Source organism: Chenopodium quinoa, unplaced genomic scaffold (genome assembly GCF_001683475.1).
Source record: "Chenopodium quinoa cultivar QQ74 unplaced genomic scaffold, ASM168347v1, whole genome shotgun sequence".
Taxonomy (NCBI): Eukaryota; Viridiplantae; Streptophyta; class Magnoliopsida; order Caryophyllales; family Amaranthaceae; genus Chenopodium; species Chenopodium quinoa.
In genome coordinates, this window is record NW_018745617.1 from 4036025 (window position 1) to 4161238 (window position 125214).

The window sequence follows — 125214 nt, forward strand, 5'->3', positions numbered from 1 at the left end:
TTTTGAAATGGTCTAGCACCAGTCATGTCACAAGTATTCCTACCTTGAACATGTATTGGCTGAAGCAAAAAATAAAAATAAATTATAATTATTAATAATATTGTCTAATTATATATTAAAATAGTTAGTGTAGTTATGTACCTGTGCTTGTCTTTGATGGCCATTTGGATAGGTCTATACTTCTTCACCTCTATGATGCATTGGTACATTGCTTTCATATTGTTGCATAGGGTAGTATGTGCTGGTGTGACTGTTAGACTGTCCTTCAAACGAGGGTGCTTGATGATGCCTTTGTACACTACCCAACATTCTACATGTTTTATTGTTGTGACCTGTTTGTCCACACATACTGCATTTGTGATGTTGTCCTGCCCTTGTGACTTTAATACCCTCTACTTCCCCAAAAGATGGTCTTCTCTTTGTAGCTCTCCTATTCTTCTGAACTTTCATTACAGGGGGTTCTATGGGTGTTTGCGCTGACGGTGGCCACTCATTAGGTCCATTTAAGGGCTCTAAAGGAAACTCACAAGCTTTCAAGTATGTTTTCTTAATAAATCAATGGGAAACATATGATTTATGGAGCTCACTGTATTTCCATATTGATGTCACTACATGGTGGCATGGAACCCCACTAAGTTGCCATGCATTGCAGCTACATGTTCTGTCTAGCAAGCTCACAACGTACCTGGTTTGAGTCCCCCATTCTCTAACTCCATAGGAGAAGTTGCCATCCCAAAATTCCACCCATCCTCTAGCATCAATCTTTGCCCTCTCAAGCCTCTTTTGTATTCTAGGGCATATGTTTGTTTCTTTCTTCATCATGAAACCTCTTTTTTTTTATGTATTCTCTCCATAAGACCCTCCCTCATGTCTTCAAGCATGGTTATAATGGGTTTGTGCATTGATGAGAGGATGTAAGCATTGAAAACCTCATTCATGTTGTTGTCTACACTATCACATTGTGATTAACTAGTGTAGAAATCCCTCACCCATTTTTTATAGTTCTTGTTCATCAAATCATTCCCTGCATCGGCATTTAGAGCCTTGAAGTTGTCCATGTTTTCCTTAAATTCATTCTAGGTTGTACTTTTAGCCACTCTCCAAAAACCTCTTCTATACAACAACCTACCTCCAAATTAAACTTACTTTTGAAGTTGTAGTAAACATGCCTTGCACAACACCCTGTTTCTGCCCTAGGCCACACTTCTGACACAGCTTTAAGAAGTCCTTTTTGTTGGTCAGACATTATTGTATACCCAAATCCATCATACGTACCTAGGTCATCAGCAAGGAGCTGTAAAAACCACCCCTAAATGTCAGTGTCTTCTGTTTCCACAAGTGCCAAACCAATTGGAAACATCTGATTGAATCCATCCCTACCTAAAACAACTAGAAATACCAAAAAAAAAAAGGTATGCACCCAGTAATGAAACCCTTTTTTTATAATCTTGAACTTAATTATGTTCAAATTATTAGATCTCTTAATCTCAGCAACATATCTATGTAGAAGGGAGTACTGCTCCTTGTACTCACCAACGATCAATTGTTGTGCTTTCCTTCTAGCTTTGAGGGCAAGCCATAGACTCACTTTTAAGCCAAACTCACTCCAAATGGTGTCAACTATTTCCTGGCACTTGAGATAAGGGTTCACTTGGAACTTAGAATGGTAGGTCTTATCTATCCAAGATGCCCTTACCTTGAGAACCTTTGGCTGTTTGCCACATTTGTGGTGTGGAACTAAGGTCTTCACTATGAAACTTTCCTTCTCCCTCTTTGCAGAAGCCCAAATGTACCAAGGACATCTTCTCTCATGTTCCTTACATCTTGCCCCTACCCTAGTTTTGTCATTTCTAGTGAACACCACATCCCTTCTATTGCTCACACAAAAATTAGTGATTGTTTTCCTAAATTCCCTTACATCCTCAAATTGTTGGCCTAGGAAAAAGTTATGGTTATATTCTGCCCTTTCATTCAGCATTTGACCAGATTTTATAGAGTTTGCTCCTTTTTTTGGATTAGAGACTAGATTACCAAAGTCTTCTTCCTATGATCCTTGAGGACTCTCAGGACGATCATCACTATCTGACTCATAGTTTTCTTCCCCTAAATTATGCTCACCACTTCTGCCTTTAAGTCTAACAATTAATTTTTCATCAACCGACTCCCTCTCGACCTTCTTGTCATCAAGTGTGTGCTTCCTTGCCTCTAACACCTCAACACCATCATTATTAGTTCCCTAGTCATCATACTCGATCTATGTTAGTTTGTTCACCATGGTAGGTAGGCTGTAACTCAGTTGCCCCCCTAGAAAAGCATAATAGGTTCCCCCCCTAACACCATTAACGTCATCCTTTGAGTCTAACTTATGCTCGATAAAAACATCTACCGCTCTATATATGTAGAGTAAATTTATGAACTTCACAAATGTTGCATCATCATAAGCTTTTCTGTAGATGAAATTCATACCTCATGCAAACACAAATGTTGCATCATCAAAATAGATGAACCAATGTGATTTTTTTTTTGTAGAAGAAAACCAATGTGAAAAATAAAGGAGCAGTAGAAATTGTATTAATGTTTGTGGTCCAACTCGTTTCGGGGAAGCTACAAAAGTAATTTTTTTTAATAAGTAAATGCATCACATATACCCACATGCAATATAATGTACTCGTACATTATTTAATACCAATATACTACTTCCTTTTTCCTTTTAAAAAAATACCTTCATTTAATGTTAACTAAGGGTACTATGTTTTCTAACCCAAGGTACTAAATTTTTGGTGATAATTATTTGTTTTTGACCGAATTTCATTGTTGAGTACTCAAACGGTGAAAATAAAAAAACATGAGTACTCAACCGATGAAAAATGTAAAAATATAATACCTTTTTGTGGGCTTAACTCTTTCTTTATTTCATATCTTAGTTTTGCTTTATTATAGTTTCCAGTAATTAGTTTTGGGTTATATGCGGAGCTTTGTGGTTTTGTTTATGTTTTTACACTATTGTCTTCACTTGAGTTTTTATACTATTGGTATATGCTTTATTTAATTGCTTATTGTTTTTAATCATGTTTAATTTAATTGTTTTTAATTTTTGCGAGGACTTAGCCTGACATAAAACCCTAGCTTCCTCTCTCTTTTCTCTCTCCTAAACTCCAGCCTCTATTGTCAATTTTGAAGGGGCTTCCATCGGATTTCCCCGGTGGAAAGCCCCAATCTTTATTTTCTTTTACTCTGTTTATTTTTTAGGTTACAATAATAATGTCTCCCTCGAAAGAAAGGGTCTATCTCCTTCTAAAGGCAAGGTTTTTTCAATCTCCTTTGAAAGACAATGATTTAGTTGTGTGTAATTTGGTCTTCGGTTGTGCGGGGCTACGATTGATTATGGATCGAATTTGGGTTACGGAATCAGCACAAAAATTAACTTTCTTACAAAATTGCGAAGCGACGACGGATCCACTCAAAAATTTGTATGAGACAACGAATAGAGAATGTACCGAATTGTTATATTTATGTATTTTGATTCTTAGCCCTTCCCCGATTAATTCTTGTTTGATTTTTTTGAATTAGTTTTCATTATCGTTAGTTGTCAATTGTAGATGTCGTATGGCTTTATTTAATGAAATTTAGTGTCCTTTAGGACTCTTTTAAAAAAAATAAAATTGTTTTAATTAGTTTAGTTTTAATTATGCATGAGTAGTTTAATTCTAGGGTTCTTGGGGATCCATGATTAATATGAAGGGTTAATCTATTATTGTTGTTTGTCAATGTTTTGGGTTAATTTTTTATTGATTAATTTAATTCTATGCAACTAGATTAACGCTGATTTAATTGTATGAGTTATGCAACATTGATTCGAGATTCAAGAGATGAGAATTAATGTTTAGTCTTAGTTTCCATAGACATGTTAATTTATAAATGGTTAAGTCAAGATTCGAGAGATGTGATGCGATTTAATACCGATAGATTAATTATGTGTTTATAATACGTAGTGAAATCCCTTTATAATCTATTTAATTTTTGCATTGATTATTGATTGTTGTCTTTCATCTCGAAGTATTAATTATTGGTGAACCAATGCCTTAGGCCTTTATTTCATTGATATTCTCTTAGTCTTATTTGCTTAGTTTATTTTGTTCCCTTACATTAATTCATTAAAAAATCATATTTTTTACTTGATAATTTAGATTATAATAATTTATTATAAATTAAAAAACATTGTTTCTTTGTGGATTGACCCTACTTCCCTATCTATTTTAGTTAGTGATTTTAGGAATTACTTTTGTTTAGGTGATACGACTTTAGCCAGTCACAAAACATGCCCACAAATAAGTACACTCTCTATAATGAGTATCCGGGGCAACGCCCGAGACACGTATTAGTCTATATATACATAAATTAAAACTCAATGGAATGACATGAATCTGCCACGTGTCATCAGGACTAGGCAGATGATGTAGCGCCATGTCATATGATTATTTTAATTCATTGAACAAAAATGATGAATTGTTCACATTAATGTTCGAACCCATGACCTAATGATAAATTGATACATTTGATTTAACTTTAACCACTACTTAATAATATATCTTATGTCTACAATATTTTTTTAAAAAGACTTAACCATATTCATAAACTTGAAGATAAGTTTTATACATAAATATTTAACAACAATCTATAATTACAAAAAATAATCCAATTTCTTTTATTTGCTCATACATAAAAGAAACCTTATAGCTATTATTATATATAAATATTATATATACATATATAATGTGTGTGTGTGCGCGTGTGTATATATATAATAAATAATGTGTGTTGTGTGCGCGCGCGTGTGTGTATATATATACATAATTATTTTTTTATAACTATGTGTAAAACTTCATTATCAATATATATAATGACGCATGGCATCGCTTGGGCCAAAAACTAGTTTATTACAAAAATGGTTGATGCAACTTTCTCTCTCCTCCTCTTTCTCTCTCCTACATAAATAACTCACATTACTCTCTTCCCACTTTCCCCCCTTATTTCTTCACACTAAAAAAAAATTAATTAAAGTAAGAGATAAAGCGAGAGAGCTTTAGGATTCTTCTTCTTCAATTAAAATTTTAAAATTAATTTTAATTTAATTTAATTTTTGGAGAAATATAGAGAAATTGCCGACGTCGGCGAAGAGGAGTGTGTGTGTGTAGAGATGAAGGGAGGAGAGAAATTCATTATGTATTGAAGAGAAAAGATGGAGGCTCTGATCTTGATAGAAGAGTTTGAGGCATATGACTTATTGATTTTTGCTTGATTATTCTTTGTTTGTACCCACCTCGTCCACTAATCCCTGAACCACCTTTCCCCCTCCCAAATTAACACAAGAAAAAACAACTAACAACGAGCCAAAGGGGAGAGATAGAAAAACTCAACCCGCAGCAAAACTTACACTTTTTGAAGGCGACAACAATGGCGTCAGTTCAGGAGGAAGAAACCTAACCGACGATGAAAAAGCTACAATTCGAAGAAATAGAAGGTATAGTCGCCATTCGGCAGCAAATAAAACCCTTTATTTTTTATTTGGGGGTTTAATGGAAGGAACTAAATGAAGACGGTAGGGGTGGTGCGAATCATGTTCGTCAGAGCCGAGGAGGGGGTTTTGGCGCTGGCCGGTGTGAAGAGAGGTTGCGCGTGGGCTGTTGTGTTATTGTTGTTGTATTGAGAGAGTAGGAGAGGCGAGTCTACGTGAGGTGTCGCCGGTGCCGGCACGCGATTTCAGGGGTAATATGCGCCGGCGGGGAGTGGCCAAGGTGGGAAGCAGGATGGCTGGGGGCTTAGGTGGGGTGACTGTTTTTTTTTTAATATTAGGTTAATTATTGTTTAATAACATTAATTAGTTGTTAAATAAAAATATATTGTCATGTTAGGAAACTTAACAAAAATAATTCTATTTTGGAGAATTTGTAATATATATATATATATATATATATATATATATATATATATATATATATATATATATATATATATGTTACCATTGAGAATGTGCAATTCTTTATGGCTACCAATAAGAAATTCCCAAAAATAATATATTAATATCTAACTCTAGTAAAATAGCTTTATGCATATATAAAAATATATGTATTAAACGCTAAACATAAAAATAGATTAAAATAAGTATTATAGTTCGTATTAAATTTTTAACAATTATGTACATAAGTGGGTACCCAGAACGGAAAACCAGTACCCAGCGGTTTCAATTCCAATTCCTAAATTTTAGGTTCCGATTGAAGTGGTTCCAATACCGAATTTTAAGACCTGATCCTAACTAATTTTATGTCCGGTTCCTACAATTTTGATCGAATACCTTATTTGCTCCTTTAGTATAGATGTATCTTGAGTCGACTAATTAAGTCTTGTGTACAATGGGTGTACATTAATTTTATAACGGCCAGTTTGAGCATAACTTTAACTATTATTATGGTACAATAACTGTAGGGAATATTTCAAGCACTCCACACTTGAGCCCCACTGGGATCATACACTTAAGCATGGTGGCATCCAAAGGGAAGGAAGCTAGAGAAAAATAGTCGTCAACAAATTTAGGAACTTGTAAACCGTTCGCAGGGTGAAGGTTACACCCCTTCACGATCCTAGAGTTCGTTAACTCCGTAGTGGTACAGTCCTGAACCATGACTGGATATTCGGGGATGAATGTATAAATCGAACCTAAAAGAGATTGAATCTACCCTAAATAGGCCTCTACTTTATTCTTCTCATATTCATGTGCGCTTTCCAATTAACATACAATCAATATATTAGCCCTAAACCTGTTTAATCTATGTTGGGTGAATATTAATGCACAAATAAATCTATTATTAGCGATCACTCGAATTAAAATCATATTAGCCTAATTCAAATTATTAGTTATCTTATTAAGCGTGATTTCAAGTACAAATTCCCTTTAAACCTATAAGAGATGACGTAATCAAGCAATAACAATAATATCAAGCAACATAATAATATTGGCACAACAAATCTCATCATCATCATCATCATAATCTCAATCTCATCAAAACATGATATTAATATCATCAAGATCCTAGACATGATACTAACATGATTAATAACAACTCTTAGCATGTCACTAAACATTAAAAATCAAAGCTTTAATCCCTAACATGATACTAGAAAGCAATAAAGGTATCATAACATGATATTAGAAATTAAAATAATCTAATAATGCTTTCTAAAGAAATAGAGCAATTGAATTACTCACTTTGTTGCCCTGTATCTTTTTCTATCAAAACAATACACATGTTAGTAACTTCAAGAAAAGTTATTAAATCAAATAATTAATTTAAATAATTGAAATAAGGATTTGGGACCAAACCCTCAGAAATTATCAACCTTTCACGTATAGGGCGAAGGCAAATTCGAGCTTGGTCAGGTGTGTCTAAGTCTCATGAAGGACATATGATGTATTTTCAAAAGGCTAGACTTAGAAATCAAGAAAGAGAGAATAAGCTTTAGGTTAGAGAGAGAAAGAATAGATGATTGTTGGTGATTGAAAACGGGGAATATCGACCCTATTTATAGAGATAATGGACTGAAAACGATAAAAAAAAGAGTTAGGATTCAAATCGGAGTAAACCTAGTTCTGTCGCGATGCGACAACCTTCATCACAGTACGACAACGACTGTACGATAAGACACATACATATTTCCATTTTCCAATTAATTGGGTTAAGAGGAGTCCATACTTATCTTTAATAAAATCAAATTTTATCCTTAAAACACTTGTTTTATTCCAAATAAAATTCAAATATCTTTTCAATATAAAAAAAGGTACTTCCTCCATTTTTATTTTATTGCACCATTAGCACTTTTACACTATTCATTTAATCTTCTTTGACCATCATTTGTGATTTATCCATTCGGAAAAATATATTCATGTGGGATCTAGTTAGATTCGTCTCGAAATCTTCTTTTCAAATATTAATTTTTTATAATTTTTACAAAAGTATAATTGAAGATATTCATAGTTAAAAAAATACATTGGCAAGCGTGAAATCCCTCATGGTGCAATAAAAAAAGAACGGAGGAAGTATAATTATTAATCCTAATCTCTTAAGAATTAAAAAAATCTACTAGATTATTCTAGAAGATTAAAGTTAATCCTAATGACTTTAGGAATAATAATTAATGGACCCTCCACTTGATCATCGGGCCGTACATAAAATCCGGTTTGGGCCCAGTTTAGTATTTTGGCCATAACTTCCTCGTTATAACTCGAAATTGTGCTTATAATATATCATTGTAAAGCTATTTTCAATCCCCATCCAACTACACAATTATTGGAACCATTAAATGAGTTATGTCTTCGATAAATGCAATTACTAGTCATATCAAGGATCACTAATTATGCAGATAATAAGTTTGCTCTTTTGGGTCGTCGTTGTCTATTGCTAGATTATGATAATGATCTTTGGGCGAGTCAAATAGTCCAAATCCTTTTAGAATGGATCCTATGAGGTCATACAACAAGAGTGTTAGGTTAAACATGTTAGAGGCCCCTTAATGGGCCTCATGAGAATATGATAGACCATATAGAGTGTTGGGCTAGAGTAGTTTGATTAGGAATAGGAATTTGGGCTTGACATGGACTCTTATTTAGAGATGTGATCTATAAATAAGATTCATGACTTAGATTGACATAACGATTGACAGTCAGTTAATTGTAATTCAAGCAACCAAGTACCAAAAGTCTAATCCTCTCTCACTCACTCACGGCTCTCTCTCTCCTCCCCTTATTCGTACGGCCGGCCCCTCGTGGTGGTTCGTGTGGTGGCTCGTGGTGGTTCGTGGTTGGTTTGTTGCTCTCTCTTCTCGTAGAAGGTCAATTGAAGGGTTAAATAGCAACTAACTAGCATTAGTGGAGGTTTAATCCGTGCTTGTGGACCAAGTAGAGGAATCGCACTTGAGGTTCTTTGTCTCCCTTGTTCTTGCTCGATCATACATGGAATCACGCTTCAAAGGTATAATTACTTGTTCTTTATATTTTATGCATTGATCTTGGTTATTAGATGCCTATGAATATGATTCATGAAATTCCGCTTAGAGTATCTAAATCCCTACAGTTGTATCAGTTAGCCTATGCATGTACATATATTGAATATTAATTCTTTGATAATCCACAAATTTAATTCAATAAGGAGGGAGAATAATCTAATTATGGGTCAAATATAATTTCAAATGCGATTTAATATATAGAATTATTAAAAGTTTTTTAATTTAATTTGCTCAAGAATTAGCCTAAAAAGATCCAATTTTTGCCCTTAATGTGTTCGAAAATTCAACCCCCATACCCTAATTCGAATTTTTTGAAAATCCTAAACCACAAAATTGTGATTTCATGTTTTGATTTTGATTTAATTCGATTCCTATGTGATTTATAATTTTAATCTATTTGATTTCATGTTAAATTATGAATTTTTCATGATCAAATTATTTAATTTAAGAGTTAAATTTAATTGGGGATTAATTTCATGAAGAACCTTAATTTCAAGATTGAATATGATTTAATTTTGAAATTAATTGGACCATATAAAAGTAATTTAATTTTAACAAAAGAAATTGTTTTAATTTAATTAAAATAAAGGGGGTTTATGCGCGGCAGCCGCGGCGGCTGCCGCTGCAGGTGGTCCGGAGGGAGGGGCGGGGCAGGGCAGCAGATCGGAGAGCAGGGGCAGCAACAACAACACCATTAGGGATGGTAGTGGATCCGGACCCGACCTAGATTCGTGGATCCAGATCTGTTTTGCACGGATCTGGGTCTTCAAATTTTAGACTCGTCGGATCTGGGTCATGCTGAAAAAAACGGATCTGGATCCGGGTCTGGCCCCTAGACCCGAACCAAGATCCGTTTACCAGTTTTTTAATTTTCCTATTAAAAAAAACTAAAACTTTGTTTCTTTATTAAAAATGTTGATAATATTAGTAGTGATAAAAATTAGCATTTTCAAGAGATGAATTTTGGATGCTCATATCGGATACATCATTGTTGTTTTTTTACTTGCTCATTTGTAACATCGTACTTTTTTCGTTGTTTATAATTTTTATTTTAAAATATAAGTGTACAAGTTGGTTATTTACTTTGTGTTTATAGATTAGTTGTATAACATTAATTTAGGTTGAACTTAATAACCTGATGAAAGTTTGAAATGCATTTTTTGACCAAAACATTATATTTATTGCAAAAAATTAGGCAAGATATATTGGACTAGTTTTGAACCCGGACTCGGATTCGTTGGACCCATCGGATCTGGATCCGGGTCTCCATTTTCCAGACCCGACGGATCCGGGTCGGATCTGGATCCTTGTTGCAAAAACATATCTGAATCCGAGTCCATCTGGATCCGTTCCAGATCCGACCCGTTACCATCCCTAAACACCATGGAACAGGTGCGCTGCTACTGTTACACATCGCTGCTTGCGGCAGCGTACGTACACCGTAACGTGTACGACCACCGTGGCTGGCTTCGGCTAGCCACACCACGGTGACTGACACAAATTTTCAAAAAAAAATGAATTTTTTTATTTTATTTTGATTAAATCAAAATTTTCAAAATTAAAATTAAAAGGGATAAGTTTTGATTTTGAAAAGACAATTATCAAAATTAAAGTTGTTAATTTTGTTAAGTTTGGATAATTATTGAGAAAAAGATTCTATATGGATAGTAATTGATTAAATAATGTGATTATTTCATAATTATTTTAGGATATTAATTGATTTAAAATTATGTGATTGGCTAGGAAATTAGGATAGAATCTCCTAAATTAGTTTGGATCATCGTGGGAAATAAATATGATTTATCTTCCATAATTAAAATAAGATTTGATTCTATCTCATACCTAAGATAGAATATATGATATTTTATGATTAGTAATGAATAATATATGATATTATCTTTTTTTTTTTTGAAGCAACTTATATGATATTATCTAATTGTAGTAATTTAATTATAATATGAGATATTTAGAGCCATGTTTCCTTAATTGTGAACATTTGATGTTGTAGTTTAGGAAAGTAGGATGAGTGATTTATTATATGACATTTATAATATATGATGTTATTTATTGCTATATACAGACTAGTATGGTCCATAGATTCTAAATATGTTCTGCACATCGTTTCGTATTTTTGTAATCTAAATACGATCTGCGTACCGTTAAGTATTTTTATAATTTATTTTATTTTATTTAAGTAATAGAAAGAATTGAATAGTATTACAAGTTGCAGTTGATCCAAGAAGATAATGGAGTGAAGGCCCAAAGGAGCTAGATGGATGAGATCCATGAAGGTTTAAGTAGGAGTTTTGCTTTATTAGTTTTTAGGATTAAGGGGCCATACTATGTCATGTGTTATTTATGCATTAGTAGATTATGCATGTTAGATATTATTGATGTTTGTGATGATGCGCTAGAGTTCACTAAATAATCACAACATAATAAATCTAGGTCCTGGTAATATTGAGGTTGCTTTTCTAATTAAAAAAACACAATAAACCTTCGATATATATGATAGGTCATACCAAATCTGGGTGTCATTTTATATCTTGGGAGAGTTGGGGTAAATCAAGTTTTACAATTTTAATTGGTTATACTCAACAATGTTACCTAAAGAGTTTAGAACCTTGAAGCAAAGGGTTATAATTAAACATGTGATGATTAATTATTCAATCAAGAGTTACAAATCGTAATCAGTAAAGAGTTTTTACTCACCTTGAAAATCTAATGGTTGATGGTAGGGCCAAAGTCCAGTCAATTATTGCACAAATAAAGGGTCTTGGAATCATTTAATTCAACTGGGATCAATAAATATTGAATAAAATGCTTTAAAGTTGCCTATATTAAAACGCTAAAGTTGCTTTAAGTTTTATTGAACATAATTATTGAACTTTGCCTCGTTTTGATTATGTAGATGAATAGCTTTAACGACAACACTAATTTGCCAACCAAACTGAAAACAAGGCTTAATCTCAGAAAATTCAGGAAGAAGAGCTAAGAAATGTTCATAGGAGCCACAGACTTGAGGCTCGAGTCTACGTTCCCACTGAGAGCATATTCACAGTTGGTTTCACTCCTGATAGGCATTCGAAAGATGTTTCGGATGCAAAGAAAATCAAGGAACTCATATTGACACCTATTACAACTTGTTGGAAAAGAAGGTTCAAGGACTATGAGTTAACCAATCTGCACAATTGTCTTCATGCCATCTATCGAGGTGGCATTGGGGCATTAGGAAGTGGAGGCATCAACGATGAGAGTGTTAAAGAGATCATTAACTCGATCCCTCCAATGTTCTACTCCTGGACTAGCAGTGTAAGGTATGAGACTTACAATATTCATTGTAAGATAATGGCTAAGAAACTCATTCCTGGTCAGTCATTAAGAGGCCATGTGAAGGAACTGATTGATTCATTCAATCGGATGGATATCTTAGGAAGACCATTTGATGATGACTTCGCTCATGACACTATTTTGTTCTCACTCCATGATGGATTTGATCTAGTCAAGCTTATTCATGATGATGAAGGCTCGACAGTGACACTAGTCAACCTTTTTATCAACCATACAAAGGAGTACTTGAAGAAGGAGGGAAGCCAATGCTTCTATTACGGTAGGTGGTCTTGCCTCACACTAGGGTGTCCCCATTACACACTAGTGAAAACTGAAGGTAAGGAGTTATCTAATGTTTTTGTTGTTGAAATCAATCTTACCTTTTCTAACAATTGGGTATTAGATACCGGATGTGGTTCTCACATTGTTAATAACATGCAGGGCTTAACAGAGTGTAGGAAGTTAGCTAAAAGGGAAGTCACACTTCGAGTAGGAAATGGAGCAAAAGTTTCTACACTACTATTGGAAATTATCTTTTGAGACTTCCGTCTGGTCTTATTTTGGTGCTTAATAACTGTTATTGTGTCCCTACTATTACCAAGAACATTATTTCAGTTCCTATTTTCGATAGTGAAGGTTTTTCTTTTAAAATAAGAAACAAGAGTTATTTTATTTCCAAAGAAAATATGTTATATGCTAACGCAAAATTGATTAATGGTTTATATGTCTTAGATTATACAACTCATGTTTACAACATAGATCAGAAAAAGCGCAAAACAGATGAATCAAACCATACCTATTTATGTCATTGTAGGTTAGGTCATATAAACCAAATCGCGCATATAGAAATTACAAAAGGATGGACTCCTAAATTCATTTGATTATGAATCATTTGAGAACTGTGATTCATGCTTGTTAGGTAAAATGACCAGGTCACCTTTTACTTGAAAGGGTAAAACAACTAGTGATATTTTAGGGCCTCATACATATAGATGTGTGTGGACCAATGAGTTTAAAAGCTAGAGGTGGTTTTAACTACTTCATTACTTTTACTGATGATTTAAGTAGGTATGGATATATCTATTTAATGAAGCATAAGTCGGAATCCTTTGAAAAGTTCAAGGAATCCCAAAATGAAGTACAAAACCAACTTGGGAAAACGATTAAAGCATTGCGATCCGATCGTGGTGGTGAATATTTGACCTAAGAATTTGACGAACATCTGATTAATTGTGGAATAATTTCACAGTTAACTCCTCCATGAATGCCATAGTTGAATAGTGTTTCAGAGAGAATGAATCAAACTTTACTTTATATGGTTCGATCCATGATGAGCTTTACTGATTTACACTTATCGTTATGGGGATATGCATTAGAAACAACTATGAACATACTGAATAGAAGCCCGTCCAAAGCAGTTGAGAAGACTCCATATGAGTTATGGACTGGAAAAGTTCCAAAGTTGTCTTATCTCAAGATTTGGGGATGTGAAGCCTATGTAAAACGTTTACAAGGCGATAAAATAGGCCCTAAATCAGACAAATGTTTCTTTGTGGGTTATCCCAAAGAGACAAAAGGGTATTACTTCTATAATCACGAAGATAACACATTGTTTGTTGCTCGCAATGGTGTCTTTCTAGAAAAAGGATTTCTTTTTACAAAGTCAAGTGGGAGTAAAGTGGTTCTCGAAGAAACGAGCAACAAATGGATGTGGATAACACCACATCAGAGGCGAGGGCGCATGGGTCAACTAATACGACAAATCATGTGTCGGAGCAAGCTAATTCAAACAGCGAGACTCTTATCGTCCCACTTGAATCTAATTCTTGAGAAAATTTTCAAAGAGTTGAAGAGAATATTTCTATTGTTACTCCTACCCCACGTAGGTATGTCAGAATCAGAAACAAACAGTTTGCTGAGGTTTTGATAACTGAGGATTCTGAAATCTTCTTATTGGAGAATGAAGAACAAACAACCTACAAGCAAGCTTTGGCGAGCCCCAACTCAGATAAATGGCTTGAGGCCATGAAGTCCGAAATGGAATTAATGTCTGAAAATGTTGTGTGGACCGTTGCAAACTTGCCTGATGGGGTAAAACCCATTGGATGCAAATGGGTGTACAAGATTAAAACAGACAATGATGGAAATGCCTACATCCACAAAGCAAGACTAGTTGCAAAAGGATACAGACAGATTCATGGTAATGACTATGATGAAACCTTTTCCCCAGTAGCTATGCTTAAGTCCATTCGGATTCTTCTAAAGATTGCTGCATTTTAAACTATGAAATCTGGCAGATGGATGTTAAAACCGCCTTCTTGAATGGGTTCTTGACTGAGGAAGTGTATATAAAACAACCTGAGGGTTTTGAAGATCTAGAAAATCCTGGAAAAGTATGCAAACTTCAGAATTCCATTTATGGATTGAAGCAAGCATCAAGGAGTTGGAATCTTCGTTTTGATGAGGCAATCAAACAGTTTGGTTTTCTCAAAAGAAAAGAGGAACCTTTTGTATACAAGAAGTCTAGTGGGAGCAACGTGGTTTTCTTAGTCTTGTATTTAGATGACATACTACTCATGGGGAATGACATACCAATGCCTGAGTCAGACAAGGAATAGTTTAAGAGTTGTTTCTCTGTGAAGGACTTGGGTGACGCCGAGTACATTTTAGGAATCAAAATCCGTCGAGACAGGTCTCGAAGGATGATTGGACTGAGTCAAGAGACTTATGTTGATAAGGTTCTTAACAGGTTCGAGATGACAAACTCCAAGAGAGGATTTCTCCCCATGTCCCATGGCATTATGCTTAGTAAATCTTAATGTCCGGTTACCCCAGACGAGATGAGACGTATGGCTATCGTACCTTATGCTTCAGCAGTTGGGTCGATAATGTATGCCATGATTTGTACAAGGCCAAATGCTGCATATTCTTTAAGCATGTATAGCAGATTTCAGGAAAATCCAGGTGAAGCACACTAGACAGCTGCCAAGAACATCCTTAAGTACTTGAGAAGGACTAAAGGAATGTTTCTAGTTGTAGGGAATATTTCAAGCCATCCCACACTTGAGCCCCACTGTGATCATACACTTAAGCATGGTGGCGTCCAAAGGGAAGGAAGCTAGAGCAAAAGAGTCGCCAATAAGTTTTAGGAACTTGTAAACCGTTCACAGGGTGAAGGTTACATCCCTTAACGATCCAGGAGATCATTAACTCCAATAGGTCTGGAACCATGACTAGAAGTTCAGGGACGAAGGTACAAATCCAACCTAAAAGAGATTGAACCTGCCCTAAAAATAGGCCTCTACTTCATTCTTCTCGTATTCATGTGCGCTTTCTGACTAACATGCAATCATTATATTAACCCTAAACCTGTTTAATCTATGTTGGTTGAATATTAATGCACAAATAAAAATATTATTGATGATCACTTGAATTATACTCATATTAACCCTAAACAAGATCATTAATTATCTTATTAAGCGTGATTACAAGTACCGATTCCCTTTAAACCTGCATAAAAGTCGTGATCAAGCAATAACAATAAATATCAAGCAACATAATAATCATCATCATAATCATGTTAACAATAAAGCATAATAACAATAGCAAGATCCTAGCCATGATATTAACAAGATTAATAACAAACCCTAACATGTCACTAAGCAATAAAAATCAAAGCTTTAGCTCTAACATGAAACTAACATGATAATAGGAAAGAAATAGGAAGCATTATTTTAATCATACTTGATATAAGAAATTACCCTAAACATGATACTAGGAAGCAATAAAACATCCTAACATGATACTTGGAATCAAAATAATCTAAGCATGATTTCTATATCAAAAGATCAATGAAACAATTAAAGTACTAACTTCGATGCCTCGTACCTCTTTCTAATAACAAAATACACGCGTTAGTAACTTCAAGGAAAATAATAAAACAGACAATTAAATATTTTTTTTTGAAGGAAAACAGACAATTAAATTAAATAATTGAAATAGAGATTTGGGACCAAACCCTCAAAAATTATCAAACCTTTCACGTCTAGGGCGAAGGCAACTTCGAACTTGGCTAAGTGTTTCTAAAGCCATTGAATGAGGAATTTTGTAAGAGGGAAGGTTTAGAAAAAGAAGAGAGAGATAGAAAGCCTCTAGCTTTTAGAGAGAGAGAGATGAATGTAGATGTAGATGATTTGAAAATTGGGAGATACGAACCCTGGCCTATTTATAAGAAAAATAGCACGGGATTGCCGAAAGTCATATTCGGAATAAAACTCCTCCTGTCGCAAACGACAGGAGCCAGTGCCAAACGACGAGCTCGTCGCCAGGCGACGAAGGCTAGCGTCTGGCGACGACTCTGTCGTCTCTGCTGGTCCAAAAGTCAACGCGCTTTTCCACGCGTAATTACCTTTAACACCGGTTGCAGGTAATTAAGCGTCCGAGCAGTTTTCGAAATTAGATTATTTATATTCTATTCTAAATAAAACATTCTTTTAAAAATATAATTAATAGGCCCTCCTCTAGATCATCGAGCCACCTTTAAAAATCGTTGGGCCTAATCTATTTAATCCATAACTTCCTCATAGTCATCGGAATTGGGCCTATATATAATATATCATTGGAAAGCTCTTTTCGAGCCCAATCCAACTACACCCTTATCGGACCTTTATTATGGACAAAACCAAATTAGACTGGCTATTTTTCATAAACAGGAGTAAGAAAAGAAATATTTTAGAAAATAGAAAGAGAAATATTTTAATAAAAAATCCTCATCATTAGACTTTCCACACTTTCACTTCGTTCGATAATCAAAATGTCGTGAAAGGTATTCATCACTGGGTTTGGTTTTGGGGAGACACATTTGGGTGTCTACACTAGTATATGGCGGCGAAGATGAATTGGTTATCAAAGGCTATACGGATGTGAGTTTCCAAACAGACATAGATGATTTCAGATTTCAATCTGGGTACATTTTCTGTCTGAATGGAGGAGCAGTGAGCTGGAAGAGTTCGAAGCAAAGCACTGTCGCAGACTATACAACAGAATCAGAGTATTTGGCTGCAGTTGAAGCAGCAAAGGAGGTTGTTTGGATAAAGAAATTCCTAACTGAGTTGGATATTGTACCAAGTTCTCAGAAAGGAATCGAGTTGCATTGTGACAACAATGGCACCATTGCTCAATCAAAGGAGCCAATGTCACACTTCAAATCCAAACGTGTTGAGAGGAAATATCACCTTATTTGAGAGATCGTTGGCAGAGGAGATGTCAAGATGTGCAAAATTCATACGGACGAGAATATCGTTGATCCTCTTACTAAACCCCTTCCATTGCCTAAGCATGAGAAACATGCTAGTGCAACTAGATTGAGGCTAATGATGTAATTTAAGTTGTATTAGTTTTTGAAAAAAAAACTTATTACATATGTAATACATTCATTTGCAGAATTATGTTTAATTATAAATTCATTATTTCTCTTATTTAATTATGGTTTTGATATTAAATAAAATGTCCAAAATAATTATGGATTGATGGACTCATAAGGTTGATGACCTGGTGAATGAAACCCCACAAGTGAACAAAATCCACATATTATTTAAGTTCCTAGTTCGAAATCATTAAAGTGCACATAAATGATTTCAATATAAGGACTAGCATGTAAGATTGATTGGATAGCGCAGTTTCATGGGCTATAGGAGCGTAGTGAAGCTCGGTCAATCACATGGATATGCATGTATGATGCATGATCGAACTATAGACCTATTTTGAAGTTCAAGTATAGAGCTTCCGGATATATTAGTGGATTCCTTTTGACATGAGTTGAACACTGATTCTATTTAATAATTTATTTGACTGTGGTACATTCAAACGTCTTCCCGTAACTGGAGATTATATAGGATGTTTCCCGGTTGATTCAAGAGTTGAGTGGGAGCTTTGGTTGCCACAAGATTGGATTGAGTCTACCTATTTAACTAGGAATGTGTCTTGGCCCCTTGAAGAGGGAGAATTAAGAAAATGCATGGTCGTGCTCAAATGGATTACATAGTAATCATTTGTCTTGTAATTCTAACTCGGATTTCAAGAAAAGATTTGTAGATTAATATGATCACGACATGAGATGCAATCATATTATCAAATTGATACACATTGACTTAAGGAACTTGAATATTGCGCACTTCTCTCAGACAAGTGGGAGATTGAAGGAGTTATGTCTTCAATAAGTGCAATTACTGGATATATCAAGGATCACTAATTATGGAGATAATAAGTTCGTTGTTTTCGATCGTCATTGTCTATTTCTAGATTATGATAAATGATCTTTGGGCTAGTCAAATAGCCCAAAGCCCTTTAGAATGGATCCTATGAAGTCACACAACAAGAGTATTGAGTTAAACAAGTTCGAGGCCCCTTAATGGGCCTCATGAGAATATGACAAACCATATAGAGTGTTGGGCTAGAATAATTTTATTAGGAATAGGAATTTGGGCTTGACATGGACTCTTATTTAGAGATTTGATCTATCAATAAGATCCATGACTTAGATTGAGATAACGATTGACAGTCAGTTAATTGTAGTTCAAGCAACCAAGTCCCAAAACCCTAATCTTCTCTCTCTCACTCACGACTCTCTCTCTCTCTCCTCCCCTTGTCCGTACGGCCGGCCCCTCGTGGTGGTTCGTGTGGTGGCTCATGGTGGTTCGTGGTTGGTTTGTTGCTCTCTCTTCTCGTAGAAGGTCAATTGAAGGGTTCAATTGCAACTAACTAGCATTAGTGGATGTTTGATCCGTGCTCGTGGACCAAGTAGAGAAATCGCACTTGAGGTCCTTTGTCTCCCTTGTTCTTGCTCGCTCATACGTGGAATCATGATTCAAAGGTATAATTACTTGTTTTTATGTGTTATGCATTGATCTGGGTTATTTGATGCTTATGAATATGATTCATGAAATTCCGATTAGAGTATCTAAATCCCTACACCCATTTCATGTACCAAACTAAACTGGATTGGACATTTTTTATAAACAGGATACGAAAAGAAAGATTTTCGAAAACAGAAAGAACTATTTTTATTAAAAACAGAGAAATCACGAGACTCTTTCACATTTCACCTTGTTTGATAATAAATGACGTGAAAGGTACTCATCACTGGGTCTGGTTTTTAGGGGGACACGATCAGGTGTCTACAGTAACCAAACTTAAAGGGTAACTTTAATAATGTGTAATTTCTTATAGATACATAATTACATAACTTTAATAAGGTACTCATCACTGGGGTAGTTTTAAGGTTTTTGTTTTTTTAAATGTTTTGGACCAATTATATGCTGACACGTGGCATTGTAGGTCCTACTAATGAATTTCATCCATGAATCAATTAAGTGGTGGTAAAATCCATTTTTTGGTTTTTTTTTTGTGGTGTTAAAATATAAGTTTATTTTTTTAAAAAAATTTTGGTAGTGTTAAAAACTTTTTTTTAGTTATTTTGTAGTGTTAAAATTCAAAATTTCCTAAAATTTATTAAAAATAAATAACTTTTGTAATATAAAGGGTAATTTTAAGTATTTTTAACACAATTTTAACTCGTTATATAACAAAGTAACATACACCCGTTGTATACAAGACTTAGGGCATGTTTCGATTTATTGAAAACAGCTAAGTTGAATAGAGTTGAAATGAATTATTTTTGAGAGAAGAAATTAGGAATTGAACTAAACTGACGTGAAATTAAGCTGAACGAAATTAAACCTCAGTCATTTTAAAGGCATGTTCTGATTTACTAAACTGAGTTGAGTGGAAGTGAATTGTTTATAAGAGATGTAAATCTAATATATATTATATAAATAAAGTAGGCATTTTTCGAGAGCATTTGGCGCGCCACATAAGAAAAGGTATTATTTCGACCAATGAAAAATTAGATTAATAATTTATTTTAGAATTAAAAAATTTACTCGCCACCTAAGCAAAAGTGACGAATAGGATTTAAGAATTTTGACACATAGGTATTGAATAATTAAAATTTAAATTACTTTTTAAAAAACCAATAATTATCTTTTCTAAAAAAAAAAGTAATAATTATCTTTTTTTACATGCAAATTTTTAATCGCAAATGTCTTTAATCTCTCTCTAGAAAATATTGTAAAAGTTTGGTTTTACTAATAGAGAATAATTAAAATTTAAATAAAAAAACTAAACTTTTTGATGGAAAATACTACGTATCTTTAATCCCTCCCTAACAAATATTATAAAAGTTCGATTTTAATAATGTACTCATCAAGACGAATAAAACTAAATCTTATATGATTGATTTCCCATAATTTTTAATAGTTAACCAGTTATAAATGAGACTTACATTTTAAACAGAGCGAGTATATTAAATAAACGCATAGGCAAAAGACTTATTTTGATCAATAAAAAATGAGATTTGTCATTTCTTTTTTGAATTAAAAATTTAAATTGTCACATAAGCAAATTAGTGAATAAGGTTTGAAATTTTAAATTCAAGTGTCACGTAAAATAAATAAAACAACAAAAGATAACTTTAGTGTTAAAATTAAAATTATCTTATGATATTAGGAATTTTATCCATATATTTAATGAATGATCTTCATAAATATACAAAATTTTTAATTAAATAAAATGATTCATTAGAACAGTGCATCGCACGGGCTTACATCTAGTATATATATAAATAAAGTAGGCATTTTAGGAGAGCATTGGGAGCGCCACATAAGAAAAGGTATATTTTCGACCAATTAAAAAATAGATTTCTATTTTATTTTAGAATTAAAAAAATCACTCGCCACCTAAACAAAAGTGACGAATAAAATTTTAAATTTTTGTCACGTAGGTAAAAACGACGAATAGTAATTTATTAAGATTTTAATTATTTAAGAACACTAAATTTTATCATTTTTATTTGTTACAAAACTAAAAATTATCTTTAGATATTAGGATTTATATTATTTAAAAAACTAAAAAATATATTTTGATATTTAAAAAATATAAATTATCATTTGACGTTAATGGTATTATGTAATTATCTAATGATATGATATTTTCATACAAAATTTTAAAACTTATAATGCAAGAAAAAAATTAGGAGATCACCAAAAAAATATTTATATACAAAATGTATATAAAAATTCGTGCATCGCACGCCACATAAGCAAAAGTAATATTTCGACCAATGAAAAATTAGATTTATATATTAATTTAGAATTTAAATTTCCAGTCGCCATTTAAGAAAAAATTAACAAATGAAATTTGAGAATTGAAAAAAAAATTATCTTTTATATTATCTTTTACATTAGGATTTATATTATTTTAACAAATAATTAGAAATTAAAAAATATATTTTGATTTAATGATTTTATCTAACTATCCGATGAATGAGATAATATTTATTTCAATTTATAAATTCAAGTTCTATATACGTAAAATTTAAATAAGAATAATTTAAAACTTAACAAAATATTTTACCGTAAATTAATGTTAAAATAATAGAATAGAAAATAAAAACAAAAAATATTAAGAAATTACAAAAAAAATATACAAAATGAAATATTTAAAAACCGTGCATCGCACGGACTTATATCTGGTTAGAAATTAAACTAAATTAAATTATTTATGTGAGAAGAAAAATAGGAACTAAAACAGAACAGGTCTTAAATGGCTGGTATGAAGACTTCCATCAAAAATAACATGAAGGTCGGTCCAACTCCAAATAATCCGGAAATGCTGACAAACCCCTAAACAAAAACCCTTACGTTTTTCCCAAATCACACTTGTAACTCAATCAACCAACCTTCGTCACCACATAAACTCACACCTTTCTGCCACAAACTAGCCCCACCTTCCTTCTTTCCTCCTCTTCATTCATTATAATAAAAAAAATCAAAAACCACCCAAAATAAAAACCTTCATTATTCCTTCTAACTCCAAACCCTTCTTAACCAACCAAATAACCCCCTTTTTTTTCGCAGAAAAATGGCGATTGCTTTATTACGCAGTCAAAGTAGTGCTAATTTCCGCCATTATTACTCTAATCAAATCAAACATAATAATTTCTACAATAATTCCAAACAAATTGGTTCTCAAATTTGTCATAATTATAATCATAATCAATTGAAACAATTGTTGCAACAACAGCAGAATGTAAAGTATTACTCCAGATTCTCTAATTTTTTCAGAAAATCAGTCAAAGAAGTCGAGGTTCCGGCGCCGCCATTTTTGTTTAGGCCGTCGGTATCTTCTTCAACGTCGACAAAATCGTCGGTTTTATCGAAGTTTGGGTTTGTTGGGTGGTATTTAGGGTTGATTAAGTCTCGCCCTGTTCTTACTAAAAGTGTTACTTCTTCTCTTATTTACATTGCTGCTGATTTGACTTCTCAGGTATTACTTTCATTTTCTTTAATTTTAATATTTTTTGGTTGATTGAGTTTTTGAATTGTGACATGCCTGATTTGGGATTATGCTGGGAAGAAAATGGTATGAATTTGATTGTTATTGTATTGGAAAAATGTCAACTTCTAAAGAAAATTAATGGGGGTTTGATATAAATTAGGGAAGTTTTTGGTATTGTTTTTATTTTATAGAGTAAAGAATCTATGAAAGATTTTGACTGTTGTTTGTTGAAAAAGTGGGATTTTTATTCTATTATTATTATTACTTTAGGAAATGAGTGGTTTTATGAAGTTAGAAACTTGTTATAGGAAATTGTGAGAATTTGGAGTATTGAGTGTTGTAATGGACAATAATGTAGACGGGATTTCTATCCCAGGTTTTGGCGACCAACCTTCAAGAATTCACCTAACTAAAGTTAGCTGAGATACAATATTTTAGCTAACATGGGTTAAAGAGTTAATTTGCTTGGGAAAAATAGGTTATCTTTGCTTTGTTTTTTAGAATATGCATACTTGGACACGGAGAAAGGAATATTGAGGCAATTGAGCTTATAAATTTGGACGATATCGATGCGCATTAACTTGTAGAACATCTTAGGTTTTTGTCAAACAAAAGGGGTCAAACTAATGGTGGTGATTAGTTATCTTATAAAGTCATGTACAGTTGTTTCGGGGTTAGGATGGGAAATTTAACCTTATTCATGTTCATGTGTGTACCATGGTATTAACATGGCTTGTCAAGATTTATTTTGTGCTAATTTCTTTGCCGAAGAAAGGTATGAAGATAGTTGGTGGACTGGGTTGGTTCTTGGGTGGATTAAAAGGGAATATAAGTATGGAACCATTGTATAAAAAGGCTCAAAGTGCACCAAGGTGTTTTAGAGTATACTTATGAACATGACTAAGGTTAGGAAATGCAAACACTGTACAAAATGCTATTTTGTTTGGAAATTTCATATGGCTTGCAATTTCTTAGATGATTCTTTGGTTTTATGTAGATTACCAGCTTAGTTTGCAATTACAAACTATGTAAGTGGCATGTCTCGCATCTGGCACTTATTGGCCACCAACACACATCTGCCTGATACATCTTGGATATGTCAGGTGGAGTATATCTTTATCTTATTTTTGTGGACAATTATAAGATATATCTGAAATATATCTCACTTGACATCTTTTGTCTCTAGAATCTACGAATAAAAAGTTGTAAATAAAGAAAAAGGAAGAAAACATGCATTTACCATGAATAAAAAATATATTCTATATGAAAAGAAAATGTCATGATCATCATGACTTGAATCTCCTTACAAATACCCCACGTCAGTCTATTACCTTTTGATATCCTATTCTTATGTATTTCGTGAGTCAATTAGAAAGTTAATCTATCCTTGATTTCCTTAATTCTTTTCTTATTGAATTGCACTCCATATCATGGCATGTATATATTAATATGGCGTGACTGGTTTATGACAGACTATTGCATTGCAATCTTCTGAGTCGTATGACTTGATTAGGACGCTACGCATGGCTGGATATGGAGGGGTGATTTTAGGTCCAACGTTGCATTATTGGTTCAATTTTATGTCAAGAATTCTTCCAGGAACAGGTTTACTGACAACAGTGAAGAAAATGGTATTGGGGCAGACAGTTTATGGACCAACTATGACCGTTACTTTCTTCTCGATGAATGCTGCTCTGCAAGGTAGGGAATTTTTAAATCCCACTATTTTACAATATATAACTGTGTGATGCTGTCAAATATTTTGCACTTTCATGCAAGCAATGCAGGTCAAGAAATAGGGGAGAGTACTAGCTTAATTGCCAATCTTATTACTCAATAATTGCTTGAAACTTGCAGTAGAGACAGCATGATTAGTATGGGCTGGAGCTACATGCTTACTTAGGGTATATATGTTAAGATTAAAACATAGTTCTGATGGCATTTTGCTGTAGCAACAGCTGAAGGAGATAAACAAATAGTGTCAATTTGAATAGCAGTATTGGTGCATGAAAGAGTTGAGACTTTTTTGTTTAGCTTTTGTGTATGCACTATGCAGCTTGTTGTTTACTTAGTTATAAACTATATTTTAGGTCTTTCAAGTGAGTTTCAAGTTTTCAACTCATGCTTCTGCCACGTTGATAAGACATGCCAGTGGCTGGAGCATTCTATGAGTTTTAAGTTTGAAAGTTCATTAACTGACATACTTCATTTGATACCCATGTCAAAGTAATTAATGTGGCCTTCTCATTACTGCACACAATCAAAGCATTAATTTCAAATTGTGCAGGCTGCAGCATGATATCCTCTTTAATAACTAAGTTGTCTACATATTTTCAGCTGTTTGGCGTAACTTGTTAGAACACAATCACTACTCTTTTAAATTAGGGTCGTTTGGTTCAGCAAACTAGAATGAATGGATTATTCAAAAAAAAACTAGAATGAATGGATTAGGAACCCATACCAAAGTGGTATAGATTGGGAACCCAACATCATGCCAAATTTTTTTGGTTTAAACTAAAAGATATTTATTTAGTTAGGGTTTGTATCTAAAGTGGAATGGATTTATAAACTTAGGGGATAAGGTGGGTATGAGATTGAACTCCATTGAAGGGGGTTGTAATGAAGTTAGATACTTATTATATGAGGTACCATGGTAAAAAATGTTTAACAAACCATTGAAATGGGTTCTACTCCATTCCAAATGTCTTGCCAAACACCCCCTTATGAAATTAGTCACAGAAATGAAGTCTAGGCTATGTTACTCGGACAAGGGATATTTGCCAGAGTATTGGTTTTGATACAACCCAACCCAGATCCAAGCACAAAACACACGGTGGGTGCGGCTTTTGTACTCAGAAATGGTTTTCTGTTCTAACCATGAATCAAAGAAAAGGACTAAGGGGGGATATCTGGGTGAAAATTGGTCTTCAAGACTTCAAATAACACGATAAGGTTGAAAGTTTTCAGATCTAGAATTGGTGGAAATGTCCCTATGCTGACAATTGAAGTTGAAAGTTACTGTAAGAAGAAAGATATTGGAGGGGCTGACAGGGAGAGGAACCGATTGTGATGGCTGGAGTTTTTGTTGTCTTCTTTGTTGCATGTGCTCGATTATTTTCTTTTTCTTTTTAATTTATTTTGATGGATCATTCTTTGCATGCATTATCTCTGTTTTTTTTGGGCTGACTGCAGCTCATTTACTGCTTGGGTTTGAGGTCAGTCACCATTATTTTGGGTTTCCTATTGAGCTATATTTTTTACTAACAAACTCTTTTTTTCTGCTTCTTAGTTCTTACTAAGTTACTTTGCAGACACTGAAACACAAACTTGTGTATGAATTAGTATGTAAATGAAATACATGAATATAAATGTTAAATACTTTTGTATAAATTTTTCATAAATGGTTGTATTCTTGTATCTCCAATCACGTGTCTGAATTTTGGGCAGTGTTCGTATCCTAATTATCTAAATTATTTGTTTCAGACACCTGTATCTGATTTGTACTCTTGTCCAAGTAACATTGTGTCTAAGAAAGGACCACAATATGATACTAACATATGAAATAGTTCTTGTTTGGTTGACAACAGCAAATGGAAGCAATGAAAATTTATGGGAATTGATAGATTGGGTAACTGCGTGGTTGACACTTGACAGAAAAAATAAAATGAAGCAAGTGGTTATCAAATATTTCCTACAAAACATGGGGAATAAATTACTTATCCCTTCCTCGTCCATCTAAATTCATGGGAATTTCAAAGTCTCATGTTGTTAACCATATAAGTTAAAGAAGTTCTTAGTAATTTAGTTAGGGAATAACTTCCCATGAAATGCAATTCTTATGGGATGTATTTCACGGGTTGTTATTTCTCTAATTAAATTTCTAGGAGTTTCCTCAACTTGTTTGGTTGACAACATGGGAATTTTGAAGTTCTCATGTTGTTAACCAAGTAAGTTAAGAAGTTCTTAGTAATTTAGTAAGGGAATAACTTCCCATGAAATGCAATTTCTGATGGGATGGATTTCATGGGTAATTATTTCTCTTATTAAATTTCTAGGAGTTTCCTTATATTGTTTGGTTGACAGCATGAGAATTTGAAATTCTCATCAATTATGATTGATTGTGGTGGGGGCTTTGTTGACTAATTCTCATGTTTTGCCATAAATTTCCACATCCTCCAATTTACTCATTTTGGTCAATATATAACTACCCAATCTGTGTTAATTCCTATGAATTTCACTTTCTCCATGTTTGTTGTTTGCAAAACAAACACTTAGCTGTAATTTGAGGAAATGCATATCTCAAGCTGTCTGGGCTGTTGATTATTATTAGAAAGCTACTTTTTGATTCTTGTGAAGCCACTGTTGTCATTATAGTGGTTATGGAGGTATACATCTGTGTGAAGCCTAAAAACGTTGCTAAATAAAGGCCTTTGGACAAATGTTGTTGGTCATGTTGGAGGGACTATTACCTGGATAGCTGCTGAATGTATATATGGACTGGGGAAAATCTTTTTCAGCTTCAACTGTGTGTCTAGCTTATCTATTTGGAGGAAAGGTTGGACTGTTGGAGAAGGGTTATCTTTTCAAGTCATTTCCGTTCTGCAAATTTAGTTTGCCATTTTTACTATGGAAATTTTACTCTGCTGCATTAAAAAATTGAAGTAATAGTGAAAGGGAGAGATTTGGATTGTGGAGCTAGTAAATCAGTTAAAGCACAAATTGTCAATTACCTATCTTTTTGTTTGGTGCTTTGTTGTGATCCTTGCCGTATTTGTCTTTGGTGTTTAATGGGTATGCTCCATGGTAATTAATGCTTGTACAGTTTTGCTTTGATGAAATTATCTGAGAATTCAACGGAAATATGCATTGATTGGCTGGTTTTTATTGTATTACAAATTTCCTCTCAGATTCTTTGAGTGTGTTGGGGATGAATATGAACGACTCTCTTCACTATCTTTACATTCTCCCTCGCTATTATTTCAGGTGAAGATTCCATGGAAATTTTTGCGAGATTGAAGCGGGATTTACTTCCAACAATGCTAAATGGTGTCATGTATTGGCCAATTTGTGATTTCATCACATTCAGATTTGTTCCTGTTCACTTACAGGTAACAGTCATTAGCTTGTTTGTGATGGATGTTAAAGTGTTCTTTAATCAGTGCTTTATCTTTTATTATCTAGAATATCAACGGGGGGCTAAGGGGCAGTAGGGGAGGGTAATTCAAGCAATTCATTAAGCAAGTTCATGACCACTAAGGCTGTGTTTTTATCTGTTTCTAATTTAGTGTTGTTTTTGCAGCCGCTAGCGAGCAATTCATTTTCTTATCTGTGGACTATTTATATGACATATATGGCAAGTTTGGAAAAACCGAGTGTGGCTTGATGATGCAATTTTCATTCAGGAGCTAGATGGCTTTCTGGAACAATTTTATCAACTATTTGATAATGGATTACAAGTCTGTCCATTACCTTCATCTCTTATAGCAACTAAACCAGCTTCCTTGCCTATTCAGTTGACCGTGGTTGGCTGGTTAATTTTTGTAATATATTTCAGATATACTACTATTAGAAAATTTTGTTACTACTATTTTAAGTCTTTGATATCTTGTGTAGTATGTTAATTTGCTGTAATTTTTTTGGATGTTATGCCGACTTAAATTATGCAGAATGGCTGAATGGGGGTCAAAATCAGGGAAGTCTTATTGCGTTACAGTGATGCATAAGGGAATTGTATAACATGGCATTTTGTAAATAATGTTAATTTTGTTTGGGCCTATATTTCTCTTTTCCTTATCATGTCATATGTTTCCTTGTATTTCTTTACCTGCAGCACTTCTATATCATGATTGTCGATAATTCAATATGCTATATATTATTTTGATTATTAACACATTTAATGATATCAAATTTATTAAAAATTAATGTTATGAAAGTAAAAAGTGAGATGAATCTAACAACATTTTATATGATTATACTTCTTTAATCATATTATCTGTTTTAAAATGTCCTAATCTGACAGACACTTTTATGTTAGTGCGAAATTTTGACCAATAATATATAATTCTCAGTATGTAATTCTGACCAATAATTTTAACCAATAATATATAATTTCATCAAAATTTTGACCAATAATATATAATTCTCCTAGCTCACATATAATCTCAAGGGAGAGCAGTTGAGGATGACAAATATCCCATGCTTGTTGTAGGGTTGTAGGCATGTTGATTAATGCAACCATGTATGCAAACAAATCATCATTTGGTATTGGTATAAAGATAATCAACTTATCACAACTTAAAATCATAGAGACAAATTATCACATAAATGCATGGATACATTTCATTGCTAAACAACATATGATGGGATAACACACACTTAATAAATTGCATTGGCAAATTATCTCATAAATGCATTTAGGTATCTAAGTTCATTTATCATGTATAAGCCCTACCCATCTACAATGGGTGGGTAGCAATGAGAATGTATAAATCCTTCACCTTATTTTAGGAAATTCAAAAAAAAAAAAAAATTAGATAAGATAAGTTTTAATAGGGGTTACTCACTAGTATCTATGTCCTTTTATATTTGTCCCATTTTTCTTTTTAGTCAGTCCCTTTAAGTTTACCTCATACTACTTTTGGTTGTAGGGATCAAACCTTTTATCTCACAATTACTATACTAACCCCACCACTTTTTTGTATCATGGAGCAAACAAAAGGGGACTGAGGGAGTCATCCATTAAAGATTGCTTTTTGTTTGACCCAATTTCCTATTAAAGTCATCCATTTAAGATTGCTTTATAATATTAAAGTACACAAGGACTACCACTTTACTCTCACAATTTTTTTTAGGTCCCACCACTTTTCTCTCTAGTTAATTCTACTCAATCAAAACTTAATAAGGTGACATATTTGATATTTCTATAGGGAAAACAATTGAAGACGGAGGGAATAAGTTTTAAAAAGGTTATTATGTTTATATAAATTCATGTAAGTTTTGATAAGTGAAGTATAGGTGAATGAAAAAATTATGGAATTTGAATTCAATTTCAATTTTTTATAATTTTATATATCATATAACTAATATATAAAGTTAAATTTTTAGCCAAGTTACGAAATAGCAACACTTGACATTCCAACTTTTTACCAAGTGTCGTGCCACCTTGGATAGATTTAAATAGACTTTATAAGATAACAATTGCCAAGTGTCGCGCCACCTTAGATAGATTTAGATAAACTTTATAAGATAAAAAAGTTAGTTAAAAATTTTATTTTCATTCAAATTAGGATAGAATTTTAAAATAAGATGGTTAGTTTAGAATTTTATTTTCAATAAAATACCAAATAATAAAAAACTTATAATTAGGCCACAAACCAACATCATATACTTATTCTAACATTAATATACGTAGTATCATTTTAACTTTTCGCCAAGTGTCGTACCACGTTAGATAAATATAGATAGACTTTTGATGGGCGTTAGAACGGTCGTACATTCCACACTCAATCAAACACATTTATTAACAAACACCTTACAAACCAAGCATAATGACAAGTAAGAGTTCGGTCCACAAGGAACAGGATATGATTGCCAAAGATCTTTACACTTAAGCTAACTCGAAGTCAATTGGTGAATTGGAGTTCGTCAAGAAGACAAACAAACTATGGTTCTAAATCAATGAATTAAAGATACTAGGGAATGAGATCCACTCAACCAAGGCAAATAGGCAAACGGGGAGTAAAATAGACAAGATATAGCAAGGACTATATGTAAAATCAACCTCATGCAATTAGAAAACAACTCACACTACTAAACTTAGATTCCTCATTAGTTTAGCAATAGATGATACATAATCAAATTACAATAAGTAATGACGTACTCAATTTACACTTCCATGTCAAATTAGGCATATCATACTATCAAGCTCCTTAGTCAAGGGTAGCTAAACCTATCATGAGGAACTAACAAGAAATCTCATATAATCAATTTAATTGCAATACAAACATCAATGCTTCTCCCACATTTGCATAGTTAACCCAAAAGGTCGAGCTTCACCCAACCCCTAGCAAGAAAACTACTCACAACTCATGTTTATCAACATGCAATCAAGAATTAGGGTTCTAAATACTTTAATAATTGGGGAAAAGTGGTTAACAATTGAAATAACTATCATCCAATAACAAATTACCAAGAACTAAGAAGATTTAAATAACATGCAAATACCAAATAAAATTTGAAATTAAAAGGAAGAAGGTTGGAAAAATTACTAATTGAAGCTTCAAATGTTGAATACAAATTGCCAAACTTTGAGAATAATTCTTGAATTTCACTAATACAATGATTTGATTTGATGAAAACTAAGCTAAATTAATCCTAAGGAATGTTTCAAACTAAGAGAGGTTTCTGAAAACTAGGCTACTGTCCTCCTTCTCCTTTTTTTTTTTAAAACGATCTCAAAAGGACCTTAAATAGTCCGTACAAAATTGGCTGAGATCGGGAAAAGGTCCGACCGAACTCTGGGTAGGTTCGGTCGGACTCAGGGTAGGTTCGGTCGAACCCTGTGTAGGTTCGGTCGAACCTCCCTGATCCTTGTTTGGTCGAACTTTTGAGGTTCGACCTCTCCTGCAAAATTGCTGAAAACTGGTTTGACACTGCCTTCACTGCACCCTGGAGGTTCGGTCAAACTTTTCAAAAGTTTGACCACACCAAGGTTCGACCGGACCTTTCAGAGGTTCGGCCACACCTCCTCTTGCACTTCCTTTTCTTGCTTCCTCTCCTTCCCTTTTGCTCCTCTTGCCTTTGTCCATGGCTTCCATACTTGGCCAAGGGGCCTCCCACCGTGCATAGGACCGTCACGGAACCTGCAGAAGATACCAAAGTTCACGAGAGCATGGGGATGATAAAATAATGCATAAAGATTATCAAAATAAGCATTACTTTTCATCAACACAAAAAGAAGCCATAAGAGGATAATGAGGTGGAAAAACCTAAGAAAAATAAGAGGAAAAAGACCTAAATACTACCCATAAGAGTGACATAAATGTCACTCATCAACTTTGTAGCAAAAAAAGTTAATTTAAAATTTTATTTTTAATCAAATTGAATTATAATATAATTCTATCTTAAAAGTCTATAAACAACGAGGGCATCGCACGAGGCACAAACTAGTAGATAAAAAAAAAAATCTTCGAATCAGGCGATGTTGGGTCATAAATTCATATCATATACGAAATGTTGAGAAAATACAAGTTTATCATTATGATAAAGTGATAAACATAATTTGTTTATGGGTCATAAATTCATGTGTAGAGAAAATACAAGTTTATCATCGTGATAAACATAAATAACAAAATTTTTAATAAACTAACAACCCTTTATTAAGTATAGGTCGCATACTCGCATTGTCTTTAATAAATTTACAAAAATGCCATGTTGACTAGATCTCTAAATATTTAGGTTTTTTCATTTACTATTTTGTCATTTAAAAACAAATTTTGTTTATCAAAATAATTGAACGCGGTTTCCATCTTAAACCACAGAAGACTAGAGTTCTGATTTTGGTTCACCCTCTTCAGTCTTCAGACTTACTTCCTCTGTCTCTCCACCCATGTCTGAGAATCCGTTAGAACCCATCTTCAAAACCTTCCAAAGAATTTCAAATTCTATTCAAACCCAACTTTTCTCCTTCACTGGCTTAGCTATTCACCCTTCACCTTCCAATGAAAAGCCTCTTCTTTCTCTATCCCCTTCCAATAAGCCAAATTCATCATACCCTACTGACATTTCCGCTAAGGTATTTTTCCCTTTATTTTATTAGATTATTATTTCAATTTGAAACTTTGTTTATGATCTGATTTTTACGATTATGTTATACCCTTTTGTCAAATTCAATTACCCATTTGTTAAATGCTCTCCTAACTTCGAATTTTGTGTGTTAAACTTCATCTACTATTTGTATTTCGAGAATATAGTAGCTGGGGTTATTGTGTGCATTGCGAATTTTAGTGAATTTTGGTATTGGGATTTATTTGGAATTAAGGTATTGAGGAAACTAAATTCTGAAAATCAATTGGAATTTGAATTATGCTATGTATGTGTTACATTAGGAAGGTATGGATGTGTTGTGCCATCTTGGAAGCAATGAGCAGATTGATTTCAGAGTTTGAAGATGTTCTGGAGTTTGGATGAACCCACATGGCCACATTGTTAGTGGCATCAAAAAAGTTGCATGTAGCCGAAATTCATTTGGTCTGTTGCATTGCCTATTGTTTTGGTTAGTGAGATTTTAGAAAGGGTTGAATTGTCTATCTTTGATTCAATGTGAAAAAACTGTGTCACCTCACAGACTCCTTTTAATGTAAATCAGCATATGTCGTGTATATAAAGAAGCTGATTGGGTTGCTGACATCCTTTGAAATTTTAGGAATTCGTTGATAGGGATTTAGTCAATTCCTCAATATCTTGCTCATTCACAACCAAATATTTTCACTATCTCCCTTTCAGCCCTTTGAGTAAATGCGGCAAAAGGAAGGATAATCCATGGACCGAACCCATCTTCTCCATCCCATAGGAACTATGAGATCACCCCTAGGATGCCTTCGGCACTCAAGGATGCTCTTGTTTTTTTTTTTTTTTGTACATAATTTTTTTATACAATCCCTTGTTTTTTGATCTTCTTGTAGGCCTTCTGAACAGTTTATTTGGTTGTGAAAACGAAAGAAAATAGTTTCTTTGTGTTGTACCTAGTCTGAAACCAAGTGGATTCATCTTTTGTCCCATTTTCTTGCCTTATCAAGGTCTATATCATTTGGGAATGAACATATCATTATGTACTTTTACATTAGCTAGCTTTCTACCTTAAGAGAAGGCAATCCTAGACTTCTTATTTCCTTGCATTTTCAAAACGGAGAACAAATATTAAAAAAAAAAAAAGAAAAGCCATTATATGTATTTTTATCGGTCACTTTCTTTGTAAGTTGCTTATCCTTTGAACACCTTAAGGCATATGCATGCTTAAGACTTGGTGGATTGCATTGGTCATGTTAAGCAATGTTTGCTTATTTTTAATGCTGAAGCCCATTGCTTTCCTCTTAGGTTTGGTTTGACTCCTTTAATATAGGGTAAAGCCTCTCAGCCAGTAACGAAGGAGGATCTTGGAAGGTAGGGGTGTACACCGGTCCAAAACCGGACCGGACCTGGACCGGACCTGTTTGGACCGGGGACCTGAATTGGGTAATTATGAGGACCGGGGACCGGACCTGAATTAACAGGTCCGGTTCCGGGCCAGACCTGAAAAATCAGGTCCGGTCCGGGTTTGGACCTGAATGGACCTGTTTTGTGTCTTTTTCGTTTTTTTTTTTTTTTAATACAAAACCTGTTGGACCTGCATATGGACCTGTTTTGTGATTTTTAGACCTGTTGCATAATTTAATAATTACATACAAACCAAAATTATCAATTACAAAACTACATAAAGTCTATAAAGTCCCGATTCTCAAACACCAAAAATACAAATGAGTCCACCGAAAATACAAATAAGTCCACGAAAAGTCATTAAATTACATAAATTCTCTTAAGTCTCAACTCTCAACTCTCAAGTACTAGGAATACATAAATTCTCCAACGAGTTGTTTTCCCTTTGATCGCGTGATTCACACTAATGAGTCCACGAAAACAACTTCATCGTCTACATCGTTAGATTCACCACGTTGCACCTCTAAATAAAATACAATATAGAATATATTAATGATTGATAACAATGAAATAATAAATTTGGTGTAACAAAATTTCAAATACATAAAATTATTACTACCTTTCTCTATTTCCTCTAACTCTTTCAAATTTTCTTCCACATCAACAATTGGCACTTCCTTAGCTCTAAGCCAATCTTGTGTGCAAAGTAACGCTTGAACCATCTTCAATACAAAAATATTACACAAATATGTATAAACAAAGTCATATTAAGATATAAACAAACTTGATTTTATAAAATAAAAAGATAACGATGCATTACCTTAGGAGTCAAAGAACTCCGAAATGGATCTAGAGTACGACCTCCCGTACTAAAAGCAGATTCCGACGTGGCTGTGACGTTTGTTCAGAAAAAGAAGCAGACCGTTTGGATTGAGAGCTCTCCATCTACAATATAATTATATACAATATAAGTAATTTTAAAGTAACAATTATATACACATACCATTTTATAAAAAAAATTTAAGAGCAACTTACATTGCAAGAATAAGAATCCGTGGTTCCTTGACTTCCTTCACTCCCTGCAAGAATAAAAACAAAAATAACAAACAACTGCAAACAAAAAACTTGTAGGATATTGTTGATAACAAACAACTGCAAACAAAAAACTTGTAGGATATTGTTGATAACAAACAACTGCAAACAAAAAACTTGTAGGATATTGTTGATAACAAACAACTGCAAACAACCTTTGGTAGCGGCACTTAGAACTTAAGAGGAACACCCCCATTTGCACAAGAATGTCAAAAGAATTCAGAAATCATAAAATGTACCTATCAGATGGATAACATCCACATACAAAATAACAAAGTACCAAATAGAATATAATGTACTAGTTATGATTATGCCATTTAAGCATTAGAGTATTACTTATATCCTAATCTGTATTAAAATTGTCAATTACTGAAAAACAAAACATGAGGTATATGACAGTCATCAAGATGTCCTGATTCAACTCAAAACTTTTGCAATCTAGTTAAGGCTCCTTATCTGCACCTATTGCCACAAAGGTAATAACTAGGCTGGATAGTCAATGAGATCGAGTGGCCTTAGTTGTAAACTACTTCATATAGACAACTACGTACCCTTCTGAGTCTTTGCCCATTGGAGCAACAAGAGGAAGAATTATTCCCACCTCTTGTTCTCTGCCAACCTTCTATAAAGAAAAAAAAAAAAAAAAAAAAAAAGAGAATGAAAATCACGTAATCATTACAATCTAAAACTCTCCTCTAACACCAAAGAATTTATTTCATCTAAGTAAGTTTAAAATTTGATTGCCAAAAATAAGCAATTCAATTGGTGCAACACATTTTAGCTACTTATGAATTATGATGCATGAAAATGGCAATATGTCACCCAACACGGCAACAAGGCTTAAATCCTATGCGAAGTCACTGAGATAAACTAGACACGAAACTCATGAATCAACCCGGTCTGGTCCATTTTCATAATATGTCACCATCTTACATATAATTTAGTTAATGATTTGCTTACCCAAATTACTAGCTCTGTATACAAGGAATCTCTTTTATTTCTGTGAATAATAACCAAATGCTTGCTCTCGATTTTTATATCATTACATGAACTAGGTAACTAAAATTGATTGCCTGGAATAATGTGATTTAAAATTAGAATGCTAAATGGGAAATCAAAGTCAGATGATTAAGACTACAATTAAATAAACAACACACTACAGAAAGATCATAACAATATCCTAGTATCAGCAATTAGTTTGACATCCAAGGTCCAAGATCAACAATACTAAAAAAACTTCATGATTTCAAATTCTAAATTACCACCCTCGTATTCTCTTTCATCTGTCCAGCTCCTATATTTCACTACTTTTACCCTTCTATCATACTCCTTCAGCTCTCAAAATCAAATCACAGACAATAAATTCAATGTAATATCTTGCTCTATTCCCTGTTCTATTAAAATTCGAAAATAAACCAAAAAAGAAAAAACATAAATTCGAAACCATTGAAGTAAAAAAAGAAATTCAACATGCAAACATCAAATAATCATTATAAGCAATTGAAACATGAATAAACATATAAATTCTAACACTTAATTCATTATTTCGAATACAAAATACCCAAACATAATTAGATAATTTAGATTTACATTAAAAAAAAAATAACTTACCGGAGAAATCGAAATCCGCGCAGTAGCTGTCTCATGCGGTGGTCGGTGGGCGCCTGGACTTCGCCTGAGAGAGTGAGGAAGGCAGGAGGTGTCGGCGGTGGGCGTTGCCGCGGTGGGCTGAGACTTGCGTGAGTGCGTGACTGCGTGAGGGAGAGGGGGAGACAGCCTGTTGTTTGTTAGGGTTAGAATGAAATGAAAGAGAATTCAAGCGTCACTCAAGGCCTCAAGCTGTCAAGCATTATTTTAATTTTTTTTTATTTTTTTTATTTTTTTTTTTTTTAAAAATACAATTTTTCCGGGTTTCAGGTCCGGACCTGAAAACCCCGGGTTTAGACCGGGTCCGGACCGGAACCGGGAACCTTGATTTTTAAGGACCGGGACCGGACCTGAATCAACAGGTCCGGGTCAGGTCCGGTCCGGATCAGGTCGGTTCAGGTCCGGTTTCAGGTCCGGTCCAGTTTTTGTACACCCCTATTGGAAGGTCCACCTGGACATTTCTTCACACTCTTGCGGCTCAGGTACTCTTCTTCTTGTCATGACAAGCATCTTTAATTCTTTATCTGTGCACTTGTACTTTCTCTTCGTGATTCACAGGTTCTAAGGAAGGTGACATTTTATTTTTATCTTTTCCCTTACTTAAGCAAATAAAAGAATTGTAATCAACTGTTAATAGGTAATATGCTTTTTTGAATTTATTACTTTCACTGTAGAGTGACATGAATTCCAATTTTTTTTTTTCTCTAGTATCCAGAGCACCCAACTAGGCAGCAAAAGAAGGATGTGAAAGAACTGGTAAGTTGCATTGCCTTCCACATGTTCTATTTGGAATTTGTTTGAATGTTAATGAATGAATCGCTCAAGAGAATTTGTAGGAGGTTGAATTATTGGTTTTTGGACCCCATCACACCCACATAGTACTTTCATGTCTTTATTATTTTGCTCCCTTGGCTTCTATATGGTGTTTCTGAGCACAGTAGGTGAACAAACAAAAAGGCAGTGAAATGTTAAATACTGTGCATGAGGGAAAATTATGACTGATTTGATTCCATGATTACTTGAGGTTCTTTTTGATAAACCACTCTCCCCCTCCCACCCTTGAGCAAATAGGAACACGAGTAATGATATGCTCCTACTTTGGCAATATTTAGCTGTGTATCTAAATGATTTTGCCTGCACCAATGTCACCAAATTTGCTACACCTCTCCCTCCCCCCATCTTCCGAGCGAATATAATTAGAAAACAATGAGTAATGATATGCTGCATAATAAAATGATATTTATGCCGACGTTGGGGCCGAATACCCTAAACCGGCCAATATCGTGGCTGAATGTCGCCGATGTCGTGGCTGATTGTCGCCGATTTTGGCGGTTTTTGGCCGATTTCATGGCTGGCTGCTGGGGAGGGGTTTTCGAGGGTGGGGATGGGTTTTCGCAAGTGGCTGGGCTTCTGGGGAGGGGTTTTCGGGGGTGGGGGAAGGGAAGGGTTGGCTCGGCGGCGGTTTCCGGCAGCGGGGGAGGGGTTTTTGGGGATGGGGCCGATTTTTCGGCGGGATAGGGGTGGGGGTGTGGTGTTTTCCGGGCTGGGCATGGGTGGTTTGGTTTTTGTTTTTTTTTTTATAGCCAATGATAGGCTGACACGTGTATCGGTAACCTGCTATATCAGGTTGGATTGGGTGCAATAGAAATTAATTACCCCTAAAGTTGGGAGTGATAGATAATAATCAAAAGTACAGATTAATTTGGACGGACGAGGCAAAATTCATATTAATGGAAGCAATTTTTCCAAATAATAATAATAATAATAATAATAATAATAATAATAATAATAATATTGATACTATTCATTGTTCAAACGGTTATATTTTTTTGATACACATTTTTACTGTTAAACTCATTGAGAAAATGAGAGTACTACACAACTTAAACTAATTTTATTTTTTAATTAAATAGTATATGTTTTTAAAATGTTCTGGGGTTTTATGTTATTACTAAATTTTCCATAAATATTTTAATTATATAATATATTTTTCTTAAATATTTAAATATGTACTACCTCCGTTAATTATTACTTGCAACTTTGGGGGTGAACACGGACCCCAAGGCAAAATTTTCAAATTGTGTTTAGTAAAAAGTTATGCATGTGCTAATGTGGAGAGAGAAGGTGGGGGGACCAGCTTAACCCCTAAAAAAGGAGGGAGTGAGTCCCGGATTTTTTTGGGTGGGGTTACTTTTCCCTCCTTTTTGCTTCCTAAATTTTGGCCTCCTTTAAAAATTTCTTATTTTTCAGACATTTTGGGATATAAAGTTTCCCTCCATTACAAAAGCATGGGTTCAATAATAAAGGGGCATATAAATACATCCACTCATTTCAGTTTTTCTCCCTCTTTTTCTTTCTAATGTTCACCAAAAATTTACACACCATGTTTCCTCACTAATTTAAGTCACCAAAATATTACAGACCCATATTTTTCAACTACTAAGAAAAAAAAAAAGGCCTTCATTGTTCCATCTGAGCTTTGGCAGCATTCTTCTACTACAGCACATCATCCAAAAAAAAACTCTTTCTTCTACTCCTGTATTATGTAGAATAAAAAAAAAAAAAAACAAAAAACCAGAAATATAGCAGAGGAAATTGATGGTGGGTTTTTCAGCATAGACCAACTACTAAATGAAGAAATGCAAGAAGATTCAGATTCTGATGCAGAGTTAGAATTTATGGCACAAGGCCAACATGAGCCTATTGTACGAACAAAAAGGCCTGAACTTGGAATTGCAAAGAAAAGACAGATTGTGGATGAAATGCTAGCACTTATGCACAATGGCACATTACCAAGAGGTACTTTATCCAGATTTGCAAGGCACTTTGGGATTCACAAGTCAACAACAACAAGATTATTTCAAGAAATATGCAAGCAATTGAGTGAAGGGATTGTTATTGACGTCGAGAGCAAAAAATTAGGCAAGTGTGGACCAAAAGCAAGGCAGTACACAGAAGGTCAGTACCATTATACCTCAGAACAACTGAGAGAAGTTATGCTAGTGCACTTGGAATTTCTCATGTCACCCTCCACAAATTGAAACAGAGGGAATTCTCAGAACACATACTAGTACAAACAAGCCAACATCAGATCACAAAATAGCAAGGCTTAGGTGGGTTTTGTCACACATACAACCAGCAACAACCACTACAAATCCAACCTTTGAAGCCATGAGCAATATGATTCATATTGATGAAAAGTGGTTTTACATAAACCCGAAAACCAGAAGATTTTAATCTTCTGCCCAAGGAAGAAGATCAATCAAGAAGGTTCAAGATAAAAGCCATGTTCATGGGCATGATCGGAAAGCCCTTGTATGATGCACGAGGCCATTTGATTCATGATGGGAAATATGGAATATTTCCCTTTGTTTTTCATCAAAAGGCAAAGAAAAAAAGTAAAAATAGAGAAGCTGGAACAATTGAAACAAAGGCAATTCAAAACATTAACAGAGAAGCAATTAGGGAAATGTTGTTGAACAATGTGATACCAACCATTGTAAGCAAATGGCCGGCAAACATGCCAAAGGATGTGGTTATCCAATGGGATAACGCTAGGCCACATCAAGTGCCACATGACGAAGAGTTCATTGCATCCACTACTCAAGGGGGGTTCAACATCAGAATTGTGTTCCAACCAGCACAATCTCCTGACCTAAATGTGCTGGATTTGGGTTTGTTCAGAGTTATTCAATCCTTACAATACCAATCTTTTCCCACAAACTTGGATGAAATGATAGAGAAGGTCAAAGAGGCTTATGTTGCATTTCCACCAATAGTCAACAAGTACACTTGGATAACATTGCAAACATGTATGGTTGAAATACTCAAACAAGAGGAAGGGAACAAATACAAGATTCCACATATGGGGAAGCGTAAACTACAAAGACTTGGGTTGTTACCAGAACAATTGGAGGTCAGCCAAGCCCTCATAAACCAATCAGTCAGCTACCTCAACACCGTTTTCATCAGAACAGAACCAGGAAGGAACTCAGATGGGTCAGCTAGAAGTGGATGCAGATTAGAGAAGGTCTGCCAGTAGCAAACAGGGACTGCCACACATAACCAACATTTTGTTGATATAATGGGTTTGTAAGTTATTTTAATTAACTTTGGTTATGTGTACTTTTGTATGTTGCAATTTTTTGTCTATGGCAGTCATGTTAGAAGACATTTTGTGAAGGGACTCAAGGTGTAGCTACTTTGAAATTGGTATGAAGTCTTCTTAGTAGTATTTGTATGATATAAGCCATGTTTTTTTTATGCACATTTACAAAACAAAAGGGGCATTATCCATCAGAGGGTGTCATTTTTCTCAAAAAAAAGAAGCCCAAACCATGTTACCTCAACAGTTAGTGCACAACACAAAAACTGGAGCAACCCATAGTTTGGACCACTTTTAATCAATTGAGTCTCTTCATCACGTGGATTACTAATGAGCATAATAATCTGAATTAGGGACTCATTCCACTAGGGACAAATACACATAAAAGGGACTGAATAGGCAACAAGGAGGGACAAAAATAGGAGCAGTTGAGGGACTCAATGCACAACATACTGACTTGCTAACAGAGTGTTCTCTCAAATATTGTCATCGAGAACAACATGTAAATTTGCTCATACACATCATTCATCAATAACAGTCCCTTATATGCAATACATTAGGCATGAGGCAACATGCATTCAAGTGTAAGCAAATTTTAAATAGCATAAGCAACAATGGCAGGGACTCATAATCACATCGTAACAACAACAACAACACTTCAAAAATCATAATCACATCATCAGAGCAACAACACCTCACCAATCATAATCACACCATAACAACAACAATGGCAGGGACTCATTCACTAACAGCACTTCACCAATCATCTATCAACCAAATCAACCAACAATAGCAACATCAGCATAATCACATCATAACAGCAGCAACAACAACATAATCTACCACCCTGCCAGCAACATGTGTTGCTGGCATCCATTGTCATTCACACAAATAACACTTCACCAATCATCAAGTACATTAAAACTTTTAAATAGAAATTAAAAAAAAAAAAACGAAAATTTATGGATCAGAAGTTTTTACCGAAAGCTTGTCAATCAGTAGGAAGGCCAAATTTCATTCGCTTACTCTCAGGGGCATCATTAGATTCACCAACAATTGGGCGGGACTCATGTTTATCATCATCATCGTCTTCAATTGGTTGTATCTTAGCACCAAGCTTATACATTCTTCTCATTCGTCTACGAGAGAAGACATGAACCATCTTAGGGTAGTTAGAAGGTCTGGTTGTGCTAGCACGACCCAAACCAGTGTTTGCCCCTAATTGAGAAACAGATCCAACTATTTTTGAATCATCCGAAGTCGAACCAGCTTTGTTCTCACAAATAGAACTGAGTTGCTGTGAAGAACAACCCGACCCAGGCAATCCGGCAACCTCAACAGGTTCGGATTCCACCTCCCCTTCCCCAATATTCGAGCCAACCGGAGTTATTTTCTGAGCGGCTTCCTCATCTTCAATAGATCTAATTACTAACCCAATCGCAGCGAAGGTTCGTTAGCTGAAAATTTCGCCACCTTTACCCGACATAAAGAACAAATTAGGCCAGATAGCCCGTTCTTCAAAAGCATCGATGAGAGCCATTATGAAACCCTGCTCAATTTCATCATTACTCGCGAAAAGGGCTTGGTGCAGAGGAGATAGATCCATTCAAGAAGGAGGAAGAGAGGAGAAACAAGGATGCAAGATCTATTCAAGAGGAGAGAGAAAAAGAATTAGAGGAGAGAGAATGAGAGTGGGGGGCGTTGTTCAAGGAGGAAGAGAGGAGAGAGAAAAACTTAGTTGATGAAGATGAACATTCAAGAACTAGGGTATCAATTCATCATATCTGATGAATTGTTGATTTAATCAAACGCATTTAATTTGGTAGGTGGGGCAATGATTTAATTTTTGGTGGGAGTGGTTATATGAGTGGAATCAGATTAGCATTCTAATGTGATTTAACTATTTCTCTAAGTGAATGTTTAATTTTTTAAGTAAGGGTAATATTGACATTTTACCATAAAACACTTACTATAAGTGGAAATATTTGGAAAGGTTGCAACTAATAGGAAGCAACCAAAAATAGTAAAAGTTGCAAGTAATAATAAACGGAGGTAGTATATTTGTATATACACATATGTATAATAATAAAAAAATCAAAGATCACTAATCAGTTGTAAAAAATCACTAATTAATACGTTAAGTTCAGTTCAGTCAATGAGAACAGGCCGTAATTTATAATACTTCCTCCGTTCTTTTTTACTTGACCCGCTTTGACTTTTACACTATTCACCACCCCTCATTTGACCGTGTTTTTTGAATAATATGTAAGGAAAAACATATTTATGTTGGATCATTTTGAATTCGCCTCAATAAGTACTATCATAATATATAATTTTATATTTTTTAATCATGGAGAATTAAAGTTATTAATCGTTAAAGTTTTGCATTGACAAGCGTGATTAAAGAAACAGGTCAAGTAAAAAAGAACAAAGGAAGTAGTATACAAAGAGCATAGGGGTTTTGGGTGATAAATTTCTCTTTCCTAAAATGCCCTTTCTTAACAATTTTCTTTTTTAAATAAACTACTATTCTCAATTTTTTTTTTTGATTTTTTTTAATTTTTTTAATAAAAAAACCTATTATTCTCAATTTTTTTTATTATTTTTTTGTATAACAATCTTATTTTTAAAAATTAATTTACATCGAGAGAGAGGAAGAGAGAGAGAGAGAGAGGAAGAGAGAGAGAGCTTAATAGGTTTCTTATATTGCACATGCATGCATTGTGTGTGTTTCTTAGCTTGTTGGGTTAAATCGTGGCAGGGTTCAGGATCTATTTAGTAATTTCAATTTGAGATCATATTAGGTTAAGAATTGCCAACTCTAGGTACAACAATGCCATTCTCACTTGTTGAAATTGTCCAAAAGTATTCAACTATACAACATTTTAAATTGTAGTTCATGGGGAGATTAGTGAATACGGTATCCTTGGTCTTTATTATGTTATTGTTTCTAACTACCTTTGTTCGGTAAATCCTTCTTTAATATAATATAAATTTTTAATATGATATCACTAGATTATCATAGGTGGTAGTTCTACCTCCCGATTTCTCTCATCCATGAGTCATTTTAGATGGATATCTTAGGCATAGTAATAAATATTACTACTTAATGTTTTGTGATCACTTTTATTAACAATTCCAAAACAAAAAAAAAAGTGGCTGTTATTTATGCATGAATTATATATTATTTCTTGTCCATTGTAATTTTTTGTTCTCCCACTGACTATTGGCCTAAGAATATAAAAATCTATGCTGCTTGCAGATGACAATTTTATCACGGATGTATCCATGCAAGGAATGTGCAGATCACTTTAAAGAAGTTTTAAGGTACACATTCATTTCCTTTCTAGGCCCATGAAGTGATAGTGGTGCATGTTTTCGCTAATTTATAGTGGAAATCCTTAGAGTGTGGATTTAAGAAACTGCTCATTTATAGACCAGTTACATGCTCAAAACAATTGTCTAAACTCATCGGACTTGAGATAGTGGAATCATAATGATTTATTTATAAAACAACCTTGGGAGTAAATCGTAAATGATGGATTTACTATATGGAACATGCATATCATCACATATGATGGAAAATAAGAAATCTTTCTATGGATGGGCTAGACTTGTATGTATCACCTGATAACTTTTTTGAGAAAATGTGTCTTTTTTCCCCTTTCGTCAATTTTTTTTGTGGAGGATAAAGAACGATATCTTGAGCTAATAGTTGCTCCAATACCTGGTGGGCTGTAAAGAATACTCTATTACATGTGGTGTAACACCCCAATAATTCTCTCTTAAAAACCTGTGAATAACATGAACAATTTCAAGAGAATTACTGGCGTGCTACCGCCACGTGTTCAAACGTTAAGGCTTTTTCAGAAAATTGCAGCGGAAAAACTAAAACAAAATAAGTTTCAAAACCAAATTAAATCTTACAACTTGGAACCCTTAAGACCCTTATTCAAAACTGAAACCAATCGAAATAGTATGAAAGCAAAGTTGAGTTTAAATAGCTTTAAATGTAAATAGTAAATAAAATAAAAAAGTAACCAACTCTCCACTCAAGATCCCACCATCTAGAAATCGATGCTGCATGTGTAAGAACATGTGGTTAATCTGCACCCCAATATTACAAGTGTAAAAATTGGATTGTCACGGGGTCATTGAAAGACGAAGGCCATGACCAAAGAAAGACACACAAAAGCACGCAATCAGCAAAGCTGAGTACCTACAAACTCCGAAATAAAATTAAGAAAATACCTAACATGCTACTAATAATCAAGCATAAGCATCATTAAATACAGACTCAATTATCAAATTTATTAAGACCTCACTAGTTGATATTAACTAACTCATTTATTTATTTCATTGGATTTAGCAATAGACAAGGTTGTGCAACCCATGTCCCATTTGGAACATCAATAAAAGAAAAACCCCATGCCTCCTTTGGAAACATCAATAAACATCCAACGACCAAGGGCGCGACTCCGTGACCGTAGTTAGTATGAGATCTCACCTAACTCCTAGTTTTAAAAAAACATAATATTTGAAATAGGAGACTCGTAGATCAGACAGCCTCGATAAAAGTACACGGGTTAATACCCCATGTACCCCAACCCCTGATTGTCATTACTCCCGATGTGCACCAATCCAGAGTTTTATTGCTCATCCATCTTGCACTTTACGTGATTTACAGGCTTAGACTTGGTGATGACTCATATGCATTACAATACAAACATTCCAAACACAATTCAATCAAACGAGGCAAATTCCCAATTTAAATTCTTGATTTATTAGTGACAAACAACATTTATTATTTATTCCTTTACTACCTTATAAGACTAAAATTCTTCCTTTACTCATCCTGTTTGCATAATCATGAATGAGTAATAAATTAATCTTTACACCAATCACATACCTTTGCCTCTAAGTGCACATTGCATAATTAGAGCACAAATAATACTTGCATTATAAAATAGTGCACATCATTTGAAATTCACAATGTATAACCAAATGATTTAACCCAGTCAATCCTATACATGATACTAAGTTCTCAATCCGTCCTTAAACATGCACCTACAAGCAAGGTTTCGTAACTTGTACGTACCTTTTGTAAACAATTCGGTCGGCCACTTTAAAACTAGAAGTCGCCTTCTACAAAGTCCTCTCCCAAACCAAACAATGAGAAATAAATCAATACCCAAGCAAATAAATTTACAGCAATACTAAACTACTTTAAAACCTCTTAAATCATCAAAAAATAAAGCATTTAAATTGTCCCCAATAGTCAAAGTTAATAATATAACATCCCAACAATAAGTTTATATGTTAAAATTACGAAAATATAGTGTTTAATATCAAATTACAACAACTTTAAAGTAAGTAAATAAATTTGAAAATTTGGTTTACATATATAAAATAACCCCATGAGCATAATTACTTGAAATAATCATTATATAGCAAGTTAGTGTGTTAAAAACCCAAAAATATATCAATTCAATGTAATTAGAGGCTTCAAAATAAAAAGTATGAAATCTGAAAATTATTTTTAAGGTTAGAATTTAAAGTTCAAAGCTTTTTTAATCATAAAATACCCATAATAATTAGGAAAAATTCACTTTAATAATCCCAACTATGGGCGATTTACCTACAAACAATCCCAGCTAAAGTTTATTTTTTAACAATCTTAACTATTAGATCAGTTTTCCTCCAACAGTCCTAAAAACCGGCTACCTGTTAAAAGGGTATTTTTTTTTTGTTTTTTAAATGCCACATGTCAACACATGATTGGCTTAATTTAAAAAAAAAAAACAAAACAAAAAAAACAAAAAACAAAGAAAAAAAAACAGAAATTGAATTCAACCAACCCAGCCAACCACCGCCGTTCCCAGCCACCCACAGCCAATCGGAACCGGCCGACCACCTCCCTAGCCTCCCGAAAATGGCCGGTCGGCCCTCCCTACCCTCGAAACATACACCCCCGATCGACCCCAACCCCCTAAACCACTCTCCTCCCTTCCAACTCCTTCGCCGAAAAATCGATTTAAATAAAACCACCAGGAGGCCCTCCCAACCCCCACCAACCACCAACCACAGTCCACCCCACACCAACCCCAAACGACTCGCGTCGCCGCCTGGTCGCCGCAACAACAGCAGCAACAATCGTAGCAACAACAGCAGCAGTAGTCGCATCAAACCCAAAACCACGATCCTCGAAAAATCAATTCGACCTCCACTAACCACATTTTACATCAATTTCTACCCACCAATCGCAGCAGCAACATGAAACCAACCCCTCCCTCCGCGACGCAACCTCCACCACCCGATATTAAATAGGTTCGCCGCAACTCCACCACCCAATAATCAACACGAACGCCGCAACCAACTCCAGCGCCGGTTTCTGGGGTTAGAGCAGGCCGCCCGGCTGTTTTCAGGGGTTAGGGGAGGTGGCCAGCTGTTTCCGATGGGCTATGGTTTGGCCCTTGGGTTTCACGGTGGTGGCTGTTAAGGGTTTTTGTTTTTTTTTTTTATTTTTTATTTATTTTTATTTTTTTTTATTTTAGACCAATCACGTGTTGACACGTGTATTAGTTACCTGCTACAACAAGTCGTTGACTTGGTGTTGACCGGTTGGGTCTGTTGGAGGCAAACTCAGGTCATAGTTAGGATTGTTAAAAAATAAACCGTAGTTGGGATTGTTGTAGGTAAATGCCCCATAGTTAGGATTATTAAAGTGTATTTTTCCTAATAATTATTTTGTAGGCTTAGAAACATAAAAACATGAAATTAACATAGCTTGCTTATAAAAATCGAAACTTTAATAATCTGAAAATTTATATATGATCAAAATAATTATACTTTAACAAAATTTAAATATAGTATAATTAGATAACTTGATTAGCACGTTTTCAAGCCCTAAAACATGAAAAATGAATGTTTAAACCCTAAATTATACATCATATATAATCTGAAATTTTATATAATAATTTAAACATGCTAAAACTCATAAATTTATAATCTTTTATAATTTAAACATACTATCAAACCATAATAACAATAATTTAGAATTGAAATCAAATAAAAATTGAAGCTTTAAATCAAAATAACAAAATAAAAGAAGTGATTACAAGGGAGGAAGAAGGAGTGCGAACTGCAGGGGGGCGGCTGGTCCGTCGGTGGCCGGAGGTGCGGTTGGCGGTGGTGGCTGTGGTTTCGGTGGTGCTGCGCAATTCAAAGCTTCTCCCTTTTTTTTTTTTTTTACTTGTGAAGTCGTGAATAGCAGAGAAGGAGAAAGAAGGTGAGGGTTTTTTTTTTTTTTCTTCTTCCTGTTTCACGTAGTAGAGAGGAGAAAGAGGTGAGGGTTTTTGTATTTTTATTTGGGCTTTAGTTTCCTAATTTTATTAGGAGTAGGAATTGTGTGTTTTGGGCTTGAGTAGAATTTAAGCATTGGACTACTAACTTAAAAAGACTTATGATTTAAATTAAAACTTAATAGTTTTAGTTTACTAATAATGAAAATCTTATTACTTTTACATCAAAATAATTCATACCATAAAATTAAAATTAAAATATTGTAAAAATAATAAATAATTATATTAGAAAAATATGGGGATTACAATCTACCCCTCTTAAAAGAAGTTTCGCCCTTAAAACTTAACCCAAAAATCATAATTTCTCCCAAAACTGTTCAAACTTTTATGTTTTGTACTGCTGTAAATTGCTTGCTCCTTAACAAGTATACTTAACAAACTGAACTTTGTACTCAATGAACTCATACTTGGCATTGTATTTAATCGCAATAATAGTGCATAATGATAACCAAAAACACGAAAATTCAAGCAATAAATGGTATAATTGAGGTAAAAGCGCGAATTTACATCGCATTCTACCCCCCTCAAAAGAAAAGAGTTACGCCCTCGTAACTCACCTCGTCAAACAACTCGGGATACTTGTTTCTCATCTCTTCCTCGGCCTCCCTAGCCTGTTCGTACTCCTGGTTCGACCAAAGTACACTCACTATCTTCACATCTTTGGTTCTAGTACTATGCACCTTGTGATCTAGTATCTTGACCGGTCTTTCTTCATAAGTTAGAGACTCATCTAGTTGAATAGTCTCTCGCTGCAAAACATGGGTTTCATTAGGCACATAATTCTTCAATTGGGAAATGTGGAACACATCATGCATTTTCTCGAACTCCATGGCAAAGCCAATTTGTAAGCCACTTTTCCCACACGCTGGAGAATTTCATACGGACCCACATATTTTGCACTAAGCTTCCCTTTCTTGCCGAATCGCATCACACCTTTTGTTGGAGAAACCTTTAGAAAGACCTTGTCCCCAACACTAAACTCATCATCCCTCCTCTTCAAGTCGGCATAACTCTTCTGTTTATCTTGTGCTGCGTTAATACGCGACTGGATTAGTCTCACCTTGCTCACCATATCCTCAATGAAATCTGTTCCCAAGGTTATTCGTTCACTGTAGTCATTCCAAAAAACTAGGCTTCTGCACTTCCTTCCATACAATGCTTCAAATGGTGCCATCTTGATGCTTGCATGGTAACTGTTATTGTAGGAGAATTCGATCAAAGGTAGGCGATCCTCCCAATTCCCTTGGAAATCTAAAGCACAAGCTCGTAACATATCTTCCATGGTTTGGTTTGTTCTCTCTGACCATCTGTGGTGAAAGGCAATACTCATCTTCAATGCTGTTCCAAGGTTCTCTTGCACTTTTTGCCAAAACTTTGATAGAAAGGTTTCTATCTGACACTATGTCCTTGGGAACTCCGTGCAACCGAACTACATTCTTAACATAGACACTTGCTAGCTCCTTTTTCCGGTCTCTTTGATAGGAATGAACATCGCTGACTTAGTAAGTTTGTCCACAATCACCCAAATCGTGTCATTCCCAGTACGAGTTTTTGGTAAGCCTGTCACAAAGTCCATGGATATGGAATCCCACTTCCAACCTGGTATTTCTAATGGTTGCACCTTTCCCATGGGTCTTTTGTGGTCTATCTTCACCTTTTGGCACATCAGACACTTTGATACGAATTCGGCAACCTCTCTCTTCATATTCGGCCACCAATAGAATTCTTTCAGATCCTTATACAACTTATCTCCCCTAGGGTGAACTGAATATGGTGTATTATGGCACTCCTCCATGATTTTTCTTTTTATCTCTTCGCACTTCTGTGGTATGCACCATCTCTCCTCGTATCTCAGACTCCCGGCTTCATGAATCTTGAATTCAGTCTCTGCACCACTAGTTACTCGATCTTTGATTTTCTGCAATGACTCATCTTCCGATTGCTTCACTATAATCTCCTCAAATATGGATGGTTGGATTGTGAGGGCACTCAGCAACCCCTCTAACTCTCCTTGATTAACAACCTCAAGGTTTAATCTTCTCATATCCTCACACAACTCATTGGCCACAATTAAAGCATTGACATCATGGCTTGACCTTTTGCTAAGGGCATCTGCAACAACATTCGCCTTTCCCTCATGATACTGGATGTGGACAGGTAGTCTGTAAGAAACTCTAACCATCGACGTTGCCGCATATTCAAATGATCTTGGGTGAAGATGTACTTTAGACTCTTATGGTCCGTGAAGATCTTACAAGAAACACCATAAAGGTAGTGCCTCCAAATCTTCAAAGCGAACACAACAGCTGCAAGCTCCAAGTCATGGGTAAGGTAGTTGACTTCATGTTTCTTCAGTTGTCTCAATGCATACGCGATCACCTTTCCATTCTGCTGTAGGACACACCCTAGACCATGCTTCGAGGCATCACTATACACTTCGAATCCTTCCCTCCCATCAGGTATTACCAGGGTGCAGTGGTCAATCGCCCTTTGAGGGTTTGAAAAGCTGATTCACAACTCTCGTTCCACTCAAACTTGCTCTGCTTCTTCATAAGGGTAGTCATGGGTCTGGCTATCCTCGAAAAATCCTTAACAAACCTTCTATAATATCCAGCTAACCCCAAGAAAATACAAACATCAGTCACATTCTTAGGTGTAGGCCACTCACTCACCGCCTTGATCTTCGCAGGATCCACGGACACACCCTCCTTCGAAATGTAATGCCCCAAAAATGCAACTTTCTCCAACCAGAACTCACACTTAGAAAACTTAGCATAGAGCTTATTCTTCCTAAGAGTTTCAAGGGTAGTTCTCAAGTGCTCAGCATGTTCTTCCTCATTCCTCGAATACACCAAAATGTCATCAATGAACACGACTACAAACTTGTCCAAGTACTACTCATGAAACACTCGGTTCATCAAGTGCACTGGTTAACCCAAAAGGCATGACCGTAAACTCGTAATGTCCATACCGAGTTCTAAAGGCTGTTTTTAGAATGTCTTTATCTGCAACCTTCAATTGATGGTACCCCGACCTCAAGTCAATCTTCGAAAACACACTTGCCCCCTTCAGCTCGTCAAACAAGTCATCTATCCTAGGTAGAGGGTACTTATTCTTCACAGTCACATTATTCAACTCTCTGTAATCAATACATAGCCTCAAACTTCCATCTTTCTTTTTCACAAATAACACAAGTGCGGGGAGCACAGGGCCTAATGAACCCCTTGTCTAACAACTCCTGCGATTGTGCCTTTAGTTCACTCATCTCAGCTGGTGTCATTCTATAAGGTGATTTTGAGATAGGTGTAGCTCCTAGAACTAAGTCAATGGTAAACTCAACTTCCCTCTTAGGTGGCATTCTCGAAATCTCTTCTTGAAAGACATCTAAAAACTCATTCACAATGGGTACATCCTCCATCCGTCTACTCTCACTCATACTCAAATCTTGAACACTACAAAAGTACAATGGACATCCCTTATTCACCAGCTTCTTCACCTTCATAGCAGAAATGATCCCAAAACCCTTAGGCTTCCCTAACCGTCTATAGGACACTGTCTTACCCAAAGGATCACTCAGTTGCACCCTCTGCATCTCACAGTCTATCTTGGCCTTGTATAAACTCAGCCAATCCATCCCCAGAACTAAGTCCCCTAGGTTAAACTCAATAAGATCTGATGGAAAGATAGCTTCTCCTATTTTCAAAGGCAAGCCTTTGAATATTTTATTACAATGAACAAGTTTGCCCGTAGGCAGACTGACTGACACATCAACATGACTCGATTCAATTAAGTTTAACTTGCGCACAACAGAAGTAGAAATGAAAGAATAAGCTGCTCCAGAGCCAAATAGAGTGTTGACAGAGACAGATTGGATAGAAAAAGTACCAGTAACTACATCCGAGGACCTCTTAGCTTCTCCCTTGCTCATCACAGACAAGCGGTCGGGAGTGTTGTTTCTTGCCTGGTAACCATTGTTGTTGTTGCTGTTGCCAGACTTGTTGTTGTTGGTGCTACCATTCCCAAACTTCCCATTCTGACCATTTCCCCTATTTCCCTGGTTGTTGAAGTTGTTAGGCCTCTGCTGGGTGTTCCCACCATTTCCCTGTTGTTTCTGCTTGGTGTAACACTCATACTCCCTGTGCCCCCTTTTGTTGCAGAACCGGCAGGTCACCAAATTCCCATCACAGTCTCTCCCAGGGTGATTCCTCCTACACCTCTTATAGTGGTAGGTTCTCTCTCCATTGTTTTGTTAGCATTGGAAGAACTGCTAACATTTTGGTTACCCCTATCAAATGGGTTCCCAATCCTAGGCCTCTTAAAGTTACTCTTGTTCTCAGATTTCCTTAAGTCCTTCCTTTTCTCCCCAGCCTTAGCTATCGCACTAGCACTCCTAGTATTTAGATGGTACAGATGTGCAGCTCTCTCATAAACCTTGTCAAGGGTTTTAAAAACTTTTCCGGCTAGGCCCTGTTGTAACTCGTCAGTCAATCCATGCTCAAACCTCTGAGCCTTCAGTTCTTCAGTTGGTACTACCTCAGGAGCAAACCTAGAAAGGATCATAAACTTATTATAATACTCAGAGATCGACATATCTCCCATTGCCAGGCTTATAAACTCCTGTGCCTTCTGTTTCTTCAGGAACGGAGGGTAAAACTTTTCCCTCGAGGAGGTCTTAAACGCTTCCCACCCAAAGTTAGGTTTGGCCCTAACGGTCACAGCATTGTCTCTCCACCGGATATCAGCTTAGTCCTTAAGGTACATAGCGGCCTGGTCCACTTTCATACCCTCAGGAAGAGTGCCACGAATAGCTTGTCAAACTCTCGAATCTAGTTTTCTAGGAAACTGGGCCAACTTCTTAAACATCTCAGCTTGGGGGTCGACTTGGTCTCCCCTGTTTTGGTTCAGAATTCAGCCAACAAACGAATAGCATCAACTAAGGCAGCGTTCTCAGCCATTCTACCTCTACACCTGAAATAAAATAAATATGCACTCCATTTTAAATGAAACCCAAATACTATTCGCACATATTCATTGAATCACAATATTACATTTGTCACATAAATTGGTTCAAAAGGGTACCTTGAGATTGCACCCCCTTGTCCCAAGCAAAACCACACAATAAAAACACGATTCATACGCAGGATTAAATGAAGTTAAGAAAATAATTTCCCCATCCCGCGACACTCTTACTAAGTTTAATCATAGACAAAGAAATTCTCCCCAAATATTATATGATCACAAAATGACGCTCACAAAGACTTTGAATTTTGTGATCATATAATTTTTTGGGGAGAATTTCTTTGTCTATGATTAAACTTAGTAAGAGTGTCGCGGGATGGGGAAATTATTTTCTTAACTTCATTTAATCCTGCGTATGAATCGTGTTTTTATTGTGTGGTTTTGCTTGGGACAAGGGGGTGCAATCTCAAGGTACCCTTTTGAACCAATTTATGTGACAAATGTAATATTGTGATTCAATGAATATGTGCGAATAGTATTTGGGTTTCATTTAAAATGGAGTGCATATTTATTTTATTTCAGGTGTAGAGGTAGAATGGCTGAGAACGCTGCCTTAGCTGATGCTATTCGTTTGTTGGTTGAAATTCTGAACCAAAACAGGGGAGACCAAGTCGACCCCCAAGCTGAGATGTTTAAGAAGTTGGCCCAGTTTCCTAGAAAACTAGATTCGAGAGTTTGACAAGCTATTCGTGGCACTCTTCCTGAGGGTATGAAAGTGGACCAGGCCGCTATGTACCTTAAGGACTAAGCTGATATCCGGTGGAGAGACAATGCTGTGACCGTTAGGGCCAAACCTAACTTTGGGTGGGAAGCGTTTAAGACCTCCTCGAGGGAAAAGTTTTACCCTCCGTTCCTGAAGAAACAGAAGGCACAGGAGTTTATAAGCCTGGCAATGGGAGATATGTCGATCTCTGAGTATTATAATAAGTTTATGATCCTTTCTAGGTTTGCTCCTGAGGTAGTACCAACTGAAGAACTGAAGGCTCAGAGGTTTGAGCATGGATTGACTGACGAGTTACAACAGGGCCTAGCCGGAAAAGTTTTTAAAACCCTTGACAAGGTTTATGAGAGAGCTGCACATCTGTACCATCTAAATACTAGGAGTGCTAGTGCGATAGCTAAGGCTGGGGAGAAAAGGAAGGACTTAAGGAAATCTGAGAACATGAGTAACTTTAAGAGGCCTAGGATTGGGAACCCATTTGATAGGGGTAACCAAAATGTTAGCAGTTCTTCCAATGCTAACAAAACAATGGAGAGAGAACCTACCACTATAAGAGGTGTAGGAGGAATCACCCTGAGAGAGACTGTGATGGGAATTCGGTGACCTGCCGGTTTTGCAACAAAAGGGGGCACAGGGAGTATGAGTGTCACACCAAGCAGAAACAACAGGGAAATGGTGGGAACACCGGAACACCCAGCAGAGGCCTAACAACTTCAACAACCAGGGGAAATGGGAAGTTTGAGAATGGTAGCACCAACAACAAGTCTGGCAACGACAACAACAACAACTCAGGCAACAACAATGGTTACTAGGCAAGAAACAACACTCCCGGCCGCTTGTCTGTGATGAGCAAGGGAGAAGCTGAGAGGTCCTCGGATGTAGTTATTGGTACTTTTTCTATCCAATCTGTCTCTGTCAACACTCTATTTGACTTTGAAGCAGCTTATTCTTTCATTTCTACTTCTGTTATGCGCAAGTTAAACTTAACTGAATCGAGTCATGTTGATGTGTCAGTCAGTGTGCCTACGGGTAAACTTGTTCATTGTAATAAAATATTCAAAGGCTTGTCTTTGAAAATAGGAGAAGCTATCTTTCCATCAGATCTTATTGAGTTTAACCTAGGGGACTTAGATGTAATTCTGGGGATGGATTGGCTGAGTTTATACAAGGCCAAGATAGACTGTGAGGTGCAGAGGGTGCAAATTGGCTTTAGTGGTAATTAAATCTAAGTCATACTAAGCTAATTGGCTTTAGTGGTAATTAAATCTAACCTGGCTCTGATACCACTTTGTAACACCCCAATAATTGGCTCTTAAAAACCTGTGAATAACCTGAACAATTCCAAGAGAATTACTGGCATGCTACTGCCACGTGTTCAAACGTTAAGGCTTTTTCAAGAGAAAATTATTGGGGTGTTACATGTGGCATTTGTATCTTTGTTCCCAAAGCTGTCTACTTAGGTTTGATTGCATGATACAATAAGGAAATGAACTTGCATTATGTTTGAATTGATCCTATTAATGTATCTTGGTGTTGGGGCTTTCCAATGCTAATAATTGTTTGGTCATGTATGTGCATCAATGGAAATTTTTAAGAATGTCGTGTGTAGCCTTATGCGTTTGGTGCTGAGGTCTAAAGCTTCATAATTACATGGTGATAAAACTAAATGAAAGTTAATTTGCTGTAGATGTAGGCGTCAATCGAAGCACACCTACGCAAACATGTTGTGAAATGCTTGGCAATCATAGAAAGTGAGATTTGACATTATACGACAAGGGACAAAAAAGTAGGGAGACGCTACTAAGTTTTTAAACGAACTTATAAACCTTTCACGGATCATTATAGGGAATCATAAAAAGTGACCAAACAAAATGCAACTACGATTTTATCCATGAAGGTTACACCCAATTTATAATCCATGATATTACTAACCCCATTTGGTTACGAACCACGAATGAAGGATTGAGATGATGGTATGAAGGTATGAAGTTGAGTCATAGAAGTCAATTTCAACCGTATTGACATGAAGTTGGCCTCTACTCGATTCTTATTGTAAAAAATATATTCTTGCGATCTTAAAAGAATACAAACAAAGATTTAATTTGCTCCAAACTAGATTATGCTAAATAAGTTGAATATTAATGCACACATAATTCAAAATATTAGTGATCACTTTGATTAACAAATAAAATAAAAGTTATTTAATCCGGTTGTCTAAATTATCTTATTTGTAGTGATTTTCAATTACACATTCCTTTTAAACATGCAAAAGGTGATCTAAAAATACAATGGATTAAACATTAATAATGGAAGCAATTTAACCATAAAGCATAACGATTAATATATGAAAATCATGATAAAATCATTAGTAACATAATAAAAATAATAGGAGCTTAATGTCTTACTTTGATTGCGTTTGCTTGCAACTATAAAATAATTAACACCTTAGTAACTTTAAGGAAAATAATAATTAAAAATTGCATTTAAATTAAATAAAAACAATAATAAAAGTAGGGTTGATTTGATCCAAACCCTCATTCAGAAGAGAACTTTGGGTATAGTATGTACTCCTAGGAGTGCTTAGGGGAAGTTTGGTGACGTTACGATAATCGTGCTTAATGCGTAAGCATTAGGGAGAAAATAAAAAGAGACGATTGTGTCTGTTTGTCCTCGAAATTCGTAAATAAGCCTCGTATTTATATGCAAAAATGAGGGAAAAAGTTTGAAAGGATAAAAAATAGAACTACCGAAAAAAGAAATGTATCGTGACACGGCACATTGTACTGTATGATGGTACACGATACTGTGTCACGTACCTGTGACGTTCCACGGTATAGATTATATCCCGTAGAAAATGCGTTTTAAAAGAAATCCGGAAAATAATGTATTGTGGTACAGTGTTATGTGTCACGGTACATGTGTCGTGATGCGGTACTTTTCCAATTTTGAAAAATAATGTTTGATTAATAAATCTAATTTTCACAAAATGCGGGATATTTAGGTTCCATTTCCGTAATTTTGGAATACTGGTTTTAGGGTTTTATGGTTTTATGGTTTGGGCTTAATTAAAGAAAAAAAGATTAAAAAGGTTTGGGCTAGTAAATGGATACTTAGGCGAATATTGGGTTGGTTTGGGCGTAATAAATGAAATGTAGTGGTTAAGGCTATGGTTTTAAGAACTCTGCAGATTCAATACGCAACTTATCCAGTAACGACGATAAAAGATTGTTCCTCGTTGGGTTTGAATTTGGGAGACGTTTTTAGGTGTCTACCGTATCACTGTAGTATTGCAATTTTAACTGCAAAAAATGTTTCGCTAGAAGGGTAGCTATAGTTCCATCCCTTGATGCAAAGGTAAGGACGGATTTTTTTTTATTTTTAATTTTATTTTATATATATTTTTGAAGGAATATAATCCGTGAGCTTTCTCATTGCATTTCACAGCCAATATATACAAAATACAAAGCTTATCTTAAGCTACTAATTATGCTACAAAATAGGCAAAAGCTAATTACAAAATATTCTAGGCTATAATTACGTTAATCGAATTATTTACATTGACGAAAAGATATATTATGACTAATATATCTTAACACACCCCCTTAGTCAAAGCGGGAGGCGGACGGACGCTTAGACTATCCTTAAAATCTTCGAAGAGCACACATGGTAGTCCTTTCGTGAAAATGTCCACAATTTAACATGTAGGACTCGAACTTCACCCCTAGCCACCTTCTCACGAACAAAAAGTGTTGTCCATCTCAATATGTTTGGTACGTTGATGTTGTACTGGGTTACCCGAAAGGTAAATAACACTCACATTGTCACAATGCAACAAAGTTGCCTTTTTAATCAGACAATGTAACCCTTACAAAAGATTTCGAATCCAACAAGACTCAGAAACGACATTGGCAACACCCCGTTATTATGCCTTTGCACTAGACTTGGAAAGAGCGTTTAGATGACCAAGAAATTAAATTATCACCCAAAAATACTCGATATCCAGAAGAAGGCCGTCTCCTCTCGGGACAACCACCCCAATCAGCATCAATATAGGATATAAGTGTAGAAATAGATGATGGATAAAGATGCAAACCATGCTCAAGAGTACCTTGTATGTACCGAATTATCCGCTTAAGAGTAGACATATGACAATCTTTCTGATCATGCATGTGTAAGCATACCTGTTGCACGGCGTAGGAAATATCCGGTGCCGTAAAAGTGAGGTACTGTAGTGCCCCAGCAAGACTACGATACAAGGTCGGATCTGCATAAGGTGTACCCGAAGAACTGACCTTCGGCTTAACCTCCACCGGAGTGGCCGAAGGTTTGCACGCTCCGCATATTTCTGTTGTGACAAGAGTAATCCACCCTTGTGTCTAGTCATAATAATGTCGAGGAAATAATTTAAAGGACTCAAGTCCGTCATAGCAAACTCTGAGCCAAGGAAGAGACATAATAGAACACCGCATAGCATCATTAGAAGCAGTAAGAATTATGTCATCAAACATATAATAACAAATAAGCCACATTCGACCCCATACGATAGATAAAAAGAGAATTGTCACTACTGCTATTAGTAAAACCAATAGAAGCAACAAAATCTGCAAATCTCTTATACCATGCTCGGGGTGCCTGTTTAAGACCATATAAAGACTTTCACAATAAATACATAATCAGGATTTGTTCGATCACGGAACCTAAGAGGTTGATGCATGTAAACTGTCTCATTCAGCTCACCATGTAGAAAAGCATTTTTAACATGAAGTTGATGAATCGCCCAAGCATTAGACAAAGCCAAGCTAAGAACAATACGAACGGTAGCCGGTTTCACCACCGGACTAAAAGTCTCTCCACAATCAATGCCAACTTGTTGTGTTTTGCCATCACCTACAAGACGGGCTTTATGCCTCTTAAAATCACCGTTAGATTTCACCTTATGAGTAAAAATCCACATAGAACGGATAACATTAACAGGAGGGAGACATGGGCTGATTCGGTTGAGGGCTGCCAGAGGAGTTGAAATGGTGAATGACATATGGGCTAAGTCCATCTAAGAAGTCATACGCATGGGGGGGGGGGGTATACAACTTAGCAAATTGAAAAATATTCTCATCAAACATCACATGCCGGCTCATTATGATTTTATTGGAGGATAAATCATAACATTTGTAACCCCTATGATTCGGTGGATACCCCAAAAAAAACATAAGGTGTAGACCGAGGTTGTAGCTTGTTAATGGTGGTGGATGGAAACAAGGCGTAACATAAGCACCCAAAAGCACGTAAGTGAGAGTAAGATGGTTCCTTTTGGTAAAGGACTTGGAGAAGGGACTTATACTCAAGCAATTTACTTGGAAGAATATCATGAAGATATGTTGCCATTTGTAAAGCATGGTGCCAAAATGACGGAGGTAAAGATGCATGGGCAAGAAGGGTGCGAATAATATTAGTTAATGATCTAATTTTTCTCTTGGCCTTTCCATTTTGTGGAGATGTATGGGGACATGAAAGACAGAAAGACATGCCATTAGACTCACATAATGCCCAAAAAGGACCGTTATCATACTCCCTCCCATTGTCACATTGAAACGTTTTAATGGGCCATTCAAATTGGGTACGAATAAATGCTTGGAAATTTAAGATTTTATTAAACACATCCGACTTTTTGGCTAAAGGGAATGTCCACAAAAACTTAGAAAAATCATCTAATACAAGCATATAATAACGATGACCCAATGAACTCAAAATAGGAGATGTCCAAAGATCACTATGAACAATATCAAACGGCATATAAGTAGTAGAATTTGAAGACATAAAAGGCAATTTGACATGTTTTCCAAGTCCACAAGAATGACAAACGCTAGAACTAGGAGTTTGATTACATTCAATGCTTTTATTTACTACAAAGAGCCTTTAAAATTGAAGAACCCGGATGTCTCAACCGATCGTGCCAAAAGGTTGATGCTAAAGCGATAAAGGTTGAAGGAGAATAATGTGAGACAGTGGTAGTGGGTGGGTAAAGATCTCCTTGGCTATCACATCTTATTATTGGCATCCTTGTCCGATAATCCTTTAATCCTTCATAGAAAAACCATAAGGGTCAAACTCAACGGACACAAAGTTATCAGTAGTAAACTTTCTACCAGAGATTAGATTCTTACTGAGTTTAGGGACATGAAGGACATTAGAGAGAGACAAAGGTGGGTTAGGGGATGAAAAAGTAGTATGACTACAACCACGAATAGGAATTGTATGACTATTACCAACAACAATACTATTATGATGATTGCTCAAATTAAAATAAGACGAGAGATTACCATTGGAGGATGTCATGTGAGAAGTGGCACCGGTGTCCATGTACCACGAGGGATTGGGTTGGCTCACTGTCATGGTGTGCATAGCCGATTCAATATCCGTTGGAGCATAAGACATCGATTGTTGAGAAGCTGCATAAGCATGTTGAGGCGTTTGTCCAAGGATACCATATTGTTGTTTCGGTGGGCCTTATGGACGAGCCCAACCTTGAGTTAGGTAAGGGCAAGGGGGAGCAGCCCATTGAGGCCCCCACCCAACATTACAAGGAACGCGGTACGGTGCCACGAATCATGAACTGATTCGTGCGAACCGGAACGCGGAACAAACGCGGCCTGAGTCGCTAGTGGTCGCGAACCAGAACGCTGAAGGTGGCGACTCCTAGTTGTGGCTGATCAAAGACGATTGTTCTTCCCCTACAACTTCTAATGGGTTGTTTCAGTGCAATATTCTCTCTTTCTTCTTTCACGTGCATTAGCTTATTTAATTTCTGAAATTTTTTGACTTTTTTCTCTCTTCTCTCTCATGTTTTATATAGCAGTAACATTTTACTAGGGTGACGGCTAGGGTTTTGTTTCAATTGGTGAATGGGCTTAAACCTCTATTTGGCCTTTTTTTTATTGAGCAACTTGGGCTTTTTATTTTATATACTCTAATTTTTAAGCAATCCACTCACCTAAATACATATTTTATGGAGGAGTTGTTATATAGTTGTATTTATTTTAATTTCTAATATAAAATCTATTAACAAAAATCACCTATATTTTTTTTATTAATTTACTATTTCGTACTCAATCGTACCGGATTCACCACGGGTAGCGTTACGCGTATTCGTTTTCGTACCACGTTTCAAATCGAATCGTGTCCCTTGTAACATTGACCCAACCCCAAGGAGGACTCGACCATTGCTGCTGCTGTCCCCAAGGAGGAGTCATCCACTGCCGCTGCTGCTGCCTGGACCGGCACCACGACATGCATCGCCGGTGCTCTGCCGCCACCGGCTCCGGAACCACCGCGGTTCCCACCGCCACCGTTTTGCTTCCGACCACCATTTTTCTTATGGTTTTTATTTTTCCCACGAGCAATACCCGAACCATCATGCCCATTTTCTACGTCTCGCGAAGAACCAGCCACCATAGTAGATGCCAAGGTTGTTGTAGCTCGCTTTGCCAAGCACGCCTCCTCCAAGGTAAGCATCGATCGGGCTTGGTAAAATTGAGGGAGAGGGTTGCTTTGTCTAATCAAGGTAGCAACACCATTGTATGGTTTCGTAAGACCGGAGACCAATTGGAGAACAAGGCGGTTATTACCGAGGCCCCTTCATTTTTCAATTGATCGGAGAGGCTCTTAAGCCGCTCACAGTACGTTGAAGCATTCGGGAAGTCCTCCATTTGTGTATTCGAAAATTCATGCTCAAGGGTGACTTCACTTGAGTTTTGGTTGTCTTGGAATATATCCCTCAACCATCCCGAGCCTCCATTGCGGTAGAGTCAGGTTCAATAGTAGTTTGCAACAAGTCATGAGAAATCGTGGAATAAATCCACGAGAGGACAGCCGCATCTAAGACCGACCATAGTTCTTTTTCCTCGTTAGTGGAAGGGGTAGGGACCTTCTTCTTTGGAGAAATAATATGGTGGAGAGAACCTTGTGGGAACGAGCATGAATTTTGAAAAGCTCCGCCCATGTAGAGTATTGAACATTCTCCATTTCAAGGGTAATGGGAATGCTAGTTTTGATGTTAGTGACAGTCATAGCGGGATGGAAAGAACTCTTAGAGTCTGCCATGGCTGCTGTCCACAGGAAGATGAGAGAAGAAAAGGAAGAATAGAGAGGGGCGGAACAATTAGGGTGCAGCGCAAAACGCCCTAGACTGCTCTGATACCATAAAGGAATATAATCCGTGAGCTTTCTCATATACAAAATACAAAGCTTATCTTAAGCCACTAATTATGCTACAAAATAGGCAAAAGCTAATTACAAAATATTTTAGGCTATAACTATGGTAACCGAATTATTTACATTGACTAGAAGAGATATATTGTCGGGGCACTACAGTACCTCACTTTTACAAGACTGGATATTTTCTACGCCGTGCAACAGGTATGCTTACACGTGCATGATCCGAGAGATTGTCATATGTTTGCTCTTAAGCGGATAATTCGGTACATACAAAGTACTCTTGAGCATGGTTTGCATCTTTATCCATCATCTATTTCTACACTTATATCCTATATTGATGCTGATTGGGGTGGTTGTCCCGATACGAGACGATCTACTTCTGGATATTGTGTAGTTTTGGGTGATAATTTGATCTCTTGGTCATCTAAACGCCAGGCTACTCTTTCCAAGGCTAGTGCACTGGTAGAGGGGTGTTGCCAATGTCGTTTGCTTGTTGGATTCGAAATCTTTTGTTAGAGTTACATTGTCCAATCAAAAAGGCGACTTTGGTGTATTGAAACAATGTGAGTGCTATTTACCTTTTGGGTAACCCGGTACAACATCAACGTACCAAACATATCGAGATGGACATACTTTTTTGTTCGTGAGAAGGTGGCTAGGGGTGAAGTTCGAGTCCTACATGTTCCATCTAGGCACCAAATTACGGACATTTTCACGAAAGAACTACCATGCATAGAAAAAAAATCGCGGTCGCGGAAACGGACGCGTTGTCGCGGAAGCGGCTTGTAACGGTCAAATAGAACGGTTCGCGGATTTCGCGGTGTGATTTTTTTCCAAAAACTTCACATAAGTCTTTTTTTGAGCTTTTAAATACATTTTTATTTATTTAAACAATATTATTGCCAAAACTACTTTACATACAACCCAATATATGAGATATGGCATTTATAAATTTATTTTACCATTATTTGAGCTTTATTTTATGTTACACTCAAATAAAATAAAAGCTACAGTCAGCAAAGTGTAGTGTATACTTTGTAATACTCCAAAGTCCAAACAGAAAGAAAAGTCTAACCCTTCAAACCACAAATAAAACATTAAAATAAAAAATAAAAGAAAAAGAAAGAAAGAATTGAGAAAAGGGCACGTGATAAGAAAAGTAAAAAGGTAAAAAAGAGAAAACAAGCAAGGAAGCCAGCCGCATGCCCGTATCAGAGAGGAGAGAGAAAATAGGACCTGCAAATAGTCATCGCCGGGAAAGAATTTTGGCCGGAGTACAAACTGCTTTCCGCTCGCCTAATTCCCACGACTAAAGGCCCCAATATCTTTCTTTCTTTTATGGCTAGTCTAGTTGTTAATCAGTAGATCTAGGGTTTTATTTTCGAACCTTAGATCTGGAAATTAGGCTGAATATGGATCGAGTTTCTACATTTAATGGCCGCTACAATTATAGAACGGTTATATAACGCCGTTCTACCGTTACGCCGTTCTACCGTTACGTAACGGCCGTCGCGGCGAGTTGGGTGTGATTTTCAATGCGCCGTTATATAACGGCTTTTTGCGGAACGGTAAGTCCCAAACCCGTTACAAAGCGGCCGTTATAGAACGGAACGACCGCTTTTTAATTCCATGCGTACCACGTGTATTTTAAGGATATTCTAAGCGTCCGTCTGCCTCCCGCTTTGACTAAGGGGGTGTGTTAAGATATATTAGTCATAATATATCTTTTGGTCAATGTAAACATATCGGTTACCATAGTTATAGCCTAGAATATTTTGTAATTAGCTTTTGCCTATTCTGTTGCATAATTAGTGGCTTAAGATAATTACAAAATATTCTAGGCTATAACTATGGTATCTGAATTATTTACATCGACCAAAAGATAATGTATAGTGTCAAATCAATTACTCTGTGCTTAAATATGCCTTTTGTACTTGTTTTTTTGAAGATGAATAAATGTTAGTGAATTTTGGTTGATTAAAAGTGAATAAAAAAATAAGATTGTAGGGTTTGCATGATTAAGGCTCTGTTCACTTCAGCTTAATTTCAATTCAGTTCAGCTCAGCTCCAATCAGTTCAAGTTCAGTTTAGCTCCTAATTGTCTTCTCTCATAAAATATTCAGTTCAGCTCCAATCAGTTCAGTTCAGTTTAGCTCCAATCAGTTCAGTTCAGCTCAGTAAATGTGAACAAGCCCTTAAAGTGAATAAAGAAATGGATAAGGTAAAATAAGACTTATTTAAGGATATTTTTTTTGGATAAAACAGTACTTTTATTTGGGAGGTTAGGGAGTATTAAAGCTCTGAGCTTAATAGGAGTTCATATTGTTATTGCAAAGAGAAACTGGCACTAGTAATGACAAAAGGCCGGACTGTGAATATCAGTGAGCCGCAGGCTATATCTGTTGCAAGGATTCTTATTTAAATATTGACCTATAGGCTATAAATCATAATTTCATACGAAGTAGTATATGTCTTTTAAATTGAAAATTCACTGTGGGAGTTTGCAAACTGACCTTTTACTAACCTGTTTCGTTTATAGCTTTAGAGAACTGTGTCTGGTCCAGACATTTAACAACATCAACTTGATTTTCAGCTATTGTTGCCGTTATAGAATTTCAACTGTGTTTTAAGGTTGCCTACTTGCTTAAGACATTATGTGGTTATAGAATCTCGTTCACTGTCATTTATGCAGACAATTTTATTTAGTTATCTGTTGTCAATTACATCATGTGTGGTAAAATTCTGGTTACAATTTGCATCTTCTGCTAGCAAACTAAGTATAACAATTTTTCTCTCTCTCTTTTTATCAGAGTAATTTAAATTTTTTATGGAACAGAGCAAATCCTGTTCAAGCTGGATCTCAAGCTGAGTTCTCTCAATGGCTATGTCATGTTCATAATGTTGTTAACAGAAGGTAAGAAACGTGTTTGTATAATTTGGCAAAATATTCTTTTGCAGGCTGGTAAACTTGTGAGTAGTTCTAAACTTCTAATTTTAAGCGTCTGATATATGCTGTTAAAAGGATTACAGGTTCTGATACTATTAGGCTGATTGATAATCTGATCTTGAATATGACATACAAAAAACTATTTTTCTTAATTGCTGAATCTTATGTATCGATTGCATTTCTAATTACTGACTAGCTATAAGCCTATGACTAAATAATCTTTATCACAGCGTATGTGAAACTACTATTCAAGACCAATTTAATATAAAACTCAAAGTCTAATTTTAGAATTTTGTGACGGTAATCTTAATCCTTTTGAATAGAAGACATATTACTTTGTAGAAGTGCTTTTAATTCTATTCTTTTCATCTTATTTTGTTCAACAGCCTAAGCAAGCCCATATTCCCTTGTGAGCGAGTTGATGCTAGATGGGGCAAGCTGGACTGTGAGCAACGTCTGTGTGATTTACAGGGAACTACAACCTTTGGGGATGACATCTGAGACTATTCAATCTTCTTTTGTTAATATCAAGATTATCTTGTATGACTGATTCTTATATACTATTTGGATTTCTGAGGTTACAAGAGATGAAACTAGTTCTTCCCTACACAACGATTTGGTCCCTCTGAGTTGCATAAATGCAACTTAATGGGTTACTTTATATTCTAAGGAAATTTTGCAAACAAGTGCCAATAACTTATTCGTTTTGGAAATAACTAAAAAAACCGCAGGGTTTTTCTACATGGTATCCTTGAGGTATTTACTTTAATATGTTGTAGTCCTTCAATCTTGGTTCCATGTGGTACCCTCAGGTCCATATAGGAACCATGTGGCACCCTTGCTGTTATATAGACGTTAATGAATCCGTTAGTTTTTGTGTAAAGCTGCCCTTACTGGCTAACTGCCACTACCATCTCCAAAACCAAAAATTGCCTCAACCACCAGATTTAAACCACTACTACCACCTCCTTAAACCACATCTGAACTTTAAAACCACCACTATCACCTCATGAATCCATCACTATCAGTTCTATCACATTCTTAAACCACCAATAAACGACAAAATCACAACCACTTTTGCTAAACTGTCATAAACACCATCCCTATATCACACAACCACCTCTAAAACTTCCTGAATCAGGAAAACCACCTCCAAAACAGCTGGGTTTTTGTGTGGGGATAGGTTTATAGGGAGGTGGTGGGGGGGGGGGGTTTATGGGTGGTTTTTGAGGGTTGTTGGATGTGGGTTGGTTTTGAAGTCAGTGGGGCTGGCTTTCAAGGGCGTGCGAGAGGAAAGGAGGTGGCGATGGTGTTTTGAGGGTGTAGATCATGGTAGGGGAGGAAGGAGAAACAGTAAGCCAAGCGACCATTTCTCATAAATCAAGATCCAGGGTACATGTGGTTGCTTTTATTTTTAGAGGGGAGCGGGGGGATTTAGAAGTCCAAATGTGAAGGTCCTAAGTCGAATTCACCTCTTTTGACCCAGCCGCGGGACTTGGCCCACCTCGACCCTTACTTGTGCCGATCTTGTGTCACACCTACTCAACCCATGAACCATCTAGCTCGATCTTAACACACCTAGCCGGCATAGTTGGCCTCTTGGTTATAAGTTTGGGTTTAGGTTGACTTGACTTGATTGTGATTCATTTATTATTTTGGTGTACATGAGTTTTTTTTTTAAAAAGCAAGAGTAGAATATTCAGGTTGTTTTGGGTTGATCAATTAATATTTGATACTCGACTTTGAGGGTAATAACATATGCAGACATGCTTAAGATGTGAACTTGTTTAGTTAGACTATCACAATTGAGACTCGCTTGGGCTCGATTTCGGGTTAGCACATTTAATTAATCGGTTAAAAAAAGATCAACGCAAACCCGCTATTTTCATGTTAGGTAAACTTTTGTGCACCCTACTCTGAAAGTCTATTACATCGTTTTATACTGTTACTGAAAAGGATTAATCGTAATTCATAAGTTTTCGCACCAATTGTCCAATTCACAATGTTGTTATTCATGGGGCAGTTTGGCATTTGATTGAACAGCATAATGAAGAAACATCGAACTGTCATATATGACTGCCTAACAAACAGTTCAACTTACAAAACAACTAAATGCTAAAAACAAATCATGGCGGTCCCCATTTATCCGTTATTCATAAAAGAAAAACAAAATTATTCCATGTTTAATAATTAGGCTTTAGATTATTTCAAAAAAAAAAAATAAAAATAATTAGGCTTTAGATAAGTATGTTAAAATAAAATAAACGAAATTTCCATCCTTTTTTTAGGTTTAAGTAAGTCTGCTTAAATGAAATAAACAAAAATGAACAATGACAATTTATAAGCTAGAAAGTTTCAACAATGAGAAATAGAGAATATCAAAATTAATATAACATTGACAACAAGCTATCCCTAAATATTTTTAAGTTAGAAAGTTTCAGCATCTGGTCAATTTAAGCACAACCTAGCTACGAAGCTCCCTAATCTTGCTGTGTTCTGTTAGCTTAAAGTACTCTACCATGTTATGAATTATTACGTATAACCGAACCCTAGGATGAACTGCCAGCCCCGGTGTCTTCCAACAGCATGCATTCCATCGTGCGAACTGGTGGAGCTTCTCCAAATTTCAGTAAGTAAGCAGTTTCATATGCAATGCGCAACTGTTGAATGACTTGAGCATCCAAGTATGCATCACAAGTGAAACACCAAACTGACAAGTCACTGTCGGGCAAAAAAATAAAAACACAAACAGAAAAATTAGCTGCCAATAGTTCAACCATGTTTTGTCTCTTGATCCCCAGCCTGCCCAGATTATCACATTATTTTACACGGAAAAGAAAAGGAATTAATGCCTTCCAAGAAGCAATAATGTGAGACTTAAGTTATCTTAATTACAGTTTTAATTTAAATATTTGTTTATGCAGATTTTGTTGACATTGATGCATATGATTTGACATGTAGTAATTTGGTGACTAAAAGAATAGAGAAAATGCTAAGAAGTACCTGTAGCTAAGGGCTAGACAGTGGCCTTTCTGCTCGTAATGCTCAAGCATGTGCTTATTTATGAATCGGCTACAAAGGACATCCTTACAGAACAAGCATACCCAGTTTTCAGCAGGGTGATGACACCTTAAAAACAGAAACGACAACTGTCAACAGCTGCTAAGAATTTTTAGGACAAGGTTCAATACCAAACTAAAAATTTGTACTTCAGCACAAAGCTTGATATATACACTTCAATACCAAAATGTCTATTAAATAGACTCAAGACCAAACTAGAGAACAATAGAAGAGGCACGGGTAAGATTAATTTCTATTATCAAATTAATGTAAACTTAACAGAAACTTATCTAGAAAGGGATAAAGGTAAAACAACACAGAAGACAACATCATAAATTAGGTCTGATTCAAGTAAATGAATGCCTCTAGGCAATAGTGTTGCATCAATTTCTTGTGGATTGGACTTCCTATTTGGTATCAGGCTAGCCAGAAGTACCATAGGCCAGAATGAATAGGATTGAACTCAAACAGCAAGCTTCCCAAAATCCAATGGATGGAAGATGTTAATGAAAGGAGTTAGAAAAGAAAGCAAAATAGAGAACCTAGCAAATAAAGAATAGCTTCCATCATTGACATCTAATTTTTATGCAGGTATAGTACTCAAAGCTTTCTTAAAAAAAATACTTTAAGGCCTTTTTGTACTTACAGCTCTTTCTTGTGGTCTGCTTTTTAAGATTAACTCACAAACACACTAAAGACAAATACTAAGGAAAAATTTGCTACAAACAAACATTTTTAAAGATTCAAGTTATGCCAAGTTCGCTTTAAAAAACTTGTAGATTCCAATCAATTATCCTACAGAGGTGTTAATTATGTTGAGACCAATCAAATTACTAAGCAGCATGACACATTAGGTGAGTCTGCTAAACACCAAGGCACAAATAGAGTTAAAAGCTTATTTGTGCATAGCAGAAGGGCAGGTGGCATGCGCCACAAGTATCAGTAAAAAAATGTGGAAAATAGAATAAGAATGTCAATAGCTGAGTATAGTTAAAGACTTTAAGGTAAGGACAAGCCTCTGGTTGATATATTATAGATATATAACCTAGCAATGGATTACAAGAGCAGTCTGCAACGAACACCCCTATAAAGTCCTGACGCTGCAGAGAGTAGCCCTAAAGTGTAGTAACAGTATTAAAAATCCCAATGTACTTAGAATGGAAAGCGCACAAAAAAAAAATAAAATATCAATCACAAATAATTTCACATTGCATTGATACCTGCCAATAGGAGACAAAATTGGCTAAGGCAGTTACACACTTTCAGGAAGGGAAATAAGAGGTAGAGGGACCTAATCAAGGAAGGTGGAAAGACACCCCAACTCTCATGATCAAATGAAAGAATCATGAAGATAATAGAAAATAAAATTAAAAAAACAACACAAAAGGACTGAACTTTATCTTTACTAACAAGTGACAAAAAAGTGTTTGCTCACTGCCACATCATACTTTGTAAGGTTACAGATAATTACCCTAACAGTGTATTTAATCATTCTCTTCTCACCCTTACCCAACTCCATATACAAACAAGGAATATTGATCTTTCACTCTCCCTACCCTACTAAATTTCTCATTTAAACATACTTATGTTGTTACTTATATTGTTGCACAATCATCTATAGTGAATGGTCATTATGTTTAGGGTGTCTCATCATAACAAATACAAAATGTTATTCTAAGTCAAAAAATTGACCTTATAAACTTATTTGAACAACATTTTATTTTGAAATACAACAGTGCAGTGCCTCTAAAATGATCCTATCATGAAGGTAAAATTGGTACTTGAAAGGCAAGTTCAGTAAGGAATGGTATATGATATTTCAAAATGATTGTTTGCTTGATTAAACACCTTAATCCCATAAGTAGGATCAGCTACATGAACCAACACGAGGACTTTCTAGGAGATCACCCATCCTAGTTTTACTCCCAATCACTGTGGCTCATGTCATGTGATGTGACAAAGTTTCACACTAGTTGTCACAGGCCTACCGTAACCCTTCGCCATAATCAAAATGAGCTTCTTAATATTTTCTCTGCATTCATCCGACATTATTACTAGTTAATCCAGTGTTCATCTTTGTAAATAACATGTCCTTTCCGGCAACAAACGTATGCATAGAAGAACCATATGAATACACCACAATTAGTCAATCACAGCCACATAACAGTAAAACAATTATACATCTGTTCAACATCACATTATTAAAGAGTAAGATAGACATATTACTCTTACCTTAGTAAAAGTCAAACAGTTTGGATGCACAATGGCTACCCATCTCTTCTAATATTAGTCTTTTACAACAATAAAACTGTTTTGATTCCAATCTAACACCTATCAGAGCACTAGTAGCTCCTAGCTCATTGGGTACCATTGGCTATTCAAAACGATCTTCATTAACTTGTCAATCCCAATTTAACATAACAAACATCACCCATGACCCATCAACTCAACCATTTTCAATTACCAATTTTACTATCGTATCGTCTTGTCCATCCCTAAGGCCTCATCGTTATTAATGATATAAGCAGTCCTAAGAGCTAAATACGGAGTATAATAATATTTCAAATAAATAAAAACATTAAACAGTAACCAAACATACAGTACATAACACAAATTACGCGTGATTTTGTCCAAATTCCTAAACCAGTACCAATAACAACACCAATAATTTATTGATGGGCAATTTTCAAAATAATCAAAAATTAAAAGTAAAGTGTAATAATTCATCGAAAGAGAGAGAAAAAGACCTGAAGCAGGAAGTATCAGGGGTGGGAATGTGAGAAAGATCGGAAGTCAAAGAAGGAAGATGCTCACACCATGTTCTTGGCTCCACCCAACCAGAACCACCTCCATATAACAGCAACTCTTCTTCATCTTCGAATTGCTGATTGTTTTATACCCAAAGAAGCATCAAAATTTCAAAACCCAGAAAATAAATCAAGAAATTAAGCATGATTAATTGTTCAAGAGTGAAATTATACCTCTGGAATGGCAGTTGATGATGAAGAACAAGCTTCCCCAGCCATGTTGATGTCGTCTACAACGCTCTCTCTGTAGGAATTTAATTTCAGATTTTACTGCCAAATAAAAGAGTACTTGAAAAAAAAAAAAAACCAATAAAAAAAAAAAAAAGGCCTACACTTGAAAAAAAAAAAAGGCCTATACTATTTGATTACTGTTTAATAAAAAAAATTGATTGGATTAAAAATTAAGGCTTGATTTTCACTAAAAATATTTTTTTTGTTGAATTGAATTATGTTATCTGAAATTAAAATTTTTAATTGATTTAAAATTCAACTCGTGTTTTAGGTGCACACTTGAGTAACCCATGTAATAGTGACGGAGTTAAGCCCCGTTTACTTTTTTTTTTTTTTTTTTTTTCTAATAGAAGCCCCGTTTACTTTACCTTATTTTTGTTAAACTAAAATTATTTTTAATGAAACAAAATCTTATTTGCTAAACTTAAATTATTTTTAATTAACTTAATTTAATTTTACTGAACTAAAATTATTTTTGCTGAACTGAATTATTTTTACTGATTTTCTATTATAATTCTTCTTTAAAAAAAACTGAATTTTACTGAACTAAATTTATTTTTACCGTACTGAAATTATTTTTACTAAATTGAAATTAATTTTATTTAATTGAACTTATTTTTACTAAGCTGAAACTATTTTTACTTAATATTATATTTTTAAGGTGAAGTGAACAGGTCGTTACTCTTAAGAGGGCGTTTGATTTGTTGAGTGATATGAGTTTGGAATCAGGAATGAGCTTAAGGTGGTATCGTTAGAACTTGATACTTAAAAAATGTGTTTGGTTAAATTTTTAGAATGGAATCTCTTCTATTTCTTCCTTTTATTTGATATCTAAGGGAATGGAATGTGTCAAATCCACCTCCTCCAAGGTTTCTAAATCCCATACCTCATGGGTTTGAGGTATGAGTTTAAAATTCATACTTCCTCTGTTTTCTTTTATTTGCATCAGTTTGACCGACACATTTGTCGAGACACAACTTTAACCATTAATATCTCTAATTGTTAATTAGTCAAAATTATATTATGAAACTAGACATTATGACCAATCTAATGATATATTATACAATAACATTTATTTATTTTATAGAGGTGAAAAAATCAAGTCAACCATGATATGTGAATAGTGCAAAAACTAAAGTGATGCTTTTAAAAAAACAAAGGGAGTATTTTTTACAAGCAAACATATAGTATGAATTTTAGTCATTCCAAACTCATCCCTCATACCTATAGTAACTATTATGGACTGAGTAACCTCTATGATACCAACCAAGTAACTCCTATATCACTAACAAAGTAACTTTCATGAGTGGCTAGCTACACCGTGTGGCCAACCACATACTCATATAAAAGTTGAGTTAGACATGTAAAAGGGCCATAACGTCTTTATTTTTTCACCGTGTGAGTACTATCTTCTTTTTTTCACCCTTCGGGTACTTAAGAGAGAATTTCGGCCAAAATTAATTAATTCTCCTAAAGAAGATAGGGTCTTGGGTTGAAAAGATAAGGCCCTTGGTTAACATTTATGACACATAATTAGTGTAACTCCATTGTTGTAGTATAATTAGACTAATTATCCAATGCAACCAATATCATTGGTTTACACTTCATCATTCTAGTTGTATCTTGATTATATTGGATAAACACATTCACTTCAACAATGGTTAACATTTTTTTCATCATTCTAGAATTTTAGCTTCGTTAATAATTAAGCCTGGATCTTTTACCAATATGGCTAATTTACATAAATATTTACCAAAATAGATGTTTATACTTTTAATTTCAAAACTACCTTAATCATTGACTTGGAAGGAAAATTACCGATTTCTTTATTTTCCTATGAACTCATTTGGTTAGTTTTTTTTGGGTATTATTGTAAAAAATAGTTAAAAAGATAAAAGTATATTTGGGTTTGATTTTTTTTTTTTAAATTTTTTTTTATGAAAATTCTTTTATTTATTCATTTATTTATTATACACATTAAACTCGTCAAAATTCAAAACTAGCATAAGTTAACAAAGAGCATATAATTAGCATATGCATGATAACATGAAAAAGACAAAGAATACCTTAAAATCCCTTACCATCGTATGAATTTGTAGTTGTATTTACAGAAAATACTACTTGAATTTACAACTTTTTGTGATATGATCAAGACAAAAGTTTAGAATTTTTTGCGATCTTGAAGTTAGTATTTCTTATTAGCGGTTGTTTACTATACATATACCAACAAATGACTTAAATTTTTTCCAACTTATTTAAAAATACAAAAAATAAAAATTAAAAGATGAACCGTAGCAGTTGAACTAGGCCAAACTGGTTTAAAGGAAAAGAAAGAAATAAATAATTTATATTCCAAGTTAATAATTTAGCTAATTTTGAAATTAAAATTTATAAACAGTTATTTTAATATGTACTTTTATTTAATTTGCGATTTTGGTAAAAGATCCGTAAAAGCATGAAGCCTCTTATCAGTGCTGGGGCTACAATGTCATCACAACATGGGGCCCTATGCAATTCTCAAAATGAGGCCCTCGATTAATACTTTTTCCGTTCTTTTGTGATTTTTAGTTTTAACTCCGTAAAATTTTTACTATTCTGTATAACATAATTTCATAAGTAAAGTTATAGAATGTGTTGTTAAACATGAATTTCAACATTGTGATTAAAAAATAATGGGAGAGTACGTGAATTAAATAACAAATTTTTATTAAACATAAAACTTTGTTACATTATACGAGTAAAAATAAAAGATTAAGTGTTGAAAATGAATTGATAGGAATGAAATCAACTTTGGGAGATAAAGAATTTGGGAGATAAATAAAATGACAATGGACAATGGTAATAAATTTTTTTTTGAGGAGAATAAATTTTTTCTTGGAAATTAGTTTGATGTTAATGAAATATGTGAAAATTGAGGGAAAAAATGGAGATAAAAGAGCAGTTTTGGTTTCCAATGCATGTGTCATGCTAAAAAAATGAAGTTATTGGGATTTAAACTCAAGACCTTATATACAAAGCACCAATCTCTTAACCACTGCTCCAATTTAATTTTCTGGTAACGTAATGAAACTAATTAACCTATATCCAAAATTTAGGGGCCCTGTTCCGTCGACCACCTCGCGCTGGCTCAGAACCGCCACTGATAAGTGTCACAAAGAAAAATGCAAAAGTTGTCAATGATGATGATATATGTTGGGCTTTGTTCGATGCAATGATACACGGGTACACCGCTTGACTGCCGTTTCCCGTACCCGAAACTTATCGGGGACGGGTACGGTACGGGGACGGCTAGGATACGTCCCCAATCCGTCCCTATCAAAAGTGGTACGAGACGTCATTTAGGGGACGGCTAAGGTCATGATCGGAAACATTTCATGTACTAGTAATCCCAATTTCTGCCGTACCCTATGAAGCCCAGCCTAATTTTCAAAAAAAAAAAAAACCCAAATCAAACTTACATGAAAGTCGATTTCCCCCAATTCTCACAAACCCTAAAATTTCGAACTCTCATCTTCTTATTCCAACTATGCGATTTGATTGAAGGCAGCGACCGGAGACCCACCTACGAGGCTGCGACAGTCGACACTGGCGCCAGTAGGTGATTTGGTTCAAGGCGGCACCGGAGACCCACCTTCTTCTTCTGTAAGTGTGTGTCTCTTCTTTCTTTGTTCTGGAGTTGTAATTTTAATTTTCCCCTTTCTTCTATGTTCGATCTGTTTGATACTTGGACTGCTTTGTTTCCTTTTTTTAACTGTTTTTATGTGTTGTTGAAATTATAGTGAATTGTAGTGATGACATTAATTGAGAATGTCAGTAGTGGTTATTTTTTTGACATGACATTGTGCAGTTGAATGGAGTCTCAAAATATTGATATACGGGTAGTGGGTCTGTTAATACAAAATCAACTGAAAATGCAGCTCCATTGTGGAATTATGTTACAAAATTAAACAAAAAGGGGGCTTTGGGTGGAACATGGAGATTTCAATGTAATTTTTGTAATGACATCAAATCAGGAAGCTATTCTAGAGTTTGAGCTCATTTACTTCAGATTAAAAATCAAGGCATTGCAATTTGTAAGAAAGTAACACAAGATGATAAAATTGAAATGCAAAGAGTAGATGATGAGTTTGAAGCTAGAAAAAATGATTCAGGCCCTAGAGAAGTTCCACTTCCCTGTGAATCTACATGGACTACATCTGATGATGGTTTAGCCTCTAAGAAAAGAAAGCCAACAACATCACCTATTGCTAGAGCATTTGGTGTTGAAGCTAGGGACCAATTAAGTCAAGAAATTGCAAGAATGTTTTACACGGGAGGCTTACCATTTAATCTTGCTCGAAATCCACACTATATTCGGTCCTACACTTTTGCTGCTACCCATAATTTAGCTGGTTTTAAACCCCCAAACTATGAACAATTGAGAACAACTTACCTTGTAAATGAGCTAAATAATGTTGAAAGACAACTTTTGCCACTTAAAGCAACTTGGAAAGAAAAAGGTGTGAAAATTGTATGTGATGGGTGGAGTGATCCAACAAGAAAGCCTCTCATTAACTTCATGGCTACTTCTGGATGTGGTCCTATGTTTCTAAAAGTTGTGAATTGCTTTGGTGAAGTGAAGAAATATTTCATTGCTAATCTGATGAAATAAGTCATTCACGAAGTGGGTCACCAAAATGTTGTACAAGTGATAACTGATAATGCAGCAAATTGTAAAGGGGCGGGAGATCAGAGCTTATTGAGATGGAGTTTCCTCACATCTATTGGATGCCATGTGTTGTGCATACTCTTAACCTTGCATTGAAAAATATTTTTGTTGCAAAAAATGTGAGTGGTAATGAAGTAGCATATAATGCTTGTTCTTGGATTGCTAATCTGTATGAGGATGTTGTTCTAATAAAGAACTTTATTATGAATCACAACATGTGGTTATCTATCTTCCAGAAGTTCTCTCCTCTTCGATTTCTTTGTGTCAGAAACTCATTTTGCTTCTTGGGTTGTGATGTTTAAAAGATTATAACTCCTCAGACGAGGTCTTCAAGCAATGGTTATAAGTGATGATTGGTCTTCTTACAAAGAAGATGACCAGGGGAAGGAAGCCAAGTTGAAGGAAGTAATTTTGTTGGATATGTGGTGGGATTCAATAGATTATGTCATTGATTTCACAAATCCTATCTATGACATGATTATATATTGTGACACCGATAAACCATGTCTCCACTTAGTATATGAGATGTGGGATTCTATGATTGAGAAGGTGAAGATTGCAATTTTCAAGTATGAGGAATTACCATTTACGGGCACTAGTAAGTTTTTTGATGTGGTATATAAAATCTTAATTGCTCGGTGAACAAAGAGCAACACTCCTCTTCACTGTCTATCCCACTCTTTGAATCCAAGGTATATGTTCTTACACTTAACTATTTAAGTAAGTAACTATTAAATTTTTGTGATGTAAATATTTCCTATAACTTCCTTTTTTTTGTGTGTTGAAGATTTTACAGCGATGAATGGCTAGTTAAGGACTCTTCTAGAGTTGCTCCTCATACGGATGGTAAAATATCTCGTGAAAGAATGAGGTCGGTGCTTTCGTAGGTTATTTCCTCTTGATGATCTTAGCAAAGCAATGGATGAATACACACTTTGTTCTATGAAAAGTGGGCCTTTTGAGGATCTAACCATCATGTCAAAGATGGCCACTATGGAACCTAAGAGTTGGTGGGAAAATTTTGGTGCAGAAACTTCTCTCCTTCAAACTTTAGCATTTAAGTTACTTAGGCAGCCCACTTCCTCTTCTTGTTGTGAGCGGAATTGGCGTAGCCATGTCGCAAGCTCGACCACATAGCCAGCAGGACAGCAGCTAGAATGTGCAATTTTTGCACCGTCCATCCACCACCAGATATGTTACCTTTAAACGCTACAAAATCACCACCAAATCTCCACACAAAATAGCACTAAGTAGCCACCAAATAGCACCCAAATCGCCACCACCGCATCGCCCCAAGTAGCCACCTAATCGCCAACAGCCCACCACAAAATTGCACCATCAAATTGCACCAAATCCCCACTAAATATCCACCAAATTGCACCCAAATTTCTCCACCAAAATGCACCACCAAATTGCACCTCCAATCGAACATAAAAGATTGAACTCCACCAGATAGAAGCCTTAGATTCAATTGAAAATCGCACTGCCAATTGCAAATTGCAATGAAGATGGCATTTTTAAGTTGGAAGAAAGAAGAAAGAGGAGAGAAAAATATTCAACAACTTTTTTAATTTTCAAAGAGGAGCAAAGTGGAAAAGGCGTAAAAATGGAGAAAGGAGGAATGTCGCATAAAACTATTGGGTGCAAACTGCCCCATCCAATAGTTTGTGGATGGCTTGATACTTGTCATTTTTCCTTTTTATTTTTATTTTTTTAATTTTTATTTTCTAATCTAGCTTGTTTATGGTTGTTTAATTTAAAAAAAAATAATAATAAGAAAAGAAGTATGGAGTTAAATTTCCTTACCTAATTTGTAATGAAGAGATTTGTTAATTACCTTATCTCTAGCGTTGATTAAATTTATAGTACTAAGTAATTGAATATAGATGACACTAGGCATAAGGATCATATAGGTAGTATTTAATGATTTTACACTAATTTGCTTTAAATATTATTTTTAATTTTCCTAAGGTTAACAGTGAGTTAGACATGAGTTAATTGGTCGGATTTTTTTAACATGAGTTAATTGGTCGGATTTTTAGATTGAGTACCCCAAAGGGTGAATAAACGAAGTGAGTACCCAAAAGGGTGAAAAAACAAAGTGAGTACCCAAAGGGTGAAATAATGAAGATTGTTTTGGGGTTTTTTGTGTCCCTTGGGAGAGTTACAACTCACAGACTGGATCCAAGCCGCATGTACCTGCAAAACAATGGAACTTCGGATCTTCGAAGGTCCGCCTCTGATGGTCAAGTTAGAACGAGATCGGAGTAAAAACGTGCAGAAATTTAATATCTTCTCGGATTCCGAGATTAGGTGTTTTCACTATTTTCGAGAATAATAAATGATGTAATGATTGTAAGTGTAGACACCTAATGTCTCCCCAAAACCAAACCCGATGATGAACAACCTTTCACTGCCACTATTAGTCGGGTTCAGTATTTAATCCTGAGAGTGCTTTAAAAAAAATCGTATTTAAATAAATTCAATTTTTGAATAGTTCATGGATTTAGTCGAAGCATAGTTCTTTTTTTTAGTTTAATTTCAGCCCAAACTTTTTTTATTTTATTATTTATTTTGGCCCAAATCTTTTATTTATTTTATTTTATTTTTTTATTTATTTTAGCCCAATTAATAATAGTAAATCAGAAATGGCCCGAAATTATCAATCGACACTTAAAAATGCTGAACGAAATTAGGGTTAAAAATGAATTTAGACAGAAAAACGGACTACGGACCCCCGTGTCACGGAATTTGTCCACCGTGTTATGGGAAATTGCCCCGTCTGACGGTGGGATTCTCCGTGACACGGTGCCCCTGATGTGACACGGGGAATTCCGTGTCCTTTCCGCGTAAACCCTTCACGCGTTTTATTCCCCGTACCCTAAATATTTCCCGCGTCACACAACTGTCCACCGTGTCACGAGGACTTGTCCCGTCTGACGGTGCCAGGAACCGTGTCACGGTGCCCTTTGCCGTGTCGCGGTGCAGTTTTTTAGGGTTTTTATCTTTTTAGGGTTCCGTTTGTTCCCTCTGCACATTTTTTTTTCTATGAATACCCCCTCATTTCTGATGTACGGGGCATCAATTAATACTCTATTTTTTCTCTCCTCTATGATATAGCCTAAACACTAGCCTTACTCTTCTTCTTTCAAAATTCCTTCTTCAAGCACTCCAAGGAGTCCATACTTTACTCATGGTTATGTCCTTAAGCCAAGGCGTGAAAGGTAGAACTGTTTGAGGGTTTGGCCTCAAATCAACTCTATTTAATTTAATTATTGTTTTATTATTATTTCCTTGAATTTACTAACTCGTTCATTATTTTATAGTTGCAAGCAAACATAATCAAAGTAAGAATTATGTTCCTTTTATTTCTATTATTTTTCTAACGATTTTATGTTGTTGGATATATTGTTAAATTGCTTCCAATATTAATTTTTAATTTATTATATTTTATTGATCACCATATTGCATGTTTAAAGGGAATATGTAATTGAAAATCACGCCTAATAAGATAATTTGGACGATCGGTTTAGGTTCCTTTTTAATTTTGTTGTTTAATCAAGTGATCACAAATTTTATAGAATTATATGTTGCATTAATATTAAACCAATTTAGCATAATAATAGTCTGGAGTGAATTGAATATTCTGTTTGTATGCCTTTGAGATCGCAGGAATCATTTTTTTACTATAAGAATCGAGTAGAGGCCAATACGGGCGAATGTGACTCCATGACTCACTTCGTACCATCATCCCCGATCCTCCTTTCGTGGTTCCGAACCATATGGAGTTAGTAATCTCATGGATTATGAATGGGGTATAACCTTCACGGGTCAATCGTTGTTTCCTATCGTTGTCCCTTAATCGTGGTTGCCTTTTTATGATCCGTGAACGGTTTACAAGTTCCTAAAAAACTTGTTGGCGGATCCCTACTTTGCTTTGTCCCTAATCGTTGTCCCTAATCGTAATGTCAATTCCCACTTCCTATGAGTGCCAAGCATATTCACCACATGCTTTTAACGTAGGCGCACTTCAAGCGACGCCTACAATTTGGCGACTCCACTGGGGAGGATTCTTGGTTATTTATCGATTTGAGTGATCGGTATTTAATTAAGATGAGTGGATGAGACTTGAAAGATTCTTGAAAAATATTCCTGTGATTAATTTGGCATTTTTTCATAAGAATAGATGTGGGGAATATTTCAAGCATTATCCCAAATTTGAACCCCACTATGATCATACATTAAAGTATGGTGGCGTCCAAAGGGAAAGAAGATAGAGCAAAAGAGTCGCCAACAAGTTTTAGGAACTTGTAAACCGTTCACAGGGTGAAGGTTACACCCCTTAACGATCCAGGAGATCGTCAACTCCAGTAGGTCTTGAACCATGACTGGTGTTCGGGGATGAAGGTACAAATCCAACCTAAAAGAGATTGAACCTGCCCTAATAATAGGCCTCTACTTTATTTTGATCGTATTCATGTGCACTTTCTGACTAACATGCAATCAATAGGTTAACCTAAACCTGTTTATCTATGTTGGTTGAATTTTAATGCACAAATAAATATATTATTGGCGATCACTTAAATTATAATCACATTAACCCTAAATAAGATTATTAAATTATCTTATTAAGCGTGATTACAAGTACCAAATTCCCTTTAAACATGCATAAAATGTGTGATCAAGCAATAACAATAAATATAATCAAAATAAATAAAAATCATAATCATAATCATCATCATAATAGTTATAACCATAACAATCATACTTAAAAATAATCATCATAACAATAATTATAACAATTATAATGATAAATCATATAAATAATCATAATAATGTTAAAGCATAATAATAGCAAAATTCTAGGCATGATACTAACACGATTAATAACAAACCCTAGCATGTCACTAAACAACAAAGATCAAAGCTTTAACCCTAACATGATACTAACGATCATAAATATTAGGAAGAACATAAAAGGCATCATACTTTTAATCATACTTAATATTAAAGTTACCCTATACATGATACTAGGAATCAAAATAACAATCTAAGCATGATTTCTACATCATAACATCAATAAAAACCATTAAAGTACTTACTTGGATGCCTCGTACCTCTTTCTAATAACAAAATACACACGTTAGTAACTTCAAGGAAAATAATAATTAAAACAATTAAATTAAATAATTGAAATAAAGATTTGGGACCAAACCCTCAGAAATTAAAACCTTTCACGTCTAGGGCGAAGGCAACTTCGAATTTGGCTAGGTGTATCTAAGTCTAATGAATGTGGAATTTTTATATTTGTTAAAAAGCTAGTTTAGAAAAGAGAGAGAGAGAGAGAGAGAGAGAGAGAGAGAGAGAGAGAGTAATCAAGAAAATCTTGATGAGAGTTGGTGAATGAATAGAGAGAATTGGAGAATTGATGATATTTTTATGATTTAAAGCGGAGTTTTAAGAACGCTATTTATAAAGAAAATCAACCAAAAAGATAAAAAAATTAGAACAGAGTTCTAACGCAGATAAAACTTGATTAGCGCCGACGCCGGCAATTGGCGCCAGACGCTAACATTAGCACCAGGCGCCAGGCTTAGCGCCAGGCGCTAATATCTGGCGTTAGGCGCTAATCCCATTTTTAACGAGTTTTCTAAAACCAGATAGAATTTAACCGTACAGGAGGATAAAATCGTATTTTCCTCAAAAACATTCTTTTATTCTGATTAAAACTCTTAAAAGTCAACAAAAGTCAATTTATCAATGCTAATTGAATTGGGAATGAAAAGAACCTTCTAGAAGAATCTAGAAGACTAAAACCATTCCTAATTGCATTAGGAATGATAAATCCATGTTAGGCCCTCCTCTAGATCATTGGGCCGCATATAAGGCTCAAACCGGGCCTAGTTCAGTAAATTGGCCATAACTTCCTCAATATTCATCGGAATTGGGCTTATAATATGTCGTCGAAAAGCTCTTTTCAAGCCCTATCCAACTACACTATTATTGGACCCATATCATGGACCAACCGAACTATATTGGCTGTTTTCTTAAAATAGGTTTTCAGAAACAGAGAGAAGAGAAAAGAAATTAAAACTATCCGCAACACTAAACTTTCCACACTTTCACTTCATTTGATTATGATTCGACGTGAAAGATACTCATCACTGGGTTTGGTTTTGGGGAGACACAAATGGGTGTCTACAATAGACGTTCTAACGTCGCATTTAGGTATGTCCCGTAGGAAATATTGAATAACTTGATTGCGTACGAAGGAAAACAGGGCACCAGTCAGATTTTCTGACTGCCGTGCTACGGCAGAATCTGCCGTGTCATGGTGCAGTCCACCGTCTGACGGTGGGTTGCACTGTGGCACGGTGCTATCTTCCGTGTCACGACAGTCCTAAAATCAGTCCGGTGGCTTATTTTCTCTTCTCACAGTCAACTTCCTTCGATTTTTATGAAAAAACGCATGTGTTCTACATGCGTCTTAGCCCCGAGGGATTTAAGCTCTATCAACCCAAAAACGCCATGGCAATAAGGGTTCATCCGAGTTATTAAATCCACCCAAACCATGGAGTCGAGTTCGATTTCATCATGAACTCGCGGAGCCGCCCGTTGGCATACACCCTCAAGGGAGGACGCCTTGCTAACGAGTCCAAACTTTTAACCATGGTGCTCTGCTGACACCCAAAGCTTGACCAATAGTTGAACATAGATCTTGACCTTAGGTTGCGAACTATTTTACTTCATCGTGACTAAATGCTACATGATTTATTTGGTGCTAACCCTCATGTGTTTGCTCTTTTTGTTTAACCCATGACCGAGGGTTTTTATTTCCACATAGTAATTAGTACGAACTAAAACTGATTAAAATCCGGAAATTACACAAATTTAGGCCTGGAATTACGCACCGTGTCACGGTAGGTCTGCCGCGCCACGGTGTGCAATGCCGTGGCACGGTGCATTGCCCCGTCTGACGGTGCTCTGTACCGGTCACGACAGTCAGCACCGTGACACGGTGCCCAGGAGGTTTGTCCAGTAAGCTTTTTTGGTCTTCGTGCATGCGTACGTGGTTCGTATGTCTGGTTTGGTGTCCTGTCTAGCTGTACGGTCATAACACGTGTCCGTAACCTTCACTTAATCACTCACATGTCATGTTCACACACTTTTTCCATCAGTCGTGCACCATTTCATGACCGTATTTTAGGGTAGTCTTGCGTCGTTTTTTTTTGTTTTTTTTTCGGGGTAAGTCGGATGGTATCCTCCCATATATTTCTTTTTAAAAAAAAAAATAAAGTGAATTTCAAAATTCAAAATAATTATTTTTTAATTATTTCCGGATGGGTTAAGGTTAAGTTTGGTCATTAAAGGTGTGTTTGTTTCGGTGTCACAACACTTGGTCAAGAAGCAGGGGTAGATTGTTACGGTTCAAGTCAATACCTCAACAACCTCTTATACCAAAGAGGCGTACAAGGAAACCACCGCAATCATCTCCACAAGATCTATCTCCAGTCTACTTTCAACCAATGGCTACTAAGGAAGATATCGAGAACATCAACAAGACAATTGAGATGTTGTCTAACATGATGCAAACACTCACCACTAGAGTCAACACGGTAGAGCAAGACAATCAAAACAATGTCACTGCCGCTGCAATGGATAAGTTCAAGGAACAGAATAGTAAGATCTCTGAAGAGTTCACTTATGTGGAGCAACCTGTCACCTCTTCGTCCATAAGGGATAAACTTCTTGAGAAGTTTTCCACTATTGACATTCCCAGGTTCAAGCCTACTGATAATCCGCTTTTCCACTTGAAGGCCTTTTCTGCGACCATGGCTCTTAAGGGAGTAGATGTAACACTCTTCCCTATCGTGTTCCCTCTTTCCTTGGAGCATGCCTGTCAACAATGGTTCTACTCTCTGGAATCCAAACATGTTGCGACCTGGGAGGACGTTACTGAAAGCTTCATGAATTGTTACAAGTGTAACATCCAGGCCAAGACTTCTGAACGTGAACTTTCCATTCTCAAATAGAAGGAGAATGAAGGCTTCACTACTTACCTAAGCAGGTGGAGAGAAACAGCTGCACTCTTAGTGGATCCTCCCAAGGAGAAAGAAATGGTTCGCCTGTTTATTGCCAATTTGACTCATAAGTACAAATAACACTTGAAGTTTCTGCCTTTGAGCACCTTTGAAGCTGTGTACGATATTGGAATCAATATGGAAGATGAACTGATGAAGACTGCTGGTAGCAACAATAATAACAACAACACTTGGAAAAACAAGAAGAACGACACTCCTTCTTCTTCGTCTTCCAAGCCCAATAATGCTACCAACAATATCAATATCAATGATGTGCTTGCTCTTAATGCTCCCCCTCAAAGATTCCAAAGGCAAAGGAGGGTTTACACGCCTTTGGGAATGACTTATGATGTTGCTTTTGATTGCTTGCATATTCAAGGACTGATTATGCCAATTGGACCTTTTCCAGAACCTCGACCAGAGAACATAACTGCTAGCTATGACCCCAATGCTCATTGCAAGTTTCATCAAGGCAAGGGTCATACTACTGAGAAGTGTTGGAGGTTGAAGGATGCTATCCAAGACCTGATTAATGCTAATCAACTTCCTGTCCCTCTAGGGGGAAAGAAACTTAACATTCAAACATATCCTCTTTCTGATGCTTTGGCTATCATGGGAGATGAAGTCTCCTTTGATCCGTCAATACTCATTCAACCTGTGAATGAACCTCTGCCAGAAGTTGTATTCATCTCGAACTATGAAGAAGTAAATGGAATTTGGGATAGTGATGATGAAGATGTCTATCTCAAAGATATAGCCTGTTCGTCTCTTGGCACAAGTGAAGATATTTGGGGAGACCTTGAGGTCAAGGTTCTCACCAGAAGTGGACGGTTGCAACAGCCTAGTCCACCTCCACCTCCACCGCAATCACAACCAATAGTTGATCCAATTGACCCTGTGAGCAACGATGTGGTCAAACAATTACAAAAGACCAAGGTGGAAATGAATGTATGGAAGCTTTTGGCCATCTCTCACGAGCATCGGAAGGCTGTGATGAATACTCTGGTGAAAATAGGAGTTGATGATGATATGACTCCTCAAGGACTGTTCAACTTTCTCACTATTGAATTGCCAAGTACTAGCAATTTGATTTCCTTCTCTGACAAGGATCTTCACCCGGAAGGGGACCAACATAAAAAGGCCTTACATCTCACTATGGTATGTAGGCAGATGATTGTTCCTATGTTCCTGGTTGATAATGGCTCTGCAATCAATGTATGCCCACTCCGCACTGCAAAGAAGTTGGGCATAAAAAATGAAGAATTGACTCCCTCTACTCAAGGGATTCGTGCTTATGCTAATACTCGCCGTTAAGCCGTGGGTACTATCATGCTAAACATAACTACTGGAGCCATTGAACGACGCACCAAGTTCTAGGTGGTGGACATTAAGGCTTCTTTCAATTTGTTGTTAAAACGTCCTTGGCTTCATGAGCTAAAGGCGATCCCATAGTCGTTGCACCAAAAAGTGAAAGATATAGTTGGAGGGGTTCCAATCACCATTGATGCCTCCTCCATGCGCATTCAAGTTATCGATACTCCCATCGTCCATGTCGAACATGACGAAGAAGATGAAGATCTCTAGGGGTTTTCGCTGGATTATATTCTCATGATCGAAGAAGAGGAAAAGTGTCACCTCGACTTTGATCCTTATTCAAATACCAATGTTAATTCTATTATGAAGAAGAAAGGGCATTTCCCTGGAATGACCCTCGGACTCAAAAAGAAAATGGATGAACTTTGGGGCCATCCTGATGCACTTAAGAAAGATACCTTTGGCTTGAGATTCAATCGAACAAAGGAAGATGTGAAACAAGATCTCCTGAAAATGAAGGCTCGCAATAATGCTCGAATCATGAAGACAAAAGTGGCCATGGACCCATATCCATTCACTCTCAATGGCCAGTATACCAAAGAAGGGGAAGAATTCCCATGCTATGAATTCCTCAAGCCTTTCCTCCACGATGGGAAGCGTGAGCCAGGGTTTGAGATGTTCCTTGATTGTGACTTCGTCGATGAAGGTGATGAAATATTCACAACTGAGAAACCAGCTTGTCCAAGCTCTGATGATTTGAACATTAATCTTCTTTTTCGACTAGAAAAGAATGAATCTAAGCCTGTCTGCAATGGTGATTCCGAGCTCATTCAAGCTGTCATATCGAGCAAGGATTTCGACCCCTCTGAGTTAATCGTCCAGGCTGATAATGTTTCAAACGGATGGCGCAAGACAATGAAGATCACTACGCCAAGTGGAGAGAAGTTGGAAGTAACCGCTGGCGAAGGTCCTATGTTTGATGAATCTAAGTCGTCTGGATCCGAGTACGAGTCCGAGTCTAATTCTGTAGGCGAGTCTTTAAGATCTGAGGCTGACCCTCTTTCTGTTATAGAGTCCAATCCTGAGTCTCTTGTTGAGTCTCCCCTTTCTATCCCAAATAATTCTAGTGAGGTCGCAACTGACCTTGCCCTCCTTGATGTAATGACCAAAGAATTCAATGAAATGAGTACCTTTGCTTACGACGTGTGTCATTCCCCTAACCCTGATCAATATTGCTTTGTTAATGATAAAAATGACAAAGAAATAATAAAAGCAATGGAAGAACACGAAAATAAAACAGCAATTATCGATGATTCATAAACGGTTAATATTTCCAATGATACGACTATCAAAGAAGTAAAAATTGGATTAACACTAAGTCAAGACGAACGCAAAGAGATAATTAACTTGCTTAGTGAATTTGTTGATGTATTTGCTTGGTCATACCAAGATATTCCAGGAATTGACAGGGATATAGCTCAGCATACGTGTAGGGAATATTTCAAGCATTAATCCCTAGCTTGAACCCCACTGTGATCATACACTAAAGTACAGTGGCGTCCAAAGGGAAAGAAGATAGAGCAAAAGAGTCGCCAACAAGTTTTTTAGGAACTTGTAAACCATTCACAAGGTGAAGGTTACACCCCTTAACGATCCAAGAGATCGTCAACTCCATAAGGTCTTAAACCAAATAGGGTTCGGGGATGAAGGTACAAATCCAACCTAAAAGAGATTGAACTTGCCCTAATAATAGGCCTCTACTTTAATCTGATCGTATTCATGTGCGCTTTCTGACTAACATGCAATCAATAAGATTAACCCTAAACCTATTTATCTATGTTGGTTGAATATTAATGCACAAATAAACTATTATTGGCGATCACTTGAGTTATAATCAAATTAACCCTAAACAAGATTATTAATTATCTTATTAAAGAGTGATTACAAGTACCAATTCCCTTAAAACATGCATAAAAGGTGTGATCAAGTAATAAAAATAAATATCAAGCAACATAATAATAATCATCACAATAATCATAATTATAATAATATTCATAAAAATAAACATGTTAATGTTAAAGCATAATAATAGCAAGATCCTAGGCATGATACTAACAAGATTAATAACAAACCCTAGTGTGTCACTAAGCAATAAAAATCAAAGCTTTAACCCTAACATGATACTAACATGAATAAATATTAGGAAGAACATAAAAGGCATCATAACAATCATATTTAATATTAAAGTTACCCTAGACATGATACTAGGAATATCATAATAACAATCTAAACATGATTTCTACATCATAATATCAATAAAAACCATTAAAATACTTACTTTGATGCCTCGTACCTCTTTCTAATAACAAAATACACACATTAGTAACCTCAAGGAAAATAATAAACAACAATTAAGTTAAATAATAATTGAAAGAGAGATTTGGGACCAAACCCTCAGAAATTAAACCTTTCACATCTAGGGCGAAGGCAACTTCGAATATGGCTAGGTGTATCTAGTGCTAATGTATGCGGAATTTTTTTGTATTTGTGAAAAAGCTAGTTTAGTAAAGAGAGAGAAAGAGAGTGAGTAATCAAGAAAATCTTGATGAGAGTTGGTGAAAGAAAGAATTGGTGAATGTAGATTGTAGGTGATTCAAAACAGAGTTTTTACGACGTTATTTATAGAAAAATCAGCCAAAAAGATAAAACATCAAAAACAGAGTTCTGACGCAAAAAAACTAAGTTGGCGCCAAACGCTGACCTTGGCGCCAGGCTAAGGCTAGCGCCAGGCGCCAAGCGTAGCGCCAGGTGCTACAGCTGGCGTTTGGTGCTGACTTAGAAATTCACGCGTTTTCTTAAAATCAGATAGAAATCGCCGTACAGGAGGATAAAATCATATTTTTCCTCAAAAATGTTCTTTGATTTTAATTAAAACTCTGAAAAGTCAACAAAAGTCATTTTATCAATGCTAATTGTATTAGGAATGAAAAGAACCTTCTAGAAGAATCTAGAAGACTAAAACCATTCCTAATTGCATTAGGAATGATAAATCCATATTAGGACCTCCTCTAGATCATTGGGCCGTACATAAGGCTCAAACCAGGCCCAGTTTAGTAAATTGGCCATAACTTCCTCAATATTCATCGAAATTGGGCTTATAATATATCGTTGGAAAGCTCTTTTCAAGCCCTACCCAATTACACTATTATTAGACCCATATCATGGACCAACCAAACTAGATTGGCTGTTTTCTTAAAATAGGTTTTCAAAAACAGAGAGAAGAGAAAAGAAATTAAAACTATCCGCAACACTAAACTTTCCACACTTTCAATTCATTAGATTATGATTCGACGTGAAAGGTACTCATCACTGGGTTTGGTTTTGGAGAGACACAAATGGGTGTCTACAGAAGCCCCCCCTTTGACTGAGTTTGGAGAAATGCGAGTTTCGAAAACAAAAGTCAAAGTATCGATAGGGACGGAGAATGATTGAGAACGTTCTGCGATCCTAAATCACTCTTGAAACGCCGATACCTGAAAACTAGCGTTAGTCAAACAGATAAGAGAGTTAAGAAACGCGTATCTTGCATCGTAGAGCACACGTCTCTGAAAGTAACCGATTTGTTGCTGTATCCTTGTTTTGATGACCTCCTTTCAAGAGAATGCCATCCCGCTTGAAAACCGCTACGCTTGTAATTGCTTCCAATATTGAAGACTGCTTCGCTTGAAACGATCCTCTTCCGCTTTGATAATATTCCACGTCCAAGGGAATACTATCGAAGATTGCTTCGCTTGAAACAATCCTCTTCCGCTATGCTACCATCTTTCACGTCTAAGGGAACATGATCGAAGACAACTTTGCTTGAAATCATCTTCAGTTGTTTGTGACAACTCTCCACAATCTAGGGAATGCCGTCGAAGATATCCTCGCTTGAAGCTATCCTCATTTTTTGCGATAATTTTCCAAGGAAATTACCGAAGATCTCCGCTTGTCGATCTTTAAAAGCTCGCTTGAACTTTGCTTCCGCTATGCCTGTACGTCGACGCTCTTGCTGCTTTTGAACCTGTATGTCGGTGCCTTTTGAATTATGAACCAATACGTCGGTGCTTTTTGTGAATGAACCAGTATGTCGGTGCCTTTTGTTAATGAGCCAATGCTTAGGCGCTTTAAGCTAAGTGAGACGATCTTTCATCAGGTTGATCACTTTGTGCAATCAAGCCGATTACTAAAAATCGTGTCAAATTGCTTAGAGGGGCTAACTGGCGTACCAAGGAACCCAAAACATATTGCAAAAAATTAGAACAACCGCACTGAGTGGCTGAAAATTTTGGCGCCGCTGAAATAACGTTAGCGCCGCATAACTGGCCGTAGCGCCAGACACTGGGATTAGCGCCCGGCGCCAAGCCTATTTGTTGACGCCAAGGTCTAGCGCTTGGCGCCAGAATAGGGTATTCCTTAAATACCCCTTTCTTCTTCATTTTCGCTGCAGCTCGTCGCGTTTTTTCTCGAAAATTTCCAGAAATTCATTTGCTTTGTTCTTGTTCGTTTCTCAACCAAATTCACTCAAATTTATTGCAAATCAAAGCTTATTTCATCCATTTTCCCGATCTATGTAAGTTTTCTTCGAACTCACACCGGTTTTAATGAATTTTGCATGTGTATATTCTCGAATTTCATGAAAATTCAAAACTTAGAATGCTCAATTCTCTTTGTTTGTCAAATTTTATGCCATGAAATTGCTTGATAATGTTTATATATAGCCTTGGGAGTAATTTGAGACTTGTTTGACTCAATTTGGTGAAGAAATGAACGAAATGCCATTGTTGGAGCTCTTAAGGTCGGGAATACAATGTGGCTCGTTTTTGATGTTTTTACTAGAAATTCTTGTCCAATTTTTCATAATAATTACTATAGTATTGCAATAAATTTTTTGATTGCTTGAAAAATGCCGTTATGCTCAATTTGAATTTGTGCTCTGTTTTAATACTACGTACTCTGTTTTTTTTTTGCAAACATAGTATCATGCGGCTAGGCGAACCTTAGATACTATAGAACCTTAATTTATGATAATTTTGCACAATGTAGCATGGCTAGACAGCGAGGTTCTGGTTCACGGTCCCGAGACATTCGACGGGAGCATGAGCCCGTGGAGGACGACGCCGAGCCGTCCACTTCGCTTGGTCGACTCCCCGAGTGGGATGAGCGGACCCTGTACTTTTCCCCCGTCCACCACATTTCTGAGAGGGTGAGACGGGGTATCACCGTTGGGAGGACGCGCTGTCATGGCTCCGGTTGTGACGGTTTGGGCGATCTGTACAAGATGTACATCGCCAGAGATGTCGAGACGAGACTCCTATGGGAGTCCTGCGGTCTTACTGCGCTGTACGTGACCTTTGAGGCAATTGTTGCCTCCAGCGGGGGTCGTCATGAAGTGCGTGCTCTGGTGGAGTTCTTTTGGGACACCACCAACACTTTCCACTTTCCTTGGGGTGAGATGATGGTCACTCCTACCAACTTCAGTTTCATCACAGGATTGGAGTTTAGTTCTGTGCCACTGCCGTTCGACAGTGGGATCGACATCTTTTCCCCTGAGGTCGAGGAGCTGTTGGGGCCGATTAACATTAGGTCTCAAGCTGAGGTAGAGTCGTCTCAGTTCAGCGCTAGGGGGATTCGCCGCTCGACTCTGGCAGCGACTTTTGACGATTGTGCGACAACCCGAGAGCAGCGGGTGCGCATCTTTACACTCATCTTGCTGTCAGGGACGTTCTCCCCCGACAAGGGTAGTAGGGCGCTGCTTTACTACCTTCCTGCCGTCCGCGATCTACATCTGATCGGGACTTATGATTGGGCCAGCTTCGTCTATGATGACTTCATTCGAGCGCTGAGGGACTCGTGTCGACACCAGCCCTTTGGGACGAATGTTGCTCTGTCCAGCTTTTGGAGGGTCGTAGAGGTAAACATCATATCCTATAAAGTTTAGCTCTACATTTTAGCTAGCACTTGCTGATAATTTTAACTCCTTGTAGATCTGGTTCTACGAGTACTTCCCTTCTGCTGCACCGACGAGACTGTCGCTGCGCGGGTTTCTAGTTAGTGCTTCCTGGGGCAGCCGGCGTGTAGGGATTTCCACTGCGTATGTCCGAGATTGGATCATCGCGGTATGTTTCTTTTCTTATTTGTCATTTTGTGATGCCTTAGATAGATTCTCGCCTGATTGACGCTCTTTGCAGGAGCCTGAGGTGCTGTACCGGCCATGGGTCGGCCTAGCAGTCCCTGGGTTAGCCGCACAGTATTCTGCCGAGCGTCGCTATTTCTTGGGATCCTATGGAGCGATTGCATATCTTGGAGAGAGGGTTGCTAGACAACATTCCTCCGATACCTTTGTCGTTCCTGCTCCTCCACCACGTCACATGTTTAACGCCGCGAGGTTGTTGAGCATGTCAGAGGGAGCTAGTACCCCTTAGCGATCTTACACGATCCCTGGGTGATGCTATGCGGAGGAGCTACTGCCGTTGTTCGCTCTAGTTCCTGTACCGGCTGAGGATGTGGCGGTATGATTTTTTTTTTAACTTTTACCTTTCGTTAAGTAGCCCCCAAGTGACGCTTCATTGACTTTGTTTTGCTTTATCAGGACGATGCTGCTGTTTTGTGCCACCCCGTATGTCTATCCATTACCAGGGGACATATGGGCCGATTGAGGAGATGATTCCTCCGGCTCCTGAGGACGAGCGCTTCGTAGAGCGGTCGATTCCTTGCCACCAGACTCGGGTAAGCTTGTTTATTTGCAACTTTTGTCCATATATATTATACATGTTTACTGACTTATTTCGTTGACAGTTCTCGCGCGAGGTGGTTTCGGCGATGGCACGATGTATAGATGCCTTCCGGAGCCAGCTTGTCCGGATGAGAAACGTGGCTACCTGCCGTCGGGACGAAGCTGTTCAGGAGGTAGTCTTTCTTTCATATGTTTTACATTACCTGCTTTGATTTTGCCTGTTTCTGATTTTAATTTCTTTTGTAGGGTCAGCCCATTCCTTCTCGTACTCGCACGAGACCTTAGGTGCAGAGGGATCCGGCGAGGTCTAGCTCGAGACGTCGCCGCACTACTTTGGGAGGTAGGGGTGGTCGTTCTGAGGCTGCTTTGGTAGAGGGCTCAGGTTCTTCCTCTGAGGGTGCACATGCTGCGCCAGTAGGCCTGGGAGAGGCTACCTCGGCTCTTAGAGGTGGTGGGATGTACGAGGTTGGATCGTCATCGCAGCAGCCTCCGCAGCCTCAGCCTCAGATTGATCTCGGATGGACGGGTCCCACGTTGAGCTTCCCTCCTCCCGCGGAGACTGGAGCCGATGCTGGAGCTGGAGCCGGAGCCGGAGTAGGTGGAGAGGTTACTCCTCGTACATCGGAGTTCTATGCGATGATGGCTTTACCTCCCCCGGCGCCATAGTTTGTACCTGTGCTTTTTGCTTATTTTTGACTTTGTATAGAACTTTGCCTTTTAGTTAGACTCATTTTAGACATATTTTGTATGTACATACTATTATGAGTTTATTTTATTTATCATGTTTTTTCATTTTTTATTATTTTTTTTATTATTGTGTACATGTTTGTGTGTGCAAGAAAGTGTGACAAATAATTTAGCGCAAAAATTCTGTCATTTTTATTGTTGATGGAGGGTATCCGACTTTCTCCCCCAAAAAAGAAAAAAGGAAAATTCAAATAAAATATTGAATTTATAAAAACTTGAGAATAAGTCTAAATAAAATCCAAAAAAAATGATATAATTAATATAATAGCTATATTAATTAAAAAAGGAATAAATGAATATTTAGAAAAAGATAAGGGAGCCGTAAAGTCGTTAGCAGACTCGAATTAAGTTAAAAAACGCGGTATTTAGAAAGCACGTACAACGAGGCAAATTGGCGCCAGCTGGCGCCACGCGTTTTGGTGTAGCGCCAGGCGCTACACTTAGCGTTTGGTGCCAAGCTCTGGCGTCAGGCGCCAATAATAGCGTCTGGCGCCAAATAGCGCTGACTCCGTATCCTTCTTAGATTAAAACTGCTCCGATTTCGTGCATAAATAGCCCCTTGCCCAGCCGATTCTTTTCATAATTTCAGCAACTAAAAATAATTCTTAGCATTAGAAAAAATAATATCATGTCTCTAGTCACCAAGACTTTCACCAACTACACTCATGAATGGTGTCGGTCTCTTAATGCCAATGAAAGAAAAGAATTAGATGTATTTTACTTGGGGGGCATTTATGGCATCAAAGGGGTAGATCTTGACTTAGATTTTATTCATACCGCTTTAGAATATTGGGATGTAGTTACCCATTGCTTTAGAATTGGGTATGATGAAATTAGCCCTTTGCCGGAAGAATTTGGTGCTATTTTAGGTTTCCCTGCAATAGATCTTGTAGTAATCCCAAGGATAGATGCATATTATTATAAAGATTTTGAATGCTTCTTCAATTTAAAAGAAAGGGATTTATCAAAAATAGTAGATGGCAACATAGTTAACTTGAAAGAATTTGCTCGCCATTATTTTGATAAACCTAACTCCGAATCTTTTCATATTTATAGAAGAAGGGCTTTCTTATTTTGTATGCTTAATCAATTTTTTCTTAGTAGTGGTAAAAATAATGAGGGTCAATCAATTATAACCACCGTATTAGAACAAATTGAATCAGGGAGAAATCCAATGCCATTAATAGTTGGAGAGACTATGATTGGTCTTGATGAATTGAAGAGGAACCCAAAAGCACCGTTTCGGGGCTCTCCAATTTTATTAAAGGTAGAAAAATAATATTTTTAATTACAGAAATCAAAAATATATTTTTGTATAGTAATAATAATTTATTTGCATTGCAATTTTTTTACAGTTGTGGCTAATGGAAAGGCTGGAATTAATTAGCCCTCCAGACAACATTGAGAAGTACACTCCGAGTTGTTTCGTGAGGAGGAAGAAACGCTTCTCTAAGATGGGGCGCCACGAATGGAAGAAAGTCTTCGACTCCTGCAATTTTTCCATCAAGTGGGTCATCCCTTGGTGGAAAATAGAAAGGATGGTTGGTGTCAACAAGCAATCATTCTGCCGTCTTCCAAGCTTGTCCTGTATGACTTATTATTATCCCTGTAGGGTAAAAAGACAATACGACCTACTTCAGACTATTCCTTCCGGAGATCTTCGTCCTCCCTACGAGTTCCCTGTCTCCCAGGAAGTAGAAAAATTTGATGCTTATTGGAGTGCTAGACCTCTATGGGAAGTTATTACCCAAAAGGTTCCTCCTTCCTTGCCCAATGATGTGAAGAAGTGGCTGCTGAAGAAACCTTCAAAGGACTTGAAGAAAAATCAGGGTAAAACTGATATGAAGAGTCGTCTAGGTAATAAGGTGATTCCTGCTAAGGAACGCTTAGGTGAAAGAGTTGAATTCAAAACACCTACAATGCCTAGGAAGAAAAGTACTACGAAAGATAAGGGAAAAAGGAAAGCTGACACCACAGAGAAAAAAGCTTGGGTAGAAAAGAAGCATGGAGTCCTAGCTGAAGAGGAAACTATCTACTCCAAGATTGAATGTAGGTCCTCTAAAGGATGCCTACTAGCTAAGGTTATGGATGAGGAGGAAGAAGCAGACAAAAATTGGAAGAGGGCTAGGAAAGAAAAAGAAGATTAAGAGCATTGCTCAATTTTCAATTATTAGACTTAGTTTATTATTTAAAGTTAATTTATTTAAGCTTTATTTAAATTCCATCAATAATGTAATTTTATTTTATTAATGAAATTCCAGCTTTTAATTAAATTATTTACTTTAAATTTATTTTATTAAAGCAATGAAAACCGAAAAAATTAATTTTTCAAGAAATTCTTCGAGTACGGAAGTCGAAATTTTTCCAAAAAACACCGAAATATTCCCAGAATTTTAACTGTTATTTGGCGCCAAGATTTCGGGACTGGCGTCGGTCACGGCAGTCTGGCGTCAGGCGACGGTGCCGTCGGCTGGCGCCAGAATTTTTCTGCGACGCCGATATTTCGCCGTTCTTCTGTCGAATTTTTAATTAATTCTGGGATGCGAGATTTTTGAAAAATAAAGTGGCCGCACCCGTAAAGGGTTGCCTACGTATCCTTTCTTAAGGAATCAGGCCAAACGTAGCTCTCTTGTGTATCCTACTCAAGTAATTACGGGTAGTATTTCTTAAGTTAGTCAAGATTTGTAATATTCGAGAACTCATTGCCATCCATATCAGTTAATTTTGCTGCACCTCCTGACATGATTGTTTTGACAATGTAGGGTCCAGACCAATTAGGTCTAAATTTTCCCCTTGGATCTAGAACATTTTTCCTTAATGCTTTTAACACCAAGTCTCCTACTTTGATGTTTCTTGTCTTGACCTTCTTATTAACATGCCTAGTCATATGAGTTTGATAACACTGAGTGTGATGTAGAGCTTCTAGTCGTTTTTCATCGAGTAGAACTAATTCTTCATATCTTGCCCTAGTCCATTCAACTTCATCGAGTTTATTCTCTAACGCGATGCGTAGAGATGGAATCTCTAGTTCGACAGGTTGTACGACATCCATTCCATATACCAAGGAAAATGGCGTATTTCCTGTTGATGTGCGAATTGACGTGCGGTAACTACACAATGCGAAGTGAAGTTTGTCAGGCCAATCCTTATAATTTTCCGTCATTTTCTCGATGATAGTCTTTAGATTTTTATTGGCTGCCTCGACTGCTCCATTTGCTTGAGGCCTATACGGGGAAGAATGATGATGTTGAATGCCATATTTTTGTAACAATTCTTCACATTTGGCTTGAAAGTGAGTTCCATTGTCACTTATCATTTCATGTGGGACTCCATATTGACAAATAATATTTCTCTCGATAAAGAGTGCTACATGTTCTGCAGTGAGTTTAGCGTATGATTGCACTTCAACCCACTTTGTGAAGTAATCAATTGCTACTAAAATATATTCATGGCCTCCTGTTCTTGGGGGAGTGATATTGCCGATGATGTCAATTTCCCATGTAGAGAACGACCATGGCGACGTGTAGGTGTAAAGCAAGGATGGAGGAACATGTTGTAAATTGGCTTAGATTTAGCACTTAGGGCATCTTTTTACGTATTGATGGCAATCCCTATTCATTGTAGTCCAATAATATCCTTCTCGCATTATCTTTTGGATTAACATTTTTCCATTTATATGAGTGCCACAGATTCCTTCGTGGACTATCCTCATTGCTCTTTGTGCATCCTTTTTTCCTACACATAAGAGAGGTCGACCCTTAGGTGCCCTTTTATGTAGCTCATTGTCTATGAGTACATATTGGGAAGCCAAGAGTCTTAATGCTCGTTTTTCTCTTTGGTCAGCGTGGGGAGGGTATTCTCCTTTGGTGACATAATCGAGTATGTCCGTGTACCACGGTTCTTCTTCTCTCTCTTCTTCGTCTTGGACTACTTCGTCGTCTTCTATAGCCTGGATGTATGCTGGTTTGTGCCTTTTCTCTATAGTTAGAGGCATTTTCTCGATTTCCGTGGGAATCCTAATCATTGAGGCTAGTCTTGCCAAGGCATTAGCAAATTTATTTTCTTCCCTAGGTAGATATGTGTATTCTACCTTCTCTAACTAATCGGTAAGAGTTTCCAGATAGGTTTGGTAAGGGGCTAGACTTTCGCTCCTTACTTTCCACCTTTTCGATATTTGATTGATGATTAATGAAGAGTCTCTGAATATCCTTAAATTTTTTACTCCCAATGCCAAAGCTGTTTCAAGGCCTACCACGCATGCTTCGTATTCAGCAGCGTTGTTGGTAACGTCGAAGTCAAGCTTTATGGAGATTGGGACATGCTCTTCTTTAGGTGTTACTAGTAATACTCCAACGCCACATCCCTTTTGGTTTGAGGCTCCGTCGAAGTACAAGGTCCAAGTATCATCTTCAGTAACCATTAAGTCTTCATCTGGAAATTCATTGTCTTATATTAGCGTCGAGTCTTCTATTGGAAAATCTGCTAGAAATTCTGACACCGCAGATCCTTTGATAGCTTTTTGTGGCATAAACCTTACATCAAAACTGGGCTAAATTGACTATCCATCTTGATATGCGTCCATTGAGTGTAGATTTCTCGAATAGATACTTGAGTGGATCTAATCGGGAGACTACGAAGACGGTATGCACTAACATGTAATGTCTTAATTTGGTTGTGGCCCACACCAAGGCGAGGCACAACTTCTCAAGTGGTGTGTAACGTGCTTCATATTCGAGCATTTTCTTGCTTAGGTAGTAGATTGCGTTTTCTTTGCCTTCTACTTCTTGTGCTAGCATAGCTCCCATTGTTTCTTTGGTAACCGTCAAATACAACCTAAGAGGTATTCCAAGAAGTGCTGGTGCTAATACGGGAGGATTTGCGAGATAGGCTTTGATCTTTTCAAAGGCTTTTTGACACTCGTCATCCCATATTACTGGTACATTTTTCTTAAGCTTTTTAATGATTGGTTCACATATCGTTGTCAATTCGATATGAACCTACTTATGTATTGTAACCGGCCAATAAATCCTCGAATCTGTTTCTCAGTTTTGGGCCGTGGCATTGACATGATTGCTTTAATCTTGGTTGGGTCTATCTCTATTCCTCTAGAGCTTATGACATAACCCAAAATCTTGCCTGAGATGACTCCAAAAGCACACTTAGATGGGTTCAGCCTCATATTATATTTTCTTAGCCTTTCGAAAAGTTTCCTTAAGGCTACTTGATGGCCTTGACGGTCTTTTGATTTCACAATCATGTCGTCGACATATACTTCAACCTCTTTATGCATCATGTCATGGAGTAAGGCAGTTGATGCACGTTGGTAAGTAGCACCCGCGTTTTTCAACCCGAATGGCATTACCGTGTAGCAGTAAGTGCCCCATGGTGTTATGAAGGTTGTTTTCTCCATGTCTTCTTCTGCCATAAGAATCTGATTGTAACCTGCGTATCCGTCCATGAACGATAGAAGCACGTGATTCGCCGTGTTATCTACCAGAATATCGATGTGTGGTAAAGGGAAGTCGTCCTTTGGACTTGCCTTATTTAGATCTCGATAGTCGACACACATTCTTACCCTTTCATCTTTTTTCGGAACTGGGACGACGTTGGCGACCCATTTAGGGTATTTGGATACTTTGATGAAACCTGCAGTTATTTGTTTTTGGACTTCTTCTTTTATTTTAAGAGCTACGTCGAGTTTCATTCGACGTAACTTTTGTTTTACAGGTTTCATTCCTGGAATTAGTGGTATAGTGTGTTGAGCTGTTTCTCTATTAATGCCTGGCATATCTTCGTATGACCAAGCAAATACATCGATAAATTCTTTAAGTAAGTTAATTAAATCGGTTCTTTCTTGTTCGTTAAGTGTTAGTCCGATTTTAACTTCTCTTTTATTGGTTGAATCATTTGAGATATCAACCGTCTCAGTTTCTTCAATTATCGATGTTTTCTTTCGAGTGTTTCCATTTCTTTAATAAGTTCTTTGTCTTTTTATTGTTAGTTAAGCAATGCTCGTCATCTTGGGTTAGAGAAGAACACAAGAAATAAGGAGAAGAAGAAATATTATTATACTCTGAGATCATTACATCAAAGAGTGATATGTCCTCAGGAACTTGATTGCTAACTATTTTAGGAAAAGAAATAGAGGGGGAAGGTGCTACTACTAAAGACCTAGATGACTCTATAGGGAGAGACTCCGACTCAAACTCTGACTCAGACGACTCTTCAAAATTGGTCCTTGCCCTGTCGTGATGGATATTTTCCTTCCGCTTGGAGTAGTCACCTTGACGGTCTTGCGCCACCCTTGTAGTGATCCTTTAGCTGGAGTAATTAGCTTCGAAAGATCGAAGCTTTTGCTTTGTAGGACTGTTTGAATGAGCGAGGAGTTATCCTCTTTGTAAGTTGGCTCATTCTTTTCTCCCCCGAACAATAATCCCATGACATTAAAGTCAAAGCAAAGGAGTGCTTTCTTCTTATGGACAAGAGTTGGGATTTCATCTATGAAATAACAATCCAAGAAAGTTCCAAATCCTGGTTGCCTTATTCCGTTTACGATAAATGGCTCGGGAAATTCATGGCATGGATAGTCCTCTCCTTATTTTATGAATTGACCATTGAGTGCGAGCGTCTCTACGTGCCTTTGATTTTTCCTAGGCTCGCTTGAGATCTTTCCGAGTCGGTTCGAAACCAAGTCCGAAAGTGTCTAACTTAGGGAGGCCAGGTGACTCCAGCGATTTTTCTATTCCCTTCTTCTTTCCTAGGGTTATCCCAGGAAAATATCCTTGTTTCTTCAGAATAGCATTTACAATCATGTTGGAATGGGGGTCATGGAAAAGAGGGGTCCTTTCATCCTCCTGGATTAAGGAGACCTCTTTGTTAAAGCCCCATAAGTCTTCATCATCTTCGTCGTGCTCCATGTTAATTATGGGATTTTCTATAGACTTGATTCTCATGGGTGAAGCATCGATGGTGATAGGAATTCCCCCAACTATAGCTTTTACTTGTTGGTGGAGAGATGAGGGGACGGCCTTTAGGTCATGAAGCCAAGGGCGTCCTAACAGCAAATTGAACGAAGCTTTAATGTCTACCACTAGTAGTAGCATGTTCTATTGCTCTCGCCGTTACATTCATGGTAATTTTACCAAGATCTTGACGACGATTGTTGTCGTAGGCCCTTATTCCTTGTGTAGACGGAGTTAAATCTTCATCCCTTATGCCTAACATCCTTGCAGTTCTAAGTGGACAGACGTTGATGGCCGATCCATTGTCTACAAGAGTCATAGGGACGTTCATTCTCTTGCAAACTACCGTGATGTTTAATGCCTTGTAATGTTTGTCACCTTGTGGAGGTAAATCCTTGTTAGAAAAGGTGATCAAATTAATTGGACTAGGAAGATCACTCGTGAAGAAGTTAGCCAACCCCTCAGGAGTGGTGTCAGAATCTATCCCTATTTTGTCCAAGGCATTCATTACAGTCAACCTATGTTCTCGAGATGTCGCCAAAAGTTTCCATACGTTCATCTCAACTTTTGTTTTCTTAAACTGCTTGACAATATCATTGTCTTCAATGATAGGTATGGGAACTTGTTGTATGGTTGGTATGGGTTGTGTTGAAACGGGAGGTTGCATTCTCCCGGATCTTGTGAGGACGTCTATCGATGAGTCTTCTTCAGCCCAAAAGTCATCCATGGCGTATGACACAGAAGGTAGAGATCCTACTATGTCTTTTAAGTAGACGTCTTCTTCATCACTGTCCCAAACTCCATTAACGGTTACATCGTCTTCTTGTGGAACTTGGACTAGTTTCTTTTCATCAATCATTTTCTGAATTAAATCCTTGAATTTAAAACAGTTTTCGATAGTGTGACCCCCTGATTGATGATACTAACAGTAATATCTATCTGTCCTTTTCAGTGATTCGAATGGTCTCGGTTCGAGAGGTTTGATCTCGCCACTCTCGGAGAGCATTTCGAACATTTGTGCATATGGGATCCCAATTGGATTATAAATTCTATTACTCTTCTTGGGTTTTTCAGTGACTTGTAAAGGAAAACACTTTGCCTCATAAGTCGTTCTCATGGGTGTGAATTCTCTCTTGGGTTCATCTTTCGGGAGTGGAACCTCGTCATATTTCTTTTGAAGTTCCTTTATAGCCTTGAGAGTTTCACGTAGCAAATGAGATCCTTCCATTATAGACAGTGTGAGCGATTGTATGTCTTCTTTACTTGCTGGTTCTGGAAGGTTATCCATGGCGTCGAAAAAGATCTCCTCCTCTTCTTCAATGGCATGGATTTCTTTGACAGGTTTAATGAGAGACGAGGGGTCAACCTCATTTTCCTAATCAGAGATAGCCAAGGCATGAGCGATAGATGCATTATCAATACTTGGCTTCTTACTGGCAGGGGGCAATGGTAGCTTGTTGTTATCGATTAAGTCTTGGATAGCTTCCTTAAGCTTCCAAGAGTTTTCGGTGAGATGGCCCCTACCTTGATGGTACTTGCAATGTGCATTGGGGTTCCAGTTAGCCGACCTCTTTTCGACTGGTGGGTCCCCAAATGGTCCAATAGGAGTTATAAGACCTTTTGCATTTAATCGATCAAATGCGGTGTCATAACTCATTCCAATAGGAGTAAAGTTCCTCCTAAATGGTTTCTTTTGTCCTTGATTTTTCATAGCATGGACTTCACCTAGGTTAAATGTGCTAACATTGTTTGAGTGGGTGGTTTTTGAAGAAGAAGGGTTGTCGTTCTTCTTTCCTTTCCAGCCACTGTTGGAGTTATTGTTGGCAGCTTTTAACTTAGCCAAGTCGTCTTCAATATTGATCCCAATGTCGTAGACAGCCTTGAAGGTATGGAGATTGTTTTGATACTTGAGATGCTTGGAATATTTTTCTTGAAGGTTTTTGATGAACAACCTTACAGACTCTTTTTCACTCGGCACCTCGATCATCTTAGTGGAGGTTTCTCTCCATTTATTAAAGAAAGAGGTGAAGCCTTCGTTCTCTTTCTGCTTGAGGATTTCAAGCTCCCTATGGTTAGTCTCAATTTGAATGTGGCATTTGTATCTATCAACGAAAGCGTTTGCTATGGACTCCTAGGTGGAGGTCTTTTCTTTTTCGAGAGAAAAGAACCATTGCTGGCAAACGGTTTCGAGAGATAGTGAGAATATAGAGGGGAACACCTTCTTATCGATACCCTTAATACTCATTATTGTTTCGAAGGCTCTTAAATGAAAATAAGGGTTATCAGTTGCTTTGAATTTCGGGATGTCGTTGGCATTGAAATTTTGCGGAAGAAGATCTTTGTCCATCGTCCCACCGAGATCCCTTATGAAGTAAGCCCTTGAAACTTGTAGTCGCTAGATAGCTTGCTTAGAATCTCTTGCATGAGGTCCATCTGTTGTTGTTTCACGGGATCATCGATCTTAAGTGTGAGGAGCTTCAGTGCCTCAGTCACGGTAACCAGTTGGTTCCTAAGCTCATTGACTTCTACTTGTGTTTCCATTATTGTCCTAGCTTTCCTTTTACGAGCTATGGGTTTGTCGAAAAGTTGGACTTGTACGAAAAGGTTGTATTTGATTAACCGTCCTTCCTTTCTTGACCACGCGCTATAATTTAAACCAATTTGCGTTTTAATTACTTGACTTTACTGTTTTTTAAAGAGGAAAAAATAAAAAATGGGTGCATATTTTTAGGAAAAAATAATGTGTATATGTTTAGGGAACTATAGTTTTAAATTGAAGGATTAATGTCCGACTTACCCCCCTAAAAAAAATGACGGAAAAAACGCGCATACAAGACTCTCTTAGACATGGTCAAAGTGTGTGTATTGGTGTGTGCGTTGAGTGTAAGTGACATATTTGGACTCTTGTGTAAGACCATGGGACTTAGTGCCTAAACTCAATTAATGACTCAACAAAGTACTATTGACAGCTAAAATTAACCGAATTAATTAGCAAACTGGTTAATTAGACATTAGATGATGACTCGATCAATAATCCGAACTGTCGGCAAAGCGACAGGGTTGGCGCCTCTCTTTGCAGTGTAGTGCCAGACGACAGTGATGTCGCCAGGTGCCACACTCCACAGAGTGGCGCTACAATTCAGACTTTGGCGCCAATGCTGGAGCTTCAATCTGAGAATGTTTTTGGTGTTATTAATCAACAGGAGCATGCCTAAAGTCGCGCTAGGTCAATTCTGATTAAAGTATTAGACTTTATTTATTCAAATTAACTAATTAATTAATTAATTAGACAAAGTTCTTTTAGTCATTAATTTATTTAATCTGAACACAAGTCAAACAAACGGTTAATAAAACATAGTATATGCACAACAAATAATGCACAATTAGTCAAGTAGGCACAATATGATGCAATGAGTTTGCAACCTAACCATGGCTCTAGTTCTCTAAAGTTCAGGATATGGTTTAGTCAATAGAGGGTCCATGGTTAATTGTCCGGATGCACCACGCGGAAGCCTAATCGTGAAGGGTTGGCGCGAGTGGATAGGACACCGCGAGTTTAGAAAAACTCGCTTCCATTGTTTGGTGAATTCAACATTATCGGATGTACCCTTTGTTACTCAGAGCGTTCAATCAGGTAGATGGAGCATGAATTCCCAGAGGGTTATGTTCATATGTAGAACACATATAGGTTTCAGAAAAGTGAGAAAAACTCAATTAGGAAATAGGATCGAGCAAACAATACGAAAAACTGGTCGAAATTAGAACGCATATTTCTGGCTCGGTATTGGAAGAATTTGGCGCCAGCAAACAGAGATTGGCGCCAAGTTTTAGTTGTAGCGCCTGGCGACAGAACTATCGTCTGGCGCTACAGTTAAAATTCTGGCGCTAATGCTCTAGTCCCTGACGCTAATTCCTACATGCCTCAGCAGCTTTCTATGCTCGATAAAATTTTCCAGTTTCGCGCAGTGTTATTTCGGTCCTAGTTGTGAAAGATATTTCTCAAATTTCCTACGTGTAAAATCCTATGTTTTAACTCATTACGGATGGTCTTTCCAATGAGATCTTTTTTATGCATATGACAATAATGTTAATCAAAATTACGCACATGAAATACTTAGAACGTTTCGAGTCTCATCCACTCATTCTAAATCATTGCCGAAACAAATTCAGGAATTAAAATAGAAATCCTCCCCATAGGAGTCGCCAAAAACTGTAGGGAATATTTCAAGCATTAATCCCTAGCTTGAATCCCACTGTGATCATACACTAAAGTACGGTGGCGTCCAAAGGGAAAGAAGATAGAGCAATAGAGTCGCCAACAAGTTTTTTAGGAACTTGTAAACCGTTCACAGGGTGAAGGTTACACCCCTTAACGATCTAAGATATCGTCAACTCCATAAGGTCTTGAACCAAATAGGGTTCGGGAATGAAGGTACAAATCCAACCTAAAAGAGATTGAACCTGCCCTAATAATAGGCCTCTACTTTATTCTGATCGTATTCATGTGCGCTTTCTACCTAACATGCAATCAATAGGATTAAACCTAAACCTATTTATCTATGTTGGTTGAATATTAATGCACAAATAAACTATTATTGGCGATCACTTGAGTTATAATCAAATTAACCCTAAACAAGATTATTAATTATCTTATTAAAGCGTGATTACAAGTATTAATTCCCTTAAAACATGCATAAAAAGGTGTGATCAAGCAATAAAAATAAATATCAAGCAACATAATAATAATCATCACAATAATCATAATTATAATAATATTCATAAAAATAAACATGTTAATGTTAAAGCATAATAATAGCAAGATCCTAGGCATGATACTAACAAGATTAATAACAAATCCTAGCGTGTCACTAAGCAATAAAAATCAAAGCTTTAACCCTAACATGATACTAACATGAATAAATATTAGGAAGAACATAAAAGACATCATAAAAATCATATTTAATATTAAAGTTACCCTAGACATGATACTAGGAATATCATAATAACAATCTAAACATGATTTCTACATCATAATATCAATAAAAACCATTAAAATACTTACTTTGATGCCTCATACCTCTTTCTAATAACAAAATACACACATTAGTAACTTCAAGGAAAATAATAAACAACAATTAAATTAAATAATAATTGAAAGAGAGATTTGGGACCAAACGCTCAGAAATTAAACCTTTCACGTCTAGGGGGAAGGAAACTTCGAATATGGCTAGGTGTATCTAGTGCTAATGTATGCGGAATTTTTATGTATTTGTGAAAAAGCTAGTTTAGAAAAGAGAGAGAGAGAGAGAGAGAGTAATCAAGAAAATCTTGATGAGAGTTGGTAAAAGAAAGAATGGTGAATGTAGATTGTAGGTGATTCAAAATAGAGTTTTTACGACGTTATTTATAGAAAAATCACCCAAAAAGATAAAACATCAAAAACAGAGTTCTGACGCAAAAAACTAAGTTGGCGCCAAACGCTGACCTTGGCGCCAGACGCTAAGGCTAGCGCCAGGCGCCAAACGTAGCGCCAGGCGCTACAGAAGGCGTTTGGCGCTGACTTAGAAATTCACGCGTTTTCTTAAAATCAGATAGAAATTGCCGTACAGGAGGATAAAATCGTATTTTTCCTCAAAAATGTTCTTTGATTTTAATTAAAACTCTGAAAAGTCAACAAATGTCATTTTATCAATGATAATTGAATTAGGAAAGAAAAGAACCTTCTAGAAGACTAAAGCCATTCCTAATTGCATTAGAAATGATAAATCCATATTAGGCCCTCCTCTAGATCATTGGGCCGTACATAAGGCTCAAACCAGGCCCAGTTTAGTAAATTGGCCATAACTTCCTCAATATTCATCGGAATTGGGCTTATAATATATCGTTGGAAAGCTCTTTTCAAGCCCTACCCAAATACACTATTATTAGACCCATATCATGGACCAACCAAACTGGATTGGCTGTTTTCTTAAAATAGGTTTTCAAAAACATAGAGAAGAGAAAAGAAATTAAAACTATCCGCAACACTAAACTTTCCACACTTTCACTTCATTCGATTATGATTCGACGTGAAAAGTACTCATCACTGAGTTTGGTTTTGGGGAGACACAAATGGGTATCTACAATACGATACCACTCATTCCAGGTATGAAGTTTGTCAAACAAAAGTTACGCCGTATGAAACCAGATGTGGCTCTCAAAATCAAAGAAGAAATCAGAAAGCAATTGGTTGTAGGTTTCATCAAAGTATCCAAGTGTCTAGAGTGGATAGCAAATGTGGTTCCAGTTCCGAAGAAGGATGGAAGGGTCAGAATGTGTGTTGATTACAGGGACCTCAATAAGGCAAGCCCGAAAGATGGGTTGCCTCTACCTCACATTGACATTCTGGTCGATAACACAACAAACCATGCACTCCTATCGTTCATGGATGGCTACGCCGGATATAATCAAGTATTAATGGATGAGGAAGACATGGAGAAAACCATATTCATCACACAATAGGGTACATATTGCTACACGGTAATGCCATTCGGGTTGAAAAACGCGGGTGCCACCTACCATAGAGCAACCACAACAAAGTTACATGATATGATGCACAAGGAGGTGGAGGTCTATGTTGATGATATGATCGTCAAGTCAAAAGGATTTCCCATGCCACATCATTGCATTTCGCAAGTTCTTTGAAAGACTCCGCAAGTACAACATGAGATTAAATCCAGCAAAGTGTGCATTTGGGGTCACGTAAGGAAAACTACTTGGATATGTGATCAGTTATCAAGGGATTGAAATAGATCCCACAAAATTCAAAGCGATCATGGCCATGCCACCACCCAAGAATAAGAAAGAAATTCGAGGCTTCATTGGAAGGATGCAATATATAAGTAGGTTCATATCAGAACTCACGGCGATATGTGAACCTATATTCAAGAAGCTTTAGAAAAATGTCCCAGTCACATGGGATGATTATTTCCAAAAAGCTTTCGACAAAATCAAAGAGTACCTGGCAAACCCTTCCGTGCTAGCGCCGACAATGCCTGAATTTCCTCTTCGACTCTACCTTACGGTCACAAGAGAAATGATGGGGGCAATGCTAGCACAAGAGATCGAAATCAAGGAGAATGAAATTTATTATTTGAGAAAGAAGCTTTAAGGATATGAGACACGATACACACCGCTTGAAAAGTTGTACCTCGCACTTGTGTGGGCCGCACAGAAATTAAGACATTACATGCTCACTCATACAGTGCATGTCGTGTCCAAGATGGATCCTCTCAAGTACTTGTTCGAAAAAGCAACACTCAATGGAAGATTATCAAGGTGGATAGTCAACCTTTCTCAGTTTGACTTGAAATTTGTACCACAAAAACCCATCAAAGGTTCTGCGGTTTCTGACTTCCTAGTAGATTTTCCACTAGAAGAAGTTGAAAAAGAAGAAGATGAGTATGATTTCCCTGACGAAGATCTACTCATGACCGAGGATGATAGCTGGACGCTCTATTTTGACGGAGCTTCAAACCAAAAAGGTTGTGGTGTAGGGGTCTTGCTCGTATCACCCAATGAAGAGCATATCCCAATTTCCATGAAGCTCGACTTTGATGTCACCAAAAATGCCGCAGAGTACGAGGCATGCATCTTGGGATTAGAAACAGCTGTGGCCTTAGGAATTAAGAAGCTCAGAATCTACGGTGATTCATCACTAATCATTAACCATATTTCCAAGAGATGGAAGGTGAGAAGTGAAAGTCTCGCTACGTATCAAGCTCATCTAGAAACTCTCACGGAGCAACTAGATGAAGTGGAATATACGTACTTTCCTAGAGAAGAAAACCAGTTTGCCGACGCACTGGATAAATTAGCATCAATGGTGCGAATCCTAACAGACACAATCAGAATGCCATTGACTATAGAAAGAAGATATGAGCCGGCTTATGTTCATGCACTTGATGATGAAAAAGAAACACAAGAAGAAGATGAAGAACCATGGTATACAGATATCCTTAATTATGTGACAAAGGCAGATTACCCTCTTAATACTGATAAAAGTGAACGCCGTGATTTGAGGCTCCTGGCCTCACAGTACGTGCTCATCAGGGGATAACTCCACAAGAGGACTGCACTAGGGAAAAATCTCTTATGCATAGCCAAGAAAGAACACACAAAACCATGGAAAACCTTCATGCTGGCATATGTGGAACGCATATGAATGCTAAGATGTTAGTCCAAAAGATTCAACAACAAGGTTATTATTGGACTACTATGGAGATAGATTGTCACGAATACGTCAAGAAATGTATGAAATGTCAAATTATGCAAATTTACAGCACGTTCCACCTTCTCTTTTCTATACATATACTTCTCCATGGTCTTTCTCTACTTGGGGTATCGACATCATTGGAAAGATAACACCACCAAGACAAGGGGGGCATGAATTCATCCTCGTAGCAATCGACTATTTCACCAAATGGGTCGAAGCTTCCTCATATGCTAAGTTAATAACAAAACATGTAGCTTAATTCATTGAAAAAAAATATCATATGCCGCTATAGGGTACCCCATCAGATGATCAGTGATAATGGAACGCATTTCCAAGACGAGTGCGCGGAACTATTAGAGAAATATCATATGAAGCATCACAGATCATCACCCTACAGGCCACCAACAAATGGTGCGGTCGAATCGGCCAACAAAAATATGAAAACTATCATCGAAAAGATGACGGAAAATTACAAAGATTGGCCAAGTAAGCTACATTTCTCCCTTTGGGGTTATCAAATCTCTGTTCGTACATCAACGGGGGCTACCCCTTTCTCTTTGGTCTATGGAGTTGAAGCTGTACAACCAACAGAGCTCGAAATCCCTTCTCTCTGAATCGCGTTGGAAAGCTAACTAGATGAAGTCGACTGGATTAGAGCAAGATATGATAAACTAGTCTTACTTGATGAAAAACGCTTGGCAACTTTGCATCATGTCCAAACCTACCAACAGCGTATGGCGCGACATTTAAATAAAAAAGTCAAGACTAGGAACATCAAGGAAGGTGACTTGGTGCTTAAGGCACTTCGCAAAAATGGGTTGGATCCAAGAGGAAAATTTAGACCAAATTGGTCAGGTCCGTACATTGTTAAATCCATCTTGTCTGGCGGAGCGGCACAATTGGTAGACATGGACGGTAACGGTTTCCACAATTTAACCAACTTGGATCAACTCGAGAAATTTTATGCCTAGTTGCATGGGTTCATGACCCAATAGAGCTACGTTTGGCCTAATTCCTTATTAAGGATACGTAGGCAACCCCTCAAGGGAGCCCGACCACTTTAAAAAAAATAAATCCTTCCTCCGTCGAGCAAGTACACGCGTCAGTTCAACATTGCGCTACGACAAAATAGAGCTAAAATCAAGAATATTTGCCATTCAGCATATAGGGTCCACCGTGGCACGGCTAGTTCCATCGTGTCACGGCAGCTACCACTGTGCCACGGTGGCATTGCACCAAAAAAAAATTTCCGCGCCACGGGGAATTGCACTGTGTCACGGCTGTTTCCACCGTGGCACGGTGGAATTAAAAAAACAAAAAAAAAATTCCGCGCCACGGGGAACTCCACCGTGTCACGTCATTTTCCACCGTGGCACAATGGAATCTCAGACTTTGCGATTTTTTTCAGTGATGCAGACTTTGCGAATTCTGCTATTGTTCGACGTTTTTTTCTTCCATTGTGTTTGACTTCTTGACTTGGATATGAATATATATATATATATATATATATATATATATATATATATATATATATATATATATAAGAAGTCATTGTAATTTTTATTTAAGGCAAAAATAAATATGCTTTTATTATTGAAATAAACGTGACTACAATTATTGGCATCATGCGCCTTATTTTAAAAATAAAAATTATAAATCATATAAGCAAAGCAATATTGATCTAATCCTTCTTCACTTTAGGAACCTCCTTCTCTTTTTCAATTAGGTCGACCTTCACCATAATGTTTCTTTTGTAGCCCGAACCGTCACACCCCTAGTCGAACTTTTACCCCTTTCACCTTTTTTAGAATTCTTTGATTGCTTCTCTCTATAAACCATCTTCTCCTTACCCTTTCTTTCACATAATTATTCTTTTTAGGCATTATAGAAGTCTTAAACTCAATTCCTTGTGTTCTCGAACCTAGACGATCTTTAGGAGGCACTTTCTTACTTCAAAGACGGCCCTTCACATCAAAGTTGCGTGATCCAATTCGTTCCCTTCTACTTCTAGTATTTAACTATGCCTTGATGCACTAGATAAGGGAGGAGTAGCTTGGTTACTTGCAGAAACGGTCCACAAAGGTCTTCCAATCCAATAAGCCTCGTACTTGTGAACGTTACTTTCATGCAACGATACTTCACGAGGACTATCGTTATAGCGTGGAACTACTTGTTCATGTCCATATTGTCGCATCAATCGAGAAGGACAATAAAAAGTTAGCCTTGAGATACTAGGAAAGCGAAAATACGGAGTATCATTCGTACCAACCATCCTAGTAAGCCTCCCCCAAGGCACCACCCAACGAATGGAAAATTCTCTCTTTTCAAAGAAATTCTTCCAATCTTCATATGACATGTTCACAGAGTAATTCTTCATCTTGCGGACTAGATCGTTGGGACCATATTTTTCAATATCGTCGGGGGCTTCAAAAAGTTCTAAACGCTCCATCAACCAAATCTGCAAAATAAAAAAAAACTAAAAAATCAGTCGAAGAATTTTCAAAAATAAAATAAAATAAAATAAAATAATTTTTTTGCAGAACCCACCGTGACACGGCAGAATGTACCGTGTCACGGCAGAAGTGCACCGTGACATGGTGCCTGTTTTGTGTCACGGGGGCTTCTCAGAGAGTGTTTTTACCTGCAACAGTACTAGAGAGCCCTTCCTAACGGCTTTCCGGTCAGCTTTTTCTTCGTCAAGACCGCACAAAGTTTCTCCAAGGCACGTAGGCATAGGAGATCTCCCAGATTCAACATGTTCAAGCACAGACTCTAAACAAGCATGTCCTACCCTACCGTTTGCAAATAAAAGCTTGCTAAACGTGCAAAAAAATATAAGCCCTTCTACGGTATACATGATAAGACTCAGAGATAGGGCGATTGAAATATAAATTTGCAAGTTTTTCTAAGTCTACCTCATTACCACACACAATTTTATTTAAATCTGGATCTGTCAGATTCAGATGGCGTTCAAATTCTTGGTAATAATACTCACGTAGGGTAGGCATGGCAATGAGATTTCTGGCAGGAAACCCAAAGATGGCACCGAATTCCTCCGGCAGGGGACAGATTTCATCGTAATCAATTTTTAAAAAATGTGTTTCTGGACTCCAATAGTCTAGAGCTGCCCTAAGAAAGTCATGTTCAATCGCTACATGTCTCAAAGCTAATAAGCCTCTGACATGGAACAATTCCAACTCTCTTTTGTCAGCATTGATCAAAGAATAAGACCAGTCGCGCAATGTATTATCAAAATTCTGAGACATTATTATTGAAATATGAAATTCTAATTATTTTGTGTTTCATAATTATGCATATCATGAATATACTAGTTCTATTTTATAGCAAAAACTCTTGGAAATACTCAAAATCTATCTTTCTATACGCGCAAACCACACCGTTGCAGAATACGCGCACCGTGACACAGGAATTTCCACCGTGTCACGGGAATTTATGCCACGACACGACAGCTTTTGCCGTGACATGGTGTACTGTGCCATGTCGCGGTGCCTACCCACGCGTTTTCATTTTTTATCCTTTACCTATTTTTATCCGGATTTTTTTTTGTTTTGTCTTCGCCGTTTATCTTTTAATTCTGTTTTCCGAGAGTTTCATTCCTAATAAAATTCTCAAATTTTTTTATGTTATTTTTATCTTTATTATTTTATTTTATTACTTTTTATTACTTTATTCTTATTTCTATTATTTATTATTTTATTTCTATTATTTATTTATTATTATTTTATTATTTTTCTTTGGGGAAGTTGTAAAACTTGTCCCATTTCCATGCTTATTTTTATTTTTCCTTCTTATTTTGGAGGAGTTGTAAAACTTATCCCTTTTTTCTTTTCTTTTTATTTCTTTTTTCTTTTGGGGAAGGTCGGTACCCTCCACTTACGTTTTTTTTTTTTGCGTCATTAATAAATACACAATCACACACAATGAGTCTCAAGCACACACTAATACACACTAATAAATGCATAAACTGTGAATAATGTACAAAGTAAATAAGCAGCGTCAAGTGTCATCAACCAAAGTACAAATAAAGACCCTCGGTCAAAAGTCTGTAGAACTAGAAGAGTGAGGATCAATGTCATCTCCAGCCTGTGAATACGGGAGCGGTGAGCCAAAGAGTCCCGCCATCATCCGGGTACGAGGAGTAGCATCTCTACTAGTCCCTGTAGCTCCAATAGTAGTAAAGCTCAAAGCAGGACACGTCCAACTGGCAAACGGCGTAGACTGACTCCAGAAAGTAGGAAGCGTCGGTGGAGGCATTGTCCCAGACACTGGAACTGAAAACAAGCCAGGCACCGGTGGAGGAAGCGCCCCAGACAATTGAACTGAGTATAAATCCTGATCCACAGGAGTAGACTAGCTTGAACTCAGACTGTGAAAATGAATGTCGCTGCCACTGACCCTGAAAGTGCTGGAATGGCTAGGAAGACTGAGGCTGCTGCCACTGAGCCTCTTAAAACGACTGAGAAAGCTGAGGCTCCCGCTGAGACTGAGAATGCCGATGAACCTCAGGAGATTGTCTGCCACGACTGGGCTCCCCCTCGTCAGAGCCTCTATGCCTGGAGCGCGAGTGAGACCTCCGTCGCTCCTGAAAGACACAAAATCAAAAGATGACAATGGTGAAAGATAGAACAAATGGTAAAAATGAAAAAATTGAACATACACTACGTGAAAAAATGAATTTGGCACCGGTTCAAACCCGGCCTAAGGCACCGGTTTGAACCGGTGCAAATGTGGGGGGTGCCAATAAGTGGTTTAAAAAGGCACCGGTTCAAACCGGTGCCAAAACTCAGAATTGGCACTGGTTAACCGGTGCCAAAAATGGCCAAAAAAACTTATTTTCTTGTTTTTGGCACCGGTTAGTGCCCAAAAAATATAATTTTTTTTACTTAAAAATTAACATAAAATAATATTAAAAACAAAATACATACAATAATCACATTCATCAAATAAATTAATAATGACACACACACACACACACACACACACACACACACACACACACACATATATATATATATATCAAATTACAGAAAAAAAAATTGATATTACATTACATTAATACATTATATTATAATTTCAGAAAAAAAAATTACATTACAACATCGAATTAAAACACCAAAATGTACATCATCTTGATATTTGAATCCTTTTTCTGTGTGGAGTGTAAAACCTGCATCAAATTTGGACACCAAAATTAATAAAAATCCTCAATAAACTACAATTTGAAATTTTTAAACATTATAGAACAATAAAAAAAAAAAAAAAACAATTGCAACCAAATTAAAGCAAAAAACAATAGCAAAAAATCTGGTAATGTGGAACCAATAAAAATAGTGTTCGGCTATTATAAAAAAAAAATCCTCAAATTAAACCCACAACCACTGGCAACCAAATGAAACCACAACCACCGGCAACCAAATTAAACCCAAAACGCAAAGCTAACCCATAAATACTACCCTCAAACCTTCGAATTCCACCAAAAATCTCAAAAAAAAAGTGAGAAAAAAAGAGAATTTACCTCGAATTACACCAAAAACCACCGAAATTAGCTTAAATTTGGGTTATAAAGGTCGAATTCGACCATGAAAACTCCAGATCTAGAGTTTTCATGGTCGAATTTGACCTGAAAACCTTTAATTTCATCACGAGGGGGAGAGAAAGTGCGAAAACAATGAGGAAATCGCTGGTGGTGGTGATGATGTTACAGTGGTGGTAAAAATGGCCGAAAAAAATGAGGAAATCGAACTTTGTGGTGGTGATTTTACGATGGTGGTGGCGGCTTTGCGGTGGTGGTGTTGTTGTTGTTGCGGTGGTGGTGTTGTTGTTGTAGAGAAAGAAAAGAGATTGGGAAGGAGAGATCGAGAAGGAGAGCTAGAGGAGAGAGAAGGGAGAGCAGAAATCCGAGAAGGGAGAGGAGAGAGTGAAGGAGGCGGAGTGAGAGGAGAGAGAAGGAGATCAAGGTTTAGTTTTAGGGTTTTATTTAAAGGGAGAGAGTAAGGGCGGTTTTTTTTTTTAATAATTAAAAGGTCCGGTTCACTTAGGCACCGGTTCAAACCGGTGGCCTTGATGTTTTTGGCTCCGGTTTTAAGTGAACCGGTGCCTTTTATTCTGCTTTGTCTTCCCACGAATTTTGTAGGCCATTTTTGGCACCGGTTTGGACTGAACCGGTGCCAATTAGGGGGTGCCTTTTTGATATTTTCTACTAGTGATACCTCAAGAACATCGCCAGAACCGCCCCGACAACTCGCACCATGCCGAGGCTTGATGATGCAGTACTTCAAAGCGTCAATCAACTTCATGAAGCCCATCATATCCGGGTGAGTAGGCTGAGAAGAAAGCAAAGAAAAAATCAGTAAAAAGTGGTATTAAAAGGGATGAATAATGTATCAAAAAGCTTAACGGCTCAAACACATCAGGCAAAGACTCCTACGCCTGTCTGAAACCCTCTCACGCGTCAGCAATATGGTCCTCAGTAATACCGATCAGCCCGGGGTAGCGGACGGATTGAGGCGGGATCTCAATCTTCCCCATACGACGAACAATCGTCTGAAAATACGATCGAATAATCAGGTTATTCGACGGTTTAAAAAGAGACTAGCAACAAAATTCTCAAAAGAAATCATACCTCAGGACGACAGGGTGGAGGAGCTAAGGAGGGAAGCAAGTCCTGCGAATAATCGCCCTCCATACGCACAAGCTCCTACCAAGGAAAGTGTAGCGCTCTCCCCTGTTTATCAACTCCCTAAGCAAGCGTGAGTCCAGCATCGACTCTGGTGGAGACAAGGGCACCACAAAGCGATCACCACTGTGCTGGCGAATGACACGCTCTCCAAGATACCAGACAAAGCGTCCAGTACCAACAAAAATAGTGCGGTACGCTGAAAGCTGCAAGGCCTCTGGAAGATTAGTCATCCCAGCCCAAGGCCGATACTGGATATCAGTAGCAACCTAAAAACCATAAAAAGTTGCAATAAAATGCCGAAAATGATGTCAAGGTAGAGAATAACAGGACACAAAATTAATTCTTACACCAACAGAAGAGGTGCCTCGGCGTAGCAGCCCGTGTAGCGTAAGGACAGACTCCACTCGTGACTCGCCTGGGTCACGCCACCTAGCTCCGACAGGGAAGTCATGAACCGCTCCACGACGCCGTCGAGGGGCCAATACCGGAAAGTACTCATAGAACCATAGCTGTAATGAAAAGTAATCTCTGAGCACATGAGTCAAACAGATTAAAACAAAACAAGAAGAGGAAAGATCGTCACCTCTACAACTCTCCATAAACCGTAGACAGTGACAGGGGCCTGGTCATTCAGCTGCTTACAGCCATGACGTAGTGACAAGAGAAGATCGACATATCCAAGGCTGGCCCAACTAAAGGAACCTATCTCACTGATCCTGACCAAAGAAGGAAGGTAGCAAACGAGCGCACGCGAACTCCTATCAAGAGAAAGAGTCATGGAAATGATAATCAAAATGAAGATCCGCACTCGCTGCTCAGGTGATGTCTCATCCATGTCAAAGCCATGGGCCATGACAAAAGCCAACTCTGATCGCCCGCTCTTAGGACCACCTCGAGGCACCGGCTGAGTCCTAATGTACTGAACGATCGGACCTCACAAATTGGCTACCTCAGCCGCCCCCCAAGAAAGGTCAGACATCTGTTGTACGACCTGGTCGGTGAAACGTAGACCAGTAATCATGCTAAAATCCAAAGGGGTCACTATCATCTCCCCCCAAGCAAAGTGAAAAGTGTTGGTAGTTTCCCAAAAATACTCCAACAACGCGCGAACGACTGTCGGGCCACAACCCCGAGGCTGCGAAACCCTACAACCGCCGAATAAAAATCTACTAAACTAGCAGATTCCCACAAGGAGTTCGTAACAGGATCCCTCGTGATAATCCCATAAAGTCGAGGAATCGAATCTCCAGCTCCGGAATCATGATGGCGAAGCGTGCCATCGACTATGCCGGCAAGTGGACGGTGAGAAACGTGATTCTCATGGCAGAAACCAACTCATCTGACGACCACGGAGGTGGAACCCACCTGCCCCCTACTCGAAGAAGGGCGAGGCTCGGTCTCTAGGGCATCGTCTTCCATGCCCTCAGGAATTGTGGGAGTGTCCTCCCGAAAAGCCTGACGCCGGCCACGAGTAGAAAGATCGCAATCCCGTTGTCTAGGCATGCTATTTCAAAATAAAAATCTAAATACTTAGCATCATTTCCTAAGTTATTTGGTTATTTATTCAAAAACAGCTTAACGGTTATCTAAAGTTGCATTTTCTGTTATACGCTAAATTTTTACCTCAAGGCTAAAAATTAGCAAAATAATGGAATTATTACTAGTATTTAGTTTCTCCATGACAAACTAATTCTATAGTTCTCCTAGCCGCATGATACTATGTTCTCCATGACAATATGGTATATACACAAAACAAAGCATGTTTCGAAATTGCACAAAAACGATAGATCGACACATCCTAACATGTTTTTACAAGATCTACAGCGATCACATCATCATTTCAAGTGCAAAAAATGATATGAACAACAAGAACATCATTTATGTACAAAGTAATACCAAAAAGGGGTGATTTGCTCAATTTCGCACCAAAACGCACAAACATGGTTTCAAATTGCTCCCAAACACACATACATTCATATACAAGACAATTCATAGCAAGAATTTTGTCATGGAAGCTCAAAATCAAAAAACCCCAATTTGATCTTTAAGGGTTTCAAGCAAGTATGGAATTTACAACAAAATTTGAGACATAAGCAAGGGAAACTTACATGGATCCTTGTGAGAAATAAAAAATGAGGAAACTAGCAAAAAAACCGGAGCAAATTTGGTGAAAAATTGTGCTCCAAAAAGCTCTTAAAAATCCTGAAGGTAGCAGTAGAACCACCGCGACACGGTGCTCCAACACCGTGACACGGTAACACCTACCGTATCGCGGCAATTCTCTGACAGCAGCGGTGACTCTCAGGCAACGGCGATGGCAGCTATGCGAGCTCGGACTATTGTAGAAACCAACGTGGCTCGTATGGTAGGCGCCGCGTCACGACACTGCTGAACGTCTGCCGGTGGTGTAGGCCGCGACGCGGTTCAAATGCAGATCTAATAAATAACGGCGAAGAAAACCGAAGCCGGAGGCCGCAGCGATGAAAATTCTAATAGTAGCAAAACCACAGTGTCACGGTGAAGGCAGACGTGCGCCGGTGCTGCAACGCCGTGGCACGATACTCTGTGCAATTTAAAATAAAAAAAATGGAGAAGAGAAAGAGCAGAAGAAGAAAGAAAATGGCAAAAATAGTGAAGAGAAGCTGGAATTTAAAGCTAAAATGTACCGTTACAAGGCCTTGTTCTTCGTGCCACGGTGACCGTTATCGTATTACGGCACAGGCTGACGTGGCGCGCTAGTACTTGCGGGTCAAAAGCACAAAAATCTAAGTCCTTGACCAGTTCAAACAACGAAAAACCTACCGTGACACAAGGGTTATTCCCATTTGACGGGGGTATATACCGTGTCACGGCATGTTTCCACGTGGCATGGTGGACCTGCACACTCCCGGAAGAATATTCCTGGTATTTTGACCAGTTTGAATAATTTTCCGCAGCTTTTGGACCGTTAATTTTTCACTGAAAATACGTGGAAAATTCTAACTGATATTTAAAGGGTACCAAAATTACATTGTACCTTAGTGAGCATTAAAGTCATATTTTTCGATATTTTAAATATCTAATATGGTTGGATAGTCGACTTGAAGGTAAATCATCTACGGCCCACGTTCGGGGACAATCGAACCACTATCATTTCAGCGCAAGGTTCTCGATACACAGAGACTTGTAATTTCAGTAGATAAATTTTTCCTCAAGCATGGAAAAATTGTCGGTCTTTGTCACCTCTCAACACGAAGAAGTCAACAATTATATCATTTATCTACTTTCCTCAAGCATGGAAACTATTCATTCATCGACTTTCCTCAAGCTTGGAAAGTATTCATTTGTCGACTTTCCTCAAGCATGGAAAGTATTCATCTGTCGGCTTTCCTCAAGCATGGAAAGTATTTATCCGTTGGCTTTCCTCAAGCATGAAAAGTATTATCGGTGGAATTCTTCAAGCATAGAAAACCGCCAAAATCATCTGTCGATTTTTCTCAAGCATGGAAAATATCATCCGGTTTCTTCAGGCTTAGAAAGCTACCAAATTCATCAGCCGGCTTTCCTCAGGCATGGAAAACATTTCAAAAAACGTCATCCGGTGGATTCATTCAAGCATAGGAAGCTGCCAAACTCATTTTTCACCGATACACTGGTTCCAGATATGTATTCTATCCCTTTACTCTTTTATCTGTGGAACTAACATTTTTCTGCAGGTATCGGCATATACATAGTGATTTGGGATCGCAGAACGTCTTCAATAATTCTCCGTCCCTATCGAATACTTTGACTATCGTTTTTGAAACTAGTGTTTCTATAAACTCAGTCAAAGTGGGGGCTTCTGTAGACACCTAAAAATGTATCCCCAAAACCAAACCCGATGATGAACAACCTTTCACCGCCACTATTGGTCGGGTTCAGTATTTAATCCCGAGAGTGCTAAAAAAAAATAAATCGTATATAATTAAATTCAATTTTTGAATAGTCCATGGATCAGTCTTGATGTTTAGTCGAAGCATAGTTCTTTTTTTAGTTTAATTTCAGCCCAAACCTTTTTTAATTTTTTTTATTATTTATTTTGGCCTAAATCTTTTATTTATTTATTTATTTATTTATTTTAGCCCAATTAATAATAGTAAATCAGAAATGGCCCGAAATTATCAATCGGCACTTAAAAATGCTGAACGAAATTAGGGTTAAAAATGAATTTAGACGGAAAAACGGACTACATACCGCCGCATCACGGCATTTGTCCACCGTGTCACGGGAAATTTCCCCGTCTGACGGTGAGATTCCCCGTGACACGCTGGCCCTACTGTGACACAGGAAATTCCATGTCCTTTCCGTGTATACCCTTCACGCGTTTTATTCCTCGTACCCTAAATATTTCTCGCGTCACACAACTGTCCACCGTGTCATGGGGACTTTTCCCGTATGACGGTGCCAAGCACCATGTCACGGTGCCCTTTCCCGTGTTATGTAGACACCTAAAAATGTCTCCCCAAAACCAAACCCGATGACGAACAGCCTTTCACCGCCATTATTGGTCGGGTTGAGTATTTAATCTTTGGAGTACTTAAATCCACATTCAATCCCAATACATTTCATAAAACAACCCAATTCCTAGCCCATTTTCCCAAACCATAACATATTTTCCTCTTTTCGTGCCTTTAAACCCAAAATAATTCATTTTGTGTCCTTTAAAATCATTCATTTCGTGTCATTTTTATAAAAACATTTAGTCCAGTTTATTTTGGTCCATTATCTGGGTCCAATGATTGAATATTTGGATGAGGCTTTAAAAGAGTTTTCCAATGATATATTGTAAGCCAAAATCCGAGTTATAACGAATAAGTTATGGCCAAAATACTAAGCTGAGCCAAAACCAAACCTAAGCCCACCTTACCTACGACCCAATGATCATGTGGAGGGTCCAAAAGATTTAATCCCATTCATAAACCAATTAAGATTAATTGGAAACTTCTATAAGTTTTTAAAAAGATCTTAATTATCCTTTATGAAAATATAAGATTAAAGAGTTTGAAATTGAATAAAACTTTTCTTTTTGAAAATCCTAATTCTATTCGAATTGAAAAACATTCAAAGATAGACATATATTATTTTTGTGCCTCATATTTTTTATCCAAATATTATATTTTTGGATAGCCCTTGAAATTATCTTTCCAATGATTGATTATTGTAGACACTTGTGTCTCCCCAAAACCAAACCCAGTAATGAGTACCTTTCACGTCGATTCATAACCGAATGAAGTGAAAGTGTGGAAAGTTTAGTGTTGCGGAAAGTTTTAATTATTTTTCTCTTCTCTCTGTTTTTGAAAACCTATTTTAAGAAAAAATCCAAACCAGTTTGGTTGGTCCATGATATTGGTCCAATAGTAGTGTAGTTGGATAGGGCTTGAAAAGAGCTTTCCAACGATATATTATAAGCCCAATTCCGATGAATATTGAGGAAGTTATGGCCTATTTACTGAACTGGGCCCGGTTTGAGCCTTATATGCGGCCCAATAATCTAGAGGAGGGCCTAATATGGATTTATCATTCCTAATGCAATTAAGAATGGTTTAGTCTTCTAGATTCTTCTAGAAGGTTCATTTCATTCCTAGTTCAATTAGCATTGATAAATTGACTTTTGTTGACTTTTTATAGTTTTAATTAAGATCAAAGAACGTTTTTGAGTAAAATACGATTTTATCCTCCTGTACGGCAATTTCTATCTGATTTTAAGAAAACGCGTGAATTTCTGAGTCAGCGCCAAACGCCAGCTGTAGCGCCTGACGCTACGCTTGGCGCCTGGCGCTAGCCTTAGCGTCTGGCGCCAAGGTCAGCGTTTGGCGCTAACTTGCCTTTTTCCGTCAGAACTCTATTTTTTACGTTTTAACTTTTTGACTGATTTTTTTCTATGAATAACGTCGTAAAAACTCCATTTTGATTAACCAATTCTCTCTCTCACCAACTCTCATCAAGATTCTCTTGATTACTCTCTCTCTCTCTCTCTTTTCTAAACTAGTCTTCTCTCAAATATACAAAATTCCGCATTCGCAAGACTTAGATACACCTAGCCATATTCGAACTTGTCTTCGCCCTAGACGTGAAAGGTTTAATTTCTAAGGGTTTGGTCCGAAATATCTCTTTCAATTATTTAATTTGATTGTTTGATTTTATATTTTCCTTGAAGTTACTAACGCGTGTATTTTGTTATTAGAAAGAGGTACGAGGCATCCAAGTAAGTGCTTTAATTGTTTTATTGACATTATGATACAGAAATCATGTTTAGGTTGTTATTATTATTCCTAGTGTTATGTTAGGGTGTTTTGATCTTCCTAGTATCATGTTTAGGGTAACTTTAATATCAAATATGACAATTGTGATGCTTCCTATTTTCTTTCCTAATATTCATGTTAGTATCATGTTAGGGCTAAAGATTTGATTTTTATTGTTTAGTGACATGCTAGGGTTTGTTATTAATCTTATTAGTATCATGCCTAGGATCTTGCTATTGTTATTATGCTTTAACATGATCATGATTATTTTTATAATTGTTATAAAACTTATAATAATTGTTATTGTTATTATTATTATTGTGATGATTTGTTATTATTATGTTGCTTGATATTTATTGTTATTGCTTGATCACGCCTTTTATGCATGTTAAAAGGGAATTTGTACTTGTAATCACGCTTAATAAGATAATTAATAATCTTGTTAGGGTTAATATGATTATAATTCAAGTGATCGCCAATAATATTTTATTTGTGCATTAATATTCAACCAACATAGATAAACAGGTTTAGGGTTAATCCTATTGATCGCATGTTAGTCAGAAAGCGCACATGAATACGATCAGAATAAAGTAGAGGCCTATTATTAGGGCAGGTTCAATCTCTTTTAGGTTGGATTTGTACCTTCATCCCCGAACCCTATTTGGTTCAAGACCTTATGGAGTTGACGATCTCTTAGATCATTAAGGGGTGTAACCTTCACCTCGTGAACGGTTTACAAGTTCCTAAAAAAACTTGTTGGCGACTCTTTTGCTCTATCTTCTTTCCCTTTGGACGCCACCGTACTTTAGTGTATGATCACAGTGGGGTTCAAGCTAGGGATAATGCTTGACATATTCCCTACAGTTTTTGGCGACTCCACTGGGGAAGATTTCTATTTTAATTCCTAAAATTTATTTTGGCAATGATTTAGAATGAGTGGATGAGACTCGAAACGTTCTAAGTATTTCATGTGCATAATTTTTATTAACATTATTGTCATATGCATAAAAAAAAGATCTCATTGGAAAGACCATCCGTAATGAGTTAAAACATAGGATTTTACACGTAGGAAATTTGAGAAATATCTTTCACAACTAGGACCGAAATAACACTGCGCGAAACTGGAAAATTTTATCGAGCACAGAAAGCTGCTGAGGCATGTAGGAATTAGCGTCAGCGACCAGAGTATTAGCGCCAGACTTTTAACTGTAGCGTCAGACGACAGTTCTGTCGCCAGGCGCTACAGGTAAAACCTGGTGCCAATCTCTGTTTTCTGGCGCCAAATTCTTCCAATACCGAGCCAGAAATATGCATTCTAATTTCGACCAGTTTTTCGCATTGTTTGCTCAATCCTACTTCCTAATTGAGTTTTTCTCACTTTTCTGAAACCCATATGTGTTCTAGATATGGACATAACCCTCTGGGAATTCATGCTCCATCTACCTGATTGAACGCTCTGAGCAACAAAGGGTACATCCGAGATCGTTGAATTCACCAAACCATGGAAGCAAGTTTTTTTCTAAAATTCGCGGTGTCCCATCCACTCACGCCAACCCTTCACGGTTAGGCTTCCGCGCGGTGCATCCGGAAAATTAACCATGGACCCTCTGTTGACTAAACCATATCCCAAACTTTAGAGAACTAGAGCCATGGTTAGGTTGCAAACTCATTGCATCATATTGTGCCTACTTGACTAATTGTGCATTATTTGTTGTGCATATACTATGTTTTCTTAACCGTTTGTTTGACTTGTGTTGAGATTAAATAAATTAATGACTTAAAAGAACTTTGCCTAATTAATTAATTAATTAATTAATTTGAGTAAATAATGTCTAATATCTTAACCAGAATTGACCTAGTACGACTTTAGGCATACCCCTGTTGATTAATAACACCGAAAACAGTCTCAAATTGAAGCTCCAGTAATGGCGCCAAAGCCTGAACTGTAGCGCCACTCTGTGGAGTGTGGCGCCTGGCGACAGCTCTGTCTTCTGGCGCTACACTGCAAAGAGAGGCACCAGTCCTGTCGTTTTGACGACAGTTCGGATTATTGATCGAATCATCACTGTGTGTCTAATTAACCAGTTTACTAATTAGTCCGGTTAAATTTTACTGTCAATAATGCCTTGTTAAGACATTAATTGAATCTAGTCACATAGTCTAGGCACATGGTCTTGACACGAGTCCAAGTATGTCACTTACACTCACTAGTCTTAGCACACACTTTGAGTACATATCACCATGACCATGTCTTAGGTTCATGCATGAGTCGGTTTTTTCCGTCATTTGAGTTGGGGGTACATTCTATTCCTAATTTTCCATATCCCTCCATCTACATCATTTTTCTTCACATTCTATTCCAATCTTTCTTCACTTCCTCCATCCATTGCATGTTGAATAAAGTTTGAGTCAAATAATTAACAATAAATATCCCCAAATTCCTTTTCCACAGTACTTGTTCGAGGAGAGAAGGGCGATTAATCAAGGACAACCTCTTTATTCAAGTCTCACTTTTTGATAAACCAATTCGTCAAAAAAGGAAGTCTAAGAAGATAATGGCAAGTCAAGAAGAGGTCAATGAACTTAGGAATCAATTGAATGATGTGACTGAGGTGTTAAAGGCTTTAACCCTCAAAATTGATGACCCTGAAGCAACAACAAATTAACCTCATGCAAGAAAGCTTGAGCAAATTATCTAGTGACTATAAATTTCAGGGCATTAGTTCACAAGGGATCTCGCTGGACAAGAAACTTCTTCCGCATAAGTTCAATGCCACTGACATCCCAAAATTCAAGGCAACAGATAATCCTTACTTTCATCTAAGAGCTTTTGAAACCATAATAAGTATTAAGGGTATTGATAAGAAAGTGTTCCCCTCTATATTTTCTCTATCTCTTGAGACTGTTTGTCAACAATGGCTTTTCCCTTGACAAAGAGAAAACCTCTTCTTGGGAGTCGATAACAAACGCTTTCATTGATAGATATAAGTGCAACATCCAAGACGAAACAGACCACAGACAACTTGAGATGTTAAAACAAAAGGAAAACAAAGGATTCACTTCTTTCTTCAACAAATGGAGGGAAACTTCCGCTAATATGGTCAAGGCTCATATCGAAAAAGAATCTGTGAGGATGTTTATCAAGAATCTCCAAGGGAAGTATTCAAGGCACTTAAAGTACCAACACAACTTGAATACTTTCAAGGCTGTGTATAACATAGGCATTGACATTGAAGATGACCTTCTGAAAGACAATAGTGCGAGAGGAAAGAAGAACGACTATCCTTCTTCTTCCTTTCCCATTAATGAGGTACATGCCATGTACGCCTCTAAATCACGAATCCAAAGGTCAAAAAGAGTGTTCACTCCACTTGGTATGAGTTATGAAACAGCTTTCGAGAAGCTACATCACAAAGGACTAGTCATGCCCATAGGGCCTATCAAAGATCCAGTTCCAGAAGCCAGGCCACCCAAGTGGGACCCTAATAAGCAGTGCAAATATTACCAAGGAAAGGGTCACGACACTGAGGAGTGTTGGAAACTCAAAGAAGCTATTCAAGATCTGATCGATAACAATGAAACTTCCGAAATTCTAGCCATCGAAGAAGATCAAGCATCCTTCGATCCATCACTTCTTATCACACCTATAGGAGAGCCCATGATCGAGACAGCTTATATAACCTCTCTCGATGAAGTGGCCATGATTGGGGAGGATGAAAGTCTTTTCTTAGATAATACCAGGGAATACTCGTCAAGTCTAAAAGAAGACGTTCGAAAACTGCAAGATTTCGTTGCCATGCTCTTGAACGTGGTAGAAGGACTAGCAAATCGGGTGATGGTCATCGAACAAAATTCTCGCCAAGAATTTAATGAAGAACTCAATGCTCCTAAGCCACGGGCAAAACGGTCCATTGAAGAATACACACCAATAGGAATGACTTACAATGAAGCTTTTGACTCTGTTCACGATCAAGGTCTTATTCACTCCATTGGTCCCAGTCAAGACTCTCCACCTGAAAAACGTTTTCCCAATTGGGATCCAAATTCCTATTGTCGATACCATAGAGGTCGCGGTCACACTACCGAAAAATGTCTCGCCCTCAAGGATCGTGTTCAAGACTTCATTGATTCAAATATCCTTCATGTTCCTCCGCGCGACAAGAAGGCCAAGATTAGTAACGATAGTAACAGTGGCTGGAAAGGGAAGAAGAACGACTATCCTTCTTTTTCCGAAAAC

The 125214-nt window shown here is 37.0% G+C and overlaps 3 protein-coding genes and 2 long non-coding RNA genes across 6 annotated transcripts; 3 read left to right on the top strand and 2 right to left on the bottom strand.

Annotated features, from left to right (window-relative positions):
- Window positions 1-21963: 21963 nt before the first annotated feature.
- On the top strand, window positions 21964-28576 carry LOC110716625 (protein sym-1-like). The gene is made up of 4 exons (XM_021895272.1): window positions 21964-22770; window positions 24255-24483; window positions 27766-27890; window positions 28082-28576. The coding sequence occupies exons 1-4, from the start codon at window positions 22366-22368 to the stop codon at window positions 28163-28165; spliced, it is 843 nt and encodes a 280-aa protein (XP_021750964.1). The 5' UTR covers window positions 21964-22365; the 3' UTR covers window positions 28166-28576.
- A 3722-nt stretch (window positions 28577-32298) lies between these two features.
- Window positions 32299-66227, top strand: LOC110716656 (FAD-linked sulfhydryl oxidase ERV1-like). 2 transcript variants are annotated; one of them, XM_021895303.1, is made up of 7 exons: window positions 32300-32575; window positions 33902-33942; window positions 37160-37196; window positions 37423-37470; window positions 44082-44146; window positions 64968-65045; window positions 65465-66224. In XM_021895303.1, exons 1-7 carry the CDS (start codon window positions 32390-32392, stop codon window positions 65577-65579), a joined length of 570 nt encoding a protein of 189 aa, XP_021750995.1. In that variant the 5' UTR covers window positions 32300-32389; the 3' UTR covers window positions 65580-66224. The 2 variants fall into 2 exon arrangements, with proteins under 2 accessions (XP_021750996.1, XP_021750995.1); XM_021895304.1 differs by lacking the exons at window positions 33902-33942; window positions 37160-37196 and having other exon boundaries at window positions 32299-32575; window positions 65465-66227.
- LOC110716658 lies at window positions 34661-36965 on the bottom strand. The gene is made up of 3 exons (XR_002510554.1): window positions 36679-36965; window positions 34796-35054; window positions 34661-34697 (listed from the first exon to the last, which is right to left on the bottom strand). It is a non-coding gene; the product is annotated as an uncharacterized LOC110716658 (long non-coding RNA).
- Window positions 66228-67392: 1165 nt separating the features above from the next.
- LOC110716657 (histone deacetylase 6-like) lies at window positions 67393-71256 on the bottom strand. Its single transcript, XM_021895305.1, has 4 exons — window positions 71120-71256; window positions 70886-71022; window positions 68082-68207; window positions 67393-67799 (listed from the first exon to the last, which is right to left on the bottom strand). Exons 1-4 carry the CDS (start codon window positions 71162-71164, stop codon window positions 67628-67630), a joined length of 480 nt encoding a protein of 159 aa, XP_021750997.1. The 5' UTR covers window positions 71165-71256; the 3' UTR covers window positions 67393-67627.
- Window positions 71257-73935: 2679 nt separating this feature from the next.
- Window positions 73936-77725, top strand: LOC110716615. The gene is made up of 3 exons (XR_002510531.1): window positions 73936-74818; window positions 76190-76576; window positions 76672-77725. It is a non-coding gene; the product is annotated as an uncharacterized LOC110716615 (long non-coding RNA).
- The last annotated feature ends 47489 nt before the right edge of the window (window positions 77726-125214 follow it).

Coding starts and splice junctions, on each gene's coding strand:
- LOC110716625 (XM_021895272.1), top strand. CDS start 22,366: ATGGCGATTGCTTTATTACGCAGTCAAAGTAGTGCTAATTTCCGCCAT. Junction 24,484..27,765: donor GATGAATGCTGCTCTGCAAG/GTAGGGAATTTT, acceptor CTATTATTTCAG/GTGAAGATTCCATGGAAATT. Junction 27,891..28,081: donor TTGTTCCTGTTCACTTACAG/GTAACAGTCATT, acceptor TTGTTTTTGCAG/CCGCTAGCGAGCAATTCATT.
- LOC110716657 (XM_021895305.1), bottom strand. CDS start 71,164: ATGGCTGGGGAAGCTTGTTCTTCATCATCAACTGCCATTCCAGAG. Junction 68,208..70,885: donor CCTGATACTTCCTGCTTCAG/GTCTTTTTCTCT, acceptor TCTGTTTTTAAG/GTGTCATCACCCTGCTGAAA. Junction 67,800..68,081: donor TGTCTAGCCCTTAGCTACAG/GTACTTCTTAGC, acceptor TTTGCCCGACAG/TGACTTGTCAGTTTGGTGTT.
- LOC110716656 (XM_021895303.1), top strand. CDS start 32,390: ATGTCTGAGAATCCGTTAGAACCCATCTTCAAAACCTTCCAAAGAATT. Junction 37,471..44,081: donor AGAAGGATGTGAAAGAACTG/GTAAGTTGCATT, acceptor TGCTGCTTGCAG/ATGACAATTTTATCACGGAT. Junction 44,147..64,967: donor CACTTTAAAGAAGTTTTAAG/GTACACATTCAT, acceptor TTTATGGAACAG/AGCAAATCCTGTTCAAGCTG.